Genomic DNA, 111339 nt, shown 5'->3' with positions numbered 1-111339 from the left:
ATGTAAGGAACGTTAGGGGCTAAGATGAGATAAAACGTGTATTTCTTATAGATAAGACTTGTATTTCTCACAGATACGAACACTGCCTCTTTGTTGTCTGTGAACCGTCCTTGAACGTAGTACAGTGGAATGGTGTCTTTTGGGTGCTAACTCCACAGGTTATTATGATAGCAACTTATGCCTGGGAACGGTGGAGCGCCAAGGGGTTGGGACCAGCCCGTGCGCCAACGGATTGGCTGAGTAAGTCTAAACCACGCTCAGTCTCTACTCTGATTGGCCAGCAGGGAGTGGGAAATATCTCTGTCAGAGTATTTGAAGAAGAACCTGTAACAATGGATTAGTTCTCTGTCTGCCCTGCGTGGTATTTCAGTGAGCCCGTATACGAACCAACATACTTATCATACATACATTTTGCATATAATACATTTAGCTTGGATTGAAGATCTCTTGATTCTTATTCCAATACCAGATTTGAATTACGCAATTTCTAACACTCTCTATGTCCCCTATCCTCCCGGCCGGCTCGGTCCTCGCCTCCTGCTCCATGGCTTGACGACTCATTGCGAGCTCACAGAACAGGGCTCCAGGCAGCCGAGCGGAAATGGAGGAAAACTAGACTCCCTGCGGACCTGGCATCTTTTCACTCCCTCCTCTCTACATTTTCTTCCTCTGTTTCTGCTGCTAAAGCCACTTTCTACCACTCTAAATTCCAAGCATCTGCCTCTAAACCTAGGAAGCTCTTTGCCACCTTCTCCTCCCTGCTGAATCCTCCTTCTCCCCCCCCCCCCTCTCTGTGGATGACTTCATCAACCATTTTGAAAAGAAGGTTGAAGACATCCGATCCTCGTTTGTTAAGTCAAATGACACCGCTGGTCCTGCTCACACTGCCCTACCCTATGCTTTGACTTCTTTCTCCCCTCTCTCTCCAGATGAAATCTTGTGACTTGTAACGGCCGGCCGCCCAACAACCTGCCCACTTGACCCTATCCCCTCCTCTCTTCTCCAGACCATTTCCGGAGACCTTCTCCCTTACCTCAACTCGCTCATCAACTCATCCTTGACCGCTGGCTATGTCCCTTCCGTCTTCAAGAGAGCGAGAGTTGCACCCCTTCTCAAAAAACCTACACTCGATCCCTCCGATGTCAACAACTACAGACCAGTATCCCTTCTTTCTTTTCTCTCCAAAACTCTTGAGCGTGCCGTCTTTAGCCAACTCTCTTGCTCTCTCTCTCAGAATGAACTTCTTGATCCAAACCAGTCAGGTTTCAAGACTGGTCATTCAACTGAGACTGCTCTTCTCTGTGTCACGGAGGCTCTCCACACTGCTAAAGCTAACTCTCTCTCCTCTGCTCTCGTCCTTCTAGACCTATCTGCTGCCTTTGATACTGTGAACCATCAGATCCTCCTCTCCACCCTCTCCGAGTTGGGCATCTCCGGCGCGGCTCACTCTTGGATTGCGTCCTACCTGACAGGTCGCTCCTACCAGGTGGCGTGGCGAGAATCTGTCTCCGCACCACGTGCTCTCACCACTGGTGTCCCCCAGGGCTCAGTTTAGGCCCTCTCCTATTCTCGCTATGCACCAATTATGTGATCCTTCCTTAACCCATAGGAAGTCCCACCCAGTTGCCTACTTGAAAATGGTATTTGGTATTTTATTAGGATCCCCATTAGCTGTTGCAAAAGCAGCAGCTACTCTTCCTGGTGTCCACACAAAACATGAAACATGACATAATACAGAACATTAATAGACAAGAACAACTCAAGGACAGAACTACATCAATGGGGGAAAAAAGGCACACGTAGCCTACATATCATACACACAAACTATCTAGGTCAAAATGGTGAAATTCCTCAATGGTGCTGCCCATGCTAAAACGGGCTTCACTATCTAATCAGGTATTCACATGCTCGTGAGAAGTTGGTAACCGTGAAGTGGGAATTTGTAAATTGTTCAAGTTGTTTTGATGTCGGAACAATACTTCAACCAATAGGATTTTAGGTAGCTTGATAGGCTATCTAAAATGTCTAATAATAAAGTTAGCTAGCTTGCGTAACATTAATAATATGGTAAAACTAGCTACATTATCCATATTAATACGTTTGTAATTGTCAAAAAACGGATTTGTTGTCATCATTTGGTTTAAAATGTAAAAGTTCAGTGGTGAAACGTCACAACTCGGCAACTCTGGTAACAACATTTTCTCAGAGTTTCCCACTTGTAATTACGACTTGGAGGGTTGTTCAAGTGAAATTTCCCAGTTGAAACTACAAACTTCAGATAAACCCGACAGCATGTGAACGCCCCATTAGTCTATGCAGGTTTTCGTTAACTGTTCCATATTTTATTTAACTAATATTTGTTGGCTTATTTATGCATTCTGTCTTGTCTTGTATGGAATGCTATCAGCCATCAGATATTTAGAATGTGCTATGCATATAGGCTAGTTTTATACAAAGAAGTTAGCTAGCTAGCTAGCTGAGTAAACTCAACTCCGTCATATACATCTCTACAGAGATGAGTTGCGATGAGTATCGGCGGAGTGTACCACCAACTACATCGAGTCACTAGCAGTCGATACTTATAAAAATTTATATGTTTGCCCTGTGTAACTGCAAAAACAACGTACTTCAGCACCCAAAGAAAAGCCTGCAGTTGCACAGGACAAACATAGGTACAAGAAAAGCAGTATCGACTTATAGTGACTCAATGTAGTGGCGGTGTACTCTTTTTGGCGTATCACACTAGAACCCTGTATGGAAGGTATCCATATTCCACAGAATAGGTTCAAGACATGTAACGCCCAACAGTGTACACTTGCATTAGATAAGCTAGTGTAGTGTCGAGTCAATGTTGCTAATCATTGCCGCTAAACAAAGGAGTCCGCTCATACTGAACTTTGATCATAAGGTTTATTCATATCACAAGATTTCAGCATAAGTTTACGGATGTCATGACCACCCGGAGAGCAGTGGTTCCCAAATTGCAATGTCTGCTCTGCTCTTCTTTGTTTAAACCCAGTATATATAATCTTCCCCAAAATATGGGTGGCTCCCTCTACTGTCCAATCCCCTGTCTTGTATGGGGCGTCACCCTAAAAACAATTCCCTCTGACACTAAATAAACATCCTCTCAGGTTCCACTTAAAACCCCTAACAAAGTCATAATCTTAATACACTACACTAGTATCTTTGATAGAATGCAAAACATGATGCATAGATAACTGACATTGATTTTATATAACTCATTGTACTTTAAGAAGCAATATGAATACATTGAAAGGAGAACTTTCACTCCAATCTTACTTCATCCTGCCTTCAAAAAATATGTCTTATTTCCTAAGGGGGAAATTAAATCTAGTCTATTTAGACATAGGAGTATACTGCAGGGCTCTCAAATCTCCTAGCGTTTGACACTCATGTAGGTGTGTGACACTCATGCATGTTGCTGGAGGTCCCAGAGGTAGTCGTTGGCAAAATGCATAATCTGAGTCATGGCGTTCAGTATCAGGATGTCCATATCATCATCCAGCACCCCCTCCTCATGGTAGTTTTTCACCGGTAGGATGCAGTTCATGGGAACACCCAGCTCATTACTGCAGATCTGCATCTGAGAAATGTTGGACAAAAATGACTTATGCTTTAGCTGAGAAACGAGGACTTTTGTTTTACCTGAGAAAGCAGGACTTTTGCTTTACCTGAGTGAGCAGGACTTTTGCTTTACCTGAGTGAGCAGAACTTTTGCTTTACCTGAACAATCAAGATTGAATGTGACTTCAGGATTAATGTAATGTAAAACATGACTTACCTTCTCTTTGATTGCCTTGCTGTAGTAGATTCTCTTCACATCCCTGTCCACCAGCTCACAAGCCTTGTCTGGCATGGTCATGACAACAACCTGAGGGATTCCTGTTTATAGAAATGATAGAATGGAAGGGCTAATATATACAGTGCATTCAGAAAGTATTCAGAGCCCTTGACATTTTCCACATATTGTTATGTTACAGCCTTATTCTAAAATGGATTAATACATATATATAATCTAATCAATCTACACACAATACTCCATAATGACAAAGCGATCACAGGTTTTTAGAATTGTTTGCAAATGTATTAAAAATAAAAAACAGAAATACCTTATTTACATAGGTTTTCAGACCCTTTGCTATGAGACTCGAAATTCAGCTCAGGTGCATCCTGTTTCCATTGATCATCCTTGAGATGTTTCTACAACTTGATTGGAGTCCACCTGTGGTAAATTTAATTGATTGGCCATGATTTGGTTAAGGCACACACCAGTCTATATAAGGTCCCACAGTAGACAGTGCATGTCAGAGCAAAAACCAAGCCATGAGGTCGAAGGAATTGTCCGTAGAGATCCGAGACAGGATTATGCCGAGGCACAGATCTGGGAAAGGGTACGAAAAAATGTCTGCAGCATTGAAGGTCCCCAATAACACAGTGGCCTCCATTAGTCTTAAATGGAATAAGTTTGGAACCACCAAGACTCTTCATAGAGCTGGCCGCCCAGCCAAACTGAGTAATCATGGGAGAAGGGCCTTGGTCAGGGAGGTGACCAAGAACCCGAAGGTCACTCTGACAGAGCTCCAGAGTTCCTCTGTGGAGATGGGAGAACCTTCCAGAAGGACAACCATCTTAGCAGCCCTCCACCATTCAGGCCTTTATGGTAGAGTGGCCAGACAGAAGCCACTCCTCTGTAAAAGGCACTCCACCAATCAGACCTTTATGGTAGACTGGCCAGAAGGAAGCCACTCCTCAGTAAAATACACATGAAAGGCACCTAAGGGACTCAGACCATGAGAAACAAGATTCTCTAGTCTGACGAAACCAAGATTGAACTCTCGAGGAAACCTGGCACCAGCCCTATGGTGAAGCATGATGGTGGCAGCATCATGCTGTGGAGATGTTTTTCAGCGGCAGGGACTGAGAGACTTGTCAGGATCGAGGGATAGATGAACGGAGTAAAACACAGAGAGGTCCTTGATGAAAACCTGCTCCAGGGAGCTCAATACCTCAGACTGGGGTGACGGTTCACCTTCCAACAGGACAACAACCCTAAGCACACGGCCAAGACAACGCTGGAGTGGCTTTGGGACAAGTCTCTGAATGTCTTTGAGTGGCCCAGACAGATCCCGGACTTGAACCCAATCGAACATCTCTGGAGAGACCTGAAAATAGCTGTGCAGTGACGCTCCCCATCCAACCTGACAGAGCTTGAGAGGATCTGCAGAGAAGAATGGGAGAAACTCCCCAAATACAGGTGTGCCAGGCTTGTACCGTCATACCCAAGAAGACTCGAGATGTAATCGCTGCCAAAGGTGCTTCAAAAAAGTACTGAGCAAAGTGTCTGGATACTTATGTAAATGTGATATTTAAGTTTAAATGTTTTATACATTTGCAAAACAAATCTACAAACCTGCTTTTTGCTTTGTATTGTGTGTACATTGATGAGGGGAAAAAACGATTTAATCCATTTTAGAATAAGGCTGTAACGTAACAAAATGTGGAAAAAGTCAAGGGGTCTGAATCCTTTCCGAATGCACAGTAGGTAACAATGTTTCAAGTAATTGTGAAAGTGAATATCAAGAGCTATCTACAGCCAAAGGCCATTTCAAAAACACAGTGTGAGAAAGACACAGAGAAACATAAAGGGGTTGGAAGAGCTCACCCAGTTTACTGGCTTTTTCTCTGACTTTCCTCATCTTGGCTATGACATCACTTGTCATGAGAGAGATTTTGTCTGCTGGCACAACACTCACCAAACAGTGAACCTTGTGACTTGACGTAGGCTTCTTATTATATTCTGCACTTTCCTCAGTTAATGGCCAGCAAGGATTGAACTGGCACAAGGAAAGACAAGACTGGTCTGAAAGGACTTATCTGTTTAAAACTATTACTTGTTTGTTTTGTTTAATTTTGCATTGAAAAAAGTGATTATTTGGCTGATGTTGGTACACTCTTAGAAAAAAATGTGCCATCTAGAACCTAAACTCCATAGGAGAACCTTTTGAAAAACCCTTTTTGGTTCAAGGTAGAACCTTTTGGTTCCAGGTAGAACCCTTTTGGGTTCCATGTGCAACCCTCTGTGGAAAAGGTTCTACATGGAACCTAAAAACGTTCTACCTGGAACCAAAAAGGGTTCTCATATGGGACAGCCGAAGAACCCTTTTGGAACCCTTTTTTCTAAGAGTGTAGAAAGAGCAGAACTATTGACATTGTTTGTTGGGTGAAGGAAGGCTACATTTACAGTGTAATATTATTTGCATGTGTATGAATACATTTGTGTATTCTGGTTTACCTTATAGCCTTCTGGTAGATGGCCCTTCAGAGCACTGATGATGTCTTCAGGTTGCATCCCATTTTCTTGTGCCTCCAGACCCATGACATCATTGAATGCAAAAGGCAGACGGGATTTTCCATTTTTAATGTAGTGTGTTTTGTACTGAAAATAAACATATTTTTAAAACCCACTTGTGAAGGAAAATATGTTTTTTTTTGTTTCTGCTTTTCTAATAACCAATTTAACTGGGTTCATGCAAGTGACCGATTGATCGTGCCTGGGAGGAATCCTCACTATCAGTATAAGCAATTTGGCTGTACGCCCAGAACATTGCTTTGAGAACCTAAATGGGTATCTCAGTTTCAAGGACTCAGCTTGGAGAGAAGAAACCTTGTGAGGTATTGGTCGGTCATATGCATGAACCAAACGTTAATGATGAATTCATGATGAATAATGTAAATCATGCTAATATAACTTTCTGTGTAAGCAGTATATAAGAGAACTAACGGGACTACCCGGTAGAGCTCCCGATCGACGTGTACTATGGTGCATTAAGTTTGTTGGAACCTCTCCAGCTTGCTGACAATAAAGAGCGATTCATTTAATATTGACTTCAGGTGTCCCTGGTGGTGAATTTACACAGCATAATCATAGCAGGTGTTTGTGTACAAAGGTATGCTAGGGATCCATGTTTCATCCATTAATAGTGATTTGTGATCAGTGGCACTACATTCCTATTTTATAGTAACTTACTGTCATGGTGAAGCTTGTGCCAGAGGCAGCTGCAACCAGGGCACCAGATGTTATGCGTCCTTGGAAGACATTGTTTACTGAGTTGATGAAGCTGGACTTCCCTGCTCCGACTGGTCCATGTAGCAGGCATCTCAGCTGACCCACGTCAGGATCATTCAGTTCAAAGTTCCTCAGGACCCTCACCATCTCATCCCTGTTTTGTTTACTGTCAGAGACAATGATTTATCATCAATTTAGCATAGCACACTGTATGCACATCCCTTGATATTGATTGTAACATCCTTTGCATTCTTCTCCATGCTTGGTCAGTCAGTACGTGCTTACCTCCAAGATACTTTCCTCCATGGGTCGTCAAATTCTGTGTGACACAAAGGATTTTATTTTTATTAAATGAACATGGCTGTAATTTCCCGTTTCCAATTCCCCCCATCACTTTCAAAAGATATCTTCACCTTAATTTAAATGAATGTACAATAATACATTTTTTACATCAGAGTACAGTCAAATCGATGTATGCATGCCTTTGGACTTTTGTCAATGCATGCTCTAAAACCGAATATACAGATCAGGGATCAATTGTATTTTTCAGATATGTCTCATGCTGTTTCCACAATATGTCATGACTCTTACCCTTCTTTGGTGGTGGTGGTGGTGTTCCAGTTTCCATGGGCAGCCCAAATGCAGCCCCAAAGGCTTTTAACAGACTGGGCTATTTGGGGGTGAATAGTATGTCATTTCTGTACTGCAACTATCACAGTCTGCTAAGGGCCACATGAAAATAATATTTGCATATTTTGATCAGATTTGATTTCAGAGTTGTTAATTCAATGACAGACACCATGGGTGCTTATTTACAGTATTGCTGATTACTCAAGGATTGGAAAGTGTTGCAAAATGATGTGAAATAATACAGTAACTATATATACAGTACCAGTCAAATGTTTGGAGACACCTACTCATTCCAGGGTTTTTCTTTATTTTGACTATTTTCTACATTGTATAATAATAGTGAAGACATCAAAACTATGATAAAACACATATGGAATTATGTAGTAACCAAAAAAGTGTTAAACTTTTATATGTTATATTTGAGATTCTTCAAAGTAGCCACCCTTTGCCTTGATGACAGCTTTGCACACTCTTGGCATTCTCTCAACCAGCTTCATGGAGTAGTCACCTGGAATGCATTTCAATTAACAGGTGTGCCTTGTTAATTTGTGGAATTTCTTTCCTTCTTAATGCGTTTGAGCCAATCTGTTGTGTTGTGACAAGGTAGGGGGGGTATACAGAAGATAGCCCTATCTGGTAAAAGACCAAGTCCATATTATGTCAAGAACAGCTCAAACACGCAAAGAGAAATGACAGTCCATCATTCCTTTAAGACATGAAGGTCAGTCAATCTGGACCATTTCAAGAACTTTGAAAGGTTATTCAAGTGCAGTAGCAAAAACCATCAAGCGCTATGATGAAACTGGCTCTCATGAGGACCGCCATCCCATCTGGTTTGCGCTTAGTGGGACTATCATTTGTTTTTCAACAGGACAATAACCCAAAACACACCTCCAGGCTGGGTAAGGGCTATTTGACCAAGAAGGAGAGTGATGGAGTGCTGCATCAGATGACCTGGCCTCCACAATCACCTGACCTCAACCCAATTGAGATGGTTTGGGATGAGTCGGATGGCAGAGTGAAGGAAAAGCAGCCAACAAGTGCTCAGCATATATGGGAACTCCTTCAAGACTGTTGGAAAAGCATTCCAGGTGAAGCTGGTTGAGAGAATGCCAAGAGTGTGCAAAGCGGTCATCAAGGCAAAGGGTACTTTGAAGAATCTAAAATCTACTTTGATTTGTTTAACACTTTTTAGGTTACTACATGATTCCATATGTGTTATATCATAGATTTGATGTCTTCACTATTATTATACAATGTAGAAAATAGTGAAAATAAAGAAAAACCCTGGAATGAGTAGGTGTGTCCAAACTTTTAACTGGTACTGTATATATATTTTATTATTTGTCATTCAAATTGATGAGAGAAAAGAAGGCAGTTCATCCTGTTGACGAATTCTCCCTATGAGTGATTCCTCACGAAACCAGGACAAAAAAACAGCATGATTTTGGGGGTTTTCACTCAATTTAATCCATCGAATGATCCTTTGGAGGAAGGATTGTTGACACATATTTGAAATTTGTATCTAAAAGCATAATTGAGAAATAATCTATCAAAGTTGGCATATTCATGACATTTTGGCATTTGTACACAGGCCTCCTTTAAGACTCCATAGTGTTTAATCTGTATGCTCTACATTTACATTTACATTTACGTCATTTAGCAGACGCTCTTATCCAGAGCGACTTACAATTTGGTGCATTGACCCTATAGCCAGTGGGATAAGATTTTTTTTTTTTTTAATTTTAGGGGGGTAGAAGGATTACTTTATCCTATCCCAGGTATTCCTTAAAGAGGTGGGGTTTCAAATGTCTCCGGAAGGTGGTGAGTGACTCCGCTGTCCTGGCGTCGTGAGGGAGCTTGTTCCACCATTGGGGTGCCAGAGCAGCGAACAGTTTTGACTGGGCTGAGCGGGAACTATGCTTCCGCAGAGGAAGGGGAGCCAGCAGGCCAGAGGTGGATGAACGCAATGCCCTCGTTTGGGTGTAGGGACTGATCAGAGCCTGAAGGTACGGAGGTGCCGTTCCCCTCTAAAAAGCATATTAAGCTTTACCGCATGCTCTCTGATATGAGTATTATTTAGGGTTATATTATTTTATTGCTTTTACAATAATTTATTAATATCAAAAATATAAACATGATTATTGAAAACAAAATAAGTTATGGCCCATTTTATACAGATACATTGGCATTGTAGGCAATTCAATGTAGCTTTCACTTCCCGTTTAATCTGTCCACGAGATATTATAGGCAATGTAACCAATCAAATCCCTCCTTCTAGTTGTATCATTGCACATCCTGCAAATCACTAGAAGAGGGCGACAATTTAAAATCCATTTTCACATACACTCTGTTGGTAATGCCAGAGAGGAAGAGGCGAAGAGGCCCAACTTGGCCTAAAATATGCATTTTCCAGCAGGTGGCAATGTTTTCACTCACCAAGCAAGGAATTTTTGTATGGAGGTCACAATGAGAGAGTGTCGAATCTGGTCAACAGAAAAAGTAATGCCATTTGCTAAGTGAGGTATATTTGGTTGAATAGAAGTTTCATAATGCTTACGTTGTTACGAGTGTACTGATATAAGTAGGACACATGACATCCCGGGAACTTTGGAAAAAACACTTTATATTGGAGTTGTCTCGAGATGGCTATGCATATTCATGACATGAGGCTAGTAGCATAGCATCTCTCTCCGTTGTATACAGGCAGTTGACGTCAACAATTAGATGTATCTACCAATCCAAAGAGAGGAATAGGCAGGAGCTTTTTGTGCATATGGAAAATGTGATTTTTTATTTCAGCTCAGGAAACATGGGACCAACACTTTACATAGTGTACAATACATTTGACGATCAGCTATGCAGCCAAACTTATTTGCCATTCCTTTTGCCTCGTCCCTCTCAACCATACCATTTTTAAATTCTTCGTCAATCCACAGGTATTTAACAGTTTTTATTCATTTTCTTATTGGGTGCATGCTTGTTAGTAACTGGAATAAGCAATTTCATGAATGCGTCAAGTGTAGCATCTGCTTGTTCCTCATAACACACAACAGACCAGCAAATATTATTTACTTCTTCAACATAGGAATCACTACAAAACCTATTGTATGATCTCTTATACACTACATTAGGCCCAGCCTTCAGAACATTACAGTTTGAAACTTTTTCTTGAGTGGACAGCTTGATGAAAACCAGTCAATATTTAGGTCACCCAGAAAATATACCTCTCTGGTGATATCACACACATTATCAAGCATTTCACACATATTATCCAAATACTGATTGTTAGCACTTGGTGGTCTATAGCAACTCCCCAAAAGAATAGGCTTTAGATGAGGCGGGTGAACCTGTAGCCATATTACTTCAACAGCATCTGAATATAAACAGCTACACCTCCACCATTGGCACTTCTGTCTCTTCTGTAGATGTTATTACCATATATTGCTAACACTGTATCATCAAAGGAATTATCTAAGTGTGTTTCAGAGATAGCCAGTATATGAATGCTTTCTATTTCTAGCAAGTTATCGATTTCATGAACATTGTTTATTTGGCTACATATGTTAACGTGGGCTATTTTTCCCGCTTTTCTCAGTTCCTTGATTGTTTTTATTGCTTTACTGGGAGGCTTATCAGAGGTACACATGACAGGAATATTTATAATTGATAGTGCAGTGTGAACTGCTCACAGTGGGCTTCCTACTAGGGCAAACCATCTCAGTGCTAACAGTATAACTCAGGTTCATAGGCACAAGATTATTGCTGACAGTAGCTGTCAGATTGACAGAGGCATTTAGAGGAACATAAATTAGGTTATTTACATTATGACTGACAACACCCCTGGGAAAATGTATATTTGCAGCAGCAGTATGACAGTTCAGCGACACAATGGTAGGGATTATCTGAGCAGGGTTTGGGTCACTGATAAGTAATTGCGTCAACACTGCCTTGAAATGTGTGGACAGGGTCCAGCACTAAGATGATTTGGATGGACTCCGTCATTACTTTAGAGCAACTTCTGTTTCAAGAATGTGCCATAGTTATCTATAAAAGTTATGCCAACAGAGGTACAGCAGTCTTTTAGCCAGATGTGTAATGCCAGCAGCCTGCTGAATCTTTCACGACAGCCTGAAATAATCGGCCGCTTTTTGGAGTCTTTCAAAGCTGGAAACAATTCTTTAAAATCCAGTTTCAGCAGTTCTGAGTTTAAGAACTCTGTGGATAGTGCTAAAAACAATGATGTCATATTTGAATTCCTCCATCTTTATGCACCCTCGCCATTGGAACATAACTCTAAAAGTAGCAGAGATCCCACTCTGGACCTTTGATATGACCATAGAGTATATTATGTTCAACGATATCTTTTAAAAAATGTTTATATTTTCCAGTATTCATAAATTAATGTAAAAAATAATTGAAATACTACTCATATTACAGAGCAAGCGGTAAAGCTTCATATGACACATATTTTTGCTTTGTAGAACCTACAGATGAAACATAACGGAGTCTTAAAGGTGCTACAAATAGAATTTCGCAGAACGTCTCCCCAATATAGAAGCTAGGTGTGTTGAAACAGCACTAGGTTGCATTCAAAACAAATCTCCTCCCTTCCCCACATCCCATTCCCCCGTAACATGGCGGAAACTCACGATTGAGCCTTTTACTTTGAAGATATATTTTACAGTGATTTAGATGGTACAATGATCACCTACTAGTTCTGAGCGATTAACCAAAATGTTGGTTATTTTTAATTATTTTTAACAACTAATTAACTGACTTCAGTTCAATTATTTGAATTCCATTTAGTTCGGTTTTTGTCTGTGAGCTTAATGTGCACATTGCCTGCAGTTTCTCTAGAGATAAATCCAATCATGCCCGAACTGTGCGATGTAGTTGGGAGTTGTAGTTTCCAACAGGCCAATGATTTAATAGTTTAGCAAAGAAATAATTAACTACAATGACCATAATCGATTGCGCACCTACTTGTTCGGTCATTTCTTTTTTACGCCTGCTAAATAAGCAACAATAGAATGCGCGATCAAGAGGGATACATAGAGAGCAGATGCTTCGCGAGGTATCTCTACGCGAAAATACATGATCTAATTGATTGATAGTTGGTATTCAGCAGTCATAAAAGTATGCCTTATTTACTTTGAAGAACTACTAAAATTGTGATTTTGTCAGACAGCAGCTCTATAGAGGTGAGATGATAATAATAATAAGCCATTTACAGTGGGGAAAAAAAGTATTTAGTCAGCCACCAATTGTGCAAGTTCTCCCACTTAAAAAGATGAGAGAGGCCTGTAATTTTCATCATAGGTACACATCAACTATGACAGACAAATTGAGAAAAAAAAATCCAGAAAATCACATTGTATGATTTTTTATGAATTTATTTGCAAATTATGGTGGAAAATAAGTATTTGGTCACCTACAAACAAGCAAGATTTCTGGCTCTCACAGACCTGTAACTTCTTCTTTAAGAGGCTCCTCTGTCCTCCACTCGTTACCTGTATTAATGGCACCTGTTTGAACTTGTTATCAGTTTAAAAGACACCTGTCCACAACCTCAAACAGTCACACTCCAAACTCCACTATGGCCAAGACCAAAGAGCTGTCAAAGGACACCAGAAACAAAATTGTAGACCTGCAGCAGGCTGGGAAGACTGAATCTGCAATAGGTAAGCAGCTTGGTTTGAAGAAATCAACTGTGGGAGCAATTATTAGGAAATGGAAGACATACAAGACCACTGATAATCTCCCTCGATCTGGGGCTCCACGCAAGATCTCAACCCGTGTGGTCAAAATGATCACAAGAACGGTGAGTAGAAATCCCAGAACCACACGAGGGGACCTAGTGAATGACCTGCAGAGAGCTGGGACCAAAGTAACAAAGCCTACCATCAGTAACACACTACGCCACCAGGGACTAAAATCCTGCAGTGCCAGACGTGTCCCCCTGCTTAAGCCAGTACATGTCCAGGCCCATCTGAAGTTTGCTAGAGTGCATTTGGATGATCCAGAAGAGGATTGGGAGAATGTCATATGGTCAGATGAAACAAAATATAACTTTTGGTAAAAACTCAACTTCGTCGTGTTTGGAGGACAAAGAATGCTGAGTTGCATCCAAAGAACACCATACCTACTGTGAAGCATGGGGGTGGAAATATCATGCTTTGGGGCTGTTTTTCTGCAAAGGGACCAGGACGACTGATCCGTGTAAAGGAAATAATGAATGGGGCCATGTATCGTGAGATTTTGAGTGAAAACCTCCTTCCATCAGCAAGGGCATTGAAGATGAAACGTGGCTGGGTCTTTCAGCATGACAATGATCCCAAACACACCGCCTGGGCAACGAAGGAGTGGCTTCGTAAGAAGCATTTCAAGGTCCTGGAGTGGCCTAGCCAGTCTCCAGATCTCAACCCCATAGAAAATCTTTGGAGGGAGTTGAAAGTCTGTGTTGCCCAGCGACAGCCCCAAAACATCACTGCTCTAGAGGAGATCTGCATGGAGGAATGGGCCAAAATACCAGCAACAGTGTGTGAAAACTTTGTGAAGACTTACAGAAAACGTTTGACCTGTGTCATTGCCAACTGAAGGGTATATAACAAAGTATTGAGAAACGTTTGTTATTGACCAAATACTTATTTTCCACCATAATTTGCAAATAAATTCATTAAAAATCCTACAATGTGATTTTCTGGATTTTTTTCCCTCATTTTGTCTGTCATAGTTGACGTGTACCTATGATGAAAATTACAGGCCTCTCTCATCTTTTTAAGTGGGAGAACTTGCACAATTGGTAGCTGACTAAATACTTTTTTTCCCCACTGTAGCAGACGCTTTTATCCAAAGCGACTTACAGTCATGCGTGCATACATTTTTGTGTATGGGTGGTCCCGGGGATCGAACCCACTACCTTGGCATTACAAGCGCCGTGCTCTACCAGCTGAGCTACAAATGTAATTTACACAACAGCAAATATTTTATGAAAGTATTTTGAAATAATGATGTTTAATAATAATAGCAGTAATGGGCAGTCACTAACATCAAGGGACTTTTATTCATTGTTTTATTCGGTGCTGTTACAGCATTCAACCCACAACGCATGGTGCATTTAATGTTTTAAAATAATGATCGAAACTGAAATTGAAAATAACGTTTATTTTTTTATAATCGAACCAAAACCGAACTGCACTCAGCACTATTAGCTACACTATTCAGTGCCTGTTTTCTCACATAAACTGAAATTGAGCAAACAGTGTATACTAAACAAAAATATAATCGCAACATGTAAAGTGTTGGTCACATGTTTCATGAGCTGAAATGTTCCATACACACAAAAAGCTTATTTCTCTCAAATTTTGTTCACAAATTGGTTTACATCTCTGATGCTGACCATTTCTCCTTTGCCAAGATAATCCATCCACCTGAAAGGTGTGGCATATCAAGACGCTGATTAAACAGAATGATCATTACACAGGTGCACCTTGTGCTGGGGACAATAAAAGGCCACTAAAATGTGCAGTTTTGTCACACAACACAATGCCACACATTTCTCAAGTTTTGAGGGAGCTTGTAATTGGCATGCTGACTGCAGGAATGTCCACCAGAACTGTTGCCAGATAATTTACTGTTCATTTCTCTACCATAAGCCGCCTCCAATGTCGTTTTAGAGAATTTGGCAGTACATCCAACCGGCCTCACAACCGCAGACCACGTGTAACCCCGCCAGCCCAGGACCTCTACATCCGGCTTCTTCACCTGCGGGATCATCTGAGGGGGGGTGCTGAGGAGTATTTCTGTCTGCAATAAAGCCCTTTTGTGCGGAAAAACTCATTCTGATTGGCTGGGCCTGGCTCCCCAGTGGGTGGACCTGGCTCCCAAGTGGGTGGGCCTATGCCCTCCCTGGCACACCCATGGTTGCGCCCCTGCCCAGTCATGTGAAATCCATTGATTAGGGCCTAATTTATTTATTTTAATTGACTGATTACCTTCTATGAACTGTAACGTAGTAAAATCTTTGAAATTGTTGCATGTTGTGTTTATTTTTTTGTTCAGTATAGAATTTTAGCAACCAGGAAATGACAGAGCTTGACTAGATTTCAACTAGAAAAAGAGAAATCAATAGGCAAATATCACAGCCAATCACAACACTGTCGGATAAGTAATACTGTGAAAGACTATCATTCCACTATTACTGCAGATATATTATGGACATTTTCTGAAATTACAATGCAATTTTTTTTTTAAAATCTATGTGTAGCACCTTTAAAAGAGGCCTGGGTAAGGCCAAAATGGAGGCCATTCTATGGATTACATCTAGTGAAAATTCCCCAAATCATGGTCTTTTTTTGTCCTGGTTTCGTGATCAATCACTCTTATGAGATGGTGGAGAAGGTCGCTTCAGACATCAAGAAACTACTGGCCAAAAAACGCAAAGTACTTAATGTATTTCTTTCACAAGTAGGGTTGCAAAACTCCCGGTAATTTACAAAAATATCAGGAATGTTCAGAAACTATTGTAATTAACATATCATTTCGGAAATCTATGGAAAACTTTAGAATTTATGCCTGAATTGTGTTTTTAAAACACTACACATATTTTCCAGTTTCTGGTGGATAGACCATATGGTTAAAAATGTAATCATCAATATAATTTGAAAGTAGCTCTGCTACTATTGACTTTTTTGACAACTGACACCAAAATATTAGAAGAGGTATACAGTATATTGATATAATAATAAAAAGTGTCAAAGTAAAAGATATTGAATGGTAAAATCTTCACATTAAACAGAAAAGGTCATCACTAAATCGATGGGTTATATGAATATGTTTTACAGCTTTCTGATTTTATTTTTCATATTTAAAAAACATTCTATTTTATTATTCTATGTCTTTAAAATGTCATGTGAATTCCCAACATTCTTGAATGTTTCCAAAGACTGGTTGATTTAGAAAGTTACCGGAAATATCCCCTCCCTTTGCAACTGTATTCACAAGAAACTGCTTGCATAGGAACTATAGAAGAGAATGTTACACATTTCCCTTTTGAACAAATTACAGGGAGCACTTACATGCATCGCAGTATAAAGATGTTCCTCTTGTACTACAAAAGAAAACAAGTTGCTTTAATAATAATAACAATGATATAACACAGTATATTGAACAAGTGATCCTCTACCAATATTTTTTATCAGCTGGATAAATGGTAATGACAATGACTTACCTTGTTAGAATTAGTTTATCCTGAGACAGATTCTGATGTAGTTGTGAAAAAGGATTGCAGCTTCATATACAGTATATAGCCTATAGTAGAAAGTGAAATTGATTGGTGGAGTGACTTTCACTTTCCAGTGTTAGATATAGAATAACTAGATCATTCCACAAATGTATCGAGTGAGGAGGGCTGTCTAGCTCTCCTATCTCTATACCAATTTCTTGTAAATGGGACCATTACAAGAATAGGGGCCAGAATTTCACTTTCAATATGACTCTGTTTTAGATAGGGGAGAACGGCTTCCCAAGTTGAAGGCCGACCAAAATAATAAAGGCTGTTGTATCCAGAAAGCAGGATCCTCTATTATAGTCAATGGGGAAAATGGCAATTATAATTTATTCGAAGACAGTCATGGTACCAATACTTGCTTCTATTATACCAGATGTGTGTCCTTTTATATGTCCCCAATTGTTTTAAAATTCCATACAGAAGAAATTATAAGGATAATTGAGATCCCCTCAGAACAGCCTCAACTCTTACTAGTGGCTTTACCATCTTTCAGTGGGCACCCACATGGGTGCCTTTCAGAAACTCTTTTGAACCCCTTTCTGCTTTTTTGGGGGTTGTTAGTGATTTTCTTAATTAGTTCCCTTTGTTGTGAGCAACATTTTGAGTTTGTCTTGTGGGAATGTAACAAAAGTTATGGATAAGGTTGGCAGTGTGGTTAAGGTTTAAAATCAGATTATTAAAAAGAGAAATTATAGAAATAGACAGGGTTTATGACTTTGTGGCTGTGGTAATTAGTGACGACCTCTCATTGAGGATCTCAAGTTGAAGGCCGACCAGGGCACTACAGGCTGCTGGTAGCAACTCAATTATCCTTATAATTTATTCTGTGTTGATTTTTATAAAAAAAATTATAATCGGTTCAAGGACATGCATCTGGTATAATACAGTGCATTTAGAAAATTTTCATATCCCTTGACTTTTTCCACATTTTGTTTAGTTACCGCCTAAATATAAAATTGATTAAATTGAGATTTTATGTCACTGGCCTACGCACAATAATAAAAAAATAAAGCTGATATTGAATATCCCTTTAAGCATGGTGAAGTTATTAATTATACTTTGGATGGTGTATTAATACGCCCAGTCACTACAAAGATACAGGCGTCCTTCCTAACTGGCAACACTAACTCAGTTGCCGGAGTGGAACGAAACCTCTCAGGGATTTCACCATGATGCCAATGGTGATTTAAAAAAGTTTAATGGCTGTGATAGGAGGAAACTGAGGATGGATAAACAACATTGTAGTTAGTCCACAATACTAACCTAAATGACAGCGTTAAAAGAAGGAAGCCTGTACAGAATAAAACATATTACAAAACATGCATTCTTTTTGCAATAAGGCACTAAAGTAAAACTGCAAAAAATGTGGCAAAGAAATTAACTTTATGTCCTGAATAGAAAGCTTTATGTTTGGGGCAAATCCAACACATCACTGAGTACCGCTCTTCATATTTTCATGGTGGTGGCTGTAGGCTTGTCATCGGCAAGGACTAGGGAGTTTTTTAGTATAAAAATATACTGAATAAAGCTAAGCACAGGCAAAATAATAGAGGAAAACCTGGTTCAGTCTGTTTTCCAACAGACACTGGGAGACAAATTCACCTTTCAGCAGGACCCTAACCTAAAACACCAGGCCAAATGAAAGGCTTAACAAGACGACATTGAATGTTCCTGAGTGGCCTATTTACAGTTTTGTCTTAAATCGGCTTGACGATCTATGGCAAGACTTGAAAATGGCTGTCTAGCAATGATCAACAACATTTACATTTTAGTCATTTAGCAGACACTCTTATCCAGAGCGACTTACAGGAGCAATTAGGGTTAAGTGCCTTGCTTAAGGGCACATCAACAGATTTTTCACCTAGTCGGCTGGGGGATTAGAACCAGCAACCTGGCACAACGCTCTTACCCACTAAGCTACCTGCCTCCCAACTTGACAGAGCTTGAAACATTTTTTAAAGAATAATGTGCAAATATTGTACAATCCAGGTGTGCAAAGCTCTTAGAGACATACCAAGAAAGACTCACATCTGTAATCATTAACAAAGGTGATTCTAACATGTATTGACTCAAGTGTGTACAAATGAGATTTTTCTGTATTTCATTTTCAATAAATGTGCAAAAATATCTAAAAACATGGTTTCACTTTGTCATTATGGTTTATTTTGTGTAGATGGGTGAAAAAAAAGTATATTTCATCCATTTTGAATTTAAGCTGTAAAACACCAAAATGTGGAATAAGTCAAGGTGTATGAATACTTTCTGAAGGCACTGTAGAAGCAAGTATTGGTACCTTGATTGTCTTAAAAATATATATCTATGTATATATATTTACAGGTATATTGACCACAAAGATTGCCATTTTCCCAATGACTATAATGGGGGATCCTGCTTTCTGGATACAACAGCCTGCAGTATCCCGGTCGGCCTTCAACTTGAGATCCTCAATAAGATGGGGAAGTCTTTCTCCCATGTCTAAAACAGTCATATTGAAAGTGAAACTATGGCCCCTCTATTCCTGTAATGGTCCCATTTACAGGAAATGGGTATAGAAATAGGAGAGCTAGACTGCCCTCCTCGCTTGATAGGATTATCTAGTTATTCTACTGTATATCTAACACTGGAAAGTGAAAGTCACTGAACAAGTCAATTTAACTTTATATTGTAGCCTATATAAATGCAGCTCCAATCTGTTTTTTACAACTATATCAGAATATGTCTGTGGTATTACAATTTATTCTGCTGATAAATATTGGTAGAGGATCTGCTTGAAATGCAGTACAGTATATTCTTCCTATTTGTAATGTAAAAAGACAAATCTAATTGCTATGTTGCAATGTTTGTGGAAGCTCCCTGTAATTTGTGCACTAGGGAAATGTGTTACATTGTCTTTTATTGTTCCTATACAGCCTCTACATTATGGGGCGGTTTCCCGGACACAGATTAAGCCTATTTGATAAATACACAATAACACATTTTACTATAACATAAATAGAGGTCAAATTGCTGACTTACATAGAGTGCTTTGAGTTTCTTGGCCAGTAGTGTCTCAATGTCTGAAGCCACCTTCTCCACCATCTCATAGGGAGAATTATTAACAGTTTCCGATCCTTGAATTGTCAGGAACAAGGAGGCACCAAGCACATACAGAACATATCTGTTTGTATGTGGCCTTTAGCAGACTGGGATAGCTGCATTGCAGACATGACATACTATTCACCCCAAATAGTATTTTTATTTTCCCCCTCTGAAAAGCAAACATGGGCGGAAAGCCATCATCAACACCACCACGAAAGGGTAAGAGACATATTGTGATGGTCTCGGTTCGACAGACGCTGGGAGATGGGAAGCAAGTACAGGGTGATGATTTAATAAATAAAAGACATGGAACAAAACACGTACAGCGTCTGGACAGGGGAAACAAAACAACATCAATGCATACACAGGGATCAAACTGGGGAACAGACAGACATAGAAGGGGCAATCAACAAAGTGAAGGAGTCAAGGTGAGTCCAATGAGCGCAGATGCGCGTAACGATGGTGACAGGTGTGCGTAATGATGGGCTCTGTTTTAGTGCATGCAATGACAACAGTCCCAAGGTAGTACATACAGTACATTCGGAAAATATTCAGACCCCTTGACTTTTTCCACATTTTGTTAAGTCGCAGCCTTATTCTGAAATTGATTACATTGATTACATGCTTGGCTTCTTATATGGTGTTGAGTAAAGCTTAAACCATGCATTTGATCGTAGGTAGGTAGTTGTAGTTAGGTATTGTAGGTAGTTTATTTAGGTAGTTATTGTAGGTTTCCGTAGGTAATTATTGTAGGTAAGTATTGTTTACGGCGGAGCACGAGGCTAGCTAGCTAGCGGGTAGCTACTGGTAACGTTTAGCAACGGTGGAGAGTTGTTTCCAATGTTAATGTGCTAGCTAGCCAACGTTTAATTTTTGCTGCGTTATGAAAGGAACTAGACACGGACACGAATTATCTGTTTAGTGTGTTAACACACTATTGGTAGTTTGTTGTAACCAAGTATTGGTGCTAAACTGTGTGTTATTGGATGCTAGCATGCTAGTTAGCTATGACGTCATAGTTAGGCATCGTGGGCTGTTGTGGGTAGTTACTGTAGGTTAGCATTGTTTTTCGGCGGTGCCGGGTCTAGCACGGCTAGCTAGCTAGCCGTTCTTCAAACAAAGTCAACACAGTGGCCATTGCTAGCTAGCCAACACGACCAGCTAACTGTACTGTAGTAGCTAAATACAATATACTTATGCTAGCTAGCCAACGTTTAATTATTGCTGCGTTATGAAAGGAACTAGACACGGACACGAATGATCTGTTTAGTGTGTTAACACACTATTGGTAGTCTGTTGTAACCAAGTATTGGTGCTAAACTGTGTGTTATTGGATGCTAGCATGCTAGTTAGCTATGGTGTCATAGTTAGGCATCGTGGGCTGTTGTGGGTAGTTACTGTAGGTTGGCATTGTCTTCGGTGTAGCACGAAGCTAGCTAGCTAGCCGTTTTTCGAACAGAGTCAACACAGTAGCCATTGTGTGCTGTACTGTGGCAGCTAAATACAATATATTTGTGCTAAGCTAGCCAACGTTTAATTATTGCTGCATTATGAAAGGAACTAGACACGGACACGAATTATCTGCTTAGTGTGTTAACACACTATTGGTGGTTTGTTGTGACCAAGTGTTGGTGCTAAACTGTGTGTTATTGGATGCTAGCATGCTAGTTAGCTATGGTGTCATAGTTAGCTAGCTGAATAAAGTGGGTTGAGTCTACTCCTTTAAACATTGAACCACTGTGGTTCAAGCAACAATTCCTGATTTCTAAAGGTGGAAGTTGGGAGAGTTTTTGTTCGGGTGGTTCAGTGAAACAATTATAGTTTCTGAGGTGGAAGTTTTGGTGAGGGAGGCCCTGCTCTCTCCTCTTCCAGATGTTTAGTTCATTTCATTCCGATCTCCTCTGCATTATTGTAGCCATTTGCTACAGCCTGTCAACTATGCCTCTGCCTATCCCTGTTCTCTCCTCTCTGCACAGGCTACACAAACGCCTCACACCGCGTGGCTGCTGCCTCTCTAACCTGGTGGTCCCTGCACGCACCCCACACCTGGAGTTCCAGGTCTCAGGCAGCCTCTGGAACTGCCGTTCTGCTGCCAACAAAGCTGACTTCATCCAGGCCTATGCTAACCTGGCGCTGACGGAAACATGGATTACCACTGAAAACACTGCTACTCCTACTGCTCTCTCCTCGTCTGACCATGTGTTCTCGCATACCCCGAGAGCATCTGGTCAGAGTGGTGGTGGCACAGGAATCCTCATCTCTCCCAAGTGGACATTCTCAATTTTTCCCCTAACCCACCTGTCTATCTCCTCATTTGAATTCCATGCTGTCACAGTCACTAGCCCATTTAAGCTTAATATCCTTGTCATCTATCGCCCTCCAGGTTCCCTTGGAGAGTTCATCAATGAGCTTGACGCCTTGATAAGTTCCTTTCCTGAGGATGGCTCACCCCTCACAGTTTTGGGGGATTTCAACCTCCCTATGTCCACATTTGACTCATTTCTCTCTGCCTCCTTCTTTCCACTCCTCTCCTCTTTTGACCTCACCCTCTCACCGTCCCCCCCTACTCACAAGGCAGGCAATACGCTTGACCTCATCTTTACTAGATGCTGCTCTTCTACTAATCTCACTGCAAATCCCCTCCATGTCTCCGACCACTACTTTGTTTCCTTTTCTCTCTCGCTCTCCTCCAACACTACTCACTCTGCCCCTACACAGATGGTAATGCGCCGCCGCAACCTTCGCTCTCTCTCTCCCACTACTCTCTCCTCTTCCATCCTATCATCTCTTCCCTCTGCTCAATCCTTCTCCCTCCAATCTCCTGATTCTGCCTCCTCAACTTTCCTCTCCTCCCTTTCTGCATCCTTTGACTCTCTGTGTCCCCTATCCTCCCGGCCGGCTCGTTCCTCCCCCCCGGGCAGCGGAGCGGAAATGGAAGAAAACTAAACTCCCTGCCGACCTGGCATATTTTCACTCCCTCCTCTCTACATTTTCTTCATCTGTTTCTGCTGCTAAGGCCACTTTCTACCACTCTAAATTCCAAGCATCTGCCTCTAACCCTAGGAAGCTCTTTGCCACATTTTCCTCCCTCCTGAATCCTCCCCCCCTCCACCCCCCTCCTCTCTCTCTGTGGATGACTTCGTCAACCACTTTGAAAAGAAGGTTGACGACATCCGATCCTCGTTTGTTAAGTCTAATGACACTGCTGGTCCTACTCACACTGCCCTACCCTATGCTTTGACTTCTTTCTCCCTCTCTCTCCAGATAAAATCCTGCGACTTGTGACTGCAGGCCGCCCAACAACCTGCCCGCTTGACCCCATCCCCTCCTCTCTTCTCCAGACCATCTCCGGTGACCTTCTCCCCTACCTCACCTCGCTGATCAACTCATCCTTGACCGCTGGCCATGTCCCTTCAGTCTTCAAGAGAGCGAGAGTTGCTCCCCCTTCTCAAAAAACCAACACTCGATCCCACTGATGTCAACAACTACAGACCAGTATCCCTTCTTTCTTTTCTTTCCAAAACTATTGAGCGTGCCGTCTTTAGCCAACTCTCTTGCTATCTCTCTCAGAATGACCTTCTTGATCCAAACCAGTCAGGTTTCAGGACTGGTCATTCAACTGAGACTGCTCTTCTCTGTGTCACGGAGGCTCTCCGCACTGCTAAAGCTAACTCTCTCTCCTCTGCTCTTGTCCTTCTAGACCTGTCTGCTGCCTTTGATACTGTGAACCATCAGATCCTCCTCTCCACCCTCTCCGAGCTGGGCATCTCCGGCGCGGCTCACTCCTGGATTGCGTCCTACCTGACCGGTCGCTCCTACCAAGTGGCGTGGCGAGAAGCTGTCTCCGCACCACGTGCTCTCACCACTGGTGTCCCCCAGGGCTCAGTTCTAGGCCCTCTCCTTTTCTCCCTATACACCAAGTCACTTGGCTCTGTCATATCCTCACATGGCCTCTCCTATCATTGCTACGCTGACGATACACAACTAATCTTCTCCTTTCCCCCTTCTGATAACCAGGTGGCGAATCGCATCTCTGCATGTCTGGCAGACATATCAGTATGGATGACGGATCACCACCTCAAGCTGAACCCTGGCAAGACAGAGCTGCTCTTCCTCCCGGGGAAGGGACTGCCCGTTCCATGATCTCGCCATCACGGTTGACAATCCGTTGTGTCCTCCTCCCAGAGTGCGAAGAGCCTTGGCGTGACCCTGGACAACACCCTGTCGTTCTCCGCTAACATCAAGGCGGTGACCCGCTCCTGCAGGTTCATGCTCTACAACATTCGGAGAGTACGACCCTGCCTTACACAGGAAGCGGCACAGGTCCTAATCCAGGCACTTGTCATCTCCCGTCTGGATTACTGCAACTCGCTGTTGGCTGGCCTCCCTGCCTGTGCCATTAAACCCCTACAACTCATCCAGAACGCCGCAGCCCGTCTGGTGTTCAACCTTCCCAAGTTCTCTCACGTCACCCCCTCCTCCGCACACTCCACTGGCTTCCAGTTGAAGCTCGCATCCGTTACAAGACCATGGTGCTTGCCTATGGAGCAGTGAGGGGAACGGCACCTCTGTACCTTCGGGCTCTGATCAGTCCCTACACCCAAACGAGGGCATTGCGTTCATCCACCTCTGGCCTGCTGGCTCCCCTTCCTCTGCGGAAGCATAGTTCCCGCTCAGCCCAGTCAAAACTGTTCGCTGCTCTGGCACCCCAATGGTGGAACAAGCTCCCTCACGACGCCAGGACAGCGGAGTCACTCACCACCTTCCGGAGACATTTGAAACCCCACCTCTTTAAGGAATACCTGGGATAGAATAAAGTAATCCTTCTACCCCCCAAAAAAAAAAAATTGTAAAGTGGTTATCCCACTGGCTATAGGGTGGATAAGAGCGTCTGCTAAATGACGTAAATGTGCCCTTGAGCAAGGCACTTAACCCTAATTGCTCCTGTAAGTCGCTCTGGATAAGAGCGTCTGCTAAATGACTAAAATGTAAAATGTATCCTAGTTCTCATTCATTGTGTGCCATTGAAATCAAAATCATCCGATTCTTTTGAAAGTTAGAGATGGGGGTATTGGAATCTGGAAAACAATAAAGAAGTTCATTTAATCAATGTGTCCCATGTGTGTCACAGAATTTGACCGACAATGGAGGGAAACATGTTAGAGGTAAGTAGCCTACTGTACTGTCTGACCAAATGGCAGATGAAGGACAAAGAGAGAGAAAGAAAAAAAAAAAAAGTTTGGTTTATCAGTTTCCCCACCATCTTAAAGGCCCAGTGCAGTCAAAAACGTGATTTACCTGTGTTTTATATATATTTCCACACGATGAGGTTGGAATAATAGTGCGAAATTGTGAAAATGATGATAATGCCCTTTTAGTGTAAGAGCTGTTTGAAAAGACCGCCTGAAATGTCACCTTTTTGCAGTCTTCGGTCTGATGTGTGTACGATATCCTAACCTATTCATGGCACCGAGTGATACAGAGATGTCTTCAGGCCAGTCTTGTGAGCACCGGGTAGCCTACTCTTCGTTGCTGAGTGGGTGGGGGTGTTTTTGTCTCATAATATGACATTACAGTAGGCTACTGGTGGCCTGTATCGATTACCCTATTCAGACAATGTGGTGCCTTGAAAGAGCCTCTGCTAAGGCATGTTTGTTTGTCTGTTAGGGTAGATTACACTACACTACGGCAAAACCATTTTACTTGTCTATAAAGGAATGCAGCTTCTGAAGTGGGACTAACGGCTCGTGTACACTACTGGCGATCCCGCATGGTGAAACACTATTTCCCATTCATTTTAAATGGAAGGAAAGCGGTGAGAAGTGGAGTGGGCAGGGGGCCATTGGGCGGCGCAAACGTGGCGTGGGAGGCGTTGAAAAATGTCAGCATTTCCCAACTTTATGCAAATCACCAGCGGTGAACGCTGGGCGATGACCAATCATATCGAGTTGTTCCCATGACAAATTTGACGCTTTGCGACCTAACGCTAGATACTTTTTCTTCAGCAAAGATGGCTGAAGAAATTACTAGGATGGAAGCAAATTCATGTAATTGAAACGTCATAACGAATCATGCAAAAAAATGTACAGTTGAGAGAAATATGTTAATGTATAGACAAATGATTATGCATATTTTTGGGTCATGAAGTTAATTTACGAAAATTGCTATTTAGCAAGCTAGCTGACTAGCTAACATTAGCCAGTTAGCTAGCTTCATAGGCATTGTGACATGAGTATGAAATTGTAATTCTTGTTTTTTAATGTTTTAGGGACTCCTGGGAAAACCAGCAAACCAGGCTGTCGTCTTGTTAACAATGGATGTAAAGAATCTAGCTATCTAAAGCATTTACTTCAAATTGAATGTACAATTTTGTAAGCTTGCCTTGCTGATATTTGCCATGCAATGCAGCTGAAGTAACGTAGCTAGCTAACTATTCTCATGCTTATTGTATAGTGGAGGATATAAATACCTGTATGCTTATGAATGTGTAGCTAGCTATATAGCCGATCTGTGCATGGACCCTAAAATGTTTGGTATAAATATTAGTTCAGAACAGTGGTTTTAATTGCTTCCACCAGTTTAATCATTAATCACCAAGAAATTGCTGAAAATGACTGTTACACATGTCCATTCTATAATGTCAATATTATCTAGCTAGCTATGAACCTCAGCTATCATAGCCGGTTGTATCGGCTTCAAAACAGTCTGAATGGCATCAATGAAGCCTATGGATTGAGTTGAATATAACTTTGTGCCAAGGATGCAATCGGATATACATTATTACCAAGCGTGTGTTCCCCACATTGTAGCCTGTACATTTAATATATTCACTGATCATGTACTCTACCTTGGCAAATAAAGGTGCGGTTCAGGTATGAATGTCTGAGACATTTTCCAGTCATATTCAATACCAGGAGTATCAAACTCCAGTCTTTGAATGATGCTGTGTCTGCTTGTATTACAACTTTACACTTCAACAGTGTTTACCAATCCTGGTCCTGGGTTATAAATACATAGTACATGCATTATAAATATTATAATTGTAATATAAATTAAATCTGTACTTCAATGCACATCTGGTGTGCATTATAAAAACAGGAAGAAAGAGGCGGTGGGGAGAGAGGTGTAAAATACAGCATATGATTAATGAATTACAGTGCTACTAAACTTCATATTCTCTCAGGTCATCACAATTACATAAGTGTCTCTAGCTGTGTCCCCTAACCAGCCTTGGGCCCCCAGGTTATCTTAAGAGCGGGTGAGGTGGCGATGATGGGAATGGGGGTTGGCATCCTCTCTCACGTCAACATACCTGCAGACAGACACACAAGAGAAAGAGAGAATGATTAAGCCTTGTGTTTTTTTTATTCTAACACTGATGTCATCATAATCATCAGGAGCTGAAATGCAAAACAGACCTTGGATCATTAACTCTGGGACTACTACATCTATCTGTATTTCAATGTAAAGCATCTCTTTGATAACACCTCCCGTTGACCCAACCAAGTGACCTCTCACCTCTGATCATGCTGTGCCCTCTATGTATCAGCCAGTTTAGATGTGTGAGGGATTCACCGACACAGCTGATATAACCTAGAAGATTTAGGGAGAAGGGGGAGAGGGATGAAGTGAAGGAGAGAGACTGTTATTGAGAAAATAAGGTAGTTAGAGATGGTGTTCCACAGGAATATATGTGTGTGGCCTCACCTGGTGTCCACACTAAGTGGCTGCAGAGTACTTTATAATGAAAAACATGCAGCCACACAAGGACAAAATATAATTTAGTGTCTTACTATTCTCCATGGTTGGTCCTCTTGCCTATTGTCTTACTATTCTCCATGGTTGGTCCTCTTGCCTATTCTTTGAAGGAGCCACAGTTATACACCTGAGCCTGCTTACTGCACAACACAATCAATCAGTTTGATACATAAGTGTGTAATATGGTGTCTAATTGCTCAACATTTTTTCAATATGGGTGACTCTTAAAAGAGCCTGTTTTTGTACAGACATCACCCTTACCTGAACAGCACCTTCACCTGAGAAGTAGAGATCAAAGAGAGAGAAACTGGAAATTGAATAATTGCAGTTGACATACAGTAGCTAAGTAAATTAAATACTCTTATCGCAATGTGGATGGCTCATAAAAGAGCCTATGGTTGTGCATAGTGTAGTATATGGTGTTGCCAGGGAACAGCAACCTCTTTGAAGAAGTAGGAGGTGAAGCTCTCCCGCACACGGATTGCCTCCCGTGCTGCGTTGTTCTCCCCCATCCTTGCAACATCCTGCAGAGCAGTAGACCTCTCCTCTGGCACACGGCAACGAGTTGCAGATCCCCTCCTGGTCCTCATGAAGTTATGCAGGACACAGGTAGCCTTCACACACAAACACGCCTGAATTCCACCACGAGGCAGTTCCAGATGACCCTGGTCACCCAACCGTGCAGTGCCCTACACGGTATCTGTAGGCAATCTTTCTGAAGGAATCTCCAGTTGCAAGGTATCTGTAGGAATATTGACGATAATGTAATTTACGACTTACGTCACCAGGTCATTGTGGATTACTAAAGTATAATAACAAATCATGATAATATTGGATAGACACGTGCATGTGTAGTATGTGACAATAGCAGGATCAAATCAAGGATAGCATCACAAATGAATACATAAATACCACTTGAAGCTTGATGAGTTGATCATTTGAATCAGCTGTGTAGTGCTAAGGTAAAAACAAAAATGTGCACCTTTTGAGTACCCAGGACCAGGACTGAGAACCACTGCTCTTCATTGGGACCTCTTCATCTGCAGACAGGCTTTCACAGCTCTGTATCTGAGGACTGAAAACATCACAAGAAACAGACTTCTGTCACACCCTGGCTCGGGGACTCAATATGTTGAGCCAGGGTGTGTTGATTCTATGTTTTCTGTTTCTTTGGTGGGTGTTCTAGGTTGTCAATTTTCTATGTTTGCCGGTGTGACTCCCAATCAGAGGCAAACGAGTGTCAGCTGTCGGCTGTTTGTCTCTGATTGGGAGCCATATTTAATCTGTCTGTTTTTCTTTCGGGTTGTGGGATTTTGTTCGTGTGGTTTCGTGTTGTACCATTGACGTCACGCATTCGTTGTTTGTTGTTTTGTATCTTGAGTGTTGTGCTTTAACTAATTAAAGTAATATGTTCGCTCGCAACGCTGCGCCTTGGTCTCCCTCATTAGACGATCGTGACAGAAAATCCCACCTTAACCAGACCAAGCAGCGTGTTCAGGAGCCATCGCTGGCAGATCTCCGTGGTAACCTCGACTGGATCAAGCAGCGTGACGAGGAGAGAGGATGGACGTGGGAGGAGATGATTGCGAGTCTGAGAGAGGCCTTGGCCCCGGGGAGGAGAGACCCCCAGAAAAATTTTAGGGGGGGGGGCTCACGACGTCGGGGCAGCAGGAGGCCGCTATGGAGCGGTCCAGCGGGGTTGCAGAGGAGGCCGCCAGGTTACGGGGGCCACTGGTAGAAGAGGGGATGGAAGGTGTAGAGGCACGGCGAGAGGTACTGGCGTGTGTTGCCAGTCCGGTCCGGCCGTTCCAGATCCCGGTGTAGAGCCAGTGGTGTGTGTCCCCAGTACGGTCCGGTCTATTCCTGCTCCCCGCACCAAACCTACGGTGTGCGTCGACAGCCCAGCCCGGCCCGTTCCTGCGCTCCGCACCGAGTCTGTGGTGCGCGTCGCCAGCCCAGTCCGGCCCATCCAAGCTTCTCGCATAAAGCCTACGGTGTGCGTCGCCAGCCCAGCCCGGCCTGTTCCTGCTCCACGCACAAAGCCTACGGTGTGCGTCGCCAGCCCAGCCCGGCCTGTCCCTGCTCCACGCACAAAGCCTACGGGGTGCGTCGCCAGCCCAGCCCGGCCTGTCCCTGCTCCACGCACAAAGCCTACGGTGTGCGTCGCCAGCCCGACCCGGCCTGTTCCTGCCACTCGCACCAAACCAGGGGTGCGAGTCGCCAGCCTGGTCCAGCCTGTTCCTGCCACTCGCACCAAGCCAGGGGTGCGAGTCGTCAGCCTGGTTCAGCCCATTCCTGCTACTCGCACCAAGCCAGGGGTACGAGTCGTCAGCCTGGTCCAGCCCGTTCCTGCTACTCGCACCAAGCCAGGGATGCGAGTCGTCAGCCCTGTCCGGCTCGTTACTGCTCTCCGCACCAAGTCTGTGGTGCGCGTCGCCAGCCCATTCCGGTCCATTCCTGCTCCACGCACCAAGCCAGGGGTGTGTATCGTCAGCCCGGTCCGGTCCGTTCCTGTTCCACGCACCAGGCCAGGGGCGCGTGTCGTCAGTCCGGCCCGGCCAGCGGGGCTAGACAGGACCAGGGGTACTTTGAGGGTTGGAGAGGAAGTGGGGATCTAGCCCGGAGCCGGAGCCGCCGAGGAATGCCCACCCAGCCCTCCCCTGTTTTTGCTCGTATTTAGGCGCGGTCGCAGTCCGCGCCTTTAGGGGGGGGGTACTGTCACACCCTGGCTTGGGGACTCAATATGTTGAGCCAGGGTGTGTTCATTCTATGTTTTCTGTTTCTTTGGTGGGTGTTCTAGGTTGTCAATTTTCTATGTTTGCCGGTGTGACTCCCAATCAGAGGCAAACGAGTGTCAGCTGTCGGCTGTTTGTCTCTGATTGGGAGCCATATTTAATCTGTCTGTTTTTCTTTCGGGTTGTGGGATTTTGTTCGTGTGGTTTCGTGTTGTACCATTGACATCACGCATTCGTTGTTTGTTGTTTTGTATCTTGAGTGTTGTGCTTTAACTAATTAAAGTAATATGTTCGCTCGCAACGCTGCGCCTTGGTCTCCCTCATTAGACGATCGTGACAACTTCCTTATACTCTGATTAGACAGCACTGAATATTATGTTTATCACTTTTTAGGAGAAGAACCAGATGCAGACCGTGTCGAAGTAATAAAAGTTTATTACAAAAACAGGGGGCAGGCAAACGACAGGTCAAGGGCAGGCAGAGGTCAGTAATCCAGATCAGAGTCCAAAAGGTACAGAACGGCAGGCAGTCTCAGGGTCAGGGCAGGCAGAGGTCAATAATCCATGGTGGTGTGACAAGGTACAGATTGGCAGTCAGGGTCAGGGCAGGCAGAATGGTCAAAACCGGAACTTGAAAAAGACCGGGGGAAAACCGCTGGTAGGCTTGATGAAACAAAACGAACTGGCAACAGACAAACAGAGAACACAGGTATAAATACACTGGGGATAATGGGGAAGATGGGCAACACCTGGAGGGGGTGGAGACAATCACGAAGACAGGTGAAACAGATCAGGGTGGGACAATGTTACTATTATCTCTGTCCTCACTTCTAGGGACTGGAAGTACCCAAAAGTACCTGCCCTATCCAGAATAATTAATTAAGAGTAATTAAGAGAGGTTTGGTATATCTTACCTATCATATGATTATCCTTTTTTAACTCACATAGGATTCCCTCAACATTTCTCTCCAATTGACAATTTGTGATATGAAACTTTCAAGTTGGATGCATTTGAAAATATCTACATTGGTCAGTCCAAAATTCCACAATGCTGTCATGGAAATAATTGTATTTCCTATTACCAAGTCATTTATGGTCTCTATGCCTTTAGTTTTCCATTTGGACCAATTTATAGGTGAATTCTGAAAAGCTATCCAAGGATTTTCCCATAGGGGTGTGTTTTTTGGGAGTGATATTGGCTTTTGTATAATCTATTTAATTTTATTCCATATTGTTATAGTGTTCTTAACTATGAAGTTGTTCTTGGCTTTATCCCGTGAAAAGATTCTGGGGTTCATGCACATCTTCAATATGTACCCATAGTTCCTCTTTAGTGCATTTAACAATATGTCTCAAGTAAAAGCCTTGGGTGGCAAGTTGATACAATTCCAAGTCTTGAATGTCAAAACCACCCGCAGACTTCGGGATATGTTTTATTTGCCCATATGAAGTCTGCTATGGCCAAGTATACTTTTGTAAATAATGTCTTCGTGATGTAATTGGTATTACCAAGAATAAATATAAAAACTTTAGGAGCCATGCCATTCTGAAGAGGTGTATTCTACCTGTAAGGTTTATGGGAAGATTGTTTCATTTAATTAGATCTGCTTTCATATTGTTGAGTAATAGGATAAAGTGATCTTTACATATTTGTTGTTTGTTGTCACTTGTTAAGAATCCTAAGTATTTAATATGTTTTGTGGTCCACTTAAAGGATTGCTGTAAATCCTGAATTATTCTTTTTATTTTTCCTATTGCCATTATTTCATTTTTTCCCCATATTTATTTTATATCCTGAGATTTTAGAGTATTCTGAAAATATTTTCAACAAGGGGGGCATTGAGTTTTCAATATTGTTCAGGTATATCGGGAGATCGTCAGCAAATAAGTTTAGTTTATATTAATGTTTACCAATACTTATACCTGTTACGTTTGGGTCCTGTCTAATTCTTTCTGCAAGTGATTCAATTTCCAGTGCAAACAGGAGGGGTAGAGAGGACATCCCTGTATTGTGACCCTTTGTAAAGCAATTTTATCAGATAATGTATTATTTGTGTATACTTTTGCTTCAGGATATTTATACAATATTTTTGTGAAATGTATTATTTCAACTGAAAAGTTGAAGGCTTCCAAAGTTTTGAATAGAAAAGGCCATTCAAGACGGTCGAAAGCCTTTTCAATATCCACAGCCTTTATTGATAAATCTACAAATTGTCTTTTAGCGTATTAAACTAAAACATGATTTTGTACTAGTTTCTAAATGTCCATTTTTAATCAACCCTGTTTGATGAATATGTACAGTATCAAGGTAAGACTTTTGTGTCACGGTTTCGGCCGAGGCTGCTCCTCCTCCTGGTTCGGGCAGGCTTCGGCGGTCGTCGTCCCCGGAGTACTAGCTGCCACCGATCTATGTTTCATGTTCGTTTGGTTTTGTCTTGATGTTGTACACCTGTGTCTAGTTAGTCCTCGTTAGTGTCCTATTTAGTTCTCGTTGTGTGTGTCTGTGTTTGTGTGTGATTGCTCTTCTGTTTTGGTGTTTGAGCTACGTACTTCCCTCCAGTGTTTGGAGAGGTTTTCGCACATGTTTGTGCGCCGTTTGTTTTACGCCTGTGTGCGCCGTTATTTCGCCTCCGGGCTTATTGTGCTCATTTACTACGTGAATATTTCACTAAAGTCTTTTGGACTGAGCTTCTGCGTCCTGCACTTGATACCTGCACCACACAGAATCACACACCTATTGAATGGGATCAACAGTCACGCCTGAGTCGCTCGAGGAGCATGTCCGCGGCCAGGATGACCAGATACGACAACTGGGGACCGCTCTACAGGACGTCATCAACACCCTGCACCGATGGGAGGCCAGAGGGATACCCACACCTCCACCTACCCTGCCAACCCCATCGGCCGGTCCACCAGTCCCAGGTCCGGAACCCAGGGGGATTCGGCTCTCGCTCCCGAGGGCGTATGACGGAACAGCTGCCGGGTGTCAGGGGTTCCTCCTGCAGGTGGAGCTCTACCTGGCCACTGTACACCCGGTGCCCTCGGGACACGAGACCGTTTCCGCCCTCATCTCCTGTCTCACGGGCAAGGCGTTGGAATGGGCCAACGCCGAGTGGAGGAAGATGGACGCCACCACCATCTCCTACGCCGAGTTCTCCCGTCGCTTCAAGGACGTGTTCGACAATCCACCTGAGGGCAAAGCGGCGGGGGAGCGTCTAGTCCACCTGAGACAGGGGAGGAGGAGCGCACAGGCGTTTGCGCTGGAGTTCCGGACTCTAGCGGCGGACGCAGGGTGGAATGAACGGGCCCTCATCGACCATTTTTGATGTAGCCTACGGGAGGACGTTCAACGTGAGTTGGCCTGCAGGGATACCAATCTCACCTTCGACCAGTTGGTCGATATGTCCATCCGTCTGGACACCCTGCTGGCCACCCGTGGACGTCCCGAGGGGGGTCCGTCCATTCCGCCCTCCGGCACCTCCGAGCCGAGCCCTATGGTGCTCGGGGGTGCCGGCGCTAGAGAAAGGAGGAGGAGGAGCCCGAGGGGGCCTGTCTCCTGCACCAAGTGCGGTCGTGGAGGGCACACTGCGGCCAGGTGCTGGGGAGGGTTCTCCGGGGGAGAAGACAACAGGCCACGCACTGGGGAGCCCTCCCAGGTGAGTGGACGCCCCACTTACCCAGAGCTCTCTGTTGCGCACTTTTGTATACCTGTTTGTTTTCCACAGGTTGCACCTCATTCCCAGCATAAGGCGCTAGTAGATTCAGGCGCAGCTGGGAATTTTGTTGATCGGAAGTTTTGTTTAGATTTAGGGATCCCTCTCCTACCTGTTGACAAACCTTTTCCCGTTCATGCCTTAGATAGCCGCCCATTGTGGTCGGGGTTGATTAGGGAGATCACAGCACCACTTAAGATGTGTGCGCAGGGGGGTCATGAAGAGACTATACAGCTGTATCTGATCGACTCTCCTGCGTACCCAGTGGTGCTGGAAATTCCCTGATTAAGCACCCATAACCCTGCTATTTTGTGGCAACAGAGGGCTCTCGATGGGTGGTCTGCTCAGTGCGAGGGGCGACGTCTGGGTGTTTCCGTGGGGGCGACTTCGGTGGAAAGTCCAAACCAAGTGCCCGCACTGCACATTCCGCCTGAATATGGGGATTTAGCTCTCGTGTTTAGTAAAACTAGGGCGACGCAGTTGCCTCCTCATAGACAGGGGGATTGTGCGATTGATCTCCAGGCAGGAGCAGCGCTCCCACGGAGCCACGTGTATCCTTAGTCTCAAGAGGAGAGAAAAGCTATGGAGACTTACATAGCCGAATCTTTGAGACAGGGATACATTCGGCCCTCCACTTCTCCCGCCTCCTCAAGCTTCTTTTTTGTGAAGAAAAAAGATGGAGGGTTGCGCCCGTGCATTGATTACCGTGGTCTCAATCAGATTACTGTGAAATACAGTTATCCACTCCCTCTGATTGCGACCATGACGGAGTCATTGCATGGAGCGCGGTTTTTCACACAACTGGATCTCAGGAGCGCGTATAACTTGGTGCGCATTAGGGAGGGCGACGAATGGAAAACAGCGCTTAGTACCACGTCAGGTCATTTCGAGTATCTCGTCATGCCATATGGGTTGATGAATGCTCCATCAGTCTTCCAATCCTTCGTAGATTACATTTTCCGGGATATGCAGGGGCAAGGGGTGGTCGTGTACATTGATGACATTCTGGTGTACTCGTCTACCCGAGCCGAGCATATAACCCTGGTGCGTCGTGTATTGAGGAGGCTGTTGGAGCACGACCTATATGTCAAGGCAGAGAAATGTCTGTTTTTCCAGGAGTCGGTCTCCTTTTTGGGTTATCGGTTGTCCGCGTCAGGGGTGAGAATGGAGGTGGATCGTGTGTCCGCTGTGCGTAATTGGCAAACCCCAACCACTGTCAAAGAGGTGCAGCAGTTTTTGGGCTTTGCGAATTACTACCGGAGGTTTATCCGGGGTTTTGGACAGGTGGCAGCTCCCATCACGTCCCTTCTGAAAGGGAGTCCGGTGCGCCTGCAGTGGTCAGCTGATGCGGACAGGGCTTTTAGGAGACTGAAGGACCTGTTTACGTCGGCTCCGGTGCTGGCGCATCCGGATCCCGCATTGCCCTTTCAGGTTGAGGTGGACGCGTCTGAGGCTGGTATAGGGGCTGTTCTCTCTCAACGGTCCGGCACGCCACCTAAACTCCGCCCCTGTGCTTTTTACTCAAAAAAGCTCAGCCCGGCGGAGCGTAATTATGACGTCAGGGACAGGGAGCTGTTAGCTGTAGTTCAGGCCCTTAAGGTGTGGAGGCATTGGCTTGAGGGGGCTCAACACCCTTTCCTCATTTTGACTGACCATCGGAACCTGGAGTACATCCGGGCAGCGAGGAGACTGAACCCTCGCCAGGCTCGATGGAGTATGTTTCTCACCAGGTTCGTATTTAAAATCACGTACATCCCTGGGTCCCAGAATGGTAAGGCAGATGCGCTGTCCCGGCGGTATGACACGGAGGAGAGGTCCGTTGAGCCTACTCCCATACTACTTGTCTTGTCTTGTCTTGTGGCACCGGTGGTGTGGGAGGTCGATGCCGAAATCGAGCGAGCGTTGCGTACCGACCCCAGCCCTCCACAGTGTCCTGAGGGTCGGAAGTACGTTCCGCTCGAGATTCGGGATCGACTCATTTACTGGGCTCACACGTCACCCTCCTCTGGACATCCGGGTATTGGCCGGACAGTGCATTGTCTTAGCACTAAATACTGGTGGCCCACGTTAGCCAGGGATGTGAGGGTTTATGTCTCCTCCTGCTCGGTGTGCGCCCAGTGTAAGGCGCCCAGACACCTGCCCAGGGGTAAGTTACAACCCCTGCCTGTTCCACAACGACCATGGTCCCACCTCTCGGTGGATTTTGTGACAGACCTTCCCCTCTCTCAGGGGAATACCACCATCCTGGTCGTTGTGGACCGGTTCTCTAAGGCCTGTCGTCTTCTCCCTATGTCGGGTCTGCCTACTGCCCTACAAACCGCAGAGGCCCTATTTACCCACGTCTTCCGGCATTACGGGGTACCCGAGGATATAGTGTCTGATCGAGGCCCCCAGTTTACCTCCCGAGTATGGAGAGCGTTCATGGAGCGTTTGGCGGTCTCAGTTAGCCTTACCTCAGGGTACCACCCGGAGAGTAACGGGCAGGTAGAACGTCTCAACCAGGATGTGGGTAGGTTTCTGAGGTCGTATTGCCAGGACCGGCCTGAGGAGTGGGCTCGGTACATTCCCTGGGCCGAGATGCCCCAGAACTCTCTCCGCCACTCCTCTACCAACCTAACCCCCTTCCAATGTGTGTTAGGTTACCAGCCGGTTCTGGCACCTTGGCAGCAGAGCCAGATCGAGGCCCCTGCGGTGGATGATTGGATGAGGCGCTCGGAGGAGACGTGGAACGCTGCCCACGTCCACCTGCAGCGGGCCATCCGTCGTCACAAGGCGAGCGCCGATCTCCGGAAGCTGGGTCGGCGGTTTGTGGGGCCTTTTAAAGTCCTGAGAAGATTGAACGAGGTGTGTTATAGGTTACATCTACCTGTTGAATATAAGAATATTAACCCCTCGTTCCATGTGTCTCTTCTCAGGCCGGTGGTAGCTGGTCCACTCCAGGAAGGTGAGATAGGAGAGACTCCTCCGCCCCCACTGGACATCGAGGGGGCTCCGGCGTACACCGTTCGGTCCATCTTGGACTCAAGGGTCTCCAGTATCTCGTGGAGTGGGAGGGGTACGGCCCGGAGGAGCGGTGCTGGGTGCCGCGGAGGGACATCCTAGACCCATCTCTCCTGTCGGAGTTCCACCGGGACTGCTTTCTAATTTGAAGTGCATTATTCTTTTGACGACGTTGAAGCTGGTGGCCCGTTTCTTTTCAAATCGTCATACCCGGAACACGTCTTAACACTTGTTATGATCATTTTGCATTTGCTGTTTTCAAGTGTCAAAAGTCATTTTAACACATGTTCTTTACACCTGTCCAATGTGCATTTACAGGTGATGTTACTCCCAGAGAGTGGGCCCAACCCACACCCACGGCCACCAAGGGGCGCCAATAGATCCACACAGCTCCCTGCACCAGGGAAAGGGGGGGAGAGGGCCGGAGAGGGGTGGGGCCAACTAAGGGAAGGGGTGCTAACCCCCTGCGAGGGTGCCCGATCTCCACCCGCTGCCAAGGCCGCAAGGGAGCGCCACTCCATCTAGCCTTCCACACAACAGTGGCCCAAAAAGGGTGACAGAGCAGGCAACCTCCACAGAGGACCATATAGAACGCTCCATCGTACCTTTTACATAGTGTGTAGAGCCCTTAACCCTAACCCGCTTTTCAACACAATTTCAACGTATGATTATGTTGAAATTAGATTGATGTAACAACCTGTTAGTAAGGTTAAGTCATTATATTTGAGTTGAAGTTTTTCCCTAATTTCAATGTTTACATGCTTGTTGAAATTAGATGAAAACTGTACTGGTTGATGATGTTTTGCAAATCCAAATGTGTTTTCAACTTAGATTCCACACATTAGGTTGACAATGACGTTGAAACAACGTTGATTCAACCAGTCTGCAAGAGCTCTGGTGACTGTCCCATCCAGTGTGGTGTTGTTAGGGATAAATGTGCAACAATGGCTTATCATTCTATAGACATTGGCCCTTTCTGCCTGATCTAGAGCCAACCTCTTTTACTAAATCATGAGTGGGATGGCGGATAATTTCAGAAATCCCTTTTACTGCATCCCTAGTCCCGCCAATAAATCGTTGTTGGTCGTAATATCGGGTGCCATTTCTATGTCTGTAACACTGGTATTCGCCAGGAGTTAAAGTAAACCTAGGTGGGCTAGCCGAGTAAGTCAACTTTGCTAGCCCAATTCCTGTGCAATTGTGCTCTTTTTGATTGGACCCCAGGTCTAATACACAGGTAAACATTTCGTTTGGCACTGGGGCGGTCAACATTGTCGGTCGCCCAATGGAGCATGCATAACAATTGGTCTCCCCCAAGGCCCTAGCAGTGTACTTCATTGTCTGCTGCCTTTGATACTATGAACCATCAGATCCTCCTCTCCATCCTCTCCGAGTTGGGCATCTCCGGCGCGGCTCACTCTTGGATTGCGTCCTACCTGACCGGTCGCTCCTACCAAGTGGCGTGGCGAGAATCTGTCTCCGCACCACGTGCTCTCACCACTGGTGTCCCCCAGGGCTCAGTTCTAGGCCCTCTCCTATTCTCGCTATACACCAAGTCACTTGGCTCTGTCATATCCTCACATGGCCTCTCCTATCATTGCTACGCAGATGACACACAACTAATCTTCTCCTTTCCCCCTTCTGATAACCAGGTGGCGAATCGCATCTCTGGATGTCTGGCAGACATATCAGTGTGGATGACGGATCACCACCTCAAGCTGAACCTCGGCAAGACGGAGCTGCTCTTCCTCCCAGGGAAGGACTGCCCATTCCATGATCTCGCCATCACGGTTGACAACTCCGTTGTGTCCTCCTCCCAGAGTGCGAAGAGCCTTGGCGTGACCCTGGACAACACCCTGTCGTTCTCTGCTAACATCAAGGCGGTGACCCGATCCTGTAGGTTCATGCTCTACAACATTCAGAGAGTACGACCCTGCCTTACACAGGAAGCGGCACAGGTCCTAATCCAGGCACTTGTCATCTCCCGTCTGGATTACTGCAACCTGCTGTTGGCTGGGCTCCCTGTCTGTGCTATTAAACCCCTACAACTCATCCAGAATGCCGCAGCCCGTCTGGTGTTCAACCTTCCCAAGTTTTCTCACGTCACCCCGCTCCTCCGCACACTCCACTGGCTTCCAGTTGAAGCTCGCATCTGCTACAAGACCATGGTGCTTGCCTACGGAGCTGTGAGGGGAACGGCACCTCCGTACCTTCAGGCTCTGATCAGTCCCTACACCAAAACGAGGGCATAGCGTTCATCCACCTCTGGCCTGCTGGCCCCCCTACCTCTGCGGAAGCACAGTTCCCGCTCAGCCCAGTCAAAACTGTTCGCTGCTCTGGCACTCCAATGGTGGAACAAGCTCCCTCACAACGCCAGGACAGCGGAGTCACTCACCACCTTCCGGAGAAACTTGAAACCCCACCTCTTTAAGGAATACCTGGGATAGGATAAAGTAATCCTTCTACCCCCCCTTACCCCACCCCCCAAAAAAATATAAATAAATAACATATTGTAAAGTGGTTATCCCACTGGCTATAAGGTGAATGCACCAATTTGTAAGTCGCTATGGATAAGAGCGTCTGCTAAATGACGTAAATGTAATGTAAATGTTTTACTCTGGTTCCTTGAAAGTTTTCCTGGGAGGTTTTATTCTGAGAACAGAAATTATATGTTATTTGGAGGTTTTTGAATAACTTCCTTAAAACTTTCACTGAACGTTTCAATAAGACTTTTAATAACACTGCTAGCTTATTTTGGGGGAAAACTTTTTTTGACTCCTAAGCACAGATAGGACAATTAGTGGGCCACAAGACTGCTGAACACACTTAACAAGATAGAGGATAGAGAGAGTTTTGTTGATGCTGAGAAGGTAATAGACTACCACAGTATGAGTCATAATACCCATAAAACCTAGCGGTCAAACAGAGAAAAGGTTCCAATCATTTTTCCACCATTCATTTTTCTCATAGGGGATTTTAGAAACACTTAAAAAAGGGCTGTGTTTCGTGTAGGCTTACACTGGCATGACCTTTGATAACTCTCTAGGCCAAGGGGACTTTTTATCAATATGTTCACCTGTATTTACCCCCCCCCCCAAATGTAACGCTAATTAGCTACTAATGTGGCTATCATAAAGAACAAAAAATGCAACGATTATCTGGACGAGACTATTATCTCTAGATTAACTATCCAATATGTTAGCTAAATGTAGTAATTAATACATTTGCAAAATGTATTTATGGACAATTCTGTGAACTGTCTTGTGCAAGTTTTAAATTGACACAATACCTTTTAGCAAGGGTGTCAGCTAGAGATGACAGTTTGCAGGGATGTGTAGTTTTGCATGAGGTCTACATTGATGTTAATTAGCATTTTTGAATCTGAGAGTAAATAGAGCCGAATATATTGATAAAAGTCACCTTGTCCGAGAGAGATTTACTTGGTTATCAAAACGTCACGCCAGGGTAAGCCTACACGAAACACAGCCCTTATTTTAAATGTTTCTTAAATCCCCTATGGGAAAAATGAATGGTGGAAAAACAGTGGTGTAAAAATACTTTAAAGTACTACTCAAGTAGTTTTTTGGGGTATCTGTACTTTACTCTACTATTTATAGTTTTGACTACTTTTACTTCACTACATTCCTAAATAAAATAATGTACTTTTTACTCCATCCATTTTCCTGACATCCAAAAGTACTCATTATATTTTAATGCTTAGCAGGACAGAAAAATTGTCAATTTCACGCGCTTATCAAGAGAAAATCCCTGGTCATCCCTACTGCCTCTGATCTGGCGGACTCCCTAAATACACATGCTTCATTTGTAAATGATGTCTGAGTATTGGAGTGTGCCATTGGCTTTCCATAAATAATAAATAAAAATGGCACCATCTGGTTTGCTCAATATAAGAAATTTGAAATGATTTGTACTTTTACTTTTCATACTTAAGTATATTTTAACAGTTACATTTACTTTTGATACTTGAGTATATTTAAATCCAAATACTTTTAGACTTTTACTCAAGTAGTATTTTACTGGGTGACTTTCAATTTTACTTAAGTATGACAATTGGGTACTTTTTCCACCACTGTGAAAAAACAATTGGAACCATTTCCCTGTTTGACCGCTAGTTTTTATGGGTATTATGACACCTCCACTGTGGGGCTCTATTGATATATATTTTTAATAACATTCTCAGAATGTTCTCTGAAAGTTACTAAAGTTTTCTTGTGGTTTTTATGGAAAGTTTTCTTGACGTTCTTTTAACAATTTGAGAACATGACTTTAAATAGAACCATGACAAAACCTATAGGAAACATTATGCTGAAGTACTGAAATTCCCACAATGTTGTTTCTTGACGTTTAATGTCAAACCAGTTGAATGTTCCTAGAACAATACCTACATTGAAATTAAATGTAACCTTGTTTGAACTTTTAGGAAACGTTCTGTTAAAGTAATGAAATACAAAAAAATATATTAAAAAAGTCCTTAAGTTCCTTAAATGTGCTGAGAATGTTCCAAAGCCAAGCAACTATCCTGCACGATTCCCAGAAAGCTGTGGGAAGGCTGTATGCAAAATAACCCTAGGACAACCACGCTCTAACCAAGCTAGAGCATAACGTTCTGGTTTTCACTTGCTGGGGCAGGTCTAGTGAGGAGAAGATTGCTTAATATTGAAGCTACATATATGTTGAAGCTAAACTCATGTTTCCACCCTTTTACAGGATGTAGGCCTATAGGCTACAGCATTGCGCCACAGGTGATGTTACTTGGCTGATCTTCTGAGTTGGTTTCTGTAGCCTACACTCTTCTGGCAGTCTATCTTCGAGGACTCTTTCCATCAAATGTACAAAAGCTTATTTTTTTTACATATCTTAGCCAATCAAATTTCTAACTGAAGAGAAACAAACAACCAAAAACCTTTTAGGAGAAAGGATAGCAGCTTTGGTGAAACAGACGAGTTGGACGTATCACGCCTGCCCCCGCTCCCCCTCGAGCGCCAGGCTGCCCATCATTACGCACACTTGTCACCATCGTTACGCACTTCATTGGACTCACCTGAACTTCATCACTGCTTGATTACCTCCCCTATATCTATCTGTTCCTCAGTTTGTTCCCCGTGTCTGCATTAATGTCGTTATGTTTCCCCTGTCCAGACGCTGTCGGTGTTTTGTTTCATGTCTGTTTATAGTAAATGTTCTCCCTGCTTCTCGTCTCCCAGCGTCTGTCCTCACAGGACGATGGCATGGCTCTGTACAGCGTGCTGAAACTGTCATGTCGTTGCTTACGTTTGGAGAGGTTGGCCGAACTGCTAATATAATGTTGGCGACACATTCGTGTAACAGTGTTGCTTCCGGCCCTCCCCTCGCCCCTACATGGGCTTGAACCAGGGACCCTCTGCACACATCGACAACAGTCACCCTCGAAGCACCGTTACCCGTCACTCCACAAAAGCCGCGGCCCTTGCAGCGCAAGGGAAACAACTACTTCAAGGTCTCAGAGCGAGTGACATCACCGATTGAAACGCTATTAGTGTGCACCGCTAACTAGCTAGCCATTTCACACCGGTTACACTCACCCCCCTTTTGACCTCCTCCTTTTCCGCAGCAACCAGTGATCCGGGTCACGGCACCAATGTAACAGTGTTGCTTCCATCCCTCTCCTCGCCCCTACCTGGGCTTGAACCAAGGACCCTCTGCACACATCGACAACAGTCACCCTCGAAGCACCATTACCCGTCGCTCCACAAAAGCCACGGCCCTTGCAGAGCAAGGGAAACAACTACTTCAAGGTCTCAGAGCGAGTGACGTCACCGATTGAAACGCTTTTAGTGCGCACCGCTAACTAGCTAGCCATTTCACACCGGTTACATTCGCCTACGCAAACAAATAGGCAAGAGATATGTGATTATAACTATAGCCTGTATGTCCGCGAGACTGTAGCGCAATGTCAATAGGCCTATAGTCATATGCGTAAAAGGTCAATGAAGTGGATACATGAGTCAACAATGAGTCTAGACTACAATTTAGTTGCTTTTTGAAATATGTTAATGTCTCAAAACATTGGGTTCTGCAGGCGGGTTTCCTTTTGTCTAGGTTGTCCCCGCTGATTTATCGACAACAGGTGCAGCCATTTTCATTTTCTCGACTTGAATGACGAATGTAGGTAGGCTGTTGGCTATTTCTTGCATTTAGGGGGCGATATAGCCAAACATTTATTCACATCACTCAATATCTCTCACGAATAAGCCTTGTTATTCATTAACCTTTATAGTTATAGATTGAAATGTTATCAAAATTAATCCAAACGTGATCTAAATTAATTTTGATTCTATTTTATTTGCACAAGGGAGGAACCCTAAAATGTTTTATTAGCAGAGCCTCACCCATCAAAACAATCAAAATTATTTGAATGTTGTCTCAAATCATGGCATAATATTCTACCTTTTATTTCTTGCCAGGCTGCTTACAAATTTATTGAGAATCCTCGACTAATGCAATGCCTACTCACAATTTGTGATGTCTTTTAGCAATTTTGTATCCTTCCTGTGCACTTGCTGCTGTTTTTTCTATTGTGAAAAAAACCCAGGAAATAGGAGGAATTGAAAAATTAAATAGCCCAGCTGTGTTTCAAACCAGCCTATCCTAATGTATTTTCAGACACCCAGGTACCAGTTGATGTTTAAACATTTTCAGGAACAACTATGTTTTTGTGAAACTATTTCAGGGATATTTCTGATGTCTAATCTGCTACAGCCTATCTATTAAACTTTGACATAACACCACTGACATAGGCTGTAGATTAGTGAAACACAGCCTAATTTTGACACGATATAGGCTACTACATGATTAATACAGAACACAGCAAAGATAATAGTAATAACACAAATAAATAAAATATAGATTTTTTTATATTATTTGAAACAAATTGCATAATCTCTAATAGCCTTTATAATTATCAAGGAACCTACCAGGTACAACCCTAAATTCGTAAACATGGGCACCATCATAGATATCATCCTGACTAATGTACCCTCTAAACACACCTCCGCTGTCTTCAACCAGGCAGCGATCACTGCCTCATTGCCTGCGTCCGTAATGGGTCCGCGGTCAAACGTCCACCCCTCATCACTGTCAAACGCTCCCTAAAACACTTCAGCGAGCAGGCCTTTCTAATTGACCTGGCCCGGGTATCCTGGATGGATATTGACCTCATTCCGTTAGTAGAGGATGCCTGGATGTTCTTCAAAAGTGCTTTCCTCTCCATCTTAAATAAGCATGCCCTGTTCAAAAAATTTAGAACTAAGAACAGATATAGCCCCTGGTTCACCCCAGACTTGACTGCCCTTGACCAGCACAAAAACATCCTGTGGCGTACTGCATTAGCATCGAACAGCCCCCGCGATATGCAACTTTTCAGGGAAGTCAGGAACCAATATACACAATCAGTTAGGAAAGCAAAGGCTAGCTTTTTCAAACAGAAATTTGAATCCTGTAGCACTAACTCCAAAAAGTTTTGGGACATTGTAAAGTCCATGGAGAATAAGAGCACCTCCTCCCAGCTACCCACTGCACTGAGGCTAGGAAACACTGTCACCACCGATAAATCTACGATAATCGAGAATTTCAATAAGTATTTTGCTATGGCTGGCCATGCTTTCCACCTGGCTACCCCTACCCCGGCCACCAGCTCTGCACCCTCCGCTGCGACCTGCCCATGCCCCCCACTTCTCCTTCAACCAAATTCAGATAGCTGATGTCCTGAAAGAGCTGCTAAATCTGGACCCCTACAAATCAGCTGGGCTAAACAATCTGGACCCTTTCTTTCTAAAATTAGCCGCCGAAATTGTCGCAACCCCTATTACAAGCCTGTTCAACCTCTCTTTCGTATCGTCTGAGATCCCCAGAGATTGGAAAGCTGCCGCGGTCATCCCCCTCTTCAAAGGGGGTGACACTCTAGATCCAAACTGTTACAGACCTAAATCCATCCTGCCCTGCCTTTCGAAAGTTTTTGAAAGCCTAGTTAACAAACAGATCACCGACCATTTCGAATCCCACCGTAACTTCTCTGCTATGCAATCTGGTTTCCGAGCTGGTCGTGGGTGCACCTCAGCCACGCTCAAGGTCCTAAACGATATAATAAACGCGATCGATAAAATACAGTACTGTGCAGCCGTCTTCATCGACCTGGCCAAGGCTTTTGACTCTGTCAATCACCGCATTCTTATTGGCAGACTAAATAGCCTTGGTTTCTCAAATGACTGCCTCGCCTGGTTCACCAACTACTTCTCAGAGTTCAATGTGTCAAATCGGAGGGCCTGTTGTCTGGACCTCTGGCAGTCTCTATGGGGGTGCCACAGGGTTCAATTCTCGGGCCGACTCTATTCTCTGTGTATATCAATGATGTCACTCTTGCTGCTGGTGACTCTCAGATCCACCTCTATGCAGACGACACCATTTTGTATACATCTGGCCCTTCATTGGACACTGTGTTAACAAACCTCCAAACGAGCTTCAATGCCATACAACACTCCTTCTGTGGCCTATAACTGCTCTTAAACGCTAGTAAAACTAAATGCATGCTCTTCAATCGAACGCTGCTTGCACCCGCCCGCCCGACTAGAATCACTACTCTCAACGGGTCTGACTTAGAATATGTGGACAACTACAAATACCTACGTGTCTGGTTAGACCGTAAACTCTCCTTCCAGACTCACATTAAGCATCTCCAATCCAAAGTTAAATCTAGAATCAGCTTCCTATTTCGCAACAAAGCCTCCTTCACTCATGCTGCTAAACATGCCCTCGTAAAACTATCCTACCGATCCTTGACTTCGGCGATGTCATTTACAAAATAGCTTCAAACACTCTACTCAGCAAATTGGATGTAGTCTATCACAGTGCCATCCGTTTTGTCACCAAAGCCCCATTTACTACCCACCATTGTGACCTGTACGCTCTTGTTGGCTGGCCCTCACTACATATTCGTCGCCAAACCCACTGGCTCCAGGTCATCTATAAATCACTTCTAGGCAAATCCCCACCTTATCTTAGATCATTGGTCACCATAGCAACACCCACCCGTAGTATGCATTCCAGCAGGTATATCTCACTGGTCATCCCCAAAGCCAACACCTCCTTTGGCCGCCATTCCTTCCAGTTCTCTGCTGCAAATGACTGGAACGAACTGCAAAAATCTCTGAAGCTGGAGACACTTATCTCCCTCACTAACTTTAAGCATCAGTTGTCAGAGCAGCTTACCGATCACTGCACCTGTACACAGCCCATCTGTAATTAGCCCACCCAACTACCTCATCCCCATATTGTTATTTACATTATTTATTTTGCTCATTTGCACCCCAGTATCTCTATTTGCACATCATCTTCTGCACATCTATCACTCCAGTGTTAATACTAAATTGTAATTATTTTGCACTATGGCCTATTTATTGCCTTACCTCCATAACGTACTACATTTGCACACACTGTATATAGATGTTCTATTGTGTTATTGACTGTAAGTTTTGTTTTTGTTTATTCCATATGTAACTCTGTGTTGTTGTTGTTTTTAATCTCACTGCTTTGCTTTATCTTGGCCAGGTCGCAGTTGTAAATGAGAACTTGTTCTCAACTTGCTTACCTGGTTAAATAAAGGTTAAAACATTTTTTTAATTATAGGCCTATTGATGATATTATTTGGCTATTCTTGCAATATGATGTTTATCAAAGGTGTAGCACAAAGTCACTTCCTCAAAAGAGTATGTCATGATCTGCTGCTCTTGCCTTAAATTCCCCTTTGAAATGTTGACTCCATTCCTGTTTACCGTCTTCACCTAGTTTACGTCGCCACATTGTGCTGTGAGCGCACAGAGCGCCTGCGGTTTGCGCTCAAAACCAGCCTGTCGCGAGGCGCAGTGCGGATTGGTGGGCTCTGCTCGAGCAGCCTTGCAGACCACCTTGGGGTGCACGAGCTCTGTGCAAGACTCCTGCAACGACCGCTTTTACCTTGGGGCGGGGTTTAGGGTCGTGTTGAGCTCCTCATCATACCGGTTTCTTCATTCCATGAAGAAGAGCTTGAAAGTGTTGCTTTGCCAAAACACATTAAAATGAGCCAAAAGTGGATGCAGACACTTGTTTTACTGTTTTTTTGTCAAGGTAATTCAAGTCAGACTTTTTCATATTACTATACTGTAGTACGTTTATTACCTTCAGTGTAGGATCGTTTTAAAGTCATCGATGGATTTCAACGATTTTGCCAGAATACTTGCACTCTCACAGGCCTAGTTCATACTAAGTGTTGCTATACAGGCTAGGCCTGCCCTACAGCATTTTCTTTTCTATTTTAATTTCAATTTGAATGGTAACGTATTTGTTGGCCTAATCAATTCTGTGTTGTAGGTTTGTCTAGAGTGTATTTTTAAAGTGAGATATTGTTTAGGCTATAGCCTTGTAAACCATCCTAATATGTATCACGTTTCAGTAATTGCATTTTGAATTAGCCTAATAAGACATCTTCAATAAGAAATGATTTATTTATTCATTTGTTGAATCTCTAATTTGTACTTTCTTACATATATTTAATCACAAACGTTATCAGAAACTCTCCAACTGAGTTCTCTAACAGAGAAAAGGGATGGAGACCGTGTGGAGATCACTTGTGCACCGGAATCTAAGACTAAGAGCAACATGGTGATTTGGTTTCGAGTGCAGGACAACGCTGGAATGGAGTTTATTGCGTCGTTTAGTACTAAGGACGGTCAGAAGAAAACAGACTTGGACACCAATGTCTTCAACGACGAGCAGATAAGCAAAAACATCTTGATACTGAAGGCTTTCGAAAAGGCTCGAGATAGTGGCGTCTACAGCTGTGCGTCAATCAACGGTAACGCGCTTGTGTTTGGTACATAAGTCCTGTTATGATGTATGCAGCCTAGAAAATTAGTAGTTGAAAAAAGAGAAGGTCTGCACTTTTGGGAGTTCTCTCCCCTAAACGGTCCAACTGAGTTTGTAGTTAGAAAGACAAGCTTCTCTTATTCCTGTCTTGTATTCAGGCAGAGAATGGGAGCACCAGGGCAACAACATCCTATAGCCAACAACAGACTTTTCTAACCCTCAACAGGTATGTCAGAAATAAACTCTCCTCAACCATCTAAATATTACTTTTACATTCTAAGTTGTGAGGTGTGTTTTAGTATAGGATAAAGCAGCATGCACGAGCTATGTATGAACACAAAATAACATATTGGTTCATTCAACAACAAAAAATCACATATAAATATATGTGACTATTATTGTTCAGTGTTTATAGTAAAGTACAGTGGGGGAAAAAAGTATTTAGTCAGCCACCAATTGTGCAAGTTCTCCCACTTAAAAAGATGAGAGAGGCCTGTAATTTTCATCACAGGTACACGTCAACTATGACAGACAAAATGAGGAAAAAAAATCCAGAAAATCACATTGTAGGATTTTTTTATGAAATTATTTTCAAATTATGGTGGAAAATAAGTATTTGGTCAATAACAAACGTTTCTCAATACTTTGTTATATACCCTTTGTTGGCAATGACACAGGTCAAACGTTTTCTGTAAGTCTTCACAAGGTTTTCACACACTGTTGCTGCTATTTTGGCCCATTCCTCCATGCAGATCTCCTCTAGAGCAGTGATGTTTTGGGGCTGTCGCTGGGCAACACAGACTTTCAACTCCCTCCAAAGATTTTCTATGGGGTTGAGATCAGGAGACTGGCTAGGCCACTCCAGGACCTTGAAATGCTTCTTACGAAGCCACTCCTTCGTTGCCCGGGCGGTGTGTTTGGGATCATTGTCATGCTGAAAGACCCAGCCACGTTTCATCTTCAATGCCCTTGCTGATGGAAGGAGGTTTTCACTCAAAATCTCACGATACATGGCCCCATTCTTTCCTTTACACGGATCAGTCGTCCTGGTCCCTTTGCAGAAAAACAGCCCCAAAGCATGATGTTTCCACCCCCATGCTTCACAGTAGGTATGGTGTTCTTTGGATGCAACTCAGCATTCTTTGTCCTCCAAACACGACCGAGTTGAGTTTTTACCAAAAAGTTATATTTTGGTTTCATCTGACATTCTCCCAATCCTCTTCTGGATCATCCAAATGCACTCTAGCAAACTTCAGACGGGCCTGGACATGTACTGGCTTAAGCAGGGGGACACGTCTTGCACTGCAGGATTTGAGTCCCTGGCGGCGTAGTGTGTTACTGATGGTAGGCTTTGCTACTTTGGTCCCAGCTCTCTGCAGGTCATTCACTAGGTCCCCCTGTGTGGTTCTGGGATTTTTGCTCACCGTTCTTGTGATCATTTTGACCCCACGGGGTGAGATCTTGCGTGGAGCCCCAGATCGAGGGAGATTATCAGTGGTCTCGTATGTCTTCAATTTCCTAATAATTGCTCCCACAGTTGATTTCTTCAAACCAAGCTGCTTACCCATTGCAGATTCAGTCTTCCCAGCCTGGTGCAGGTCTACAATTTTGTTTCTGGTGTCCTTTGACAGCTCTTTGGTCTTGGCCATAGTGGAGTTTGGAGTGTGACTGTTTGAGGTTGTGGACAGGTGTCTTTTATACTGATAACAAGTTCAAACAGGTGCCATTAATACAGGTAACGAGTGGAGGACCGAGGAGCCTCTTAAAGAAGAAGTTACAGGTCTGTGAGAGCCAGAAATCTTGCTTGTTTGTAGATGACCAAATACTTATTTTCCACCATAATTTGCAAATAAATTCATTAAAAATCCTTCAATGTGATTTTCTGGATTTTTTTTTCTCATTTTGTCTGTCATAGCTGACGTGTACCTATGATGAAAATTACAGGCCTCTCTCATCTTTTTAAGTGGGAGAACTTGCACAATTGGTGGCTGACTAAATACTTTTTTCCCCCACTGTAATTAAACTTCTCGCTGTATGAAAACAAGACAACCCAAAACCCACCCTATTGTTTGAGTGACTACATAAAAAATTGATAATAATAATTAAACATATTAAAACGTCTACCTGACATTCACAATGTAGTTAGTGATGCTTACGAAACAGGTGATTTATGTAGCTTACTACATGTTTATTGTCTATTCTTCTCACAGACACTGAGAAAGAGGGACGCAAGACGGCGCAACATTGTTTCTACTATCAACCATTCAGTTTGTTCTATTATAGAAATCTTTACTGACACATTTGCTCGGTAACACCATTGAATTAGTAGAAATAGCATAATATTCGCTCTCTTCATTTAATCAACATACTAGCTTTATGTCAGGTTTGTGAAGATGATTAATGTCATTACTCTGTCTAATAAATAGAGATATATTTGCTTATAGCTTAGTTTATAATGATGTTATGAGATACTTTTCTCCTTCTGACGTTCATGGCCAGTAAATGAAACCAAAGACACAAGCTCTGCAGCAAAACTTCAATAAAACCAACGTAACATTTTCTAACTCAAATTGTTGGAATTCTTCCTGATACTCGTATTCAGTTTTGTTCTAGACTTCTATGAATGTTTGGAAGAAATGTGCAATATAAGCAATATTTTTGGAATACTTGAATGATTGTACCATAGTGTATGTAATTGTGTGTTCTTGTTGCTGTAGAACCATGTTAGAGTGAAAACCTATATCTCTGTTACTCTCTATTAGTAATCCCTTACAATCTGAATGAAAAGATAGAAATGGTAAAACTACATCGATTTTGATTCAAATGTTTTGTTTTTCAACACTTGAAATCTATTCAAGTTCTACTCAAGCACCCAGGGCCGTTGCACAAAAAAAAAAGAATAGCCTATTTAAATTGGGGTTGAACACACCTACCAAAGCTCCAAGAAGGAAGCAGCTTTGTAAAGCTTACCAAATTGAAAAACTACTAAGCTGCTTCGTGCAAGAAGTGAAAGATTTTCCAAATATATATATTATAACATTCTTCCCCTTAACTGCAACACAAATATACAGTAAGTTCCCTATACCAAAAGACCCTCTTACACAAATGTATTCTACTACTGTCATATCTTGTTTTTGGCATTTTCTTATTGGCATTAATTGATTTATTGGCAAGGTACATTTAGGTTACCCCATGTTAGCTACAAAATAATTTTTCTGTTTCGGTTGTTGAGGGTGGCACAAGGAGTTACTTCAGACCCATGAATGTTGAATATATATACACACAGCAAAACACAATTATTCTGATGTAAAAACAATTTTAAAAAGTTGAATTCCCATTTCCAAAATATCAAGTTTGAAGTTTGAGACCTGCACCTAAATATGTAGAATTATGTGAAACCATCTTCGGAAAAAAATCCACAAAGCTTTGGACTTTTTGACTAGAAGTGATAGCCCTTGGTACTGTGTAAATTATACAGTGTCGTCATATCTAGAGCAAGTTTTTCACTTGTGTGTCCACTTTCGGAAACCAATAAATGCTTTTATAAGGCAAAGTACACACACATAAACCCCTTCTTAATAGATATTGCTTTACAGAAAGTAAATGTATATAATTGCATGAGCTCTCAGATGCATCCGTATCAAGCAGATCATTTCCTGTAAATCCTTTTACACATTTCAATATTGAAAACGAAGTGTTATCATCAAACTGAGCAGACTATGCTGTACACTAGTGTCTTATGGTGGCTGTCCATTTAATAGAGAACTCGCTTTTCTGTGTACAACAAGATTGGACAGACATCCCGATCCTACATACCCACTATATACTGTTCCTAAACTGTATGCTGTAGCAATGTTGCAGCAACGTCACTGGTACATTACGTTCATCTCAAAGCAAATAAACCAAAACTGGTACACTCTTCTGTCATGTGCGAAACCTAGCAGGAAAGGTGTTACACACTGTGTGTGTGTGTGTGTGTGTGTGTGTGTGTGCGTGTTGTTTATCCAGTATACCGTTCTCCACCATAAAAAAAAAATAGAATCACAGCAGCTCCCTCGAGTGGCGCCTCCGTGTGGCAGGGGACATGTACTGCGCTAGAAACCTGCAATACATCAGAAACGTACATCAGTCAATGTCACAGGACATACATCAGTCAAAAACCTGTCATAAGATATTAATAAGTATGCTAGGCCAGTAGATACAGACTAAATAGCAGAGGTGGGACAAAGTCATTGTTATGCAAGTCACAAGTAAGTCTCAAGTCTTTGCCCTCGAGTCCCGAGTCAAGTCGAGTCAAAGATGAGGCAAGTCCCAAGTCGAGTCAAAAGTCAAAGCCATCAAGTCTCAAGTCGAGTCCAAAGTCCTACATTTTAGTTTCGAGTCATTTCAAGTCCTCTTAGCAAGCCTTTGCAAGTCATTACAAGTCCTCGTAGCAAGTCTTCTCGAGTCATAAGGCGCAAGTCCAAGTCAAGTCACGAGTCATTGATGTTAAAGTCCAAGTCGAGTTGCAAGTCTTTGTACATTTTGTCGAGTCGAGTCTGAAGTCATCAAATTCATGACTCGAGTCTGACTCGAGTCCAAGTCACATGACTCGAGTCCACACCTCTGCTAAATAGTATGTATGCTAGTACTTTAGGAAATACGTTTCAATAAAGATGGTTGAGTCTTGTAGTCCTTACCTAGAGGTCTAGCTCTTGCCACCCTTATTTGTGGATGCTGGCACTACGTCTGAACTCAGCTGTCCAGACAGGTGGTCTAGGGCTGACAGATCCTCCTCCTTTTGTTTCTGAGGCAAAAGGTCAAGTCAATTAGAGGACATTGATATGGGTATGTATCCCGCATGATTATTAGGATATAATTTCATTCATGTTTTCTCTAGGTATAGTTTTCTTACCTTTGACTTAGACCTTGACTTGCTCTACAACAAACAAAGTGGAGACCTTGGTCAGTGGATTTAACTTTAGGGAGCACTATGGTGATATGTGAGACTTCTGGTTAACACTAGAGGGCGCTGTAAGACAATCCACAACCACTGTGTCTCTACAATCAGATAATATTTTTTAATTTGTATTTTATTTATCGAGGCAAGTCAGTTAGAACAAATTCTTATTTACAATGACAGGCTACCCCGGCCAAATCCTCCCCTAACCCGGATGATGCTGGGTCAATTGTGTGCCGCCTTATGGAACTCCCGATCACGGCCGGTTGTGATACAGCCGGGAACGAACCCGGGTCTGTAGTGACGCCTCTAGCACTGCAATGCAGTGCCTTAGACCGCTGCGGCACTCAGGATCCCATATAAATGGGATTCAATCTAATCAAGGGTTATATGCAATGCAGCTTTTAAATGCAATTTCCGATTGAGCTGACATATGCAGCGTTTATCGTGAATGCAATCTCTGCGACCACTGGAACATTGCCTTTTAAAGCTGAATTGCCTATAACCCACGATTGGATAAAATCCCGGCCTTCGTTTGCCTTTACTAAACTAGAATACTTTATTAGAAATATGTCTGAATGTTTTGAGATGTACAGCTACAATGGTTAAATGACACTATCTTGACATAATTATTCTAATGAGACCATGTTGCTGCTAGATACCCTCCTCACCCTCCTCATTGCTCAAGTGGTTTGCAAGTGTTTTGCATTTTTCGAATGGTTGTCAATTCCTTTGGATCTTCTTTTTCACTGTTCTCGTCACTGTCTGTCCTGTGCAACAATTTGCAATGCATCATCAGTGCTACAATGTTATCATAACCGGCCAAAAGTGATCACACCAATGCACATTCTCTCCTCAACATTCTCGACATGCGTTGCAACAAAATCTCACACTCAATTTGTGCAAATATGTACAAAACGTATTTCAGCAGATTTCATGTGTTTTTGGTGTTCTACATTGCCTTTGTGTGCCACATTTATTTATATAAAAAAACATGTGTTTATAACCCAATATTGTTAATTAACCAGGTTGTCACCGGTGTATATATATATATATATATATATATATATATATATATATATATATATATATATATATAATTATTATTTTTATTAACCTCTTAAATGTAAAGTCCCTATATTTGGGGACCCTATTTGATTGTTTTTATTCAATTTAGTCTGGTATGATAACGGTAGCCCCTATCTGCAAAAGCAGGGTTTCTGCGGAAAGCTGAGGATCTTGGCTATTGATCGATGCCTTAAAATCTTTGGTGTGATTTACCAGCCCGGAGAGTCAAAAGGTTTCACCAAACAGCAAACAGCTTACAAGGTAAGCTTCGATTTGGTCTGTGTTTGAGCTATAGCTACATGGGGGGTATCAAATTAATCGTTAGGTTGGTAGGAACAAATCTAGCATATTGCCAATTATCTGATGATGTATGACTTAATGGCAACATCAAATGTCCACCGAGTGACTATCTTTGGGCATCAAAAATATGAAGTTGCCTGTTTACGCGCTGTAGACATCCATTACACAGGGGATTGGCCACTATGGCACCTTGACAGTCTTGTAGCCAACGAGATAAGCTTTCCAGGGCTATGCAGTTGACCTGGGTGGGACAAAGCAAGGCCTAGAACCTTTTATGCGTAATGCAAACTACCTGGCTCAGAGACGGGACGCACTGAGCACGCTACATTACATTGTAAACAGATGTCATCACTTTAATTTCATCGCTTTAGCATAAAAGATGGCTTCTCAAGGCGGGAAAAAAGGTAAAAACTAAGAATATCGAACAGGAAACTAAAAAGAAGGCAGCTATGAATAAGTATACCGGAGTCGGACTCGGATTAGGGGAGCGATTTTGGATAGCTAATGTACTATATGTATTTCGTTTTTTATAAGTTGTCTGCATTTTGTGCTTTGGATTTAGTTTGCATAGGCCTATGTAACAAGTAATTTCAATGTTATATCATTCCAAAGTAGTTATTGTCTATGTTTCATATTAGTTCACTGTATGCTGTTCTAGGTTTCATCCTTGTAACTTTGGAGAGGCCACTAAACTCTCATGGCCATTGTTTATTTGTGGTTCTCACCTCTGCCTTTGTCTCCAAAGTGTTACTGTTTGCATTGTGTGTGTGCTTCACATCTTCTATGTGAGTCACTGTACAGATACAGTTTATGTAACGATCCCGGCAGTCTGAGTCGGGTCCTGTCTGGTGACTAGTTTTTCTGTTCGTGATCTCCAGTTTCCCGAGGGTTCGGGAACGCTCCGGGGAGCTCTCTTGATTTCCGCACCTGCATCCCATCAGCAATCTGCACACCTGGTCCTGATCATCACCCTTCTTAGGTTCTGGCCTAACATCCAGTCCCTGCCGGATCGTTAGCCATGAACAGTAGGTTTACCAGAGTATCAGTTTTAGAGCCTAGCGTTAGTTTTGTTGTTTTTGCACCGTGTTGGTTTGTTACTTACTTACCCCCGTTTTGTTCCATCTGCAGTCACCCGTCCGGAACCTTCATCCAACCTCTGCCTGGTGGTCGGCGGCTGCCGACCCAGGATGGGATCAACCACTGCACCCCCAACAACTAATCAACGCCGCCCGCTCTGTTCCCTGGATTATTCAGCATCACTCTTGAATTTGTAATAAACACTCACCTTCGTTTCTACTTACCTTGTCCTGGTCTGCTTCTGGGTTCTGGCTTAGCAACTCGTGACAGAACGATCCGGCCAGTAATGAACCCAGCGGACCTGGACTCTGTTCGCCATGCCATTACCCATCAGGAGAAGATGTTGGGCCATCATAGCACGGTACTACAGGAGATCGCGTTGTCAGTTCGGAACCTTTCTACCGGTCTGACGGAGGTCCAGAACCAACGCAAAGTTCCGGTGGAGGATCCACTACCGGTTTCACCCATCTCGCCTGCCGCTTCTGGAGCTGTGTCCTTCCGTGAGCCCAAGGTTCCGACGCCGGATAGATATGAGGGGGAGCTGGGAAGATGCCGTTCCTTCCTTATGCAGTGTGGATTAGTGTTCGATCTACAGCCCTACTCTTATGCGACAGACAAGGCTAGGATAGCCTTTGTGATTGCGTTGCTGCGTGGTCGAGCGCTGGAGTGGGCTTCAGCCGTTTGGGAACGACAAGACCCCTGCATGGCTTCATACCAGGGGTTCACGGCCGAGATGAGGAAGCTCTTCGACCATTCCGTCCGAGGGAGGGACGCAGCTAGGCGCCTGTTTTCGCTTCACCAAGGAACTCGCAGCGTGGCCGACTTCGTGATCGAGTTCAAGACGTGGGCTGTGGAGAGATGGGTGGAACGAGGAGTCTCTGCAAGCGGCCTTTTACCAGGGTCTGTCGGAGCAGCTCAAGGATGAGTTGATCTCCTATCCGGAGCCTAGTGACCTGGACAGCTTGGTAGCCTTGTCTATTCGGGTGGATAATCGAGTCCGAGAGCGAAGGAGGGAGAAGCAATGGGGTCCGTCCAATCGATCAGCTTCTCAGTTCCCAGTCGGGTCGGGTGGTGGACCAGAACATGTCGATCATTCTCCACCACAAAGGATTAGTGGAGAGGTCCTCTCTCCCGATTCTGAACCCATGCAAGTGGGGCGGCACGGGTTAACCAAGGAGGAGCGTCAACATAGACGTAAGACCAACTGCTGCCTCTACTGTGGTAGCTCGGGACATTACATCTCCACTTGTTCCCGGCGGTCGTCAAACTGCCCGGCTCGCTAAAGTTGGGAGGACTTTTAGCGAGCCAGTTTCAACCTCTCAGTACCTCTGTCAGACCCCGTTTCCCGGCTACCCTTGTGAACAGGAATCAGAGCTTAGCGATTAACGCTTTTATCGATTCAGGTGCCGATGGAAGCTTTCTTGATGCCGAGTTGGTGGAACAGCTGGGGCTTTCCAAGGAGCAATTGCCGGAAGCCATTGAAGCGACCACTCTGAACGGCAGTAGTCTGGCACGTATCACGATGAGGACTGAACCGGTTAAGATGCGGTTGTCGGGGAATCATTCTGAGATGATTTCATTCTTCATTCTGCCGTCTTCCCATGTTCCTCTGGTCCTTGGATACCCCTGGCTGAAGGAACACAATCCCACGTTCGATTGGGTGACGGGCAAGGTAACGAGTTGGAGCCTTGATTGTCATGCTAACTGTCTCAAGACTGCCTGCCCCCATTCGGTTCCCAGTCAGGTGATTGAGGCTAAACCCCCAGATTTGTCCCTGGTTCCCGAGACATATCACGATTTGGGGAAGTTTTCAGTAAGCAGAAGGCTCTGTCACTCCCTCCCCACCGACCATATGATTGTGCCATCAACCTGTTCCCTGGAGCTGTCTACCCCAAGGGAAGGTTATACAGTATCTCCCGACCTGAACGTGAGGCTTTGGAGACCTACATCAAGGAGTCCCTAGCTGCTGGTCTCGTTTCGTCCCTCGTCATCACCCCTGGGGGCAGGATTCTTCTTTGTGGGTAAGAAGGATGGCTCTCTTCGACCGTGTATTGATTATCGGGGGGTTGAATGACATCACGGTCAAGAACAAGTATCCCCTGCCCTTGATGAGTTCTGCCTTCGACTCCTTACAGGGTGCTACGGTGTTCACCAAGCTAGACCTACGCAATGCGTATCACATGGTCCGGATCAGAGAGGGGGACGAGTGGTTGACGGGTTTCAATACACCGATGGGTCACTTCGAGTATCAGGTGATGCCGTTTGGACTGACCAATGCTCCAGCGGTATTCCAGAGTATGGTGAACGACGTCCTGAGAGATATGATCGGTCTCTTTGTGTTTGTTTACCTGGATGACATTCTGATCTTCTCGAAGGAACCTTCCGACCACGTCCAGCATGTCCGGCAGGTTCTGCAGCGATTGTTGGAGAATCGCCTGTTCGTGAAGGCCGAGAAGTGCGAGTTTCACGCCCACACGACATCCTTTCTCGGGTACATCATCTCCAGGGGAGAGATTAGGATGGACCAGGAGAAGGTTAGAGCGGTTCTGGAATGGGCCCAGCCCGGTACGAGATTGCAGCTCCAGAGATTTTTGGGGTTTGCGAATTTCTACCGCAGATTCATCCGGGATTACAGCCGTGTGGCCGCTCCGTTAACTGCCTTGACTTCCAGTATCAGGACCTTCAAGTGGAATCCGGAGGCGGATCGAGCGTTTCTGGATTTGAAGAGGCGATTCACCAACGCACCGATTCTCTCTCAACCGGACACGGCCCGTCAGTTCGTCGTTGAAGTGGACGCGTCTGATGTGGGAGTTGGCGCCATCCTGTCGCAGCGATGCTCCACGGACAGTAAACTCCATCCCTGCGCCTACTACTCGTCGCCTTTCGCCTGCGGAGAGGAATTACGATGTGGGTAACCGGGAGCTTCTCGCGGTGAAACTTGCCTTGGAGGAGTGGCGCCACTGGTTGGAGGGGCGGAGCAACCGTTTATTGTCTGGACTGACCACAAGAATCTTGCTTACGTGCAATCGGCTAAACGCCTCAACTCCCGGTCAGGCCAGGTGGGCGTTGTTTTTCGGACGATTCAAGTTTTCCCTGACGTTCCGACCTGGATCTAAGAACGGCAAGGCGGGACGCCTTGTCCCGGATGTTCTCCAAGACGGAGGAGAGTGGGTCCAAGACCGAGACAATTCTCCCCCGGAACTGCGTCGTGGGAGCAGTTATGTGGAAGATTGAGGAGGAGGTGCTGGCGGCCCTTCGGACTCAGCCCGGTTCCGTAACGGTCCACCCGGGTCGGTTGTTTGTGCCTGAGTCGGTTCGTCCTGCTGTCCTCAAATGGTCCCACGCCAGCAAGATGGCTTGTCACCCTGGCGTGGCTCGGACAATGGCGTTTCTTCGCAGACGTTTTTGGTGGCCTGCCATGGCCGAGGATACTCGGGGTTTTGTTGCTGCCTGTCCAGTGTGTGCGCAGAATAAGAGTACCAATCGGCCCAGCTCTGGACTACTTCACCCCCTTCCTATTCCCCGGCGACCATGGTCGCATCTGGCCCTGGACTTCGTCACTGGGTTGCCCGCTTCTGAGGGGAACACGGTCGTTCTGACTATCGTGGACAGATTCAGCAAGTTCGCCCACTTTGTGCCAATTGCCAAGCTTCCCTCTGCCTCGGAGACGTCCGAGATCCTGGTTAGGGAGGTTTTCAGGGTCCACGGTTTGCCCAGTGATATCGTTTCCGACCGTGGCCCTCAGTTTACCTCTGCTGTCTGGAAGTCCTTCTGTTTGGCCATTGGAGCTACAGTCAGTCTCACATCTGGGTTTCACCCCCAATCCAATGGTCAGGCGGAGAGAGCCAACCAGAAGATGGAATCCACGCTACGCTGTCTGGTCTCTTCCAACCCCACCTCCTGGGTCTCTCAGTTGCCTTGGGTTGAGTATGCCCACAATACTCTCCCTACATCTGCCACTGGGATGTCTCCCTTCCAGTGCCTGTATGGCTACCAACCTCCCCTGTTCCCTTCTCAGGAGAAGGAGCTCTCAGTGCCTTCTGTTCAGGCCCATATTCGTCGTTGCCACCGGACCTGGCATCGGGCCAGAAAGGCACTCCTTAGAGTTTCGGACCGGTATCAGCTCCAGGCGAATCGTCGCCGGATCCCCGCTCCCACCTATACCATCGGAGATAGGGTTTGGTTGGCCACACGGGATCTTCCGTTACGGACTGAGTCTAGGAAGTTGTTGCCCAAGTTCATTGGTCCGTTTGTGGTGGAGAAGGTGATCAATCCAGTGGCAGTTCGACTCAAACTACCGAGGACGCTCAGAGTCCATCCCACTTTTCATGTCTCCTGCCTCAAGCCTGTCTTCCTCAGTCCTCTGTTGCCTCCGCCGCCTCCTCCTCCTCCTCCTCGGATGATCGGAGGTGGTCCTGCCTACACGGTGCGTCGCATCATGGATTCCAGACGGCGGGGCCGGGGTTTCCAGTATCTTGTGGACTGGGAGGGGTATGGTCCTGAAGAGAGGAGTTGGATTCCGCGGCGACAGGTCCTAGATGCTGACCTCATCAGTGACTTCTACCGCCTCCATCCTGGCGCTCCGGGAGTCCGCCCGGTGGCGTTCGTCGGAGGGGGGTACTGTAACGATCCCGGCAGTCTGAGTCGGGTCCTGTCTGGTGACTAGTTTTTCTGTTCGTGATCTCCAGTTTCCCGAGGGTTCGGGAACGCTCCGGGAGCTCTCTTGATTTCCGCACCTGCATCCCATCAGCAATCTGCACACCTGGTCCTGATCATCACCCTTCTTAGGTTCTGGCCTAACATCCAGTCCCTGCCGGATCGTTAGCCATGAACAGTAGGTTTACCAGAGTATCAGTTTTAGAGCCTAGCGTTAGTTTTGTTGTTTTTGCACCGTGTTGGTTTGTTACTTACTTACCCCCGTTTTGTTCCATCTGCAGTCACCCGTCCGGAACCTTCATCCAACCTCTGCCTGGTGGTCGGCGGCTGCCGACCCAGGATGGGATCAACCACTGCACCCCCAACAACTAATCAACGCCGCCCGCTCTGTTCCCTGGATTATTCAGCATCACTCTTGAATTTGTAATAAACACTCACCTTCGTTTCTACTTACCTTGTCCTGGTCTGCTTCTGGGTTCTGGCTTAGCAACTCGTGACAGTTTAGGCTTGGTGTTTTTACTTTACAGTAATGTCATTTTGTAAATGTAGTCAACTAAATTCTGTGTGTCTTACAACAATATAGAACTTTATTTTATTCACCACAGAGTGGAGTATGTAGAGGATTTGGATGATGACTATAAACAATTTCAGAGAAAATTGTACAAAACCACATTTACTGGAAGAACTGTGCAGATACGTTTGGCAACAGAATAAAACTGAGGGAGATTTTACAGTAATTCTATTGCCAATCTTTGCATCTGCACAGTTTTTCCAGTGTATGTTTTTTTTTTTGCTGTGTAAATTATTTAAAGTTGTTTTAGTGCATAGAGGAGATTCCCAGTACAGCAAGACAAGTGAACGTGATCTATTATTCTCTCTGTGACACGCCTTCTTCTATTGAACCAGATGAGTGTGTCCCTTTAGGATGCATGCTGCTCAATGGTGTGGCCAAACTGCGTCCTCTGTGCCAGTCGTCGTCAGTGTTCTCCCTCCCCAAGTTGAAGGTGACACCACTTTTTTCAGTTACTTAGTGTTTTCTCTAGGTTCAGCTTCCAATGTTACTGTATGCTCAATCATCTAGCTATGGGTTCCTTGTCGAAATGTTGAACATCTCGTAGAATACAGGGTATTGTAGCAAACTTTCCAGTAAATTGTTACGTCTACGTGTATAGATAGGCCTACCCGGTTTACAACAATAGTAGCACACTCACACACACACACATCATTCACACATTATGTTTTCTTCAGAGTCAGAGTGTGAGACAGCGGAGCCCCATTTTGATTCCAGGAGCCGTATCTTTGAGCTGGACCCCTGCAGCGAGAATGGCAAAGTCTGCCTGGTCTATAAAGACTGCACAAAAGGTACTTTCCCATTAACCCATGTGATTGGCCACATGCACTGTGTGCATAAAGGATCATGACAGATTAACAGAGTAAGACAATTTCAGTTTGCCATATTTTACACCAAATGTTATTAAAGTTATAAAGCAAAATTGTTATTGACAGGTTAACATGAATGGAAATGTGTGCCTCATTATTGTATCCCCCTTGCTCCTTGTCACCATGGATGTTTGGTTTCAGGTGTGGTGGCCCTGCAGTGTGAGGTGTGGTTCCTGGACCACTCTCTGTACTGGCACTACCTGATGCCCAGCTTCACCGCCTACTACCGCCTGATGATCACTAACCTGGGCCTGCCAGAGTGGCAGTACGTCTTCACCCCCTACGGCCCCAGGCCAACCTAATACATATACCGTCGCTTCCTAGAAGGGGCTAGTGTGGGGTCCAGGGATTTGGCTGGAATTGGGGAAAAATTAAAGAACATACATGGGGTGGCTAAAAGCACTTGAAAAATGTGACCCATTGTTCTTATGTATTGCATGTAGATATAATTGTAAATATGGTAGACATACATGTACCATTAGCCCACTATCATGTAGCCTATGTAAGTAAAATGCTAAATCAGCATAGCCAAAAATGGATAAAAATAGATTTTGTTTCTTTCAATGTATGTACAATATATACAGTAATGTCAAACATAACATACCCCAGTTAGTCAGGCTATGTGTAAGAACTTTCCAGCTAAAACAAATAAATCACTGGATTATGCTTAAAACAGGATTATGCCTAAAACAGGGGATAATGCTTAAAACAGGATTATGCCTAAAGGTGTCCGCATGTTTCCCATCTGAAACGGTTTGTGCATATATTATTATGACATCTTGTGATGTTTTTGTTCGTTTTGGTCTTCAGCAAGGGTTTTTTAGGCTGTTTGTGCACACAACATCCTCAGCAATAATAAAGAAGGAAAATACATGTTAAAAAAATATTGAGTTATGTTAGATTAACTCTACGGCGTCTCAAGAGGGAAAAACAGTACTATAGCCGCTTTGTTCTCAACAGCAGTGGGCGTCTCTCTACAAGCCTCTGACGTTCCACTGTGAGCCCAGTATGGCTGACCTGGCCAGAGAGCAGACCGTCAACAAGCTGGACCCCAGCAAAGCCTTCCGGGGCAAAGCCAAGCTGAAACAGTCAGCCCAGGGAGACATAGTGGGGGCGGGGGTATGGCAGTGTTTACCATAGGATATGCCAGTGTTTCCGCTACATTTGTTTCTTGGGTGGGGTGAAAATGGCCCAGAAGCAACATCTAAGGCCACTAGTCCACTACCCATCAAAATAATTAAGTTAATTTTGTATATGGTAGCTAATTGGGCTACAGCGCTTGGCTTCCCGAGTCACTAATGGCAGGGAAACGGTATGTATTATACCACTATACTGTAAATGCTTCTTCTCCTAAAAGTGTGTGTGTGTGTGTGTGTGTGTGTTTGGCAATGCTAGTCCCTGGGAAGCCTTGTGGGCCCTCCTGCTGATCCTATTCATTTTCCATGTTGTGTTTATGTGTCCATGGCTGTATATTTATTACATGCAGAGGGGAATTATTGAGGTTAAACCTGAGTCATTGTCCATTATAATGTGTCCAGATTTTCTCCACTGTCCAAATACGAGTAATGAGAGACAATTACATTCTTGACATAGTCTCTCTCAGTTTCATGGCTCCACGATTCTATTGGTTGAGGGGTAAGCTAAGCTGATCCTAGACCTGTACCTACAGCCAACATTTATACGCAGCTTCCACTTCTGTTAGCGGTAGTCTCATTCTACCATCCTTAAATCTGCGATCCAAACTGAATTCATGCTCCGTTTCACTTTCACAATTCAGTCTGGACCACCTCCAATAGGACTTGAACTGTCTAGAAAGTAACCAGTCCAATCAGTGTGCTCTCAGAACTACTCAGTTCTACTCAGGCTGCCCCTGTGACTCCTCCCACCAGGGGGGCTAGAACAGTTACCCACCACCACCCGTTACCTGCCCTGCACAACAGAGAGAGAGAGGAGATTGGTTATAGTGGTCAAAATCAAGAAAATATCTAACAAAAATAACTTTGGGGAATTTCTATTCTATTATTAACATTTTGCGAACTGGCAGCCATTGATCATTGGAATCAATCTATTGTATTTTCAAGTAGGCGCTCCTTTAACATGTCATCAGAATTCCTGATTGACAAGATTTCCTGATTATCACATTGGGATTGTTCGACATTGCAGGCAACTGCAATGTTAGTCTGATCTTCAAATTACCAGTCAGTCTGATCTTCAAATGACCTTCATCATAAATAACTACTCATTATTATTTGTAGATCAGTCAAATCAAATGTTTTTTGTCACATACATGTGTTTAGCAGATGTTATAGCGGGTGTAGCGAAATGCTTGTGCTTCTAGCTCCAACAGTGCAGTAATATCTAACAAGTAATATCTAACAATTTCACATCATATACCCAATACACACAAAACTAGTAAGGAATGGGATTTAAGAATATATACATATATGGACAAGCAATGACAGAGCGGCATGGACTAAGATACAGAATAATATTATAGAATAGAATGCAGTATATACATATGAGATTGTGACACTCTGGCTCCATGGACTTTATTATTGAGCCAGGGTTGTTCATTTTCCTTGTTTGGGTGTATTTCTATGTTGGGTATTCTGGTTGTTTCATTTCTATGTGTGGTGATTGTTCGTGATTATTCAGGTGACTCCCAATCGGAGGTAACGAGTGACAGCTGTCGGCTCGTTATCTCTGATTGGGAGCCATATTTATACTGTGTGTTTTCTCGTGGGTATTGTGGGTTTTTGTTCCATGTTTCTGTCAGTGTTACAGAGGACTTCACTATCGTCATTTGTTGTTTTTTCGTGGTTGCTTTATTAAATAAAGTCATCATGTTCACTCCACGCGCTGCGTATTGGTCCGCTTCTTCAGACGATCGTGACAGAAAAACCCACCATAGAAGGACCAAGCAGCGTGTCCAGGAGCAAGACAGCTGGACATGGGAGGAAGCGCCTGGTAAGGAGATCGAGAGGCTGGCGATGGCCCAGGTGGGCAAATCGTGGTCCTGGGAGGACATGCTCGGGGGCAAGGGACCTTGGGGGAAGATCAAGGCCCTGGCGAGAGAGGAGCAACGGGCGTCAGCAGGGCCATCATCGTTGGAAGGACGAGAGGCAACCCCAAAAAGTTTTTTGGGGGGCACATGGCTTTGGGCGGCTGGGCAGCAGGAGGCGGCCACAGGGAGACGTGGAGAGAAGGCTATCGGATTACGGGAGCCATTGGCGAGTAGAGGAAGGGAAGTTGTTGCGGCACGGCGTGAGAGACTGATGTGTGTTACCAGTCCGGTCCGGCCCGTTCCTGATCCCCAGTTAAAGCCAGTGGTGTGTTCCCAGTACGGACCGGCCTGTTCCTACTCCACGCATCAAGCCCACGGTGTGCGTCGCCAGCCCAGCCCGGCCTGTTCCTGCTCCACGCACAGAACCTACGGTGTGCGTCGCCAGCCCAGCCCGGCCTGTTCCTGCTCCACGCACCAAGGATACGGTGTGCGTCGACAGCCCTGCCCGGCCTGTTCCTGCTCCACGCACCAAGCCCACGGTGTGCGTCGACAGCCCTGCCCGGCCTGTTCCTGCTCCACGCACCAAGGATACGGTGTGCGTCGACAGCCCTGCCCGGCCTGTTCCTGCTCCACGCACCAAGCCCACGGTGTGCGTCGACAGCCCTGCCCGGCCTGTTCCTGCTCCACGCACCAAGGATACGGTGTGCGTCGACAGCCCTGCCCGGCCTGTTCCTGCTCCACGCACCAAGCCCACGGTGTGCGTCGCCAGCCCAGCCCGGCCTGTTCCTGCTCCACGCACAGAACCTACGGTGTGCGTCGCCAGCCCTGCCCGGCCTGTTCCTGCTCCACGCACAGAACCTACGGTGTGCGTCGCCAGCCCAGCCCGGCCTGTTCCTGCTCCACGCACCAAGGATACGGTGTGCGTCGACAGCCCTGCCCGGCCTGTTCCTGCTCCACGCACCAAGGATACGGTGTGCGTCGACAGCCCTGCCCGGCCTGTTCCGGCACCACGCATCAGGCCTACGGTGCGTCCCCAGGGTCCAGCATGCCCTGTTGCTTCTCCCCCGCACTAGCCCTGATATGCGTGTCCTCAGCCCGGTACCTCCAGTTCCGGCACTACGCGCCAGGCCTAAGGTGCGCCTCAGACGGCCAGAGTCTGCCGTCTGCCCAACGGCGCCTGAACTGCCCGTCTGCCCAACGGCGCCTGAACTGCCCGTCTGCCCAACGGCGCCTGAACTGCCCGTCTGCCCAACGGCGCCTGAACTGCCCGTCTGCCCAACGGCGCCTGGACTGCCCGTCTGCCCAACGGCGCCTGAACTGCCCGTCTGCCCAACGGCGCTTGAACTGCCCGTCTGCCCAACGGCGCTAAAGCCGCCCGTCTGTACTGAACCTGCAAAGCCGCCCGTCTGCCATGAGCCTTCAGAGCCGTCCGCCAGACCGGGAGCCGCTAGAGCCTTCCGCCAGACAGGAGCCGCTAGAGCCTTCCGCCAGACAGGATCAGCCAGAGCCTTCCGCCAGACAGGATCAGCCAGAGCCTTCCGCCAGACAGGATCAGCCAGAGCCTTCCCAGACAGGATCAGCCAGAGCCTTCCGCCAGACAGGATCAGCCAGAGCCTTCCGCCAGACAGGATCAGCCAGATCCGTCAGCCAGCCATGAGCAGCCAGATCCGTCAGCCAGCCATGAGCAGCCAGATCCGTCAGCCAGCCATGAGCAGCCAGATCCGTCAGCCAGCCATGAGCCGTCCAGCCAGGATCCGCCAGAGCCGTCCAGCCAGGATCCGCCAGAGCCGTCCAGCAAGGATCCGCCAGAGCCGTCCAGCCAGGATCCGCCTGAGCCAGCCGGCCAGGATCCGCCATTCAGTCCGGTGCTGCCCCTTAGTCCGGTGCTGCCCCTTAGCCCGGTGCTGCCCCTTAGCCCGGTGCTGCCCCTTAGCCCGGTGCTGCCCCTTAGTCCGGTGCTGCCCCTGAGTCCGGTGATGCCTCTTAGTCCAGTGCTGCCCCTTAATCCTGTGGGGTTTAGTTGGGGGGTGGTCATTTGGAGGAGGCTACGTAAGCGGGTAGTGACTATGGTGGGGTGGGGACCACGACCAGTGCCAGAGCCGCCACCAGGGACAGACGCCCACCCAGACCCTCCCCTAGACTGTATGCTGGTGCGCCCGGAGTTCGCACCTTTAGGGGGGGGTACTGTGACACTCTGGCTCCATGGACTTTATTATTGAGCCAGGGTTGTTCATTTTCCTTGTTTGGGTGTATTTCTATGTTGGGTATTCTGGTTGTTTCATTTCTATGTGTGGTGATTGTTCGTGATTATTCAGGTGACTCCCAATCGGAAGTAACGAGTGACAGCTGTCGGCTCGTTATCTCTGATTGGGAGCCATATTTATACTGTGTGTTTTCTCGTGGGTATTGTGGGTTTTTGTTCCATGTTTCTGTCAGTGTTACAGAGGACTTCACTATCGTCATTTGTTGTTTTTTCGTGGTTGCTTTATTAAATAAAGTCATCATGTTCACTCCACGCGCTGCGTATTGGTCCGCTTCTTCAGACGATCGTGACAGAGATGAGTAGTGCAAGATATGTAAACATTATTAAAGTGACTAGTGTTCCATTTCTTAAAGTGGCCAGTGATTTCAATAGGCAGCAGCAGCCTCTAATGTGCTAGTGATGGCTATTTAACAGTCTGATGGCCTTGAGATAGAAGCTGTTTTTCATTCTCTCTGTCCCAGCTTTGAGGCACCTGTACTGACCTCGCCTTCTGGATGATAGCGGGGTGAACAGGCAGTGGCTTGGGTGGTTGATGTCCTTGATGATCTTTTTGGCCTTCCTGTGACATCGGGTGCTGTATGATGGCCATGTAATCTTATTTATTGTGATCTAAAAGGCAACACTGATCCTAAATCAGCACTCCTACTCTGAGACATTTGATACAAGTGTGTTCCTCTCCCACACACTGTAGATATAACAATCTAATAAAAGTCAGTCAGTCAATGTACGCAAAATGCATCACATCAGCTGCAATGTTGAGTCCAAAATAATTTTATCCATTCAATAGGGACGTCTTTTGGGTTCAAGATGGACGGATTTTTGTTCCTACCACAATTGGACAGCAACGGCCAGTAAGATCCAATCAGATGCCATAACAAAGGGGCGGGACCCAATCAGATGCCATAACAAAAGGCCAGAGATCCAATCAGATGCCACAACAAACGGGCTAGCCCCTTTTCCTGTTGTGGTAGAAACAAGAGGACAGATACAGCACAAAGGAACATGTCAAAAATAAGTGAATGGCTAGGACAAAGGGAAAAATGCAGAAGTTCATTAGCATGGGAAACCAAACTGTCCACTCCAAAACACCCTGTCCACTCCAAAACAGACTGTCCACTCCGAAACAGACTGTCCACTCCAAAACACCCTGTCCACTCAAAAACAGACTGTCCACTCAAAAACAGACTGTCCACTCCAAAACAGACTGTCCACTCCAAAACAGACTGTCCACTCCAAAACAGACTGTCCACTCAAAAACAGACTGTCCACTCAAAAACAGACTGTCCACTCAAAAACAGACTGTCCACTCCAAAACAGACTGTCCACTCCAAAACAGACTGTCCACTCCAAAACAGACTGTCCACTCCAAAACAGACTGTCCACTCAAAAACAGACTGTCCACTCAAAAACAGACTGTCCACTCCAAAACACCTCTACTGCCCTGTAATTGAACACTGAACACCTGAACATTCTGCCAACCCCACCATTAACACCTGTCTAAACTCGGAAGGAAAAATATCCTACTGGGCACACACTGGTTGAATCAAGGTTGCTTCCACGTAATTTCAATGAAATGACATTGAACCAACGTGGAATAGACATTTAATTGACGTCTGTGCCTGTGGGATGTGTGAATTTTTGAATTCATAAATTGAATATCAATCAACTTCCTGGATTCACTGAACCAAAACAAAATTGACCCCCACCCTGCTAGCAGGCCACCACCCCCTCCTTTGGTCTTACCTGAACACCTCTGCCCCCCAGCCTGCTATAGCAGTGAAGACTCGTGCGCCACAGAGCCCAAGCCAAACACCTGGAACATAAAGACAACATAAACACATCCCGTCAAAAACAGACGTCTACAGAGGCAGTGGGATAATTTCTTACAAGATGGGTTGTGTTCATTAGACACCAAATGGAAGAATGGAAGAAAACAGAATGAAACAGGATGGGACGACCAGGACTTGTCCAACAAGAAAAACCCATTCGTTTTCCATTGTGTGCCCTAATGAACTCAACCCTGTTACATTAAGCTGTGTTACCCCCGGCCCCAGCTGAACAACAATATGTGGTCTCTGTTGGGTTCAATTGAATGTTTTGGTGTTTGCATTCCTGAATGTTGTTTCAGGGCGAAAAATTATCAAGGGGAAACACTGTTGCGTGGTCAATCATGTATATTAAAACCGCAAGTAAAAAGGACAGTCAGGCAGTTGAAAACAGATGGACATACAGTCAACCAACCCCACAGCTGAATACATCCAAGCAGGTTTGCGGGTCTACATAATCTATTCCTTCTGGTGCATTTTGATTCACTTTCTCAATGAAACAAATGACTACTATTAAAGTAAAAACATGCCACTTCATATAACTTACAACATGGTTGGTCACAAGACAAAAAATTGTCTTTAAGACAATTTAAGATAATTATCATGACTTATCCGTGAAATCTGTCGACTTGTTTCGAGTGATGTACTTAATTAGTTCTAAGAATATGATCGGCTCACGCCTTAGGTGAACGTGTCTTGTAACAAGATAATGCCATATTTAGGTTACTAGGGTAATGGCCTACTTCCAATCCACACATACAGTATATAGGTCACAATGGAAAGGTGACAAACAGGCAGCAGACTCCAGTTAGGAACCTATTGTGTTTGTGTGTACATGTGTGTGGGTGGGTGCATGAGCATGACATTCACAAGCAATGCCACATGACAGGCATCTACAAGGAGAGCCTACTGCATCATGCAATTTGCATAGGCATTCCAAGCAGACTCACAGTTGAGTGGAAAGCTATCAATAAATAGACACTAATAGTAATAATAGTAATAAAGTAGTAATAAACTAGTAGTAATAAATATCTTTAAATACAAACTTTAATTAATTAATTTGAATAGATTTTTTATTAATTTATAATCATTGTATTTTAAGGGAATATGCAATAACCAAAACATTACATACAATGAGGCAGTCTGTAATGTAAAATGCAAATAGCCAAGGTAATCAACAAAACATTAAGTATATGAGAGAGGTTTTGATAGTTTCCCCCCTAATCTATCTCTCTCTCTTACCATCATGACGTAGGTGCTGACACAAATAGATGACAGTAGCTAGGTTTCCATCCAATTGAGCCTAACACAAATAGATGACAGTAGCTAGGTTTCCATCCAATTGGCGACACATTTTCATGTGAATATTAAAAAATCTGCATAAGGAAAATATGCGCATTTTCACACCAGTGGTGTTTCCACCAAACTGACTTGTTGCAGATAAAAATCAGTGCAGAATGACGTACTGCACACAAAATGTACTTTTTAGCTTACGTTTTCATGTACCGAATAAAGATCTAAAGTTCAATGTTTTTCCATCACATTTTCAACTCTACCAATAATTTTGTCACAAAAACTGTTGCATTAAATAGCAAATGTGCATACTCTGGTTTTGGCACATGTTCTCTGACCAACAGCTTGCAGATGCTGTGCGGGTAAGCTAGTCTACTGTACCAGTCAAAACTTTGGACACACCTACTCATTCAAGGGTTTTTCTTTATTTTTACTATTTTCTACATTGTAGAATAATAGTGAAGAAATCAAAACTATGAAATAACACACATTCAATCATGTAGTAAGCAAAAAAGTGTTAAATTAAATCTAAATCTATTTTATATTTGAGATTCTTCAAATAGCTACCCTTTGCTTTGATGACATCTTTGCACACTCTTGGCATTCTCTCAACCAGCTTCACCCGGAATGCTTTTCCAACAGTCTTGAAGGAGTTCCCACAAATGCTGAGCACTTGTTGGCTGCTTTTCCTTCACTCTGGGGTCCGACGCATCCCTAACCAACTCAATTGGGTGGAGGTTGGGGGATTGTGGAGGCCAGGTCATCTGATGCAGCACTCCAACACTCTCCTTCTTGGTAAAATAGCCCTTACACAGCCTGGAGGTGTGTTGGGTCATTATCCTGTTGAAAAACAAATGATAGTCCCACTAAGCCCAAACCAGATGGGATGGCGTATTGCTGCAGAATGCTGTGGTAGCCATGCTGGTTAAGTGTGCCTTGAATTCTAAATAAATCACAGACAGTGTCACCAGCAAAGCACCACACCATAACACCTCCTCCTCCATGCTTTACGGTTGGAAATACACATGCGGAGATCTTCCATTCACCCACACCACGTCTCACAAAGACACGGCGGTTGGAACCAAAAATCTCACATTTGGACTCCAGACCATTTCCACCGGTCTAATGTCCATTGCTCGTGTTTCTTAGCCCAAGCAGGTCTCTTCTTCTTATTGGTGTCCTTTAGTAGTGGTTTATTTGCAGCAATTCGACCATAAAGGCCTGATTCACACAGTCCCCTCTGAACAGTTGATGTTGAGATGTGTCTTTTACTTGAACTCTGTGAACCATTTATTTGGGCTACAATTTCTGAGGCTGGTAACTCTAATGAACTTATCCTCTGCAGCAGAGGTAACTCTGGGTCTTCCATGAGAGCCAGTTTCATCATAGCGCTTGATGTTTTTTGCGACTGCACTTGAAAAAACGTTCAATGTTCTTGTAATTTTCTGTATTGACTGACCCTCATGTCTTAAAGTAATGATGGACTGTCTTTTCTCTTTGCTTTTGTGAGCTTTTCTTGCCATAATATGGACTTGGTCTTTTACCAAATAGGGCTATCTTCTGTATACCAACCCTACCTTGTCACAACAGAACTGATTGGCCTAAACGCATTAAGAAAGAAAGAAATTCCACAATTTAACTTTTAAGAAAGCACACCTGCTAATTGAAATGCATTCCAGTTGACTACCTCATGAAGCTGGTTGAGAGAATGCCAAGAGTGTGCAAATCTGTCATCAAGGCAAAGGGTGGCTATTTGAAGAATCTGAAATATAAAATATATTTTGATTTGTTTAACACTTTTTTGGTTACTATATGATTCCATATGTGTTATTTCATAGTTTTGATGTCTTCACTATTATTCTACAATGTAAAAAATTGTAAAAATAAAGAAAAACCGTTGAATGACTAGGTGTGTCCAAACTTTTGACTGGTAGTGTACATTGTGAGATTATAATGGATATTTGTCAAACTACATTCAAGCATCAATCACAATGTCACCAGAATAAGACCCTCGATATTTATTGGACAGGAGCGACAATCTAATTACTGTGCGCTTTCATCACACCTAATAAACAACATATCATCGCGAGACTCCAAGTTTACTTCCATAAGATGCATCTTAAATCAATAATTCCGCATAAATACGTTTCCAACACCATTTCTCGCATGATTAAGTTTAAAAGACACAAAAAGATCCCACCATGTCCAACGAACAAATTATCTGTCAGCATTTATAAAATTGCACCGAAACGTCCTGTGGTGTGTTAAACAGGTGTTCTGACTCTCTGTGGTCACTAAAGATCCAATGTGTCACGATCGTCTAATGAGGGAGACCAAGGCGCAGCGTTGCGAGTGAACATATTATATTTATTAAATGCTCACACGAGCAAAACAAATAAACAACGAATGCGTGACGTCTGTGGTACAACACGAACAAAATCCCACAACCCGAAAGAAAAACAGACAGATTAAATATGGCTCCCAATCAGAGACAACCAGCCGACAGCTGACACTCGTTGCCCCTGATTGGGAGTCACACCGGCAAACATAGAAAATAGACAACCTAGAACACCCACCAAAGAAACAGAAAACATAGAATGAACACACCCTGGCTCAACATAATGAGTCCCCGAGCCAGGGTGTGACAGTACCCCCCCCCTAAAGGCGCGGACTGCGACCGCGCCTAAATACGAGCAAAACAGGGGAGGGCTGGGTGGGCATTCTTCCTCGGCGGCGGCTCCGGCTCCGGGCTTGATCCCCACTTCCTCTCCAACCCCCCAAAGTACTCCTGGTCCTGTCTAGCCCCGCTGGCCGGAGCCGGACTGACGACACGCGCCCCTGGCTTGGTGCGTGGAGCAGGAATGGACCGGAATGGGCTGGCGACGCGCACCACCGACTTGGTGCGGAGAGCAGGAACGAGCCGGACAGGGCTGACGAGACTCACCACAGACTTGGTGCGGGAAGCTTGGATGGGCCGGACTGGGCTGGCGACGCGCACCACAGACTTGGTGCGGAGAGCAGGAACGGGCCGTGCCGGACTGACGACGCACACCACTGGCTTGGTGTGGGAAGCAGGAGCGGACCGAGCCGGGCTGTCGAAGCGCACCCCTGACTTGGTGCGTGGAGCAGGAACGGGCCGATCCGGGCTGACGAAACGCACCACAGACTTGGTGCGGGGAGCAGGAAAGGGCCGGACCGGGCTGGCGACGCCGCACCACCGACTTGGTACGAGAGCAGGAACGGGCCGGACAGGGCTGACGACGCGCACCACAGGCTCGGTGCGAGAGGCAGGAACAGGCCGAACCGCACTGGGAACACACGCCAGTGGCCCCTATGCAGGGATCAGGAACGGGCCGGACCGGACTGGTAATACACCCCAGTACCTCTCGCCGTGCCTCCACACTTTCCCTCTCCTCTGTGACCAGTGGCCCCCCTTAACCTGGCGGCCTCCTCTTCACACCCGCTGGACCGCTCCATCGCGGCCTCCTGCTGCCCCGTCGTCCACGTCGTGAGCCCCCCCCTAAAAAATTTCTGGGGTTCTCCCCTCCCCGTGGACCAGGCCTCCCTAGCTCTCGCCAGACTCTCGATCCATTGCTTCATAGACCAGCCTCTCTCCTCTTCACTTAGCGTGGCCCAGCCGAAACTCCTACTCCCCTGATCCAAGGTCCTTCCTCTCTCCTCTTCACGCTGCTTGGTCTGGTTTAGGTGGGATTTTCTGTCACGATCGTCTAATGAGGGAGACCAAGGCGCAGCGTTGCGAGTGAACATATTATATTTATTAAATGCTCACACGAGCAAAACAAATAAACAACGAATGCGTGACGTCTGTGGTACAACACAAACAAAATCCCACAACCCGAAAGAAAAACAGACAGATTAAATATGGCTCCCAATCAGAGACAACCAGCCGACAGCTGACACTCGTTGCCCCTGATTGGGAGTCACACCGGCAAACATAGAAAATAGACAACCTAGAACACCCACCAAAGAAACAGAAAACATAGAATGAACACACCCTGGCTCAACATAATGAGTCCCCGAGCCAGGGTGTGACACAATGGCACTTATCGTAAGAATAGGAGTGTTAACCCCGGTGTCCTGGATAAATTCCCAATCTGGCCCTCATACCATCATGGCCACCTAATCATCCCCAGCTTCCAATTGGCTCATTCATCCCCTGTAACTATTTCCCAGGTTGTTGCTGTAAATGAGAATGTGTTCTCAGTCAACTTACCTGGTAAAATAAAAGTGTGGTCCTCCCACCACGACTCGGAAACCATGCAGTTTATTAGGCTACAGATTAAATAAGTTATGATGCACAGTGATTACTTTAATGCTGCTTTCCAATAAATATCAAGGCTTATTCTGGTGACATGATAATCGATGCTTGACTGCCGTTTGACAAATAAAAATATTCTCACTCTTATCCATAATAATCTCATAATGTAGACTAGCCAATCCGCACAGCCTACCTACACCGTATCTGCCAGCTGTTTGCTAGAGTGCAGGTACCAAGACCAGAGTAGGCACATTTGCTATTTATCTCAACAGTTTTTGTTACAAAACTATCGGTAGAGTTGAAAATGCTAAGCTACAGGACTGTTTTGCTAGCACAGACTGGAACATGTTCCGGGATTCTTCAGACAGCATTGAGGAGTACACCACATCAGTCACTGGCTTCATCAATAAGTGCATCGATGATGTCGTCCCCACAGTGACCGTACGTACATACCCCAACCAGAAGCCATGGATTACAGGAAACATCCGCACTGAGCTAAAGGGTAGAGCTGCCGCTTTCAAGGAACGGGACTCTAACCCGGACGCTTATAAGAAATCCCGCTATGACCTCCGACGAACCATCAAACAGGCAAAGAGTCAATACAAGTATAAGATTGAATCATACTACACTGGCTCTGACGCTCGTCGGATGTGGCAGGGCTTGAAAACTATTACAGACTACAAAGGGAAGCACAGCCGCGAGCTGCCCAGTGACACAAGCCTACCAGACGAGCTAAACCACTTCTATGCTCGCTTCGAGGCAAGCAACACTGAAGCATGCATGAGAGCACCAGCTGTTCCGGACGACTATGTGATCACGCTCTCCGTAGCCGATGTGAGTAAGACTTTTAAGCAGGTCAACATTCACAAGGCCGCAGGGCCAGACGGATTACCAGGGACGTGTACTCCGAGCATGTGCTGACCAACTGGCAAGTGTCTTCACTGACATTTTCAACATGTCCCTGACTGAGTCTGTAATACCAACATGTTTCAAGCAGACCACCATAGTCCCCGTGCCCAAGAACTCTAAGATAACCTGCCTAAATGACTACCGACCCGTAGCACTGACGCCTGTAGCCATGAAGTGCTTTGAAAGACTGGTCATGGCTCACATCAACAGCATAATCCCAGAAACCCTAGACCCACTCCAATTTGCATACCGCCCCAACAGATCCACAGATGATGCAATCTCTATCGCACTCCACACTGCCCTTTCCCACCTGGACAAGAGGAACACCTACGTGAGAATGCTATTCATTGACTACAGCTCAGCATTCAACACCATAGTGCCCTCTAAGCTCATCACTAAGCTAAGGATCCTGGGACTAAACACCTCCCTCTGCAACTGGATCCTGGACTTCCTGACGGGCCGCCCCCAGGTGGTAAGGGTAGGTAACAACACATCTGCCACACTGATCCTCAACACGGGGGCCCCTCAGGGGTGCGTGCTCAGTCCCCCTCCTGTACTCTCTGTTCACCCATGACTGCATGGCCAGGCACGACTCCAACACCATCATTAAGTTTGCCGACGACACAACAGTGGTAGGCCTGATCACCGACAACGATGAGACAGCCTATAGGGAGGAGGTCAGAGATCTGGCCGTGTGGTGCCAGGACAACAACCTCTCCCTCAACGTGACCAAGGCAAAGGAGATGATTGTGGACTACAGGAAAAAAAAGAGGACTGAGCACGCCCCCATTCTCATCGACGGGGCTGTAGTGGAACAGGTTGAGAGCTTCAAGTTCCTTGGTGTCCACATCACCAACGAACTATCATGGTCCAAACACACCAAGACAGTCGTGAAGAGGGCACGACAAAGCCTATTCCCCCTCAGGAGACTAAAAAGATTTGGCATGGGTCCTCAGATCCTCAAAAAATTCTACAGCTGCACCATCGAGAGCATCCTGACTGGTTGCATCACCGCCTGGTATGGCAACTGCTTGGCCTCTGACCGCAAGGCACTACAGAGGGTAGTGCGTACGGCCCAGTACATCACTGGGGCAAAGCTCCCTGCCATCCAGGACCTCTATACCAGGCGGTGTCAGAGGAAGGCCCTCAAAATTGTCAAAGACTCCAGTCACCCTAGTCATAGACTGTTCTCTCTGCTACCGCACGGCAAGCGGTACCGAGTGCCAAGTCTAGGTCCAAAAGACTTCTCAACAGCTTCTACCCCCAAGCCATAAGACTCCTGAACAGCTAATCATGGCTACCCGGACTATTTGCACTGCCCCCCCACCCCATCCTTTTACGCTGCTGCTACTCTGTTAAGTATTTATGCATAGTCACTTTAACTCTACCCACATGTACATATTACCTCAACTACCTCAACTAGCCGGTGCCCCCGCACATTGACTATGCAACGGTACCCCCCTGTATATATAGCCTCCCTACTGTCACTTTATTTTATTGTATATATAGCCTCCCTACTGTCACTTTATTTTACTTCTGCTCTTTTTTTCTCAACACTTTTTTGTTGTTGTTTTATTCTTACTTTTTTGTTTAAAATAAATGCACTGTTGGTTAAGGGCTGTAAGTAAGCATTTCACTGTAATGTCTGCACCTGTTGTATTCGGCGCATGTGACCAATAAAATTTGATTTGATTTGATTTGATTTGATTTGAAAATGTGATGGAAACACAATTAACTTTAGACTTTTATTCGGTACATGAAAACTTAAGTGAAAAATTACATTTTTGTGCCCTACGTCATCACGCACTGATTTCTATCTGCAACAAGTCCATTTTGTGGAAACATACCACTGGTGGGAAAATGTGCATATTTTCTTCATGTGGATTCAAGAATATTCGCATGAAAATCTGTCGACAATTGGATGGAAACCTAGCTACTGACATGAATGCATGACTGTGAAAATTTGACTTAAGGGGAAGTTAGGATTCGCCCCTTAGAGTTTAGTAGTTGAAGAGGGCCGGTAATGACCAGTACAGAAAATGTCCAGCACCTCTAATTTCTATTGCTTGAGCACAGGCACCTCTTATAGAATACTCCCAGTAGAGTCTAATTAAAACGCATCTGCACCTTTTTTCATACCACTTCAAACACTGGGTGAGCCACTGTCAGGGAGTTCAGGCTAAGTTGTATAGGCTCAAGGTAAAAAAATATATATATATGTTTTATTGTCACATACACCGGAATTGTGCAGTGAAAGTGTTGTTTTACAGGGTCAGCCATAGTAGTACAGCACCCTTGGAGCAAGGTGCTTGCTTAAAGGCACATCGACAGATTTTTCACGTTGTCGGCTCGGATATTCAAACCAACAACCTTTCGGTTATTGGACCAACACTCTAGCCGCTAGGCTGAGGGTTGAAGTACCTCTTTGTAGCTGGTGCGTTGGCAACCACCACACACTGTAGGCTTCCTCTTTCACCACTGGAGGGGAACATAGACCACCAATATACAACACACCACATAGTACACACTATCCCTCCTTAGACCTGGCCCCCAGTGCATCATCATTACCACGAGCCACTGAATTCTTTGCCCTTTGACACAATATGAAGTGTCTGGACTCTGGAGTACAGGGACCACCTAGTGAATGGGTCTTTGACACACAAACTAGAAACTGTCACCATGGCACATACATTACCATATGAAATAGATTAAAGGGACTTCCAGCACCTATATTGAGTGGAATGGGGCTGGCTATTTTCATGAAACAAATCAAATCAAATCAAATTGTATTGGCCACATGCGCCGAATACAACAGGTGCAGACATTACAGTGAAATGCTTACTTACAGCCCTTAACCAACAGTGCATTTATTTTTAATAAAAAAGTATAATAAAACAACAACAAAAAAGTGTTGAGAAAAAAAGAGCAGAAGTAAAATAAAATAACAGTAGGGAGGCTATATATACAGGGGGGTACCGGTGCAGAGTCAATATGCGGGGGCACCGGCTAGTTGAGGTAGTTGAAGTAATATGTACATGTAGGTAGAGTTAAAGTGACTATGCATAAATAATTAACAGAGTAGCAGCAGCGTAAAAAGATGGGATGGGGGGGCAGTGCAAATAGTCCGGGTAGCCATGTTTAGCTGTTCAGGAGTCTTATGGCTTGGGGGTAGAAGCTGTTGAGAAGTCTTTTGGACCTAGACTTGGCACTCCAGTACCGCTTGCCGTGCGGTAGCAGAGAGAACAGTCTATGACTAGGGTGGCTGGAGTCTTTGACAATTTTGAGGGCCTTCCTCTGACACCGCCTGGTATAGAGGTCCTGGATGGCAGGAAGCTTGGCCCCAGTGATGTACTGGGCCGTACGCACTACCCTCTGTAGTGCCTTGCGGTCGGAGGCCAAGCAGTTGCCATACCAGGCGGTGATGCAACCAGTCAGGATGCTCTCGATGGTGCAGCTGTATAATTTTTTGAGGATCTGGGGACCCATGCCGAATCTTTTCAGTCTCCTGAGGGGGAATAGGCTTTGTCGTGCCCTCTTCACGACTGTCTTGGTGTGTTTGGACCATGATAGTTCGTTGGTGATGTGGACACCAAGGAACTTGAAGCTCTCAACCTGTTCCACTACAGCCCGTCGATGAGAATGGGGGCGTGCTCAGTCCTCTTTTTTTACCTGTAGTCCACAATCATCTCCTTTGTCTTGGTCACGTTGAGGGAGAGGTTGTTATCCTGGCACCACACGGCCAGGTCTCTGACCTCCTCCCTATAGGCTGTCTCATCGTTGTCGGTGATCAGGCCTACCACTGTTGTGTCGTCTGCAAACTTAATGATGGTGTTGGAGTCGTGCCTGGCCATGCAGTCATGGGTGAACAGGGAGTACAGGAGGGGGACTGAGCACGCACCCCTGAGGGGCCCCCGTGTTGAGGATCAGTGTGGCAGATGTGTTGTTACCTACCCTTACCACCTGGGGGCGGCCCGTCAGGAAGTCCAGGATCCAGTTGCAGAGGGAGGTGTTTAGTCCCAGGATCCTTAGCTTAGTGATGAGCTTTGAGGGCACTATGGTGTTGAATGCTGAGCTGTAGTCAATGAATAGCATTCTCACGTAGGTGTTCCTCTTGTCCAGGTGGGAAAGGGCAGTGTGGAGTGCAATAGAGATTGCATCATCTGTGGATCTGTTGGGGCGGTATGCAAATTGGAGTGGGTCTAGGGTTTCTGGGATAATGGTGTTGATGTGAGCCATGACCAGCCTTTCAAAGCACTTCATGGCTACAGACATCAGTGCTACGGGTCGGTAGTCATTTAGGCAGGTTATCTTAGTGTCCTTGGGCACGGGGACTATGGTGGTCTGCTTGAAACATGTTGGTATTACAGACTCAGTCAGGGACATGTTGAAAATGTCAGTGAAGACACTTGCCAGTTGGTCAGCACATGCTCGGAGTACACGTCCTGGTAATCCGTCTGGCACTGCAGCCTTGTGAATGTTGACCTGCTTAAAAGTCTTACTCACATCGGCTACGGAGAGCGTGATCACATAGTCATCCGGAACAGCTGGTGCTCTCATGCATGCTTCAGTGTTGCTTGCCTCGAAGCGAGCATAGAAGTGGTTTAGCTCGTCTGGTAGGCTTGTGTCACTGGGAAGCTCGCGGCTGTGCTTCCCTTTGTAGTCTGTAATAGTTTTCAAGCCCTGCCCCATCCGACGAGCGGCAGAGCCGGTGTAGTACGATTCAATCTTAGTCCTGTATTGACTCTTTGCCTGTTTGATGGTTCGTCAGAGGGCATAGCGGGATTTCTTATAAGCGTCCGGGTTAGAGTCCCGCTCCTTGAAAGCGGCAGCTCTACCCTTTAGCTCAGTGCGGATGTTTCCTGTAATCCATGGCTTCTGGTTGGGGTATGTAAGTACGGTCACTGTGGGGACGACATCATCGATGCACTTATTGATGAAGCCAGTGACTGATGTGGTGTACTCCTCAATGCTATCTGAAGAATCCCGGAACATATTCCAGTCTGTGCTAGCAAAACAGTCCTGTAGCTTAGCATCTGCGTCATCTGACCACTTTTTTATTAACCGAGAAATGCACCAACAGAAAAGCAGACTGAGTACTTGTCCCATTACTGAGAACAGAGGATAGCAGTTAGCAGACTCCATCACCCATTAACCCTTGTTTACACTGCCACTGTGGGAGTAGGAGCTGTAGAAAACTATGATGATGTATTCAAGCTTTTAGAGATGACCCACTGGGCACACACTGGATGAATCAACATTGTTTCCACGTCATTTCAATGAAATGATGTGGAACCAACGTTGAATAGACTTTGAATTTACGTCTGTGCCCAGTGGGGATCATGTCAATCTCATGGAATGTCATTCCTCCTTATGGAATGTCATTCCTCCTTGCATCTATGAATTCGAGAGTCTGCAGTTAACCAGCCGCATCCCTCAACTTACCTGACAAAGTGGAAGGATCAGGCTGTTGAAATGATAGATTGTGCCTTTAAACAAATAATGTATCCAGATTTGGCCTCATTCAGAAATGGCATCCATGGCATTAGTATGTTAATCCAAAGAAATGTGAAACGTCTACTACATATGAGTGTATTTGATGACATTATGTGTTTACATTTCCTTAAAATTAATGTTCTCAATGTGACAGATGACTGAAGGATCAACATACTCCTTGAGTTGAGTTGAGTTTGAGTTTATTTTTACAGGGACAGTGCACATTAATCAACGTTTCAGTAAAAGTGCCGGTTTTAGCCAGCCGGCTAATTTTCAACCGCAGTCCCTGGGCAGGTTATTAAAAACAATTACAATATAGACAATATCAACATAGAACAAGACATAGCATACAGACATAGCAACATAGGACAAGCAAGACGTAGCATACAAACCGAGCAACATAGAACAAAAAGCAGCAAGACAAAATTCATAAAAGCAACAAAATGTTTCCACACCTCACAAGTTACAGACAACAGACATGGAAAGCGGCAACACACAGCTAGGGACCATGTTCACAAATCTGATTGACCTTTAGCTATGTCTTCAAGCATTTTGTGAAAGTGTGATATGTGGTGCAGTTGTGTGTGTCTGATGGCAGTGTATTCCAGACATGGGAAGCTCTCACAGAAAAAGCGGATTTACTAAAGGTGCTTTTCCTTAGGGGAACTACACAGTCACCTCTCATGGCAGACCTTGTGGATCTGCTGCCATATGTTTGGGTTTTCTGTTTAACAAAAATACTGAGTGGAGGGGGAGCCAAGCCATTTAGGATCTTGAATACAAGACATGCATCGGTGTATTGCACAAGATTTTCCCAACTCAGGAGCTCATGCTTTCTAAGGATGTGACAGTGATGATGGCTATTGGGCTTCCTATCAAGCACTTTGAGAGCCTGTTTGTAGACAGACTGAATAGGTCTTACTGTTGTACAGCAAGCTTGGGCCCAACTAGTCAAGCAGTATGTTAAGTGGGGGTGTCACGATCGCTTAAGGAGGAGGACCAATGCGCAGCGTTGAATGCGTACATATTATTTATTAAACAGATCACACGATCAAAACAACGAACGAAACGTGAAGTCCTTCGATACACACAAACCAAAAGGAACAAGAAACCACAACACAAAGTGAAAAGACCGATAGTTAAATATGGCTCCCAATCAGAGACAACCAGCTGACACTCGTTGCCTCTGATTGGGAGTCACTCAGGCCAACATAGATATACAAAACATAGACTTACACACCCTGGCTCAACATAACATAGTCCCCAGAGCCAGGGCGTGACAGGGGGAGTATCATAGATTTGAAGTACAGTTTTGCTACCTCTGTAGTCAAACAATTTCGTATAAATCGGAAATTAGCTAGGTTGAATTTGGTTATTTGAATTACCTTTTTCACATGCTTTTTAAAAGAGAGGTTGGAATCAAGTATGATGCCAAGGTACTTAAAATCAGATACCCCCTGGAGCTTCTCCCCTGACACATAGACTTCTGGCTCAGTAGCATCTGTTGCCCTCTTTGTGAAGAACATGCCAACAGTTTTTTTCACATTGAGATGCAAACACGAGTCACTGAGCCACTTTGTAACCTGGACCATTACAGTAGTGAGTTCTTGTGCAGCTTGTTGTTTGCTCTTTGCATGCACATATATCACTGTATCATCTGCATACATTTGAACTTCAGACCCAGTACAGACAGAAGGCAGATCATTAATGTACAGGCTGAACAGGAGGGGCCCCAGTATTGACCCCTGGGGCACACCCACATCATAGCTAAGAGTGGGTGATAGCTCATTGCTCACTCTGACACACTGAGTTCTGCCTTCAAGGTATGATTTCATCCATCTCAAGGCATCGGGGAAAAAGTTGAACTTGGACAATTTTGTGATGAGAATCTCATGGTTAACAGTATCAAAAGCCTTCCCCTTAGGTCCAGAAACACAGCCCCAACAACGCCCCCTTTGTCCATCTTGGACTTCACATTTTCCAGAAAAAAGCAGTTGGCCATTTCTGTGGAGTGTTTCGCTCTGAAGCCAAACTGCATGGAATGTAATGTGAAGGGGCTGTTGTTGAGGTGGGCAATCAGTTGTTCTGCTACACACTTTTCAACAACCTTTGACACCACAGGTAGTATACTAATGGGCCTGTAGTTACTCACGTCAGCAGGGTCGCCTGATTTAAAGATGGCCGTTATTATGGCCGACTTCCATACCCTGGAAACACCCCGAGACCAATATATGTGTTGGTGACCTTAGTAATGGGGCCAATGAGTGACTCTTTGTAGTTTTTAAGAAAGGTAGAGTCCATCCCAAACACATCTTTGGCTTTAGAGTTCTTTAGTGAGCTAATCACCTTGTCTACCTTTGACTCAGAAACCTCCCTTATGATGAAGACAGGTTGAGCATCATTTACTAGCACTGAGCCCAAGAAACCAGTGGTAGAAATGACATTGTATTCCAAATAATAGGCTAGACATCTCCAGTATTTTTCCATGCCAGGTAAGAGACCAATTCAGGCATAGAGCTCTCTCACCCCCTCCATGATTCAATCAATAGGAAAACTGAGGTTGAAAAAGGTTGGAAAGGAAAACAAATAACAAAACACTCGTGAATAATATGTTTGTGTGTGTATCCCTAGAGCAGATATCCCGAGAATTCAGATCAATAGCCATGAGAAACTGGCGCACATGATGATGGGCCGAATAATAAAATAGAATAGGTTGTTATCCATAAACGTCGCAGTAAGGTGCAGAACATTCGATTTGCCTTCTGGGGGGCAAGGAGACCCCCAGCTCCGCTAAATCCATTGACAACTGCATGCGATTTTCAAGGGATTGCCAAAGAAATGTTAAAAATTATTGTCACCTCCATCAGTGGCTGTCAACTCTGTCCTTGATTGCAAACCTTTTTTGTCAATGTTTTGAAAAATATGCTGAAACAGGAAAGGGCCTTCCCCAAACTGTTGCCACAAAGTTGGAAGCACAGAATCGTCCATGAAAAACAGACCCATTGTCATGCTGAAACAGGAACAGGTTGAGAGCTTCAAGTTCCTTGGTGTCCACATCACCAACAAACTATCATGGTCCAAACACACCAAGACACCCTAGTTCTCTCTGCTACCGCACGGCAAGCGGTACCGGAGAGCCAAGTCTAGGTCCAAAAGGCTTCTCAACAGCTTCTACCCCCAAGCCATAAGACTCCTGAACAGCTAATCATGGCTACCCGGACTATTTGCACTGCCCCCCGCACCCCATCTTTTTATGCTGCTGCTACTCTGTTAATTATTTATGCATAGTCACTTTAACTCTACCCACATGTACATATTACCTCAACTACCTCAACTAGCCAGTGCCCCCACACATTGACTCTGCACCGGTACCCCCCTGTATATAGCCTCCCTACTGTTATTTTATTTGACTTCTGCTGACAAACACTTTTTTGTTGTTGTTGTTTTATTTTACTTTTTTATTAAAAAATAATTGCATTGTTGGTTAAAGGTTGTAAGTAAGCATTTCACGGTAATGTCTACACCTGTTGTATTCGGCGCATGTGGCAAATAACATTTGATTTGATTTGAAAGGGCCTTCCCAAAATTGTTGCCCCAAAGTCGGAAGCACAGAATCATCTAGATTATCGTTGTATGCTGTAGCGTTAAGATTCCACTTCCTGGAACTAAAGGGCCTAGACCAAACCATGAAAAACAGCCCCAGACCATTATTCCTCTTAGTGCCAACTTCATAGTTGGCACTAAGCATTCGGGCAGGTAGCGTTCTCCTGGCATCCGCCAAACCCAGATTCGTCCGTCAGACTGCCAGATGGGGAATCGTGATTCATCACTCCAGATAACGCGTTTCCACTGCTCCAGAGTCCAATGGCGGCAAGCTTTACACCACTCCAGCCAACCCTTGGCATTGCGCATGGTGATCTTAGGCTTGTGTGTGGCTGCTGGGCCATGGAAATCCATTTCATGAATCTCCCGACTAACAGTTTGTGTGCTGATGTTGCTTCCAGAGGCACTTTGGAACTCGGTAGTGAGTGTTGCAACCGAGGACAGACGATTTTGCACTTGGCAACTAAGCCATTGTTGCTCTGAGACATTTCCACTATGACAGCACTTACAGCTGACCAGGGCCACGTTGAAAGTCACTGAGCTCTTCAGTAAGGCCATTATACTGCCAATGTTTGTCTATGTAGATTGCATGGCTGTGTACTCGATTTTATACACCTGTCAGCAACGGGTGTGGCTGAAATAGACAAATCAACTAATTTGAAGGGATGTCCACATACTTTTGTATATATAGTGTACTTTGGTCTGTAAACATATATTTTTCAAATTGTGTTAATATTGAGAAAAATATTTGTGAGAAAAAAGTTGGTATGTCCCATCTTTCAAGAATTCTTCATGCCTTATTTTTCTTTGGCATCACCTACAAGAACAGCTGAGACGAAAGATAAAATCTGGACCATTAAGTCATCGCCTATTCTATAGGCCTATATGCCTAAGAGTGTATTTATCAATTCTGTAGTAGCCTACATTAGCCTAAGATTGGCTGTGGGGGAAACAATCTCATTGGATTTAACTTAAATCATTCCATATTTTCTTTTACCTTTATTTAACTAGGCAAGTCAGTTAAGAACAAATTCTTATTTACAATGACAGCCTACACCGGCCAAACCCGGACGACGATGGGCCAATTGTGCGCCGCCCTATGGGACTCCCATCACGGCCGGTTGTGATACAGCCTGGAATCGAACTAGGGGGTCTGTAGTGACGCCTCAAGCACTGAGATGCAGTGCCTTAGACCGCTGCCACTCGGGAACATATGGCTATGTTCCCCTTACTTTACACAGCACAACCATTTATGCCTATGATCAGCAATAACTAGAAACATAACATTTACAGATGGATAAAATAACTTTCAACAACTGAAACATTTTGAAACTATACTCCTCAGACATTAAGACCCAGCGGTGTAGGGAGATTTATATTATGTAACCTGTAGCCTTGAAATTTGATCAAGCGCTGGACTTAGCCCTCAGAACGGAGCTTTGGATCGTAAATCTCATTCAAGTTGGTGAAGGCTATCTGACAACAGCAAAGTTGTAGCCAGATACATTTTAGTTCTTAACTGGGGCAGGTGGACTTTTAAATGTCTTGGGTTTGGACTGATGTCTTCTCTCACCCATTATGGGCAGTATCGACAGTGATTTTGGGACTCCTCTTGCGGTCACAGCAGAGAGGGTCCTGGGACCCCCGAGCCTGTCTTGTGCAACTGAAGGGCAAGACCGCCATAGTTACTGGAGCTAACACAGGTAATGGTTTTGCATGGGGCCGCTAGTCATGGGATCTAGATAAATTCTTGCTTGACTTGTTTTGCTTGGAATGGTTTATCCGATTAGATTCAATAAGAATATTCCTCCAGCAGCTGCAGACTGCACAGACAAGCATGTTAACCAACTGGAAATACAACCAAATCTACACTTACTCTTGACAATACTTACTTCTCAAAATGAAACAGTTTTTCCACACAGCAGTTTAGGGGAAATCTTTAGAGGACATGTTTTAATTTATACACACTGTAATTCTAACAAAACGAATCCAATGATGACTTCCAGTAAACATTCCCTTTAAAGTGTCGAATTAAGTAATTAATATTTTCCATTCCAATCATGATGCATTTCCCTCACTTGAACCTCTCACCCTCAAAGTGTCTCAAATAGACATCAGAATGTAGTTAATTATATGCTTTTGGAATCCCTCTTTAAAGAAGTGAAGAAAGAAAACAAATTAGAGAGAGAGAGAGAGAGAGAGAAGAGAGAGAGAGAGAGAGAGAGAGAGAGAGAGAGAGAGAGAGAGAGAGAGAGAGAGAGAGAGTAAATGGAGGGGGGATGTTCTCCTGTCTGGCCACATTTTTTCAAATCAAATGTTATTGGTCACATACACGTGTTTAGCAGATGTTATCGCGGGAGTAGCGAAATGCTTGTGTTTCTAGCTCTGACAGTGCAGTAATATCTAACAAGTAATATCTAACAATTTCACAGCATATACACAATACACAGAAATCTAAGTAAAGCAATGGAATTACTGTAGAATAGTATAGAATACGGTATATACATATGAGATGAGTAATGCAAGATATGTAAACATTATTAAAGTGACTAGTGTTCCATTTATTAAAGTGGCCAGTGATTTCTAATATATGTATATAGGTAGCATCCTCTAATGTGCTAGTGAAGTCTGATGGCCTTGAGATAGAAGCTGTTTTTCAATCTCTCGGTCCCAGCTTTGATGCGCCTTCTGGATGATAGCGGGGTGATGGTGGTTGTTGTCCTTGATGATCTTTTTGAACTTCCTGTGACATCGGGTACTGTAGGTGTCCTGGAGGGCTGGTAGTTTGCCCCCGGCGATGCGTTGGGCAGACCGCACCACCCTCTGGAGAGCCCTGCGGTTGCGGGCGGTGCTGTTGCCGTACCAGGCGGTGATACAGCCCGACAGGATGCTCTCAGTTGTGCATCTGTAAAAGTTTGTAAGGGTTTTAGGTGCCAAGCCAAATTTCTTCAGCCTCCTGAGGTTGAAGAGGTGCTGTTGCGCCTTCTTCACCACACTGTCTGTGTGGGTGGACCATTTCAGTTTGTCAGTGATGTGTACACTGAGGAACTTGAAGCTTTCCACCTTCCCCACTGCGGTCCCGTCGAGGTGGATAGGGGGTGCTACCTCTGCTGTTTCCTGAAGTCCATCATCATCTCCTTTGTTTTGCTGACGTTGAGTGAGAGGTTATTTTCCTGGCATCACACTCCCAGAGCCCTCACCTCCTCCCTGTAGGCTGTCTTGTCATTGTTGGTAATCTAGCCTACTACTGTTGTGTCGTCTGCAAACTTGATGATTGAGTTGGAGGCGTGCTTGGCAACGCAGTCATGGGTGAACAGGGAGTACAGGAGGGGGCTGAGCATGCACCCTTGTGGTGCCCCAGTGTTGAGGATCAGTGAAGTGGAGGTATTGTTTCCTACTTTCACCACCTGGGGGCGGCCCGTCAGGAAGTCCAGGACCCAGTTGCACAGGGCGGGGTTCAGACCCAGGGCCTCAAGCTTAATGATGAGCTTGGAGCTTTTTGACTGTGTTCTCTCACTAGCTGGGAAACCATCATCCACTTGACTTTTCTCTGGGAAAACGAAAGTTATTTCATGGAAAAGGGTTCCTACTCATGCTAATGACATAAACAATTGGACCAATATGACTTCCAGCTGTGCATGTCAGTTAGCCAGAGCTCAGACATGCCCAGTCTCATGTGAAGGAAACTTCTGTATTTTACAGCTCTAGGTTATAGCCTGGTCAATGCTAAACCTCAAACAAATACACCTTGACCCTGTAGAACTTGGGGACACACTCTTTTCACGCCACTTCAATACAGCTACGACCAGAAGTGATTTTTGTAGCAGGTTAGGAGAGCATTTTTTGCTAACCCTAACCTTTTTCCTAACGTTAACCTAATTCTCCTAACCTGCTGCGTACATTCTCCTAACCTGCCACGAATAAGTAACTTCTGATTTCAGCGCTATCAAAGTGGCGTGAAAAGAGTGTTTCTTGTGGAACTTCAAACTTGTGACCTGGATATAGGGGTTGCTAGATGTAGACCATTTACTGTTTGACACAATTATTTTTGACTGCCATTGCCATGGCCATGACCTTTTGCACACAGACACACACACATAGACACACTAACACACATTTCAGACAGACAGACAGACAGACAGACAGAGTGACATACAGACAGACAGACAGACAGACAGACAGACAGAGTGACAGACAGACAGACAGACAGACAGACAGACAGACAGACAGACAGACAGACAGACAGACAGAGTGACAGACAGACAGACTGACAGACAGACTCACACATACTGTACAAGCAGCTCCCTGTTAGATTGCAGCTCAAGCAACTGCTCTTGAACTTTGTTTTGTCCTCCTGAGTGTCTTTTTCACTAATCCTCTCACTCTCCATTGCTCTCTCTACTTTGCCCTTCCCCTGTCTTTCTGTCTCTCTTTCTCTCTCAACCACTTTCACTCTCTCTTTCTCTCAATCTCCCTCTTGTTCTTTCTCTCTCTATATCGCTCTCATCCTCTTCTCTCCCCTCTACCCCTTCTCCCCTCTCCCACCCCCCCAGGGATAGGGAAGTTCATTGCCCTAGACTTTGCCCGGCGGGGGGCTCGTGTTATCATGGCGTGCCGGAACGAGGCGCGCGGTAGTGCCGCCCTGCAGGAGATCCGGAAGAGGAGCGGGAACACCAACGTGCACCTGCGCCTGGTGGACACCTCGTCCCTGGCGTCGGTGAGGGCGTTTGTAGAGGGCGTCCTGCGAGAGGAGAAGGAGCTCCACATCCTGGTCAACAATGCTGGGGCTTCAGGTGGGTAGCTTCAAGTCAAGATTCAAAGACAGTTAGGGTGGAATCCACACTGAATATCACTCAGTATTCACTACTGTTTCACTTAAAACAATAGACAATAGTGAAACAGCTCCACATCTTGGTCAACAAAGCCAGACCTTCAGCTGGGCACCACGTCCAGAGTCAGCCTGGAATCCTCACTGAATATTGCAATATTTTCACTATTCACCTGAAGCGGAACAATAATGAAACGGAGCGATATTCAGGGAGGATTCCAGACTATGTGGATTCCAGGCTATGAGACAGTCAACCAGGGGTGGACGTCAACAGCCGTAATACTAGTGTGACCCGGGGCTTCTAGTCGCCATCAGGCTGTGGTAGCTCATAGTGCTGAAGCCTGGGCATGAGGGGAGTTAATGTAAGTCATCAGGGCCCAGTTTTTCAAAAGTTATCTGGTCGGATTTCGGCAATTGGATATGATTAAATGCATAGAAATAGAATGAATAGAATGGGCGTATCATTGACTTGAATGGGGACACCTGTTCTATTCATTCTATTTCTGTGAATTTAATCCTAGCCATGCCACCCAATTACAATATTTGGCTCACAAATTCCTATATATTTTTTGGGACAATTAGTTTTTTCTTGTTTTTTCACAGCACCGCACAAACAACACAAAAACAAAAACAAAACACATTCCCCAAGGTGATCAACATATGATTTCCAAATTTGGTCAAACACTTCCGGTTCTTGAAATAATTTTATAATATACAAAATCCAACGGTATGTTGCTAGATAGTTCATTCCTCCAGTTTGTTATTTAGGGTGAGTATGAGGCTTTCCAATTGATCATCAATATTTACATTTCCCAACAGACATAATCGTGTAGATGGATGGATATAAATTCCTAGACACAATGAAATGATAGCACAGACATTATCACAAGATGGTGTCAGTTTGTCACAGGAACACAGCATATGTAATAGGGTTCCTTTATGCTTTTTGCATCTCGAACAGAGATGTGACATTTCTGGGTGCATTACATGCATTCTGACAGGAGTGTAGTAACTCCTATGAATGATCTTAAATTGCAGTAGTTTATGTCTTAGGTTGCAGGAGCAGGTATTAACATTTTCTGGGACCAATGGTTCAAAAGCTGTCATCAAGGCAAAGGGTGGCTATTTGATTTGTTTAACACTTTATTGGTTACTACATGATTCCATATGTGTTATTTCATAGTTTTGATGTCTTCACTATTATTCTACAATGTAAAAAATAGTAAAAATAAAGAAAAACCCTTGAATGAGTAGGTGTGTCCAAACTTTTGACTGGTAGTGTATACGATTGTATGGTATCAGTACACCCCGGTATTTCATGTGTCTTTGTCCATTTCCACATAATTTAACTTTCTAAGCTTGAGAAGTCATAATTAGAAATGGGCTTTATTTCAGGTTTCTTCTAATTCACTTTAAATCGTGATACAGCACCATATGTATCCAACAGTAGTAAAACAAATGACAGAGAATGTCCTGGTTAAGATAAAGTAAAATGTCATCTGCATACAATGATATATGTTGATCTCCACCAATCTCTCTGCCCCGGATTGAGCCATGAGTTCTTATTATTGATGCTAGGGATTCTGTGGCTAAAGAAAATAAATAACTAGACAAAGGACATCCCTGTCTTGTCCCTCTTGATAACTGAAATGATTCAAAGATCTGTCCATTTGTTCATATAGATGCTTTGGGGGATTTGTACAATAGCTCAATCCAGGAAATACCGGACCAAAACCAAACTTTTTTTAGGCAGCCACCAAACCATGCCCATTCCACCCTATCGAATGCTTTTTCAGCATCTATTGATGCTGACACTTTTGGAATGTTCAAGTTCTTTGTATGATGGATTATATTGAGAAAAACGTTGGAGATTGTCTGAAGACATCCTGTTCTGTATAAACTCTGTTCGATCTAAATGAATCAACTTTTGTTTCTATGCGAAAAGCCAATACCTTAGTTATGACTTTGTAATCCACATTCAAGAGTGATACTGGGCAGAAGGATCCGCATCACAATGGATCCTTATCTTTCTTTTTAAGTAGGTTAATTGTGGCCAAACATAGTGACTCAGCGATGAGGCCTGGGTCCAGGATGTCCCTAGCGGGGACCCAGCGCCTCTCCTCCGGGCCATAACCCTCCCAGTCAACCAGGTACTGGAATCCCCTGCCCCAAGGTTGAACCTTCAGGAGACGCCTCACCATGTACGCCGGTTGGCCGTTGATGAGACGGGGGAGAGGGGTGGACCTGGAAACAGGAGACAAAGGGCTGTGAGACATGGGTTTGATCCTAGACACATGAGAAGTGGGATGTATACGGAGGATACAGGGCAACAGAAGATGAACAGCAGAGTGGCTAATGATCTTGGAGATGGGGAAAGGGCCGATAAACCGGGGGGAAAGTTTGCGGGACTCCACCAGGTGGGGCAGATCTTGGGTGGACAGCCATACCTTCTGCCCGAGACGATACCGGGGAGCAGGGGTCCGGTGGCGGTCCGCTTGTCATCGATACCTGGAGGTGGTTTTGAGAAGAGCCGACCGGGCTCTCCTCCAGGTACGACGACAGCGGCGGACAAACATCTGGGCCGAGTGTATGCCGACCTCTTCCTCTTGCTCCGGGAAGAGCGGGGGCTGATGGGGTTTGGCGGAGACCAGGCAGCGCAGAGTCGTCTCCAGGTCTTGGTTGGCTCGCTCCGACTGGCCGTTGGACTGAGGGGGAAACCGGAGGACAGGCTGGCCGATGACCCAATGAGTGTGCAGAATGCCTTCCAGAACCGGGACGAGAACTGAGGACCCCAGTCCACTGGGAGTCCATGGATCCGGAAGACGTGCTGCACCATGAGCTGGGCCGTCTCTTTGGCGGAGGGTAGCTTGGGGAGAGGAATGAAGTGGGTGGCTTTGGAAAACCGGTCCACAACTGTCAGGAAGTTGAACCGGGTGAAAAGCAGGGCCCACCTAGCTTGCCTGGAATTGAGATGCTTGGCGGTGCGGAGATATTCCAAGTTCTTGTGGTCTATCCACACAATGAACGGATGTTCCGCCCCCTCCAGCCAGTGCCTCCACTCCTCGCCATCTTCACCGCGAGAAGCTCACGACTCCGCACATCGTAACTCCTCTCCGTGGTGTTGAGGCTATGGGAGAAGAAGGCGCAGGGATGTAACTTGAGGTCCAGGGCCGAATGCTGGGACAGGACCGCCCCCACTCCGACATCCAAAGCATCGGCCTCCACCATGAGCTGGCGGGACTCTTGCCGAAGCTGGAGTAACTTCCGGGCAGCCTCTCTCCCAGACAATGGAGCATCGAAAACCTTTTTTACCTCCTGCAGGAACTCCTCCAGAAGCATAAGGCCGACTGTTGTTCCCACACTGCCGTAGCCCAGGCGAGAGCCCTCCCGGACATCAGCGTGATGAGGTATGCTATCTTAGAGCGGTCTGAGGGGAGGGAGGAGGGCTGCAGCTCGATGATGAGCGAACACTGAGCGAGAAATGCTAGACAGGTTCCCAACTCACCAGTGAAGCGTTCCGGGGGAGGTAAGCGGGGTTCTCGGGAAACCAGTGTGGCCAGGGAGGCAGCGCTGCTAACAGCCGGGTTACTGAGGGGATGGGAGTTTACCGTCGTGGTAGGCTGCCTAGCAGACAACCCGCGGAATTGCTCCAGCAATGGGTTAAACGCTCGGTCATGGCATTTGGCCAAGGTCTGGAACCCTTCCATGAGACCACGAAGCAACTCCTCGTGCCTTCCAATGGTGGCTCCTTGGGAGGAGATGGCATTGCGGAGCTGGTCCGAGTCTGCTGGGTCAGTCATGGCCAGTTCGTACTATCACGTTTCAGGAGAAGACCCAGATGTAGACCGTGTCGAAGTAACAAAAGTTTATTACAAAAACAGGGTGCAGGCAAACAACATGTCAAGGGCAGGAAGAGGTCAGTAATCCAGATCAGAGTCCAAAAGGTAAAGAACGGCAAGCAGTCTCAGGGTCAGGGCAGGCAGAGGTCAATAATCCAGGGTGGTGTGACAAGGTACAGAATGGCAAGCAGGCTCAGGGCAGGCAGAATGGTCAAAACTGGGAAAACTAGAAAACAGGAACTTGAGATAGACAGGAGCAAGGGGAAAACCGCTGGTAGGCTTGACGAAACAAAACAAACTGTCAACAGACAAACAGACAACACAGGTATAAATACACTGGGGATAATGGGGAAGATGGGCGATACCTGGAGGGGGGTGGAGACAATCACAAAGAAAGGTGAAACAGATCAGGGTGTGACACCTCTTCCTCTTTCTTAATTTGCCAAGCAAGCCTTTCCCGTGCACTTTCACCTTGCTCAACATATTGTTGCTTGGATTTCATGGCAGCAATCTATGCAGATCGGGTGTTTATTATGTTACAGTGAGGGAAAAAAGTATTTGATCCCCTGCTGATTTGATCCCCTGCAAAAATGTAATAAATTGATTTGCATTTTAATGAAGGAAATAAGTATTTTACCCCCTCTCAATCAGAAAGATTTCTAGCTCCCAGGTGTCTTTTATACAGGTAACGAGCTGAGATTAGGAGCACACTCTTAAAGGGAGTGCTCCTAATCTCAGTTTGTTACCTGTATAAAAGACACCTGTCCACAGAAGCAATCAATCAATCAGATTCCAAACTCTCCGCCATGGCCAAGACCAAAGAGCTCTCCAAGGATGTCAGGGACAAGATTGTAGACCTACACAAGGCTGGAATGGGCTACAAGACCATCGCCAAGCAGCTTGGTGAGAAGGTGACAACAGTTGGTGCGATTATTCGCAAATGGAAGAAACATAAAAGAACTGTCAATCTCCCTCTGCCTGGGGCTCCATGCAAGATCTCACCTCGTGGAGTTGCAATGATCATGAGAACGGTGAGGAATCAGCCCAGAACTACATGGGAGGATCTTGTCAATGATCTCAAGGCAGCTGGGACCATAGTCACCAAGAAAACAATTGGTAACACACTACGCCACGAAGGACTGAAATCCTGCAGCGCCCGCAAGGTCCCCCTGCTCAAGAAAGCACATATACAGGCCCGTCTGAAGTTTGCCAATGAACATCTGAATGATTCAGAGGAGAACTGGGTGAAAGTGTTGTGGTCAGATGAGACCAAAATCGAGCTCTTTGGCATCAACTCAACTCGCCGTGTTTGGAGGAGGAGGAATGCTGCCTATGACCCCAAAGAACACCATCCCCACCGTCAAACATGAAGGTGGAAACATTATGCTTTGGGGGTGTTTTTCTGCTAAGGGGACAGGACAACTTCACCGCATCAAAGGGACGATGGACGAGGCCATATACCGTCAAATCTTGGGTGAGAACCTCCTTCCCTCAGCCAGGGCATTGAAAATGGGTCGTGGATGGGTATTCCAGCATGACAATGACCCAAAACACACGGCCAAGGCAACAAAGGAGTGGCTCAAGAAGAAGCACATTAAGGTCCTGTAGTGGCCTAGCCAGTCTCCAGACCTTAATCCCATAGAAAATCTTTGGAGGGAGCTGAAGGTTTGAGTTGCCAAACGTCAGCCTCGAAACCTTAATGACTTGGAGAAGATCTGCAAAGAGGAGTGGGACAAAATCCCTCCTGAGATGTGTGCAAACCTGGTGGCCAACTACAAGAAACTGACCTTTGTGATTGCCAACAAGGGTTTTCCACCAAGTACTAAGTCATGTTTTGCAGAGGGGTCAAATACTTATTTCCCTCATTAAAATGCAAATCAATTTATAACATTTTTGACATGCGTTTTTCTGGATTTTGTTGTTGTTATTCTGTCTCTCACTGTTCAAATAAACCTACCATTAAAATTATAGACTGATCATGTCTTTGTCAGTGGGCAAACGTACAAAATCAGCAGGGGATCAAATACTTCTGTTCTAGTATTTCTAATTCTTTATGGGTATTTTTCTTATGTGAAGAGTAAGACATGATCCAACCTTTCATATATGCTTTAAATTGGGCATACTTCAATATCTACATTTATTTCCAAAAACATGTGTTGTAACATTGTGTTGAATCACCATGTCTTTGCTATTGGCATAGGAGATTATGTTTTGGATAATAACCACTATACTTTATTACAAATAAGGTCTTACAGAGTTTTTGTTGCATCAAGAAATTACTTTATTAAAATTTCAACAAAGCCGATACCAGTCTGCAGAATGGCACACCGTTCTGTTTTCCTCACGTCCCATTATATACCATCATCCCCAACTCTTCTAGCTCTAAATCCCTCCCTCTTCAGTTTCCCGCTCTTTATCACTCCACACCCACTTCCTTTGTCCCTGAGGACGGCTGAACTATTACTCCAACCAATCACTCGCTCCCCTGTCTTGCACACACACTGTAGCTCTCTTCACGACAACAGACACAGGTTGGTTCCTTGAAACGGGCGTTTATTGCCTTGCACGTCTTTTTCTTCGATGCATCCACGTCACGCCGTGAGAACTATACATTTGAATGAACACAGTAACGTTGATAAATTATACAGTACTGAAACAAAATAATACAAATGGCGCTCGGCGCGACAATACAAATGGTGCTTGGCGCGACAATACAAAAGGCACTTGGCGTGAATATAAACAAAGTTCTACAGGTTGAACAAAATACCTCGTTGGCTGCTTGTCCTGAAAAGAGGTTCTTAAATCCTTAAAGTCCATTGAAAGTCCCTTTACTGTCTTTCTTGGCCTCTGCCATCAACAATTATAACTCAGACTAAGATCTGCTTAAGTTAGATTGCACACAGTCAATTAACAAATTCCGTAGCAGTAACATTTTTATGTTCCGGGATGGAACATAAAAACACAAACAATGGCCTAACGTTAATTTTACCTGTTACATCACATTTAAATTCTTACCTATACATCAATGAATCATTTATTTATTTACTACATCAAATAAACCATGAATTATGTATTAAACATGCATCGTGAACACAGCATCTATGTAACACCACTTACACACACTCATGTTTAGTTTAAACATGACAAGGCCCTATATTACACAAACCTCACCCCCTCATGCTGTAATCAATCAAGAAGATACCAAGGAGACAAAGGTCCCCCCCCAAAAAAAATAATTGTAAAGTGGTTATCCCACTGGCTATAGGGTGAATGCATCAATTTGTGAGTCGCTCTGGACTAGAGCGTCTGCTAAATGACGTAAATGTGCCCTTGAGCAAGGCACTTAACCCTAATTGCTCCTGTAAGTCGCTCTGGATAAGAGCGTCTGCTAAATGACTAAAATGTAATGTAAATGTCTAGCCCAAACTCTATTCAACCCTGGTGCCGCTCCCTTCACTGTGTTTGAAGAGAGAGACAAAAGGCCACAAGCTAGTTTCAGTCTCTCATCAGATAAGACAGCCATGGATTTAAGTAAGAGTAAGCAATCTGACTTTCTGGATAAGTTGCAAAACAACTAGACACATGGCAACAGTGGAGCGCCAAGGGGCTGGGACCAGCCTGTGCGCCAACGGATAGGCTGAGTAAGTCTGAACCACGCTCAGTCTCTACTCTGATTGGCCAGCAGGGAGCGGGAACTATCTCTGTCAGAGTATTTGAAGAAGAACTTAGAACAATGGATCAGTTCTCTGTCTGCCCTGCGTGGTATCTCAGTGAGCCCGTATACGAACCATCATACTTATCATACTTACATTTTGCATATAATACATTTAGCTTGGATTGAATATCTCTTGATTATGTTTTCTCTTATTCCAATACCAGATTTGAATTACGCAATTTCTAACATGACCCTAGGGCAGATTCCCTCTCTACTCACCCACACAGTGAAATTAAACGACCCAATACAATTCCTGGCCCAGTAACAAAGAATTCTAACTTTATGCTCTTGATTAACCCAGTTCTACCTCATAGTCCATTAAACTCTACAGTTCATTAATAATAATTCGCCACAGTTTGAGCTTTAGCGTGAAGGACAATGGGCTATGGTCAGTAATTATTCTAGGACGGTATTTACATTCAGAAACACAGTCAAAGGAAAAGTTTACAATAAAAAAGTCAATTCTTGAATATGATTTGTGGACATTTGTGGTTGTAATCATTCTTTTTTTGATTTGTGGACATTTGTGGTTGTAATCATTCTTTTTTTTGGTACATTTTATGAGGGGGAGGGTGTGCACATTTTTTTACAGTACAAGGGTATGGTCATGTGAAAATATGTTTAACGTTGGGGAGGGGGGTGCATTTTTTTGATGACACCTCCAGCCAAAATAATGGAATAGGTCATCCCACTCAGGGTAAATAACAAGAGAAAAACAACATCAATAAAATGAATTTGATTATTTAGGCATTAGGCATCATCATAGTATATTAAAAAGATAAATTAGTTTAACTAATGAAATGAAATGAATGCAAACAGATGTAGGTCTATAACCACTGGAGTAGCTTACAGTTCCATCGAACTGCACGCAACCACAGGTGGTGCGCACTCCTCTTGACCCAACGGTGGACAGAGCGGGCGGATTACTAAGAGCAGGGTAACTATAGTAACTGTATTAACATCAATGCAACATCAGTCTGCTCTGGGTAGAGCCAAAGACAGTGCAATTTATTCACTTGACTTTTCAGAGTTTAACGGCTACATGTTCAGCTACATTTCTTGTACATTCCCACCTTGGGATTCAGTTAATGAACTAATTTCGATATAATTTTCCAACAAAGAGCTGGAAATAATTATTGAAAGGTGCATAATTGTGAGGTTCGCGCAAATAGCCTACTTGTTCGTCTCTCTATTTTATAAACTCCGCAATTGCCCATGTTTCTTCTTCAACATTCATTGAACCAATTTATTAACATTATAAATTGAACTTTCTATGGGAGAATACAAATAAAAGGATAATTGACACGTGATGATTTCATGTTTCCCACATTGATAACACATATATCAATTTCCACCTTATGCCTAAATTCGGCAAAAGTTTTAAAAAACATAATAATAATAAAAAATAAGAAGGAAGGGAGAGAGAGATAGCAATGGAAATAAAAGTACTGTGTGCTTACAATTTAAGCATCTTAGGCTGTTTGACATTTGATCTCTCCCAGTCTTTTTTCACATATGGGCCATTTAAATTCTTTCCACCCACTCAGGCCTTTATAGCCTATTGGCTGGGAAGCATTCAAAAATAATTGTCCAGCTAATAGCAATCATCATGTTGTCTTGTTCACTTGTCAATTCCTTACTTAAACAAATTCCTATTCATTACCTATTCAGTATTTAGTATTTTATTAGTATCCCCATTAGTTACTGCTAAAGCAGCAGCTACTCTTCCTGGGGTCCACACAAAACATGAAACATGATATAATACAGAACATGAATAGACAAGTACATCCCAAGGACAGAACTACATGCATTTAAAATAATGATACACGCTTTCATACATTTATGCCTACTGAATGCACGTGCAACACACAAAAATGGAAACGCAATAACAAGGAGGTGCGTTGCAAGTAGGCTGACACTTTTCGCTGAATTACCCTGACGTGAATATAGCAACCTTGTTTGGCAAAATTCTCCTGACATGAATAAAGCTACCTTGTTTCTATAGTTACTGTCTATAATGGGTATCCTGGGGTAAAGTATTAAACCTATTGCTATAAGTATTGCTATAAGTATTAAACCTATTGCTGTTGTGAATGTTTGTCCTTGACACTGTCTGTTTGGGCTACTGTTTGCGACATGCACATCATGTGTGGTGTGTGTCTCTGTATATGTGTGTGTGTGTGTGTGCATTATCAAATGGTTTGGTTATATTGTGTCTGTACACAGGCCTGCCTGGAGATATCACCTCAGATGGGCTAGAGGTGTCCTTCGCTACCAATCATGTGGGTCCTTTCCTCCTCACCAACCTGCTTCTGGGTAAGACAACACATATCTTATGGGTAAGACACCACATATCTTCTGGGTAAGACACCACATATCTTCTGGGTAAGACAACACATATATTTTGGGTATGACAACGCATACCTTCTGGGTAAGTCAACACGTATCTTCTGGGTAAGACAACACATATCTTCTGGGTAAGACAACACATATCTTCTGGATAAGACAACACATATATTCTGGGTAAGACACCACATATCCCAATTGAAATAAGATAAGACAACACATATATTCTGGGTAAGACACCACATATCCCAATTGAAAGAGGTGTTTCAGCCCAGCTTGAACAAAAGGCAATCCTTACACTTCAAAAACATTCTTTATATACTGAACAAAAATATAAACGCAACATGCAACAATTTCAACGATTTTACTGAGTTACAGTTCATATAAGGAAATCAGTAAATTGAAATAAATAAATTAGGCCCTAATCTATAGATTTCACATGACTGGGAGACAGGCCCACTTGGGAGCCAGGCTGAAGCCAATCAGAATGAGTTTTTCCCCACAAAAGGGCTTTATTACAGACAGAAATACTACTCAGTTTCATCAGCTGTGCTGGTGGCTGGTCTCAGACGATCCCGCTGGTGAAGAAGCCGGATGTGGAGGTCCTGGGCTGGCGTGGTTACACGTGGTCTGTGGTTGTAAGGCCAGTTGGAAGTACTGCCAAATTCTCTTTTTATTTTATTTTATTTTATTTCACCTTTATTTAACCAGGTAAGCCAGTTGAGAACAAGTTCTCATTTACAACTGCGACCTGGCCAAGATAAAGCAAAGCAGTGCGATAAAAACAACAACACAGAGTTACAGTGGGGGAAAAAAGTATTTAGTCAGCCACCAATTGTGCAAGTTCTCCCACTTAAAAAGATGAGAGAGGCCTGTAATTTTCATCATAGGTACGCGTCAACTATGACAGACAAATAGAGAGAGAAAAATCCAGAAAATCACATTGTAGGATTTTTTATGAATTTATTTGCAAATTATGGTGGAAAATAAGTATTTGGTCACCTACAAACAAGCAAGATTTCTGGCTCTCACAGACCTGTAACTTCTTCTTTAAGAGGCTCCTCTGTCCTCCACTCGTTACCTGTATTAATGGCACCTGTTTGAACTTGTTATCAGTATAAAAGACACCTGTCCACAACCTCAAACAGTCATACTCCAAACTCCACTATGACCAAGACCAAAGAGCTGTCAAAGGACACCAGAAACAAAATTGTAGACCTGCACCAGGCTGGGAAGACTGAATCTGCAATAGGTAAGCAGCTTGGTTTGAAGAAATCAACTGTGGGAGCAATTATTAGGAAATGGAAGACATACGAGACCACTGATAATCTCCCTCAATCTGGGGCTCCACGCAAGATCTCACCCCGTGGGGTCAAAATGATCACAAGAACCGTGAGCAAAAATCCCAGAACCACACGGGGGGACCTAGTGAATGACCTGCAAAGAGCTGGGACCAAAGTAACAAAGCCTACCATCAGTAACACACTACGCCGCCAGGGACTCAAATCCTGCAGTGCCAGACGTGTCCCCCTGCTTAAGCCAGTACATGTCCAGGCCCGTCTGAAGATTGCTAGAGTGCATTTGGATGATCCAGAAGAGGATTGGGAGAATGTCATATGGTCAGATGAAACCAAAATAGAACTTTTTGGTAAAAACTCAACTCGTCGTGTTTGGAGGACAAAGAATGCTGAGTTGCATCCAAAGAACACCATACCTACTGTGAAGCATGGGGGTGGAAACATCATGCTTTGGGGCTGTTTTTCTGCAAAGGGACCAGGACGACTGATCCGTGTAAAGGAAAGAATGAATGGGGCCATGTATCGTGAGATTTTGAGTGAAAACCTCCTTCCATCAGCAAGGGCATTGAAGATGAAACGTGGCTGGGTCTTTCAGCATGACAATGATCCCAAACACACCGCCCGGGCAACTAAGGAGTGGCTTCGTAAGAAGCATTTCAAGGTCCTGGAGTGGCCTAGCCAGTCTCCAGATCTCAACCCCATAGAAAATCTTTGGAGGGAGTTGAAAGTCTGTGTTGCCCAGCGACAGCCCCAAAACATCACTACTCTAGAGGAGATCTGCATGGAGGAATGGGCCAAAATACCAGCAACAGTGTGTGAAAACCTTGTGAAGACTTACAGAAAACGTTTGACCTGTGTCATTGCCAACAAAGGGTATATAACAAAGTATTGAGAAACTTTTGTTATTGACCAAATACTTATTTTCCACCATAATTTGCTAATAAATTCATTAAAAATCCTACAATGTGATTTTATGGATTTTTTTTCCTCATTTTGTCTTTCATAGTTGACGTGTACCTATGAGGAAAATTACAGGCCTCTCTCATCTTTTTAAGTGGGAGAACTTGCACAATTGGTGGCTGACTAAATACTTTTTTCCCCCACTGTACATATGGGGTAAAAAAAAACATAAAGTCAAAAAATACAACAGAAAATATATATACAGTGTGTGCAAATGTAGCAAGTTATGGAGGTAAGGCAATAAATAGGCTATAGTGCAAAATAATTACAATTAGTATTAAAAATTGGAATGCTAGATGTGCAAGAGATTATGTGCAAATAGAGATACTGGGGTGCAAAAGAGCAAAATAAATAACAATATAGGGATGAGGTAGTTGGGTGGGCTAATTTCAGATGGGCTGTGTACATGTGCAGTGATCGGTAAGGTGCTCTGACAACTGATGCTTAAAGTTAGTGAGGGAGATAAGAGTCTCCAGCTTCAGAGATTTTTGCAATTCGTTCCAGTCATTGGCAGCAGAGAACTGGAAGGAATGGCGGCCAAAGGAGGTGTTGGCTTTGGGAATGACCAGTGAGATATACCTGCTGGAGCGCAGACTACGGGTGGGTGCTGCTATGGTGACCAATGAGCTAAGATAAGGCGGGGATTTGCCTAGCAGTGATTTATAGATGGCCTGGAGCCAGTGGGTTGACGACGAACATGTAGTGAGGACCAGCCAACGAGAGCGTACAGGTCACAGTGGTGGGTAGTGTATGGGGCTTTGGAGATAAAACGGATGGCACTGTGATAGACTACATCCAATTTGCTGAGTAGAGTGTTGGAGGCTATTTTGTAAATGACATCGCCAAAGTCAAGGATCGGTAGGATAGTCAGTTTTACGAGGGCATGTTTGGCAGCATGAGTGAAGGAGGCTTTGTTGCGAAATAGGAAGCCGATACTAGATTTAACTTTGGATTGGAGATTCTTAATGTGAGTCTGGAAGGAGAGTTTACAGTCTAACCAGACACCTAGGTATTTGTAGTTGTCCACATACTCTAGGTCAGACCCGTCAGAGTGGTGATTCTAGTCGGGTGGGCGGGTGCCAGCAGCGTTCGATTGAAGAGCATGCATTTAGTTTTACTAGTGTTTAAGAGCAGTTGGAGGCTACTGAAGGAGTGTTGTATGGCATTGAAGCTCATTTGGAGGTTTGTTAACACAGTGTCCAATGAAGGGCCAGATGTATACAAAATGGTGTCGTCTGCGTAGAGGTGGATCTGAGAGTCACCAGCAGCAAGAGCGACATCATTGATATACATGGAGAAAAGAGTCGGCCCAAGAATTGAACCCTGTGGCACCCCCATAGAGACTGCCATAGGTCCAGACAACAGGCCCTCCGATTTGACACATTGAACTCTATCTGAGAAGTAGTTGGTGAACCAGGCGAGGCAGTCATTTGAGAAACCAAGGCTATTTAAGAATGTGGTGGTTGACAGAGTCGAAAGCCTTGGCCAGGTCAATGAAGATGGCTGCACAGTACTGTCTATTATCGATCGCGGCTATAATATCGTTTAGGACCTTGAGCGTGGCTGAAGTGCACCCATGACCAGCTCGGAAACCGGATTGCATAGCGGAGAAGGTACGGTGGGATTCGAAATGGTCGGTGATCTGTTTGTTAACTTGGCTTTCAAATACTTTCGAAAGGCAGGGCAGGATGGATATAGGTCTGTAACAGTTTGGATCTAGAGTGTCACCCCCTTTGAAGAGGGGGATGACGGCGGCAGCTTTCCAATCTCTGGGGATCTCAGACGTTACGAAAGAGAGGTTGAACAGGCTAGTAATAGGGGTTGCGACAATTTCGGCGGCTAGTTTTAGAAAGAAAGGGTCCAGATTGTCTAGCCGAGCTGATTTGTAGGGGTCCAGATTTTGCAGCTCTTTCAGAACATCAGCTGTCTGAATTTGTGTGAAGGAGAAGCGGGGGGGCATGGGCAAGTTGCAGCGGAGGGTGCAGAGTTGGTGACCGGGGTAGTGGTAGCCAGGTGGAAAGCATGTCCAGCCGTAGCAAAATGCTTGTTGAAATTCTCGATTATTGTAGATTTATCGGTGGTGATAGTGTTTCCTAGCCTCAGTGCAGTGGGCAGCTGGGAAGAAGTGCTCTTATTCTCCATGGACTTTACAGTGTCCCAAAACCTTTTGGAGTTAGTGCTACAGGATGCAAATTTCTGTTTAAAAAGTTAGCCTTTGCTTTCCTGACTGCTTGTGTATATTGGTTCCTAACTTCCCTGAAAAGTTGCATATCGCGGGGGCTATTTGATGCTAATGCAGTATGGCACAGGATGTTTTTCTGCTGGTCAAGGGCAGTCAAGTCTGGAGTGAACCAGGGGCTATATCTGTTCTTAGTTCTGAATTTTTTGAATGGGGCAGGCTTATTTAAGATGGAAAGGAAAGCACTTTTAAAGAACAACCAGGCATCCTCTACTGACGGAATGAGGTCAATATCCATCCAGGATACCAAGGCCAGGTCAATAAGAAAGGCCTGCTCGCTAAAGTATTTTAGGGAGCGTTTGACAGTGATGAGGGGTGGTCGTTTGACCGCGGACCCATTACGGACGCAGGCAACGAGGCAGTGATCGCTGAGATCCTGGTTGAAGACAGCGGAGGTGTATTTAGAGGGTAAATTAGTCAGGATGATATCTATGAGGGTGCCCATGTTAGGGTTGTACCTGGTAGGTTCCTTGATCATTTGTGTGAGATTGAGGGCATCTAGTTTAGATTGTAGGATGGCCGGGGTGTTAAGCATATCCCAGTTTAGGTCACCAAGCAGTACGAACTCTGAGGATGGATGGGGGGCAATCAATTCACATATGGTGTCCAGGGCACAGCTGGAGGCTAAGGGGGGCCTGTAGCAAGCGACAACAGTGAGAGACTTATTTCTGGAAAGGTGGATTTTTAGAAGTAGAAGCTCAAACTGTTTGGGCACAGACCTGGATAGTATAATAGAGCTCTGCAGGCTATCTCTACAGTAGATTGCAACTCTGCGCCCTTTGGCAGTTCTATCTAGACGGAAAATGTTGTAGTTGGGATGGACATTTCTGAATTTTTGGTGGCCTTCCTAAGCCAGGATTCAGACACTGCTAGAACAACAGGGTTGGCGGAGTGTGCTAACGCAGTGAATAACTCAAACTTAGGGAGGAGGCTTCTGATGTTAACATGCAAGAAACCAAGGCTTTTACGTTTACAGAAGTCAACAAATGATAGCGCCTGGGGAGTAGGAGTGATACTGGGGGCTACAGGGCCTGGGTTAACCTCTACATCACCAGAGGAACAGAGGATGAATAGAATAAGGATACGGCTAAAGGCTTTAAGAACTGGTCTTCTAGTGTGTTGGGTACAGAGAATAAAAGGGGCAGATTTCCGGGCGTTGTAGAATAGATTCAGGACATTATGTACAGACAAGGATATGGAAGGATATGAGTACAGTGGAGGTAAACCTAAGCATTGGGTAACAATGAAAGAGATAGCATCACTGGTGGTACCGATTGAGCCGGTCTCCGCGTGTAAGGGGGGTGGGACAAAGGAGCTTTCTGAGGCAGGTTGAGCGGGACTGGGGGCTCTACAGTGAAATAGTACAATAAGAACTAACCGAAACAGCAATAGGCAAGGCATGTTGACATGGGAGAGAGGCATAAAGCAATCACAGGTGTTATTCGAGAGAGCTAAAACAACAGCTGGTAATGGCGACGAAAGTTTGGGTTGAGGCTAAACAAATAAACAGAATGGGGTAGGCCAGTCCAGCAGGCATCAGTCCAGCAGGCATCAGCTGTGTAGCTTAATGATCATAAAGTCCAGTGAACAGCAATAGGTCAGTCCGGGAGCAGTTTGGTGGCTGCTACGGCACAGGCGAGCAGGAGGCACGGCTGTTGATTGCGTGTGCTAGCGGGCCGGGGCTAGCAGATGGATCTTCGTGGTCGTCGCAACGGGAAGCCTGTTGATTACGTCGGCAGACCAGTCGTGATGGATCGGCGGGGCTCCGTGTCAACACTAGGAGGTCTTGTCCGGTTGACAGAGTGGTAGATAGCCGGGAGATGGGCCTGGCTCGAGACTAGCTCAAGGCTAACTGGTGCTTGCTTCGGGACAGTGGTGATTAGCCAAAAACAACAACAGCCATTCGGTTGCAGCTAGCTAGTTGTGATGATCCGGTGTTAAATTCCAGTGATTCAGTGATTCAGGCAGAAAATCGGATATGCTCTGGGTCAATAGCGTGCTGTGCAGACTGTGCAGACTGGCCGATAATTGTCCAGGCTAGAGCTGGCTGGTAGGTAGTGCAGGCCCCGGACAATGGTGAAGACCGCTAACGGTGGCTAATAGCAAGTAGCTAGTTAGCTAGCTAAAGTGTCATTGCCCAGGAAGGAATGTTTTCTCATGTTACATTCCACACCTTACATTGTATTACTGTATTTACTTCCCCTCCAACCTCTCTCCTCTGCTCTTCTTTTTCCCTTGCTCCCTCCCCACCTCCCATCCCTTCCTCCCCACCTCCCATCCCTTCCTCCGTCCCTCCTCCTCCATCCCCACCCCTTCTCTATCTCTCCCTCCATCCTCTTCCCCCTGTCCCTCCCCTCTCTCCCTCCCTCTGTCCAGACCTGCTAAAACGATCGGCGCCGGCGCGCATCGTCAACGTGTCATCCGTGAACCACTGGAGAGGCGTGGTCGACTTTTCGCACTTCAAGGGCGAGAACCTGGCCTACACCATGGACAGCGTGTACAACCACACCAAGCTGCACAATGTCATCTGCACTAACGAGCTGGCACAAAGGCTACAAGGCACAGGTGGGTAAGAATGCCTCAGCAAGTATTCATTAAGCGTCTCATAGTAGGAGTGCTGATCTAGGATCAGTTTTGGCATTGGTTCATAATGAATAAGATTACATGGACAGAGAGTACCTGATTCTAGACCAACAAGCCTACTCTGAGATGGTTTTGGAATAAGGGCCCTGGTTCCATTTAGCTTGTAGACAATTGCTCTAGCCTGGCCCCTTACCCCACAGTTGAATCCCATTCATAGCACATCTGATACTGTTTTGGCTATATGACCGGAGTGTGTATTGGTAATGTTTGGAAAAGTGATACAGTCCTTGTTTAGAACACATAGTATAGCCATAAGCTCTTTCACTGCTCCTAAAACAACTGTGTACGTGCATAAGTAACATTTTACAATGAGCATCATTCCTGAGGGGTCTAAGGGGGAACGTGGTGATATAATGAAAAGTTAGGCACCAAACATCTTCTGTGCAGCTGGAGATGGAGATGGAGTTTCCCTGTGTGAGTCAAACTTCCCATGAAATCAGACTCAGGGATAGCAACGCAGGTTAATGGAGGGATAGGGGTAAGGGCTTTATGGGCTTTAGTGTGGTTTATAATGTGTTATAGTGTGTGTCTGTGTCTGTGTGTGTATGTGTGTGTGTGTATGTGTGTGTGTGTGTGTGTGTGTGTGTGTGTGTGTGTGTGTGTGTGTGTGTGTGTGTGTGTGTGTGTGTGTGTGTGTGTGTGTGTGTGTGTGTGTGTCTCACAGGGGTGACAGCCAACTCCCTCCACCCTGGGGTGGTGATGACAGAAGTGATGAGACACTATAACTTCCTGGTTCGGTTCCTCTTCAACCTGATTGGAATCTTTTTCTTCAAGGTGAATACTTTGAATCGTAACACTCTGGTGAAAATTTGAAGAAAAAAATGCTTTTAACACTATTTTACAGTCCTGTTTCATGTAAGAAGTTAACAGTGGAACATTTCTGGTGACCCTGTTCCCAGATCTGTTTGTGTTGTCTTGCCAGCTCCTATGGTTATAATAAGACACCACAAACAGATCTGGGACCAGGCTAACTTTCTGGTTCTAAGGGCTGTATTCAATCTGTATCACTGAAGCGTTACAGATTGTGCAGTAGAAATGTAAAGGTAATTTCCTATTGAGCCGACATATGCAGCGTTTACCGTGAATGCAGTCTCCGCTAACGCGGGATTCGGGAACATTGCCTTTAAAGTTCAATCACGCTGTAACACTGAATTTCCGCAATACGCATTGAATTAGAGCCCTTAATTGAAAGATTTCAACACACATTTCTACGGGCAAATGTGAGCGCTAGTAGTGTTTGAATGTTAGCAAAATCATGCAACCCCGCAGAAGGTTACTGCCACTCCGCTGCACGTCGTGGCACACCTTCTGCGTTTTGCATTATTTCCATAGTACTCGTAGCCCCTCGTTGTTTATCCCTCACACAATAACCATTTTAAACTGTAACTGGTAAATAAATAACTAGTTCATAATGAACTGAGTCAACCAAGGGCACCACAACATATGGCCACATTTAAACAAAAGCCACGTGGTAAAAATGTGTCTTTAGCCCAGACTTAAAGGCAGTGCTGGTCTGGGCCATGCAGAGATGGAGGGGAAGCTTGTTCCACAGCTGGGGACCAAAGGAGTAGAATGCTTGGTCCATCGTTTTGAGGCAGGTCTTTGGGACAAAGAGGAGTCTCTGATCATTTGTCATGATCCTAAAGATGATGGTTTGCTTCGGTGGGGACCCAACCGAACAGTGGCACACTACAGCATATAATGAGTTAACAAACAAGTTCACTCAATAAGCCTGTAAAAACGGCTAGATGGAGCTCGTCTCTGGGGTTGGCTGGATATGCCCTCACCTGCTATGTACTTAATGCTGATTGGTTTTGGTCCTGTCCACTATAGTGCTGTCCGGTTAGAACATGATGTTGAGGCTGGTAACTGTACGTTTTGCCACCACCACCAACACACACACACACGCGGCTACTTCCATTTGAAGATGTTTTATATGGGTGTGGTTATTCCCATGGACGCACAATACTTTAGTAAGGAAACAGCATGTGAAAGGTCCGTCAGCATCTAACACTTGCTTCTTTCTCAAGACGGCAAAACATGCTCTAACATAAGGGCGAGAAGCCCTGGAGTTTGTCCAATCGCCCTGATTGGTTGGAATGAGTGATTGATAGGTCTGAAAACCAGTCAGATTGAAAGAGCTGGCCTTTGTTATAAAGCCAGCAGAACAACTGTAACCGCTACCACGTTTGCTAATAAAAACAGTGTGTGTGTGTGTGTGTGTGTGTGTGTGTGTGTGTGTGTGTGTGTGTGTGTGTGTGTGTGTGTGTGTGTGTGTGTGTGTGTGTGTGTGTGTGTGTGTGTGTGTGTGTGTGTGTGTGTGTGTGTGTGTGTGTGTGTGTGTGTGTGTGTGTGTGTGTGTGTGTGTGTGTGTGTGTGTGTGTGTGCTTATTTATTTATATCAGTTTCACAAAATCTCTTTAGCAGATGTCCATGTGTAAACATGGCAATTGTGTATAAGTTCTGAGCTCCAAGTAAAGGGACACTCCCCTTCCTGGCATGACTCAAAGAAACAAAGCACAGACAAAGATATTTACTAGAACTCAATGTGCTTACACATTGTTGTTTCTTTTATGCAGAGGTGGTTAATGTTTATGCCCTCACCCTCTTCTCCCATCTCTGTCCACACAGTCTTCTGAGGAAGGGGCAGTGAGCACTATCTACTGTGCTGTCGCAGAGGAGACGGAGGGAATAACAGGGAAGTACTTTGACAGCGACTGTTCCCTGGTTCTCCCCGCCCCCTTGGCCAGAGACCCCGCCCTCGCAGTCAAGGACTTTGAGTTCTGCGAGAGATTGACATCCAAGCTCTGATTACTTAAAAGAGGGCGAGAGAGAGAGAGAGAGAGAGAGAGAGAGAGAGAGAGAGAGAGAGAGAGAGAGAGAGAGAGAGAGAGAGAGAGAGAGAGAGAGAGAGAGAGAGAGAGAGAGAGAGAGAGAGAGAGAGGCTTGTTTACAGAGTGGGGTCAAATTCCTTTTGAACTCCATTTACTCTTGTTATTATGAAGGATTAATAAAAAAATGCAGGGTCCAAGATGTCTATAAATGCTGTTTTTATTTTAAGTGTATTATTCAATCACAGACAACATAAAATACAGTCTAAGATTTTGTAATCTATGAACTCACGTATGATACATATCATATCATATGTTATTTTAATAAATGTTTGTTTAAGTGTTTATGTATGTGTGTGTGTTCTGTACAGGTTATAGTCAAGTCATTTGAATCGACCTGTTTGTGTGTGTGTGCAAAGCTGTCATTCCACGTGCCCCCTCAGATTTGTACTGTTTTAAAAATATATATACAGTACCAGTCAAAAGTTTGGACACACCTACTCATTCCAGGGTTTTTTCTTTATTTGTACTATTTTCTAAATTGTAGAATAATAGTGAAGACATCGAAACTATGAAATAACACATATGGAATCATGTAGTAACCAAAAAAGTGTTAAACAAATCAAAATACATTTTATATTTGAGATTGTTCAAAGTAGCCACCCTTTGCCTTGATGACAGCTTTGCACACTCTTGGCATTCTCTCAACCAGCATCACCTGGAATGCTTTTCCAACAGTATTGAAGGAGTTCCCACATATGCTGAGCACTTGTTGGCTGCTTTTCCTTCACTCTGCGGTCCAACTCATCCCAAACCATCTCACTTGAGGTCGGGGGATTGTGGAGGCCAGGTCATCTGATGAAGCACTCCATCACTCTCCTTCTTGGGCAAATAGCCCTTACACAGCCTGGAGGTGTGCTTTGGGTCATTGTCCTGTTGAAAAACAAATTATATTCCCACTAAGCCCAAACCAGATGGGATGGCGTATCGCTGCAGAATGTTGTGGTAGCCATGCTGGTTAAGTGTGCCTTGAATTCTAAATAAATCACAGACAGTGTCACCAGCAAAGCACCCCCACACCATAACACCTCCTCCTCCATGCTTTACGGTGGGAACCACACATGCGGAGATCATCCGTTCACCCACACCGCGTCTCATAAAGCCACGGCGGTTGGAACCAAAAATCTCCAATTTGGACTCCAGACCAAAGGACACATTTCCACAGGTCTATTGTCCATTGCTCGTGTTTCTTGGCCCAAGCAAGTCTCTTATTCTTATTGGTGTCCTTTAGTAGTTGCTTCTTTGCAGCAATTCGACCATGAAGGCCTGATTCACACAGTCTCCTCTGAACAGTTGATGTTGAGATGTGTCTGTGACTTGAACTCTGTGAAGAATTTATTTGGGCTGCAATTTCTGAGGCTGGTAACTCTAATGAACTTATCCTCTGCAGCAGAGGTAACTCTGGGTCTTCCAGGTAGTATTGCGCGCGCGTAGACAAGATGGCGTATTGAATAGACAGCGGTACAAATCACCTCAAGATAAAAACATAATATTCAAAATCAGTAAGTTAGACTAAATATTAGCATTTCATATATTCGCAGTTAATAAAATTCAATCTGGATAAAAACCCAAAACAAATCATAAGGCTAGAGAAATATATCAACAAATATTACAACAACACGCAACACCCAAACATGTCGGAAGATAAACGAGGAGAACCAATCTCCAAGAGAAAACGCGACTCGTCGACTGATACAGATGATATATGCTTTTCACCACTGGGTCTGGTAAGTGTGGAAAGCGACCTGTTGAAGTCGATAAATGACAAACTGGGCATACTAGAGTTGGTCAGTAAGGATATAAAGGAGTTGAAAGCTAGTCTTGAAATGAGTGACGAAAAAGCTGCGATAATGGAGAAAGAAACCAAAAAATTAAAAGTGACAGTCACTAAGATGGAAACGGACGTTAGGGAACTTAAAAAGGAGAACAACCTTCTGAGAGAAGCCTTACTAGACATCCAAACTAGATCGATGAGAGAAAATCTAGTACTTACGGGTATTCAGGAAAAAGAGGGAGAAGTAACTGGGAATATTGTGAAGGACTTCTTTCTTACAGCGCTTCAAATCCCACTTGAGGCTGTCGATAAAATCCAACTCGAACGTGTACACCGTTTCGGACAAAGAGGACAGAAATATGAGCATCCAATCGTTGCCAAATTTGTTTTTTTTTTAAGGATAAAGCAATGGTTAAAAGCCTAGGTAAAAGTCTTGCTGGCACGAAAATAGGCATGAATTATCAG

The 111339-nt window shown here is 44.7% G+C and overlaps 3 protein-coding genes and 1 long non-coding RNA gene across 4 annotated transcripts; 2 read left to right on the top strand and 2 right to left on the bottom strand.

Moving 5' to 3' along the window:
* Window positions 1-3107: 3107 nt before the first annotated feature.
* Window positions 3108-17035, bottom strand: LOC121578057 (interferon-induced protein 44-like). The gene is made up of 9 exons (XM_041892137.1): window positions 16953-17035; window positions 16801-16832; window positions 7682-7760; window positions 7376-7409; window positions 7052-7256; window positions 6317-6460; window positions 5687-5858; window positions 3806-3906; window positions 3108-3607 (listed from the first exon to the last, which is right to left on the bottom strand). Exons 2-9 carry the CDS (start codon window positions 16804-16806, stop codon window positions 3434-3436), a joined length of 915 nt encoding a protein of 304 aa, XP_041748071.1. The 5' UTR covers window positions 16807-16832; window positions 16953-17035; the 3' UTR covers window positions 3108-3433.
* Window positions 17036-52232: 35197 nt separating this feature from the next.
* Window positions 52233-53111, bottom strand: LOC121578638. Its single transcript, XR_006002799.1, has 3 exons — window positions 53086-53111; window positions 52871-52977; window positions 52233-52293 (listed from the first exon to the last, which is right to left on the bottom strand). It is a non-coding gene; the product is annotated as an uncharacterized LOC121578638 (long non-coding RNA).
* A 1766-nt stretch (window positions 53112-54877) lies between these two features.
* Window positions 54878-64711, top strand: LOC121578447 (tubulin polyglutamylase complex subunit 2; the record flags this gene model as incomplete). Its single annotated transcript, XM_041892825.1, is given in 6 exon segments — window positions 54878-54902; window positions 61138-61235; window positions 61482-61593; window positions 61813-62006; window positions 62632-62778; window positions 64691-64711. Coding segments are annotated over 6 exon segments (597 nt in total), but the record flags the coding sequence as incomplete, so codon positions are not given.
* A 21074-nt stretch (window positions 64712-85785) lies between these two features.
* On the top strand, window positions 85786-109385 carry zgc:64106 (uncharacterized protein LOC393348 homolog). The gene is made up of 6 exons (XM_041892134.2): window positions 85786-86044; window positions 88895-89134; window positions 98950-99039; window positions 105943-106131; window positions 106874-106983; window positions 108841-109385. The coding sequence occupies exons 1-6, from the start codon at window positions 85882-85884 to the stop codon at window positions 109018-109020; spliced, it is 972 nt and encodes a 323-aa protein (XP_041748068.1). The 5' UTR covers window positions 85786-85881; the 3' UTR covers window positions 109021-109385.
* The last annotated feature ends 1954 nt before the right edge of the window (window positions 109386-111339 follow it).

The sequence above is a fragment of the Coregonus clupeaformis genome, chromosome 12, assembly GCF_020615455.1.
Source record: "Coregonus clupeaformis isolate EN_2021a chromosome 12, ASM2061545v1, whole genome shotgun sequence".
Taxonomy (NCBI): domain Eukaryota; kingdom Metazoa; phylum Chordata; class Actinopteri; order Salmoniformes; family Salmonidae; genus Coregonus; species Coregonus clupeaformis.
The sequence above is the reverse complement of the archived record's forward strand: the minus strand, read 5'-3'. Positions and strand labels throughout refer to the sequence as shown.

Bases quoted from the DNA above. Each gene is read 5' to 3' on its own strand.
- zgc:64106 (XM_041892134.2), top strand. From the start codon at position 85,882: ATGTCTTGGGTTTGGACTGATGTCTTCTCTCACCCATTATGGGCAGTA. The intron at 99,040-105,942 runs GTAAGACAACAC...CCCTCTGTCCAG, and splicing joins CCTCACCAACCTGCTTCTGG to ACCTGCTAAAACGATCGGCG. The intron at 106,132-106,873 runs GTGGGTAAGAAT...TGTGTCTCACAG, and splicing joins ACAAAGGCTACAAGGCACAG to GGGTGACAGCCAACTCCCTC.
- LOC121578057 (XM_041892137.1), bottom strand. The intron at 6,461-7,051 runs GTAAGTTACTAT...GTTTATTTTCAG, and splicing joins GCACAAGCTTCACCATGACA to TACAAAACACACTACATTAA. The intron at 3,608-3,805 runs GTAAGTCATGTT...AACATTTCTCAG, and splicing joins GCAAGGCAATCAAAGAGAAG to ATGCAGATCTGCAGTAATGA.